Consider the following 111,872-nt stretch of genomic DNA (forward strand, 5'->3'; position numbering starts at 1 on the left):
GTCCTTCATCTATAAAATGAGCTGGAGAAGGAAACAGCAAAACACTCCAGTTTCCTGCCCAGGAAACCCCAAATGGGGTCACGAAGAGATAGACACAACTGAAACAACTGAACGAAACCTAGTCACGTCCTACCTTTCCAGTTTTCTCACAACTCACTCCCCTTTGCACAGTCTTCGATTCACTGACCGCTGTTCCACACAAAAAGACTCTTCATCCCCCAACTCTAGACATTTTCACTTTCTTAAAACACGTGTAATGCATTTTTTTTACTTCAAGGCTCAGGGTGGGTGCCACCTCCTACGAGAAGCCTTTCCTGATCCCCAATCTTATAAGTGCTCTCTGTGTCCTCAAATGATCATGTCTGTACTTACCTATTTACTCATTTTATTTCCCCTTCCCCTCTCCCCCAGAAGAATGTAAGCCCCTTGAGGGCAGGCACAGTAATTCTTGTTATCATTTGCAATCTATCACAGTGGTTATTACAAGGAATCAAATTCAGCCCATCTGTTCCCAGTGATGTAGCTGAGATATGCAGGCTTTTTGTTTTGTTCAAGCTTTCTGTTTGTTGGCGAGATGGGTTGGGGTGGGGGGCGGGAGGGGAGCTGAGAGACAGGGAAATGACTGTGAAGATACCACTGAATAGCCTTGTTTTATAATTTAACTGTGTGCTATTTAAATATTCTTTAAAAAGAACTTTGTGGGGAAAAGGGAATACTTTCTCTTTTTGAAAGCAAATAATCTGTGGCAAAAGTCGGGTGGAGCAGGGAGGAAGTGGTAGTGGGGAGACATTCAGGGAGCCTGCTGGAATGGTAAAAAAAATAACTAGTTATATAAAGCTCTGATGACCAAGACCATTTTGTGGGCCTGAAAGCAGGACTCTACCTTCAGCTCTGTTCAGTTTCATAGTGTGGATTTCAGTTTGTCATTCCCATCAGTTGAGATGATTCTGGATCAGTATTCTGTCATCTCTTAGATGAGCTATCCTGCCCAGTTAGGTGGCATCTGCAAATTCTCTAGGCATGTCTTCTAGGTCTTTATCCAAGTCAATAATAAAAATATCGATCTAGATGTCATCCTCAGACATGCCCAGTGGGGAACTCCCAAGTTTAGACACAGCTGGGCAGTAGCCCTACTTGGGTACTACTGCTTGGAAAGCTGGGAATTCACTGAAGGAGATACCCATTCAGCCCACACTTCACCATCTTATCTATACAGCTGGCAGGGCCTCAGAGGGCATTTAGTCTAAACCTTTTGTTTTACAGGTACATACAGATATACACAACAAACAAAATGTTTTGATCAAATTAAAATCCATCATATCTATGGTGTCCATCTAACCCTCTCTCCCAGCAGATATTTCAATAGTTCTGTGATCCTGTGATTTGGGTGCTCCCTTCAATGGTGCAGATTGAAACCTGTCCACCCCTTCTTATCCTGAGTGACTTTTGCCCATATCCTTCTATAAAGTCTCTGGAAGAGCCTTACTCAGTATGATGGAACCCTCTGGGTTTCTTAACATTATTTGGCTGAAGATACAGCTCTGTCATTCATTAGCTGCGTGACTGTAGACAAGACAGTCCACCTCATTGTGCCTCAAGTTTCCATCTGTGAAAAGCAGATAATAATACTTGCATTCACTACATCACAAGCTTGTTGATAGGAAAGTGGTTCACAAACCTTAAAATAGCATAGGAATATAAATACCATCACTTTGGGGGTTTATTGCACATCACTCCCCTTAATGTACTCTATGGTCCAACCAAACCAGACAACTTGCTGGTGCCCATCCTTAAAATCCTGTCTCCCACCTATGCACTTTTGCACAGGCTGTGCCCCATGACTTGGAATTCTGTTCCTCCTTACCTCTGCCTCTTAGAATCCCTAGTTTCCTTCAACCCTCAGCTCATGCACTGCCTTCTCCTAAGGTCTTTCCTGCTAGTGCTTCTTCCAACACCCAAATTATCTCTTATTTATGGTTTCTATTTTGCATTTACTTTTATGTGTACATACTGTTATACATACACACATACACACACACACACACACACACACACACACACAATAAGCACCTTAAGGCCAGGAACCACAGCTTACCTAAACTTTACGTTTCTCTTGCTGGTCATGGAGCTCTACAAAGAGTAGGTGCTTAATAAATGCTTTTTCTTGGTTTGTTGAGGAAAGAGCTTTGTAATGTGAAAGTAGTTTGGAAATGTGAGAGGCTTTTTGATCCTGGTCCTTATTACTCATTTACTGACCTCTGTGGGCTTCTGCATTATCCAGCCTGGCTTGTGTCCCAGACCACAAACACAAACTGCTTCTTCTTGGAAGGGGGTGGGGAGAGGGAAAGAGAAGGTTTGTGCCCTGTTCTCCCCTCGAGGTTTCTAAAACACATTCAACCAATGTATTTCATTTTGCTTGTTAAAGAGCCAGAGACAGTAGTTTCCTCACATTTCCGGACCCAGAATCAGCCAGCTGCCTCCTGAGACAGCCCTGGCAACTGTGTCAGCTGGCAGGCTACCAGCTCCCAACATGGGGGTGAGTGGGTGGGAAGGAGCCAATGACATGCCCCTTCAGCATTCTCAAGGAGAACCCTTTCTAGTTGTCCCCTGCTCCATCCCTAGCCAGTACAGGCAGGCCCAGGAAAGGGGGCCAGGAAGACTGTATTTCCTAGTCTCCTGTCTAATAACCATATATAATACCAGCAAATGTTTACCTGGAGATGTATTCCTGCAGAGCGTGCTCTAAAGGGGACTGCTCTTGAACAAACTATTTCCCCTTTGATTAGCACTGTGACACTGGAGATGTGGTCCCATTGGCTTTTGTTCCTTAGCTAGAAGAGAATAACACAAATGAAGCAAACTTTAAAGTTCTCCCAATGCCAAGGCGAATGGGGCAATTGTAGTTGGTGTCTGGGATCTCTCCTTTCCTGGCCTCTCCCAGTCTCTTCTTCTACTTTTTTTCCTGGGCGATGTGAGACCGAAATACCACCAAAGAATAGTGCCATCAGTTGGCAGGACCCATGGCCTACCTAAATTTTCACATACTAGATACTTAACAGATGTTTACAGAATTTAATGTAATTCAACAAGAATTTACATGTGCAAAGCACTGTATTAGGTGCTAGGGATACAAAGACAAAGAAGCAGAAGCAATGGGTACATAAGTAAATAAACTAGATGTGTGTGTATACATACACACACATATACATAAATATATAGTTATATATAAACTATATATACAATATACATGTACACACTATATATATAATATATAATATATATATATATATACATATATACATGTATATAACCTGGGCTTCTCTGGGCATGCCTAATTCTTCTAAGATGGAGACACCATTGAGAGGCTTTTAGAGAACATCCAGTTTGTCTGACATAGAACCAGTTACTTCCCCTACTGTGTAGGTGGAGATAGCCTCTTTTAATTGACCGCCCACATCTTTAAAACTGGTAAGACTGAAGGGCAGAACCAAGATGGCAGAGAAAAAGCAGTAACTCACCTGAGCTCTCTCAAATTCCCCTGCAAACAACTTTAAATAATGCCTCCAAATGAATTCTGGAGTGGCAGAACCCACAAAAGAACAGAAAGAAACAGTTTTCCAGCCCAAGATAACTTGGAAGGTCATCAGAATTGGCTCAAAGAAGAAATAACATACACACTCATTTAGGTATGGAAATCTATGTTACCCTATATGAAAGTAGGAGGGGAAGGGGAAAAGATAAGTGGGGGGAGCTGATAGAAGGGAAGGCGGATTGGGAGAGTGGTTAGAAGCAAAACACTTTTGAGGATGGACAGGGTGGAAGGAAAAGAGAGAGTAGGATAAACAGGGAAAATAGGATGGAGGGAAATATACAGTTAGTAATCATAACTGTGAAAATATTTTAAAGCAATTTTCTCTGATAAAACCTCATTTCTCAAATATGTAGAGAACTGAGTCAAATTTATAAAAATAAGAGCCATTCCTCAATTAATAAATGGTCAAAGGATGTGAACAGGCAGTTTTCAGACTATCTATAGTCATATGGAAAATGCTCTAAATCACTATTGATTAGAGAAATGCAAATTGAAACAACTCTGAGGTACCACCTCACACCTATCAGATTGGCCAACATGACAGTAAAGGAAAATGGCAAATGTTGGAGGGGATATGGGAAAAATGAGACACCAACGCATTGTTTTTGTGAACTGATTCAACCACTCGGGAGAGCAATTTGGAACTATGCCCAAAAGGCTATAAAACTGCACATACTCTTTGATCCAGCAATACCACTATTATATCTGTATCCCACAGAGATAAACAAAGGAAAAGGACCTATATGTACACGAATATTTATAGCAGCTCTTTTAGTGGTGGCAAAGAATTGGAAATTGAGGGGATGCCCATCAATTGGGGAATGGCTGAACAAATGTATGATTATGATGGAATACTATTGTGCTATAAGAAATGAGGAGCAGGATGCTCTCAGAAAAACCTAGAAAGACTTACAGAAACTGATGCAAAGTGAAATGAGCAGAACCAGGAGAACATTGTACATAGTAACAGCAATATTGTACAATGATCAACTGTGAATGACTTAGCTGTTCTCGGCAACTGAGGAACTGAGTTAAACTGTGAACTGAATCATCTTTCCCTTCCCAGGGACTGAGGTAGTATAGGAGACAAAGAGGATTACAACTCCCATTGGTGGAGGAGTAAGTTTGCATATTTGTGATTATACTTTTGGAAGGAAATATTAAAATATAAAAGCAGTTTGGGGAAGGAGAGATGGAACACAAATTACAAATAGTGGAGAAGGTCAGGAAAGGCTTCATGTAAGAGATGGCATCTGATTTGGGCCTTGAAGGGAGCTGGGGATTCCAAGAGGCAAAGACAAGAAAGGAGAGCATTCTTGCCATGGGAGGTATTGAATGACATATTTTTGAGGAAGAAAAAGGTTTGATAGAATTAACAGTGATAGTAAAAACAATCGTTTTGTACTTTCAAATCACACAATAAAAATACCAAAATCACATAGGACATATTCAGAAACTGATTGTACAATTGTCAATTCCCATTGCAGTGGTAGAAATCCAGCTATGTTTTTGGTTTCTGTTTTTATCAGTTTCCAATTACCTTAGTATTCTAAATAGTGCCATCATTTAAACTTATTTTTCTCTTTACAAATGTCTTTCTCCAGCAAGCTTGAGATAACGTATGAATATGCAAAAGATGTGTTCATGGATTCCATTTCCCGTGATGCTTAGAGCCAAAAGAACCTTATTTATCAGTGGAAATTCTCTGAACTGTATTTCCCAGAAGGCTATGCATGAGCTCACACTGTGGCAATATCTCCTGTGGTGTGCTGCAGTTGGATAAGGATGCTTTGCATATGAAAGGTTTAAAAAGTACCACAAGAATCACACACTGAGTCTGGTGCAGTCAGTGAGAGATGGGAGCAGCAGAAAGTTAAGAGAAAGCAAGTAGTGTGGCCTTGGGCATGACGGCTTGACCTTGAGCACCACATATGGACTAGACCAGGGGTGGAGAACCTGTAGCCTTGAGGTCACATGTGGCCTTCTAGGTCCTTGGGGGCAGCCTTTTGAATGAGTCCAAGTTATACAGAACAAATGCTTTTATTAAGGGGATTTGTTCTGTGAAGTTTGGATTCAGTCAGAGTGCTGTACTTGAGGACCTAGAGGGCCATATGTGACCCTGAGGCTGCAGGTTCCCCACCCCTGGACTGGACCATAATGGTAGCTGTGGCAAGAAGAAGCTTCAAGGAGTCAGCGCTCTCTACTCTGCTGCTTGGCTTGGTGGCCCAGATTTGAAGCCTCAGCACCAGTGCCATGAGTTTGATCTGACTTTGTCCCTCTTCTACTTTGTTGGGGACACAGAAGGATTAAGTGGCGAGGTGACTAGCACTCTCCTGGAGGCAGGAAGTTAGGCAAACAATTATGTACACGTTCAGGGAATGTTTATTATCTGGTCTAAGTCATCATTTTCTCTGCTATGCAATTTTCATATAATTCCTTTTGCTCTCAAATTCATGTGACATTTGGTATTGTCTGGCATCAAGATGCATTAGTAGGGGTTCAAGCTATGCTTTTGGATAGGTGACAACCAGGGGTATGCTAGGAAGCAAATGTTTAACAACCAGCACTCTGGAGAAAAGAATATATCCAGAATATACTTTTAAGTTAAATCAAGATTAATAACACTTTCTTTATCACTTTCTTAAGTCTTAGCAATCAGTAAAACAATAAATCAAGCCATGATTTGTAGCATTTGCAAAATCTCCAAGGTGTAAATGCTCTGAAATTTAAAATGTTCTGGAATGTTGACAATAGGCTCTCAGGAGCTGGTTTAAGCTGGCCCCAGCACACCCCCGAACAACCCAAACAACACTCAAAACCTGAGGGCAGCCAAAGGAAGTGCTATGCATGTATTATTTTATGAAAGAGATATCAACACACAAAACTAAGGAACAAAAGTTAGCAAATGGACATTAGCTAATTACTGGGCCTAATTAATCCCCAATGTAGTGGTTTATTTATAACTGGTAGCTGGGGTCCTGTTTGGTGCATGCTGAGCCAACGAAGTGCTGATAATTGTCAGACGTTAGCTGGTTTCTATAGTCTTTCAATGCAAATCAAGGAAGGGGAAAAATAGAATCTCCTAGACAGCCACAAATCTAATCCATCTGGAGTTGCTTTTCTTTGGATTATTCTGGAATTTATTTCAATAATTCCTTGAACTCCAAGTTGGATATCTAGGCATTTCCCCTCCCAGCCCCTAACTTTGGAGTGAGGTGGATGAGATTCAGTCTCATTGTTCTTGTGAGAGGAAATCCTTTGCCCTATTACAGATGCATCCTTGTAGACTGAATGTCAGAGTTGGTGAATTCAGTGGAAATGACTGGGCTGCCCTGTTTCTGTTCATTTCCAATGGATGAATCGGGAGGCATTGGAAGGTACCACTGAAGGTGAGATGAAAGGCAAGATGGGACCCACGTGTCCAGGGAAAGAAGAGGAAAATGATACCAAACCCCCTCCCAAAAAAACAGGAAGGAGTCCATGAGTTGTAAAACCTCAAGAAAATTGGTTGGGAGGGGCCAATATTAGAGAGTTTCTGTTCATAGGGCTAAGGGGCGAGGAGCCAGTTTGGCCCAAACTGGGGGACCGATGAGAACCACCTACTTCTTCTGGGGAGCTGCATTTTCAGCTTCATTCTGCGGTTCGGTCTCATGGCCCAATTCAATAATATCTGAGACAACAAAATTAATTGCTATGTACAAGGCTATGCACAGCAGGTGTCTACCAGGGGGCTTAGTAGACTACATGAAAGTAGGGTATCATGGGGACAAAGGAGAGACGCAAACAAAACACAGCAGGCAAATTCAAGAGAGAGAGGACTCTCAACTGGCACATCTGAGAAGGTTTCTGAAGTGGGCCTCAAAGGAAGAAAAGGATTTCAACAAAAGGAGGTGAAGAAGAACGGCATCCCAGCCATGAGGGATGGTATGCAAATACACAGAGGCAGGAGATAGCAGGACAAGTTCAGAAAACAGCAAGTAGTCTAGTTTTATTAGAACTTGCACTAGAAGTGTACATGAAGGGAAGTAGCATAAAAAGCTGGAAAGGTAGATTGGAGTCAGATTTGGGGGACACCTTAAATGCCAGCCTGAGGAGTCCATATAGGCCAATGCTGTCAAATAGAAAGGGGTCTCTACAGGTAATCTATTGACTTAGAAAATCACAAATTAACAGTATCTATGTTGTATTGCATTTTTATTTCTTTTGGGGAAACATTTCCCAATCACGTTTTAGTGTGGATCTAGGCCACGCTGGCCCCAAGTGTGACACCTCTGGTATAGGCAATGAGGAGCCAAGGGAAGTTTTTGATTAAGGGAGCGGCATGGTTAAGATTACTTTGGCAGCCTTATGAACAAGGAATTGCACATAAGAAAGACTGGAAGTTGAGAGATCAGGTAGAAGGCTGTTTCAGTTATCCAAGAGAGAAGTGATAAAGGAAGGCCTGAACTAGGATGGTGGCTATGTGAGTGAAGAGAAGGAGGTGGATGCTGGAGATCTGTTGGAGTTAGAATCGATAGCCCTTGGGAAGTGAGGGACAGGGCCGACTCAAAGATGTGCTGGAGGTTTCAAGTCCAGCCAGAGTAGGTTCGTTTAAAAGGGAGGAGATGATGAGTTCAGGTTGGAGCACATTGACTTTGAGGAGCAATTAGAACATTCCGGTAGATCTATCTGGCAGGCAATGAGAGGCATAAGACTGGAGCTGGATATTTCGATGTTGGAGTCTCCTGCATTTTTGTTGTTGCCCTGTCATGTCTGACTCTGTATGATCCCATGGGCCATAGCTGTGCATGGGGCTTTCTTGGCAAAGATGCTGGAGTGGTTTGCCATTTCCTTCTCCCAGGCATCCTTTTGTCAGGCAATGAGAAGCTAAGGGACTCACCCAGAATCATGCATCTGGGAAATGTCTGTGACTGGATTTGAACTCAGGTCTTCCTGACTCCAGGCCCAGTGCTCTATCCCCTGAACCACCAGTTGTCTCAACCATCTGCATAGAGAAGATCACTGAAACCATGTGAGTGGATAAGGTCAATAAGAATGAAACTGGACAAAGATGAAAGAGAGCCTAGGACAGAGGCAGGAGGAGGACAAAGAACCAGAAAAGGAGATACCCAACAGGTTAGGATGAGAACCAAGTGAGCACAGTGTTACGGATGCCAAGGAAAGAGTGTCCAGAAGGAGGGCATGGTTAGCTGTGTTTAATGCTTCAAAGAGGTCAAGAAGGCCGGGGACTCCTATAAGAGAAGCTTAAGTCTTATGTTTAAATTCCTTTTCATTAAAACCATGGCTTTCTTACAGTAATTAGCTTTTGTATTATTTCTCCTTCTAGTAATTTAACTTAATCACTAATTTTAAGTCCCTCGATGGCAGAGACAACACCTTCATAGCCATAGTACATTGCATGTAGCAGGTGCTTACTAAATGTTTGCTGAATTAATAACCATGATAATGACAGCACCCCACTTGCATAGCTAGGGTTTCAAAGCACTTCCCTAATTAATTATTTAACAAGCATTATGAAAACTTTAACAATGTTCTTAGCTTCAGGGATGCCTTGGGATATGAGTTATAAGATTTTTCAAAAGACTGGTGTCATTAGAGCCAGCCTTGGTCAGGAGTGGGCTGAACTCAGCACCAAGTACAGTACCTGACACATAGTAGGTGCTTAATTGATTGACTCAGGAGGTTGGACAAAAGCATCCAGAACTGATGATTTCCGAAGAGCTGATGACTAGGGCATGTACAAGAATGAGGTGCCGGGCTCTATGAGTTCCTCTTCCTATGAGGACTTCCACCTGCTGAAAGAATACAGTTGGGGGACAGGTATTGCTTCCCACCTGGCCTACATGCCTCTGTGAGCACATGACCTCCTCTGACTCCTTTGGGTTTGGTCTTTCCTGACCCTAGGTAGATGAGCCTCCCAAGGGGTGTGTGTCCAGGACTGGTGATGACCTTGCGAATTCTGAACGTCCTGGGAAGCAGCAGAGGTGCTGTCCTTGGAGTGGCACTAGCTGTCTGCAGAGGCATTTTCTGCTTTGAAGAGTTTGGCCACTGAATTGATGTGATCATACAGTGCCCCGTGCTCGAGTGAAACATCAAATGACTCTGATGAGGAATATTAGGCTCCCAGCTGATGGTAAATAGTTAGCAGTTAAGTTACAGAATCCTGTTTCAATCATTATGTTAATGAACACTATGATTCTCTCTCTGTTTAGCATTCTTTCTTGTGAGGAGAAACAGACTCTGTCTCATACCCAGTTTATATTGTACATTAAGTGACTACTTTTTGGAGGGGAGGGGTTAGACTTGGACCAAAAAATAACATCGTCCCCAGGACATTGGGGTGATATTTAATGAGCCAATGAGTGTGAGAGAAGGGAGCCAAATCCCTGTAATTAGAGGACAGTCTTCCCCAGAACTGAACCCAATTCAGGACTATATATCTGTCTGCAGGCCAGGGAGGGGCAGATATCCCAGCTCTGCATGCACTTCTAGCAGTAGTTCATCTATGTTAGACAAGTACAAGATAGGAAAAGGAAGGAAAGAGAGCAGTTCATCTGAAAAAAGACCTGGGCTTTTTAGTGGACCACAAGTTCAATATGAGTGAAAAATGGGATGTGGAAATGAAAAAAGTGGATGTAATCTTATCCTGTATTATTTTTGTTCAGTTGTTTCAGTCATGTCCAATCCTTTACAAATTGCATACACTATTCTTGTTGTCGTTGGTGTTTATCCTTCATTCTCAAAGAGGACCATGACATCAGGAAGGTGATGCCATGACATGCAAGTGAATTGGATTTAAGTGAGGGAGGGCTGTGCAAAGTCACTTTCTCCTCCAGAGCCATCGGGATCCAGTGACAAGATTTAGATCAGGTTGACTGGCCCCAGATGCAGAGGGAGAAATTTGGTCTTTTTAAGCTAAGGTCTCTAAAAGGTCTCAGTTTGACTGAGGCAACGCCCATTCAGTCATTAAGGCTAGGTAAGAAATGGCCTCTTTACCTAGTCAAAAAAAAGGGAAAAAAATCAAACAGACTATACACCATAAAAGTGGACTTTTAACAATATGATCATTTCAATAGCACTGAAAGCATATTAACTTTATTCAAGTAACTTCATTACCACTGAATAAAATTAAAATGAATATGTTAAAGAGTGTCTGACCATTAGGTAGATTACTTGGCTACATTCCATCATTGTAATATTCGTCTATTGTGATATCTTCTTCCTCCATGAATCCTTGAGCTGTAGCAGGCTGTGGCAAATGTGTTCCACTAGTCTGATTGAAGGAAGAAATAATGGTATTGAAATACAGATAATGACAACAATAAAACAACCCAACAAAATTTATGGCATGCAGCCAAAACAGTACTTAGGGAAAAATTCATATCTCTAAACACTTACATCAATAAAAGAGAGAAAGGGCAGATCAATTAACTGGGCATACAACTAAAAAAAACCTAGCAAGCCAATAAATTCAAAACCTCAAAATTAAATACCAAAATAGAAATCCTGAAACTCAAAAGAGAGATTAATCAAAATTGAAAGTAAAAAAATTAGCTAATAAATAAAACTAGGAGCTGGTATTTTGAAAAAATAAAATAGATAAACCATTGGCTAATTTGATTTTTTAAAAGAAAGGAGGCCAAATTATCAATATCAAAAATGAAAAAAGTGAATTCACAACCCATTGCTTTCCTCTTCATTAAGAGGAAATCGAAACAATTATCAGGAGCTATTTTGCCCAACTATATGCCAATAAAATTGATGATCTAAACATTTACAAAAATATAAAATACCTAGACTGACAGGGCAGCAAATAGAATACTTAAATAATCCTGTCTTAGAAAAAAGAAATTGAACAAGCCGTAAATGAGCTTGCTAAGAAAAAAAATCATGACCAGATGAACTTACTGCCCTAAAAATTGTAAGTAGTATCTATCTAAAAGCAAGAGCAAGCATTATCTGTAATGGGGATAAGCTAGAAGCCTTCTCAATATGATCTTAGGTGAAGTAAGGATGCTCATTATCACCATTACTATGCAATATTGCACTAGAAATGCTGACTCTAGCAAAAAGACAAGAAAAAGAAATAAAAGGAATAAGCATAGGCAATGAGGAAACAAAACTATCACTTTTTTGCTGCTTTTTGATGGTTTGCTTAGAGAATCCTAGAGAGTCAACTAAAAAACACTAGTTGAAACAATTACTAACCTCAGCAAAGTTGAAGGACATAAAATCAACCCAAACAAATTATCAGCATTTCTGTATGTTACCAACAAAATTCAGCAGAAAGAAATAGAAACAAATTCCATTTTAGATAACTACGTACAGTATAAAATACTTAGGAATCTACCTGCCAAGAAAAACCCACGAACTGTATGAACACAATTATAAAACATAGAGGTGGGGGGAGGAGGAGGGAGAGAATTTGGAATTTAAAAAAAAAGAATAAAAAAGTTTCTGTGCTTAAAAAAATAGTCTCATGAGTCCCATTTAATTTTGGAAATGGGGATTTTTATGGAGTATAACAAAGACTGATATAAAAAGATATATTTAAATTTTAAAAAGAAAAAAATTTAAAAATAACATTTCCTCCAGCCTAAAACCTTTTCCCTTTAGGAAGATATGTGAAAGATCAAGAATAAAGACAAAGATCCTAGAAATAGGGGTTATGGGCAATAACCAAATTTAACTCTTGTTCATCAGCTTTTGACTTACCAAAAGAAAGGACCATCTTCTGTTATTTACAAAGGATAGAGAAATTGACCCGAAAGAAAGAGGTTCCTTTGATTGCTCCAGAACATTTGAGGGGAGTGGTCAAGGAAAAGATTGAGTAATGACTAATATTCTGACATGTTAACCCAGAACCGTATTTAAACATACTATAACCTTTTCCACGTCTAGTATTCCTATAAATGTTACCTAAAATTGTGTTGGGAGTAGAGAGGCATATCCAAGGACATGGGGGAACTATACCAGTTTTCACATCTCTCTCTCTCTTCTTTCTCTGTCTCCCTCTCTCTCTCTCTCTCTCTCTCTCTCTCACTCTCTCTCTTTCTCAGAGATAAGCCTACTCCTAGCCCACCAATAAATCAGTCAACCGGCAAGTATTTATTAAACATTTACTGTGTGCCAGGCTGGTGACTTTATGCCACTCTGCCTCACTTAAACCTAATTCACATGCAAGTCAAGACATCATCTGTGATGTCATGAGTCCTCTTCAAAAAATGAAGAACGAACAATAGCAGCCTGCCAGGCACTGTGCTAAGTGCTAGGGATACAAAGAAAGGCCAAAACAGTGCCTACCCTCAAAGAGTTTCCATTCTAATGGTAGGGGGGATATAATGTACATTTTATGTACATAAATAGGCCCATATAAGATATATACAGAGGAGATACAAGGGGAGAAGACACTAACACAATTATACAATCTAAACTTGATTAATCTATTTGATCACTGTTACATGTAAAGAATAATATTCAAGATTTGAAGAGATGGGGATAATCATCCCGATTCCCTCATTCTTCTCCAGCTAGTTACATTTTTCTCATCATCTTCTGCATTATGAAATAATCTTTCTTTTCACTGGTTTTCTCCCAGTCTTCAAAACAATCTCTCTCTCTTCTTTATGTGATGCCTTTTAAGTAGCAGAGCACTGAGCATCACAAACACACCCCTGCATCTTGTTCCTTAAGTCACATGCAAATTACCATTTTCTCCTCTTCTCTCTCCCTTTAGAAGGACTAAATCTCATTTCCACTCAAGTCAGTTACTGATTTAGGGATGGCAACCATTATTACTATTAGTCATGGTCTTAGCGTGCATAGCAAGGCTGTAATTCAGGCTTTACTGCTCTTGATAAATCAGGCAAGCTGCAAACAACAGAGACCCATAATTTACTTCCTCTTTGGCTGCTTAATCTAAGACTCTGACATTTGAATTAGGATCAGTAATACACAGTTAAAATTAAACCATGAAAAACCCCTAGATAAATGACTATAAAGATCTGTTTCCATCACCCTAAAACCTATAAATTAAAGTTGAAACTTTCTATTCTTAATCCTTCCTATTATACTTGAATACCACAACACATAACATACCTAATAGCATCATATTTTTGTTTGTATTTCTATAGACAGGGATATTGGCTTTTGATCTAAAAATAAAATTACGTATTTTTTAGATGACAAGATATTCCACTAGTTCCTTAGTTGTATGAAATTCCAGAAACCATTTGCAGTATCAACAAATTGACATTCAATTTGTTCTAAGAGTTTAAACCTTATGAACTAATTTCTTTTCGCTGTTGTGATTTGCTTCTAGGCTCTTCTTTTTTTGCCACTCCCTGCCTCCTTTTATATTTCTTTTCCAGGGGAATATGAGCCCTAACTCCCACTAAGAACAGACATAATATGCAGTTGCCAGCAGAACCCATCCAGCCTAGTAGAGTCAGCATAAGTATGAATTTCGGATACTTGACTAATCCCTTTCAACAATTCAACAAGCAGTTGTCAGGCACTGACTGCGAGCCAGACACTAGGGAATACAAAGACCAAAAGGAATTTCATGACCTGACGTTCTACTGGGGGAAACAACATGTATCTAATGATAAGTAAACTACATACAAAGTAGGCACAAAATATTTGGGAGGGAGACCACTAACTATTGGGGGCAACCAAGAAAGACATCCTATAGGAGTTGACTGAGATCTATTCTTCACTCATGAAAGGCTGCCCCAGCTGGACAGTAATGGGAACTTCCCCTACCTGCCACTGTGATGTTGATGATGACCCTAATGGTGACAAAAACCTTCCTCCAGAGATCCAGAAAGACAGCAGAATGAGTGGTTATGAGCATCAACAAACATGACAAACAAGACAAAAGAACATCAACCACAGCAAAGAAGAGAATGGAAAGAAACTCCTACAGGAAAACTAACAGAAAGGTCAAAGAAATGAGTAAGCAAAAAGGCACTGAAGAAATACTATGAGGTAAGAGAAAGCAAGGAGAAATCTCCAGAAAGAAAAAGAAAAACAAGAATGCAACAACAACTATACTTGTAGAGGAGACAATAGACGTCCTGCAAGAATTATCAGAGTGGTCTGGCACTTGAGTATCTGTAAGGTTGGACATAGAATTTAAGAAAATGGATATGTATGGGAATCAATAACACAGAAGATATGATGGAAAAATGTCAGTGAAGTAGGAAATTTCATAGAAGCTCAGGTAGAATCAAGAAATGCATTGGTGGAAGAACAAGTAACAGAAAAAAGCCCCCAAATGGCAAAAACCGGAGGAAAACTTCAAATCTCTATAAAGTAAAACAACAGAGCTGGAGGAAAAAATGCAACAAGATTAAGAATTACTGATCTCCCATAAAAATAAAAAGGAAGATAGTGTTTGTTTGTTTGTTTTTTGGTGAGGCAATGGGGGTTAAGTGACTTGCCCAAGGTCACACAGCTAATAAGTGTCAAGTGTCTGAGGTCACATTTGAACTCAGGTCCTCCTGACTCCAGGGCTGGTTCTCTATTCACTGCGCCACCTAGCTGCCCTTGAGGAAAGAGTCATAATGCCATTTCACAGGAATTCACATCAGAAAATTGTCCACAAATATCTGAAACAGGGGACAGAAAGCAAATATATAGAATCCACAGGATACTGAGAAGAATCTTCAGATAAACTCCACCAGAAATGTAGTCACCAAATTCCCAGCTACTGCATCAGTTTTCTCTTGCAGGCATAAAGGCTGGTACCAATTTGAATTGCGGAAGACCTCTTAATGAAAATAAATGAAAGGAGAAGCAGAATCTCATATACTGAAAAGGATGGGAAGTTGGTGTGTGCACCCAGATTACCTATGTAGTGAAAATGGGCATACTTGATCACGAGAAAACAATTGCTTTTTTAAGAGGTCAGAAAATCTAATTCTTACAAAAATATTTCTAGCAGCTCTTTTTGTGGTGGCAAAGAATTAGAAATCGAAGGGATGCCCATCAATTGGGGAATGGCTGAACAAGTTGTGGTATATGAAGGTGATGGAATACTGTTGTGCTATAAGAAATGATGAGCAGGCAGACTTCAGAAAAACCTGGAAAGACTTATATGAACTGACATTGAGTGAAGTGAGCAGAACCGGGGGAAGATTTTTTTTGTAACAGCAACATTGTGTGATGACCAGCTTTGATAGACTTAGCTCTTCACAGCACTGCAATAATCCAAGACAATTCCAAGGGACTCATGATGGAAAATGTCCACATCCGGAGAAAGAACTATGGAGTCTGAATGCAGATCGAAGCATATGATTTTCTCTCCTTTTTTCCTTCTCATGGTTTTTCCTTTTTGTTCTGATTCTTCTTTCACAACATGACTAATGTGGAAATAAGTTTAATATGATTGTACATGTAGGACCTATATCAGATTGCTTGCCATGTTGGGGAGGGGGAAGGGGAGGGGGAGAGAGAGAGAAAAATTTGGAACGCAAAGTCTTATAAAAGTGAATATTGAAAACTATCTGTGTATGTAATTGGAAAAAATAAAATACTATTAAGTGTAAGAAAAAAGAAAATCTAGTTCTTTCCTTGTGAGAAATCCAGAACTGGACAGAATCTTTGTCATGCAAACTGACCAAACACCTTCAACCTAACAAGGCAATCTCTACTTGCTTGTAAGTAATGAATGAAGGATGACTCAGTGTTTACATGTGGCAAGGAAGTGATAAGTCTACACTAGCTTTTTAATTTCTCTCAGTATAAAGGTCACTGAGAACAAAAGGGTCAAGAGTTTGAGGGAGGAATTTGAGGGGAAAGGGGACTGCCAGGACTAGATTACCTGGAAGGTGAAAGAAAAGGGGAGGAGGAGAAGAAGGACGAGGGGGAGGGAGGGGAGGGGGAAGAGGAGGAGGAGGGGGAGGGGAAGGGGGAGGAGGGAGGGGGAGGGGAGAGGGAGGAAGAAAAAACTTCTATTTATTGAAATCAAATGCCCCTACCAAAGTGGGCTGGAGGACAGAGTGGGATTCTGAAACTATACTTGTATCTAGGCTATGGGGGAAGTTTAAAAATGATCAATAAAAAGAAAATAGCAGTAAAAGTAGAATCTTTCCGTTACAAGGGAGGGTTCTATGACTAAGGGCACCAAGGAATGAGTAACAAAAAAAATAAAAATAAATCACTAAAATCTTTAAAAAAAACAACCCAAAAACAATGACTCCAGAAGACCAACAAGAAAGCGTGCTGCCCACCCCCTGACAGAATGGCAGGGTCAAGGCGCAGAATGAGATACCCATTTTTGGATATGACAAATGGGTGGATCTATTTTGCTTGCCTACATTTATTTGTTATAAGGACTGTGACAAATTGGTTGGGTAGAGTAGAGGAAGAGGGGAGCTAGTGCTGTTTGTTGCCATTAATATTGTGAGAATGATCATTGAAACCTTTTTTTTTGAAAATCACAAATGAGAAAAAGAAATTCAGAAGAAAGCACAGACAGGATAGATTTGAAAGTAAATGTGTGTATGTAAATAAAAGCAAGCGGAACCTAATAGAGACTTGCAGCTTCACACAGTCTCCCTTCTTTGTTCTAATTGCTATAAAGAAGTGTTGTTGCTGTTTTTTGGTGTTGGTTAAGGTCAGAAACTTAAATTTTTTTTGCTTTTTTTCAATTGCATTTTTTTCACATTAATTTATACACTAGTCAAGTTGTGGAGAAGAATTATGACCAATGGAATGAATCATGAGAAAGAAGAAATAGAACCAAAAAAAACCCCCTAAAACAAAAACAAAAGAGAAGAGAAAAAGGCGAGCATGTAGTGTGCCTCAATCTGCATTCAAACTTCATAGTTCTTTCTCTGGATGTAGATAGCATTCTCCATCGTGAGTCCCTTGGAGTTGTCCTTGCACCTTGCGTTGCTGAGAAGAGCAAAGTCTGTCAGGGTTGGTCCTCACAGGATCCATATATCTGTGGTTGTGTACAATGTTCTCCTGGCTCTGCTCCGCTCACTCAGCATTATGTCGTGTAGGTTTTTCCAGGTTGTTATGAAGTCCGTATCATCCCCATTTCTTATGGCACAATAGTGTTCCATTACCTTCATATACCACAGCTTGTTTGGCCATTCCCCAATTGATGGGCATCCCTTTGATTTCCAATTCTTGGCTACCACAAAAAGAGCCGCTATAAATATTTTTGTACACATGGGTCCTTTTCCCGCTTGTGTGATTTCTTTGGGATACAACCCCAGAAGTGGTATTGCTGGGTCAAAGGGTCTGAACATTCCTGTGGCCCTTTGGGCGTAGTTCCAAATTACTCTCCAAAATGGCTGGATCATCTCACAACTCCACCAGCAATGTAACAATGTTCCAATTTTCCCACATCCTCTCCAGCATTTATCGTTTTCCTGTTTTGTTATTTTAGCCAATCTGACAGGAGAGATGTGGTATCTAAGAGTTGTTTTGATTTGCATTTCTCTAATCAGTAGTGATTCAGAGCATTTTTTCATATGCCTATAGATAGCTTTAATTTCTTCCTCTGAAAACTGCCTGTTCATATCCTTTGACCATTTCTCAATTGGGGAATGGCTTGTATTCCTATATATTTGGCTCAGTTCCCTGTATATTTTAGAAATGAGGCCTTTATCAGAGATACTAGTTGTAAAGATTTTCTCCCAATTTTCTGCTTCCCTCCTAATTTTTGTTGCATTGGCTTTTTTTGTACAAAAACATTTCAATTTGACATAATCGAAATAATCCATTTTGCATTTTGTAATGCTCTCTATCTCTTGTTGGGTCATGAATTCTTTACCTTTCCATAAATCTGATAAGTAAACTATTCCTTGCTTTCCCAAATTACTTATAGTATCAGCCTTTACTCCTAAATCATGAACCCATTTTGACTTTATTTTGGTATATGGTGTAAGATATTGGTCTATGCCCACTTTCTGCCCTACCATTTTCCAATTTTCCCAGCAGTTTTTGTGAAATAGTGAAGTGTTAGCCCAGAAGCTGGCCACTTTGGGTTTATCAAAGAGTAGATTACTATATTTGTTGACTTCTCCATCTTGTATTCCTATCCTATTTCACTGATCCACACCTCTGTTTCTTAGCCAGTACCAGGTAGTTTTGATGACTGCTGCTCTGTAGTACAGTTTAATATCTGGTATGGCTAGGCCACCTTCTCTAGCATTTCTTTTCATTAATACCCTAGATATTCTAGACCTCTTGTTTTTCCAGATGAATTTTGTTATTATTTTATCCAGCTCAGAAAAATAATTTTTTGGTAGTTCAATTGGTATGGCACTGAATAGATAATGGAGGTAAAATTGTCATTTTTATTATATTAGCTCGGCCTAACCATGAGCAACTGGTATTTTTCCATTCATTTAGATCTGACTTTATTCACGTGAAAAGTGTTTCATAGTTATGTTCATATAGGCCCTGGGTTTGTCTTGGCAAATAGACTCCCAAATATTTTATAGTGTCTGCAGTAACTTTGAATGGAACTTCTCTTAAATCTCTCTTAAATTTTTTTTTAATTGGAGAGTAGTAGTTCCATGTGGCTAAAAGGTAGCAGTGGATAATGGGACTGGAAGAGTAGATTGAGGCCAGGTCATGGAGGAACAGTCCAAGAGGTAGAAGGAGAACCAGCTGAATGAAGTTTGATAGAGGTTAAGGGAAAAGAGGATGTCGAGAAAGTCACATAGCTCAGTATCAGAGATCAAGGAAAATGAAGATCGCTTCCCTTTAAGTTGCACCTCAAGTACCACTCCCTGTAGGAGCCCTTTCTCATCATTCCCTCCAACTGCTAGGGCCTTCCCTTTTCAGGTTACCTTCCATTTACTTTTGTCTATATCTTGTGCCCCCTCCCCCTTAAGACCTTGAGTGTAGGAACTTTTTTTTTTGCTTTCTTTGCATCCCCAGAACCTAGCACAGTGCATGGCACATAGTAGGTAGGTGTTTAATAAGTGTTTGTCGATTGATTGACTGAGAAAAGGGCACTGGATTTCATAATTAGAAAGGAATTGTAAAAAGACAATTTTGAGTCTTTTCTTCTCCAAGATAAACTCTTCTAGTTTCTTCAATCTATTCTCGTGAGACACGGTTTCCTCATCATGGTTGCTATTTTCTGGAGGTCCTCTAACTTGGCTCTCCTAAAATAGGGCAGCCAGATGTGAACACAACGATCCCAATGTGGTCTGACCGGAATCTACATAGGGCGGCTATCACCGCCCTCATTGTGGACACTAGCCTTTCCTCAGTGCACACTAAGATCACCTGAACCATCATAAAGAACTGTGCAGTGCCCATGACAGAGTAGGAGTGCAAAGCCCTGGCCAAGTCCTGCCGATGACACATTCTAGCTGTGTGACCCTGCTACCTTAGCGCACTGCTCACTTGTTCTAGGCATCTCTAAGACAAAGAAAGAAGGAACCAAACGTTTTTAGGCACCAACTATGTGCTAGGGGCTTTACAACGTCTCATTTAATATTCACAACAACCCTGGGAGGTAAGTGCTGTTATTATCCTCATTTTACAGTTGAGAAAACTGAGGCAGTGACTTGTTGCTGGTCACACAGCTAGTGAGTGTCTGAGGCTGGATTTGGCCTCAGGTCTTCCTGACTCCACCCCAGGGTGCTGCTTATCTGCTTCAAGGTGCTGCCCAGCATTGGTAAGAGGAGTTTCTTAGGTCAATGAAATCAAGGTCAAATCCCAATCCTCCATACAAAACTTTTGACATGCTGTGCTTGAAATCTACTAAAATCCTGAAGTCCTGTTTAAATGGACTGCCCTCTAGCCTAGGTCCCTCCATCTTGTACATGGACACTTGGTTTTCCCCACTCAATTGTGAGGTTTCCCATTTATTCCTATTCATTCTTATCTTCTTAGAATTACCCCTGTCCAAACTTTTGAGACTTTTTTGCCCTAATTTTGACATACATCACATAAGCTATTGCTCTTAGCCTCATGATTTTGATAACACAAAGGGCATTTGCTCTTGAAATGAAATGTTTTAAATGTTACTTTTCATTAACAACCTAATATAATTACATCATTTTAGCCAAACCAAAGATCAGAAGTATTCAGTTCATGTTCAAGTTAAACTCAATACCCTCACCCCCTCTCCTAATTTGTTAAAAAGATTAATTCACCATATTTTGTATCTACTTCTCTGAATAGATATTATTTCTCCCCCATCTCTCGATGGAATGTAGGCATCTTGAGGGTAGAGACTTTTGTTCCTGTCTTTGTGTCTCCAGAACCTAGTACTGTGCCGGCCCAATGTAATGAAGTCATCATGAGAGGATTGCTTCAACTCTTCTCATCCCTTCTTCTAAATTTCTTAATATCTTTCCTTCCCTCCCTCCCTCCTGCTCAGTCCCTGGGGCAGAGGTGGAGCTCCTGTTGTTTAAAGCTACCCCTTCCACATGCACCCCCAGTGACTTTCCTCCAAGAACCATTCTTTCTCCCTAATGTGTTTTCAGTATCTGCTATCTTTGAACATGTTTGTTGAGTTGCACATACTTGTACTTCCCCTATCTTAAAACAAAACAAAACAAAAACAAACTTTCCCTTGACTTTGCTGTTCTTCTCAAGTTGTCATCCTTTATCTCTTTTCCTCTTTACTGACAGAGAGAAAATGAGAGAAAGAGAGAGAGAGAGAGAAAGAGAATGAGAGAGAGAGAGAGAGAGAGAGAGAGAGAGACAGAGCTTCTTACATTTGCTTCCTGTGAGCCCTCACCACCTACTCACTCTATTCCCAGGCTCAAAAACTGGGAGTTTTCTTACCTCTTCTATCTCCCTCTCCTTTACAGCACACATCCAAAAAGTTGCCCAAGTCCTGCCAATCCTATTTTGCCATATCTCTCCCATTTATCCCTTCCTCTCTACTTCTGCTCCACACATCATCCTTCTCAGACAGTCTCCTAATGGGTCTTCTTAAGTCCAGTTTCTCCCCTCTGCTGCCCAGATGTAACAACAATGCTGCTAGCAGCTGCTGTGGAGGTGAAAGATCAACAACAAGAACATACAGGAGGGCTGCTAGATCACTTTGATCTGCTTTTCTAAGGAAAGCAACTTTAAGGCGTTAACGATCTTACTTTAATTAAACATACACATACCATTCACTTAGTTGAGGGGGAAAAGCCAACACCCTCAGCTTCAGAGAGAATACAAACAGAAATTACAAGCAGAAATTATATAAACAGAGCAAATAACACAAACCAGAGGACAGGCTTCTAGCTGTCTGTCCAACATCTCAATACATAGTTACCAGAGAAGCACCAACATCTGGGTTTTTCAAAGTTGTGGGGGGAGCTGCTTCAACAGCTACCCAGAGTCTCATCACCAACACTCTTTCAATGAGTGTGCCCCCAAAACAAAATGCCAACCTCAGATCTTATATAGACATCTGAGAGCCCTGGGGCACTTGGTTACCTCAGTGCTGAGAAGCACTCAAACAAAAGACGAAAGGGTCCCACTTTACCTGCCCCATTCAAAGGAAAGACTCATTAAAGGCACTTGATGGCCTTAGCACCCTAATTACCATAACACCAAGTAATCTTTTGAATGCCCAGCTCTGATAATGCCACTTCCCTACTCAAAACATGTCAATTGTTTATCAAATCAAGCATAAACTCCCCATCAAGGCCCTCACAGACTGGCTCCAATCTCCTTCCAGCTTTAGCTCATGCACCTTTCTCCTCTTTGTGAGTTCAGTGTTCTGGCCAAACCAAAGAACTCTCTGCCCAGGGTTCTTGTCCTCCCCCAGGATCTGTGTTGTATTTTGGTATCCCTGACCCTTAGCACAGAACCCTTAATAAATGTTCATTAAGTTGAACTATTAGGAACCTATGGACACTAAGTGCAGGGGTTCTTCTCCTTTTGCATGCATGTCTGCACGTCCTGGACCCCTTTGGCCACCAGGAGAAGCCTATGGACCCTTTGTCGGAGAATGGTTTTTAAATCATTTAAGAAAATGCTAAATTTCAGTTAGAAGTTAGTGAGCATGCAGATGTACATTTTTTCCCCATCCAAGTTCATGGGTCCCATGAAATTGTGAGCCCCAGGTTCAGAGCCCTTGAACTAGCTCTGTGTCAGGTAAGCCAAAGAAGAAACTTATCCCTTGACACTCTGCCTCTGAAAGGTCATTCATTCGCACAGCTTCCACTCTGTCCTCCACGGATACTGAGCCAGAGTCCACATTCCAGATCTCTAGCCCCAACCTCTTGAATGACTTCCAGTGCAATGGCTCCCACTGTCTTTTAGTCATTTTCACATGTGTATTTGGCTGTAATTCAGCAAGGCTAAGACCAAAGTCTTCATCTTCCTTCCAAAACAGTTCCTCTTTCTAACTTCCTTATTCAATTAATACTCTTTTTCTCTCTATAAGCCAAGGTCAAGATATCAGTCACTTTTGACTCTTCCCTTTCTCTCGGTCCCTATATCTGCTCAGTTGCTGGGATCAGTCAGCTCTGCTTTTGTGATATCTTTTATGTGTTCCCCTCCCCAAACCACCCTCTTTCAGGCTCTTCTTATCTCATAGTTGGTCTACCACAGCAGACTCCTAAGAACCTCCCTGCCTCCAGCCTCTCGCCCTCTAGGTCTCTTTTGGCCACTGCTACCAGATCAATCGTCATATCACTCTCTGCAATCAACCCTTCAAGGAGACGATGAAGCACACCCTCCTCTGCCTTGCTTTAAACTCCAACCCACCATCCAGTCCCATTCTAGCTGAGCAAGCTTCTCTCTCACCTGGCAACCACAGTGCTCGCCTGCTTGCTCTTTTGATTTCTATTCAAATTTGCTTTGCTAGTTTCTGCCCCTGAACCTTTGCTCAGGCTCTGCCTTCCACCTGGAGTGCCATATCTCCCTACTCCTCTCCTTAGCCTTCGAGCCCAACTCAAATACTGCCTCCTCTGGGAAGCTCCCCCTCAGCTCTCCATCCTCAGCCTCCAGTGACCTATGCTTTCTCTCATCTCAGGAAGCCCTCCCTTTCTGTACCCTTCAGTTAGCACTTAATGGGGGGTTGTGGCTTATAGGATGTATTTATTAAATAATAGCTAGCATTCATATAGTGCTTTAAGGATTATAAAACATATTCCAAATGTTATCTCATTGTATCCTCACAACAACCCTGACAGGTAGGTGTTATTATGACACCCATTTTATAGATAAGGAAACTGAGGAAGACAGAGGCAGGGTCATATAACTAGTTGGTATCTGAGGCTGCATTTAAACTCAGGTCTTCCTGATTCTAAGTCTAACTATCCACTATGCCATCTAGCTGCTATTATTAAACAATTTATTTTTGTTGTGTGCTTGGTCAGTTATTCAGTTGTGTCCAATTCTTCATAACCCCATGGACCATAGCATTTCAGGCCCTTCCATCCTCCACTATCTCCCAAAGTCTGTCCAAGTTCACGTTCATTGTTTCCATAACACTCTCTAGCCATCTCATCCTCTGCTGTTCCCTTCTCCTTTTGCCTTTCTTTCCCAACATCAGGGTCTTTTCCACTGATTCCTGTCTTCTCATGCGGCCAAAACATTTAAGCTTCAGCTTCAGTATTTGACCTTCCAGGGAATAGCCTGACTTAATTTCTTTAAGTGACTGATTTGATCTCCTTGCCGTCCAAGGGAATATCAAAAATCTTTTTTGGGCACCACGATTCAAAAGTGCCGATTCGGCAGTGCTCGACTTTCCTTATAGTCCGACTCACACAGCCATACATCGCTACTAGAAAAACCATAGCTTTGACTACACAGACCTCTGTCAGCGAGGTGATGCTTCTGCTTTTTCGTATGCTGCCCAGATTTGCTATAGCTTTCCTTCCAGGGAACAAGCAGCTTTTAATTTCATGGTTATAGTCACTGTCTGCAGTGATCTTTGAGCCCAAGAATATAAAATCTGACACTGCTTCCATTTCTTCTCCCTCTATTTGCCAGAAACTGATGACACCAGTTGCTAAGATCTTAGTTTTTTGATGTTAAGCTTTAAGCTAGCTTTTTATACCCTCCTCTTTTGAAGAGCTGGGACATGGAAGAAAGAGTCTTGGGCAGCTAGGTGGTACAGTGGATGGAGTGCCCAGCCTGGAGTTAGAAAGACTCATCTTCCCGAGTTTAAATTTGACCTCAGATGCTTACTAGCTGTGTGACCCTGGGCAAGTCACTTAACCTTGTTTGTCTCAGTTTCCTCATCTGTAAAATGAGCTGAAGAAGAAAATGGCAAACTACTCCAGGATCTTTGCCAAGGAAACCCCAAATAGGGTCACAAAGAGTCAGACACGACTCAGCAACAACAACAAAAGATAGTCAGGATACAAGAAAAAATGAAATCAGCCCCTGCCCTCAAGGAGTTTGCATTTTATGGAATGTAATTAAATGACCCACATGATCTCAAGAATTATATTTAAGGAAAAAGCATATAGACTATGATGTGACCTGGTTACAATCCCCTAAATTTGACTTTTCATTGAAAATATAAACAAAGTTTTCAAAAGTGTTTCAACGATGGCCACTTGTATTGAGCATGTGAGTGAAAACTGAAATGAAAAAGTATTGATTTCTTGAGCTTTGTTCAATATGGGCTGGCCTGAGTTTTTTGATGGGAGTGGGGCGGGGGAATCCCTACTTAGTATTCCCATTATTGCGTACATTTCATTTCTCTTAGTATAATAAGGAGTCATTGTTGGGATTCAATCCCAGCTCTGCTATAGGCTACACCTGAGCCCTTGGCTCTTGGGCCTTAGTTTCTTTCTCTGGAAAATGAGGGAGTTGACATGGGCGACTTGTGAGCTCCGTTCTGCTTCTAAATCTATCAGCCTGTGACCTGGCTATTTACAATAGCCAGCGCCTCTTGAAGCTTGGCCATTGCATGTTCTATGCTTTTAGGAGGCCTTGTTCCAGTGCTGAACTGAACAGGGTGTTATTTCATGACCCAGTGATAATGAATCAATGGCTGCAATATAAACTTTACTGACGTAACCCTTTTCTATGAACATAATAGTCACTGTATTCCTTCCTGTGTTTAAATTGGGGGAAAAAAAGCTCCATTTCCAAGACCAGTTGCTGCTGGGTTGTTTTTTTTAAGTTGGAAAGGAACTTAGAGATCATCCAGTCTGGCATTCTTATTTTATAGCCAAGAAAAGTGAGGTCCAGAAGATGTTCTCTGACTTACCCAAAGTCACAGAAAGAGAGTGGCAGAGGCTAAGAAGGGCTTCGTCCAGTTTGCTGATCCCCTTAGTCTCCACACCACCAGTCTAAAAAGCCCTTTCCCCTCTCCACCAAACTGGCCCCCACCTTTGACCAGAAGGCATCCTGTGGACCCCAGGCCATAATTCACCATCACAGGTTCTCTCATCCTCTCATTCTCTAGTCATTCCTGGGTGACTCAAGGCAGACTAATCTTTCAGGAGGAAGTATATACCTTGCCTAGGATTCAGCTATCATTCCTAAATGCAGCACAATATCGAGTACGCTACTGTATTTATTTATATTAATTTATATAATCCCATTTATATAATCCTCTTTGCATCTGGAGCTGACACACCTGCTGGTGACCCCTCTCTGTTTGCAAGTGTACCCAGAAGTACTGCTGGTCAACTGTACTTTCCCTTCAATATGGTTTGCCTCTTTGCCTCCAATCTTGGTTTCCTCACCTGTAAAGTGAGGGGGTTTGGTGAAGTGTCCTAGAGGGTCCTTCCAGCCCTGGTGAAGATTGTTCTTCTCTCTACTCCTAGTGCCTAGCACAATGGACACTTTGGGCACTTCAGAAGTGATAGCTTCTGGATGGGCCATCCCATTCACTCTGACAGCTTCCACTAGCACCTTTGCTCAGTTGGCTCTCATGTCCTTAACAATCTTCTGGTGCCAGACCCATAACTCCACTTGCTCATGGGACTGTTCCACTTGGCTGGTTTCAACAAGGCCTCCAGTTTGATGAGACCTCGGGCACCTTTCACCCTCGCCCTGTTTCTCCTCCTGGTGTCACTGTTCCTCTTTGGGAGCCCATTCCCCACCCTGCCTGCAGTATGCAGGCCCATGGCACTCCCTCAACTCTAGTGCCTTCCAAAGCCCTCTCATATTTGCCCTGTTCTTTCCCTCCCTTCTGCTACCACCCAAACACAGGCCACTGTTACCAGCTGGCTGGACTACCATAATAGCCTCCTAATGGGTCTTTCTGCCTCCACTCAATTAATTCCCCATCCTCCAACCTATCCTCAGAAGAGGGAAAAGCCCGATGACTTCCTTTCCCCAGCCTTTATAACACAGTCAGGGCCCTTCTTGGCCATAGAACCTCTCTGCTTAGAAATCTCCAGGGGTTCCTGTTGGCTTGGTTCCCCAACAAAGGCTCTGGGTGCTAGTCCTACCCGCTCCTTCTGGCCTTACCTGATATCCCACTGTTCCATGCACTTGACATTTCAGTAAAACTGGATTACTTTCTCCTGCCCCACCCCCAGCATGCCCTATGGTCTTGGGCCTCAGACCCTTAGCTCTCCAGGGTTACAGAGGCCTCCTTTCTGCACCTATTGAACTCCTACCTATTTTTGAAAACCCAATTCAAAGTGTACTTCCTAAGGGAGGCCTTCCTATGATCTCTTTGAACAACAATGATTTTTATTTGTCCAGGACCTCTCATAGTACTTTGGCTTGTAATGTTTTCATGTACTTATGTCACAGTAGTTTTCCATGTTTCTGTCTGTCTCAGCTCCCTACTAGACTGTAAACACTGGGGGGGGGGGGGCAGGCACCCTAGCTTATCTAAACTGTGTATCTCCCAGGGTCAACAAAGGTGTAGTGATAGGGACAGGGATTGGATCTGTGATTTATTCATTCTATGCAACTCGAGAGTCAAGAAACCCCTTCTGTGTACCTTCTCTGCAATGTAGAGGCCTAGGAGTTGTCTGGGGGGTGGGGGTCACACAGCCAGTATGCTAAAGCAGGACTTGAGCCCAGATCTCGCTGGCTTGGAGGCCAGCTCTCTATTCACCATGATGTGCTACACCTTAGAACCAACACAGGAGATGTTGAGTATCTGTTGAATGTTTACTGAACACATCCATGTGGAGCCTGGTAGAGCCTGGGCTGCAGCTGGCAGCATTTCTGTGCATCTGAATGCCACCAAATCTGAGTTAGGAAGGTACACCTCAGTTAACCCCTATTCAAAGTATGAATCCCCTCCAGTGAAGGGGAAGTTTTATGGTCTTTGTTGCTAATATTGAGTGTCCTGTAGGAGCAAGATACTGATGCTAAGTCCTTCAACAGGGCACTCCATCTTTTGGCTCTGGGCATTTTCACTGGCTGTCCCCAGTCTTTCTTTGTATTCCCAGTTTAGCCCAGTTCCTGGTACACAGTAGACACTTAAGAAATTTAGTTCCTGGGACCTAGTAGACAATAAATGTTTATTGACCGACTGATGATCGGAAGACAAAAACCAAATTGTCCTTGCCCATAAGAAGCTCCCACGATCATTAAATACAAAGTAATTTTGAGAGAGAGAGAAAATATTAACTGGCAGGCTCAGGAAATACTTTGTTTTAAGTCAGCATTTGAACTGTGCTTTTCAGGAAGGTATGACTTTTTAAGGCAGAGGAGGGGAGAGGGTGTAATTGGGCAGTCTTGCAAAAGCCTAGAGGCAGGACATTTCTTGTATGTACATAGTTATTCCTAGGTTGTGTCCTCCATTGGAATGGGAGCTCTTGGAGGTAAAGGGCCATGTTCTGACCTTTGTATACCAAGCATTTAGCAGTGCCCTAGAAGTCTGAAGCGAAGGTGTAATTTCACAGCCACATAGTATTAAGTATACAAGGCTTGCTGCCACACTGCCCCCCTCCTGATGGCTTTCTTGACCCAGTTTTTCTCTTTTCAGCATTGGCCAATATGGTGGTTAGGTAGGTAGCAGGTGAAGTGACAGCCTTACGGGTACTCAGGAAAACCTGCCCATTGACTACTGATGGTAATCTTGGGCAGTGCGGCAGCATTGCCCTATTTCAAGGCGGTGGCACCCTTGAATTGAACTGATGGACCCACCCTCGAGCAGTACCAGGCTAGACACCCCACTCTTAAGGGGGGTATGGCTGGCTCAGACCTCCCCTCCACCGCACCCCCCCTTCCCCATATCCAGCGAGGGATCTCAAGGCGTCACTTGGGGCGGCTGGCTGGCAGGCGGGGCAGGTCTCTTGGCCCCGCCCAGGGGGTGGCCTCTACTCTAAGCCCCCAGGCCAGGATTTTCCAACTGGTTAAAAGTTAGAAGAGGGTAAGATACAACCAAACAACGGCCCCCACCTCCACCCGTTTTCTCCCCTCCCTGCCCGCCACAGCTCTTTCCCCGCAGCGGGCTTTCTATAAAGTTATTTCTAGTTTGTCTTTTGAAGGTAGGCAGGGCTCCGCCCCCTGTGACATCTCCCTCTCGAGGGGGTGCGCGCTCCCTCCCGCCGCGCACTCCCCCAGCACCTGGAGTGAGCCTTTCCTCCCACCCCACCCCCCCGCTCCAGTCCTGCTTGGACAGGTCCGGCCCCGCCCCGCCCCGCCCCGCCCCGCCCTTCTCTTCTCTCCCTCTCTCCATTCTACCCCTCCCCTCCCGCGTTTCTTCCGGCCCCACCTTGTGCCGTCATCACGCAAGCGCACGGCGTTCTGGCTTCCCCGCCTCCTCGGAAAGGAGTGGTGGGAGCCCGGCCGCTGGCCGCCTCCGCCTCCGCCTCCCTCCTTCCCCGCCCGGGTCGTCCCTGGGCTGGCTCTCGAACTCTCGCGAGGCTCGGGGCCGGTCGGGGTTTGGAGGGGCCCCCTCTCTCAGCTGCTGCCGCCGCCGCCGCTGTCGCCGCAGTAGAAGCTGGAGCCGCCGCCTGCGCCCCCGCCCTCCCCCGCGGCGCTGAGTCCGAGCCGGAGCCGCCCCCTCCCTTTCCCCGCCCCTCTCTGGGCCGGAGCCGCAGGGAGCCCCCGCGCCTCCTCTGCCGCCACCGCCGCCGCCGCCCCGCCAGCGCGGGGACCAGCTGAGTGCGGCTCGCTCGCTCCGGGCTGAGTCCGCCCGCAGCCGCCGGCGGCGGAGCATCCTCCTTCCGTCCTTCTGGCCGGCCGGCCCCCCTTTCCCTCCGGTGGTCCGTTCGTCCTCCCCTCCCCAGCCCCGGCGGCCCGGGCCGCTGTCTCTCCACCGCCGGGGGCAGAAGGAGGAGGAGGAAGGGGACAAGAAGGAGTGGAGGAGGGACCCGTCGCCCCCCCCCCCCGGGGTGTGTCCCACTAATGGCGTCGGACAGCGACACCGAAGAGTTCTACGATGCCCCCGAGGACGTGCACCTGGGGGGTGCCTACCCCTCCGGGTAAGGAGAGCCCGACACCAACAGTTGCCCTCGCCGTTTCCCCTCTTCCCCCTGAAAGCCCCAGTTGTGGACCCCTGCGGGGAGGGGCAGCTGCTCTCCCCCGCCGCGCCCACGGGCTCGGGAGCTAGGTTCACTCAGGTCTGCCCACCTCTACCTTTGACTGCCGCGTTTCCGGGCCCGAACGGGTTAGGGGTGTGCCTTAACTTGGGGTGCCCTGGGCTTGTCTTTAATCGCTTTAGGTGAAGGGCTAAGGAGCCCAGAGTTTGAACTTGGCTCTTCTCATCTTCGATCTCTGTTAGCCTGTCTTGTAAGTCCAGAGGGAAGGAACTTTTTCCCCATCCACCGCAGTGCACTTAAGGACAGGAGTGAGAAGAGGCATTAGGGCTTTGCCTCTCCCAGAAGCTGGTCCCGTGTGTCAGGACCATTTCTTTAAGCACCTCTGGGAGGCAAAGGAAATTGTCCACTAGGTTCCAACTATGGGGGAAAATAAAGGGGGAGACGAGATAACTATAAATGTACTCAACACACAGCCAACTAAGAGATAGAAACAAGTGCTGAGTAATCTGCTGGTTGGAAGCACAGCCACAGCTTTGTACTCTTTTCTCCTTAATTTTGCAAGATGCTTTGGTGACTGAGAATCTGGAAGAAAGATGTTGAGTCGTTCTACTGTAGTTAAATATTCACTTTCTTGAATAGGTCCTTAGCGCGCTTGCCTCTCTTTTCTGCACCTTGAGGCTGTTTCATTGATTTCAAAAACCACTTGAAGCCCCCCCAGGCTCTAGCCTAGAGAGAAAGGAAGTTCACTCCCACCTAGTTTGTTTTGGGAGCCGAAGCAGTTAGCACTGGAATTGTTCAACTTTGCATATGTTAGTCACTTGTGGGGTTCTGCCTTTTAGACTGCCACGGTCTCTTTTGTTAAGTAAATAGGAGCTGTTGATTGTATGGGTACCTATTGTGTTAGACCGATGTATAAATGCCAGTTCAAATGCATTCTCCTTAGCTTCTGTTCAGAAAGGTACTACGGTTCCTCAGACCCAGAAGAGGTGCAGTTTTAAAATATGCAGATGGTGCGGCTGCAGCCAGAGCCCGAGCTACTGAAGCCTGTTCTTGGGCAGCTCCAAGGTGCACACACCTCGCTGGGCTCCGAGCAATAACTTCCCCGTTCTCTGTGTACTTACATCATTCCGAAATCGATTGCTGATAACTGCTCCTGTGAAATGGTTGGGGTGTCTTATTTTCTTTAAATTTAGGGGCTGGGACAGGTGCATCAGTTCGAAGAGTATGGCAAACACCCACTGTTTCCATAGTCAAGATTTTAAAAGTTTGCCTTCTTGAAAAAATGGTTTCAGCCTGAGACCTGGCCCTTTGGGATCCAGATTTAGAGTTAGAAGGGAGCCTGGAGACATTCCAGGCCAAGCCTCTCCTGTGACAGATGAGGGACTGAGACCCAGCGAGGTTATTTGGCCAAGGTCACCCAGATAATGAGTGAGGAGCCGGGTTGGATTTGGCCCCCAGGCCTCCGATTCCAAACCCAGCACCCCTTATAGTGTACCATTCTCTCCCATTTTCGACACTCAGCCTGAAGCTGCTGCAGCATCATTCTCCTTGTCCACCGTACAAAGCCATTTACTCTTGAGGTGACAGTTGCATTTCTTGAAAATATTAAGTCATGATAATGCTGTGATCTTAGGCTCCATTAAGAGAGGGTGATCTTCAGGAATAGCGAGGTGATGATCCCACTGTCCTCTGCCTTCCTCAGACCTCATCTTGGAGCATGGTATTCAATTCTGGGGACCACATTTTAGGATTGACATGGATAAGCTGGAAAGTGTCTTAGAGCTGGGGAACCAGGATGGTGAAGGCCCTCTGGTCCATGGATGAATCATTTGAAAAATCTGGAAATGTTTATCTTACAGAAGACAAGGGGTGGGGGGGGGCCACGGTGAGTGAGGTGGGAGGGGCAGACATGCCAGCTCTCTTCAGGTATTGAAGGGCTGTCATGTGAAGGGGAGATTAGACTTGTTCTGCTTGGCCCCAAAAGGCAGAACCAGGAGTAATTGTGGGGGGAGGCGGGGCAGGATTTTTAACTGAGGCCAGTTTAGGTTGGATTAAATTAGGAAAACCATAAGAGCTGGTAGTTGTTCCCTTTCTTTCTTCCCCTCCCTCTTCCAGGTCTTCAAGCAGAGGCTGAACAACCACTTGGTAGATCTGTTAAAGTGTGTGTGTGTGGGGGGGGTCCTTTGGTGTATGGTTGGATTGGATGGCCATTGAGGTCTCTTCCAATTCTGTGATTCTTTGACCATAACTTGTGGCTAACCAGTCAGCTCATTAACTTGTCAACAAAATAAGACTTCTTAGTTTTGTTTGAGTTGTTGAAGTATTTTTTTTCCCCTTGGGACATTGTAGCTTTTCTAGCCCTTTGATCCCCTGGTACTTGAGAAGTGAATGTCTCTTTTACATAGCTTCCTATTTTTAACCCAAACCTGCCCTAAGTCCTCACCATGTACAGTTCTATAGTCAGAGCTGCATAGTGTTGTCGGTGTGGGGATTTCACTTCTCCTTGTTGTAGCAGTAGCAGAGAAGGGAAGGAGGCCTTGGAACTCCAGGGACTTCTCCCAAGGAGTCCCCAGTGCTAGGCAGGAACATTTTGTTCTCTCCTCTTATCACTAGGTAAATGTCCTAAGACAAAGACTATTTGGTACTTGGTGTGAGCCAGGATGATGGATCAATCTGTAGAGAACAGGTGAAATGTGGATACTTCACAAACCGTTCTGTGCCGTCCATTTTGTTTGGGGATATAATCTTTTTAAAATTGAATCATTTCGAACCAAAAATGGTCATTACATTCTGGACCGTCTAATTGGCGTGGAGGTCCAATTGGATTTGGAGTAGGCCACTGTTTGAACTTTGACTCTTCTGCTTACTTACCATGGGCAAGTTCCTTCACTTTCCTTCACTTCACTTCTCTAGGTCTTAGTTCGTTATATGGTTTTTAAAAAGTGAGAGTTGAGCCAGAGAGTTTCTAAGATCCCTGAATTTCTGATATTATGATCTTGTTACATTTTTGTCTTCATATTCCTAGTGCCTAGCACATAGAAGATACTTACTGAATGACTGTGAGAAATCAGCCCAATCCTGTTACTTAAAACTTTTCTGTCTAAAGTTTATTGCTTTGAGGTTTTTCTTTTTCCTCATGTAGTTCTAATGTGCTGTAATTTTCTGATAAGTTTGGAGGGGCTCTCTGCCTTCTGAAAATGCTCAAAAGCCCAGAATCATATATGTGAGGCCTGCTGTTATATCATGTACTTACATGAAAGCAATCCATTCTGGAAGGGAGCTTTCATTTGTATGTTTGACATTGGAGAGATGGAGCAGACCATTAGACTGGAGGCCTGATCATAAAAAAAGGCTCAGGAGTCTTTGGGCAGGGAGAACCTGAGACCTTGTTCTCCATCTTGTTCTCAGCTTGTCACTTGTATTGGCAGCAAACAGCTTTTTCAGGTCCTGTGGGTATTGGGTATATTGGCATTGGCTATTGTTGTCCTTTGAGGAATGTTAGTAGGTGTACACCGAAGGGAACCTCCGGAAGCCTGTTCTGAAGCACTGGTAACTTGGTAAATTTGGATCATAAAGTCAAAGAATCTTTGGGTTGTAAGGGATCTTAGGGGAGATCATAGCCAGCCTTCTCATATCCTATATGGGGAAACGGGGCTCACAGAACTGTTAACTTGCCCAATGGCTCGCAGTCAAGCCATTCATTTTGTTTTATTTTATTGAACATTCACATGACTTAATCCTTCAGAACTCATCTGAAGGTGAGGTTCTAGTGTCCCTCTTTAGACGACAGCTGTGAGATTGTCCTGGTGCTCACTGGGCCTTGCCTGACCCCGCCCTGATCTGTAATGGGGAAAATCGCATTCCTGATAATATGGCCTTTTGCTTCACTTCTCACTTCCTGAAGAGGAAATACAGGGAGAGGGGGTATGGCCTGTACAGTTAGTTGATCATCAGCTCCAATATGAGGTAACAGTGAAACATGGCTGTCCGAAAAGCTAATGCAATTGGGACTTCATTAATGGAAGCAATGTACTCAGGGATATGAAGGCCTGCCGTGTTCTCACTGGTTAGTCTGTATCTGGAGTATTGCACAGCCATATTTTCAGAGGGACATAAAGAGACCGGAAAAACTCCAGAGGAACACAAGATTCTCTAATCCAACATAGCCAGCAAATGATCAGTTTGGTCTGGTCCTAACTGTCTCTGGGGATGTGTGATTTCACTACTTTCTGAGAGTCGAGTTGGGGGGGGCGGTGTGTATAAGAGAGATGTTTCCAAGGTAGAATCAGTAGGACTTGGCACTGGGGGGTGAGGATGACAACTTAGGATCTTGGGCCTGGTGATTGGGAGGATGGTGAGGATGATCATGATGCTGATGCTCTTGACAGGGTCAAAAGGGGAGAATATTTTCAGGGAAAGAGAAATTTGGTTTCCACATGTCTACAGGACATCCAGTCTGGGATGTCCAATAAGCAGTTGGTGATTCAAGACTGGAGGTTAGGTCTGGATGAGTAAGCTGAGAATCATCGGTGTAGAGATAATAGTTGAATCTGTGGCAGCTCTTTCCACTTTGGGATGGCTTTCCCTGTTGAGGAGTTTGTCCTTCCCTCAGCATTAAAATTTGCCCTCTTACCACTTGCACCCATTAGTTGCCCCTAATTCTGCCTTCTCAGTCAAGCAGAACCAGTCCCATCCTTTCTCAGTGACAGCCATCGTAGGGGACTCTCAAGTGGAGGGCAGCCGGTGTAGCTAGGGAGGGCACAACTAGGACCCAGGGGTGACCAGGAAAGGGAGGCAGGTTTTGACTCCAATATAGGGAAGAGCAGAGATATCCCCAAAATGGAGTCGGCTGTCTTGAGTATAGGGGGTTCTTGTCACCAGAAGTGTTCACACAGCCTGGACAGCCACTCTGGGGAGTTGTCAAATGATTTCTGCCTGGGTTAGGGCAGCTGTTCAGGTCCCTGCCAACTCCAACAGTCCATTGTTCGAAACTGGTTTTGCATCAGCTCACTTTAAACATTGACTAAGTGCCTAGGTAGGGTTAACTTAAGCAAATGGATGCCCAGAAGCTAGATTGGGGATGGGGAGTGGGAAGGGGTAGCTGTCACAATTCAGGACACAAAGCGCTGTTGTGGAAGGAGCCCAGGATTTGGAGTCAGGAGCTGTTCTTGTCACACAGTAAACTCACTGTCTCATCATTTCAGGCAAGTTCTTCCCTGGGCCTCAGTTTCTCTTTCTGTAAAATGAGGGAGTTGGCCTAAGTCATTTTCCAGGATTTGTAATCCGTTTTCCCTTACTGCTTTGGCCTTGCAGTTTCCCCAGCTTGTTGTCTTTCAGGTCATGGTTTGAGTCCTGTTTTGAACTGGGTAAGTTGTATATCCTTGGAGAGCCCCTGCTGCTAATTAGTATTGATCATGCGGATGCGAGCCCAGAGGCCTTTGAGGGGTAGCATTTTGTCTGTATACAGGAGGACTCTCAGTCACTCCCAGTTTTATTTAGGGGTGGTTCCAGTTCTTTTTGATGGCCTGGAAAAAAGGTGTGGGGGGTGGGAAATGGTGCCTGTGCCCCAAGGGCAAGTGTTGCCGGGCAACTCTCATTTCCATTTTTGGCTTAGCTGTCCTGAGCTCCTGTCTTCTTGTTAAGCCACTCTGAGGGTCTAACCATAGCTAGCACAAGGCCTTTTATTCAGTCTGTGCTTACAGGAGCTGCTACCTAGGACTTTCTGCCATGTCCTTGGGGCCCACCTGGCTACCTCTAAATTCTGCCAATTGATTTTCCTCATCATAGGTTAAAAAAGGTCTAATGGTATTTGGCCCATGGGAGCAAAGGCTTTCTGTGTTTGCCTGGAGTTTTATTTTTAATTCTTTTTGGTTTATGTTCTTTTGGGTTTGCAAATAGTCTAGCATGCTTACCTTTGAATAGTAGATGAACATTATATCCTATTTTTTTCAACATTGGGAACTGAGGCTAAGCTATCTTGCAGAATTGCCTAGCCTGAAAGAATTAAAAACTTACTTTAGCTGCCTCCATGGGAAATGTTGATTCTCCTGTTAGAATAGACATCTGAAGTATATCCTTGTTCATGGAAAGTGGCATTACTTTTAGTGGCATTCTTTCGTTGTTTGTGACTGGAGAACTTTGAGAGAGATTCCTTAAAGTGATGGATGAATGATCACTTATCACTTACCATCGATTTAATTTTGATTTTCGTTGTGCTTCAATTTGGTAGAAAAACATTTCTAAACCTTATTTTGCCTTCTCTCAACCATGTAATGCATCCTTCTGAACTGGGGGAAAAATCAGCATAATAGAGTAAGTACAGGTTGTAAATGTAGCCTTCTTTAACTATAAATGAACCATGGAGGTTAGGCAAGTGACTTCACTGTGGTAACAGAGTTAAATGTCAATGTCCATTCTCCTATCTTCACATTAAAAATGTATTTAGGCATTCCCCAGTTCTTGGTCACATACGTCATTTCTAGCTTTTTGTTATTAAAAATCACACTCCTATGAATCGTTTTTATATTCTTGCTATCATTAAGACTCCCTGGGGCAATGACCCAGTTGTACGATTGCTGGGTCAAAGGGTATAAACAATTTGGTAACTTCAATTGCATAGTTGCACATTATTTTCCTAAATGGTTGGATTATTTCATAGGTCGACACTGGTGATGAATTAGCAGCGATTTATCATGCCTTTCTTCACAAAGCCCCTCTAACATGGAATTTCCCTCCCCCCTTTTTGATGGGCATCATTGTACCTCGAGTTTTTGTGTAGTTCTCATCAATGAGGTTTGTTTTTTGCTGGTTTTTTTAGCGCTTTTCAGATGATGGTTGCCAATTATATTTCCTATTTTGAAAAAGTGGTTATGCTTATCCTTCAATCATTTCTCTCTTGGGGAATTTTGGTTCTTTGTTTTATTTCGTGTGTTTCGGTGATCAAGAGGACTTGGACTTAGGTACAACAGCTTACTCAACAATCTTGGTAGGAGTCCTTTCCTCTCATCAGGCTCCTAGAGCTACTTTCAATCTTTGTTCAAAACTGAGAAGGGTGAGAAGCATTATGGTGGCCTCTGACCAAATATCCCCTTCCATGTTGGTCCCCAATCAGGATATGTTTATCTTAGTTACTGTGTCTTCAGTCTGGTTCTGCTGAAGCTCTCTAGGCTCTCCTGGCATTTCCCTGGGAGCGGGAGCTCTCTGTTTGACAACAAACAGCTCTAAGAAGGATTCACTTGCTTTCCTTCTCCTTATTGAAAAAAAAAAAACATAGCCCTTTGCTCAGTCCAGGGTCATGGCCCTCTCTACTACCTTTTGTTACAACAATTCGGCTAGCAGCTGTTGTGGGGGTGAAAGACCAACACAAGCCCAGCAACAAAGACCTTGCCAGCCCAGGTTCTTTGATCTGCTTTACTGAGGAAAGTAGCCTTAGGGGGTTAACAACCTTATTTCAAACCAACATACAAATAGTTCAGGGGAAAAATCCAGCACCCTGAACTTCAGAGCAAATATGAACAAATTACAAACATACATTATAAAGACCAAATACAATTCATAGTTACCAAGGAACCATCAACATTTGAGTTCAGGAGCTGGGAGCTCATAACGAGGGCTGGTCCAGAGTCACCAGCTACTCCTCCTGTGGCTCAGAGCCCCAAGCAAATAGCTCTGTTCTCTCTTTTTATACAGTCTTTGGACGTCATTAAAATGTCATCTGAGCTACCAGAACTTAGGCTCCTGCTATTGGCTGTGGTCTTAGCAACTCCCCTTAGGACCCTGAGGGCTTCACACCCACATAGGCTTAGCACCTAGTAATTAGGGGTTTGGGCCTGGGGCTTTGCACCTAGTAAGGCTCAATCAAAGGGACTTAATTAATTTATCATTCTAAAACAGTAAGAAAGTCCCACTTTAGTTACCAATGGACCTTTTAAGTTCGTTTAAAGAATAGGTTGAAGGTTTTAGATGGCGGGTGACCCCCTTGAACTAGGGGATTCATCAGACCTAATAATCAATGACTTGATGATGCAGCTTGTCATAGTAGTAATTTGCATACTTACAGAAAATGTATTTGTCTTTGCATCAATTCATTCTAAATTGATGAAGTGTTTAGGAGTTGACAAAAAGAAAAAGCAAATTATTTTGAGTCTGAATAAACAGAAAAAGGAAGAGGAAGATTGAATTTGATCCATAACTCTGACAAACTGTGTACAATGGAGTTTGAAATCAATATTAGAGCATTAAAAATAGTTTAACAATTTAAGTGCATTTGTTTTGTTACAGTTTTCAGAACATTCATTTATTTCATTAACATTTATTTTAGTGGAATACATGCTGGTTAAATACTTATCATTTGGTGGCTGTTTGTTGGAATTCAGCACAGCAAAAACTAATCTCCTGATTCTCCACGATTCACCTTCTCTGTTAATTACATTGGAGGCAGTGCATCCATCAATGACTTGACCATTTTTAATTAGTTTGGGTAAATAATATAGCACTACATCAGACAACTGAATGAGATTTCTTTTTCATCTGACAAAAGTCAAAACCACTACTACTTTAGAACTTGGGGCATATGCTTTTTTAAACTGAAGTTTACTTAAACTTCAAGCTAAAAAGATAGGAAGCAGCTTGTTCTTTGGGAGACAGATTTTGGTGGCCTTTGATTGGTTACATGGTGCTTTTTTACTGCAACCTTTCTTTTTCCAGATAAAGAAACTGAGGCTCAGAGACACTGTGATCAGCTGAGGGTTACATGGGAGGAAGGGAGGGGAACAAGTATTTATGAAGCACCTTCTCTGTGCCAGATACTGTGCTAAGTGCTTATAAATATCTCATTTGATCCTCACAGCAACTGAGGAAGCTCTAGTTGAGGAAGCTGATGTTATCTTTATTTGACAGTTGGGGAAACTGAAGCAGATAGCCTGGGGTCACACCACTAGTAAGTGTCTGAAGCTGCAGCGCTGTATCCATTGCACCACCTGGCTCCCTAGGTTACATACACAGCAGTCAGATTAAATCAAGTCTTCCTGCCTAGTGTTTTGAGTCCTAATGTGAATTATAATTTAAATCGATACTCTTTAAATCTAGGGTAAGTTGTGGTCAAATTCTGCTTATACTTCCAACCCAAACTTATTTTAATTATACATATAAGCTTATGAACTATACTTTTGCTCCCTCTCATAGTCTTACTCTTAATCATGAAGAGCTCACACCCAGTCATCTTGTAGAGTGAGGTGAAGTATAGCATCCTTGGAAGCTTTGGATAAATCCTTTTTTGGATACCTTTTCTGGGAGACAGCCTGCTCAGAGCAAGCAGCGGCCTTACCCTAATGTTAATAGAATGTGCCACTTTAACACTAATTGAATTGTCTGCGTTTTGTATAAACTCCAGATCAGCTTTCTAGGGAACCAATTATAGAGCTTCTTGCTATATCCAAACTTACTTTCTCAGAAGCAGTCATCTTAGTTATCAAGTATCTGGGAAAGGGATAGGTGATATTTTTGGCAGGAATCTTAAAATGCCTTTTGTAAACATAACATTGTTGTGTTCTCTTCCATTTCCTTGGACCCTTAAAAGTCTCTACTGAAACAAGGGGATTTTTTTATAGTGGCAAAGAACTGGATACAAAGAGTAGAGGCCCATTTATTGGGGAATGGGTAAACAGATGAACATGACTGCTATACAAGAAACATGATCAATCCAGAGAAGCATGGGAAGATGTCTGTGAACTGATACAAAGTGAATTAGGTAGATCCACAAAGATAATCTACACAGTGACTACACCACTGTAATTGGAAAAAATAACATCAGAACAATTGAACCTGAATAGTGAGATTACAATGATGAAGCTTGGCCCCAAAGAAAAGATGCATCTTCCCCACCCCCTTCCCTTCTTGGCAGAGATGAGGGGACCATGAGTGTGCAGCATTGCCTATAACACAGCCTTCCTCTCCCCTTCCCCTTTAGTATAAGGAATGGTTGTTTTGGAGGAGGGAGGGGAAGGATACAGTGAGAAATGAGAGTGAAAAAAATAAAAAGATTAGACTAAAAATTTAAAAAAAAAACCCTATAACAACAACAGGGAGACCTAAGGAATTGTCCTTATGCTTAGAGGCTTTGCCTGTAACAGTTGTAAAAATTGTCTGTGAAAGCAATAAAGGCCATATTTTTATGCGAATCTATCTCTTTGTTATATTAAAGTGGTATGTTGTGCATTTTATCCATCCCCAAGTCATCTCCCTATACCACGGTTTAACTGCCATTGCCCCCTAGATGATGCTGGCTCTTGCTCAGAATCATTAATTCATAAGCTAGAATATTGGTATCAAAAAGCAGGATCTCTTTCTGGGAAAAGCTGAGCGTCATTAAAGAAGTTTTGAAGTTCTCTAAAGGCTAACCCACCGGCAAATCCGATCATTCATTCTGTCTGTCTGAAACATTACATTGTCTATATACTGGTGGAGGAGCTGGATAAGTTGTGCATCTAACTGTGAATTATAATCCAGAAAATAGACAGCTTGATTTCATCCATGTGGATAGTTAGGCCGAACTCTTAAGTGCTTCTAGGTCTCTTTGAGGAGTCAATGCAAGGTTCTGGGGCTCGGTGCAAAACCAGCATGATGTCCTTCACAAACAGAAGTCCTCTTCAGTTTAGACGGTGAGTAGACGTGTCCAGTGAAAGTAGCAGCCGCCTTTGGCAAGCCTTCAGCTCCGTTTTGTGACTCACCTACTAGGCTGGCTCTGTTAGAGCTTTCAAGAAGTTTGCAATAATTTTAATGTCAGGATAGGAGATGCTGTTTTATAACAGAAAAGAAGCACAGGGTGATTCTGCATCGTCTGTTTTTCAGTCACTTGTGTAGAAGTAAAATTGTGGTCTGCTGTGGAATATCACTTGTGAAAGTCTGCCTATTCCCTACTAATGTTCTCATTGAAGAGAACTGCGTATGGAGGCTCATAGCCATTTTACTTAGATGGAAAAATAGATTGTTGGGTCAGTAGCCGTCATTCTCTCATTTGTGTCTTTTTGGTATTAATAGTGCATGTGGTTTTTTAAAAAAAATTGATTATAATGTATGAAGTTATGTAGTATCTGTAGATAGATAGTATATATGTATATCTGTAATTATATGTGTCTATATGTAGGCACATACATAATTATCATAAGTGCATGCCTTACCAAAACGTTCAGCTCTTTGTTAAATGATACATTTCTAGTTTTCTAACGTCTTCCCCCTGCCTAGTGCGCCCCCCCCCCCCCTTGATGGTCCAGAGATTGAGTGCCCTGTTTGGGGACAGTATATGCAAATTCAGAAAGTTCCCATACCTACTTGAAGCTTTAGGAAAAAGGCAGAGATCCAGCCAGGTGATAAGCATCCTTCTCTAGGAATTTCAAATATGGGAATTTTTCTTCTCTTTGTAACCAGTGGAGGAAGCATCTGTTTGGATGAGATCAAAACTCCATTGCTCTGTCTGTGTAAACTCTTAACAGAGAAGTTGATGAAACCCTTTTAAGCAGAACATGGGGAAGATATTTTGGGTAAATGAGGGTCCCTGTATAGGAAGCCCAGCCCAGCTGAGCCTTGGAACCCAGGTGTCCGTGCTTGAGGTCAGCTCCCCTAAGCTATTCCTGTTTTGTTCATGCCTTCTCCTTTCCTTCTTCTGTACACCCAGGTTCTCAGACAGCACCAGATTTGGGGTTTTGTCTTGTGGTCTTAAAAAGACAAACAAACCCTGGCTCCCATGGTAACCACTCTCTTGAACCAGGGCTGCTAGTAATGTATATGGTTTGTATGTAAGAAGGGGACTATGCTTAGTAAATAAATGCATGTTAAGTGGCACCATTGAAGCCTTGGGAGAGACTGCCTTGCAGTCTTACTACAGCTTTATGTTGCGCATTTCTTCTAAGACCATTGTGGTTGTTGTAAAAGGTGTTGCGTGGTTGTTCTCCACAAAGTTCGTACCAAAGTAAGCATTGGTGCCCTTCTGTGAATTGTCCTCAAGTGAAGATGCAAGCCTTTGCAAGGCAAGATTTTCTAGAAGCTTCGAAGCTACACTGATTTTATTATTTAAATGTCAACTGCTAGAATTCTATTGTAAGGCTAATTCTTCCTACAGCTTCAATATCTCATTTACTGTTAATGGAAGGCAGCAAAGGGTTTTGATTTTTAGAGGGCCCTGGATTTGGAATCAGTCCCTGGGTTGGAACCTCTGCTGTCTTCTCTTGGTGCCAGTGCACATGAATGGCACTTCTCTCTCTCTCAGCCCTAGTTTCTTCATCTGTATAATAAACTACAAAGTAATGTAAAGATCTTTTGCCTCACAAATTAATGGGAAAACCACACCAGAAATTTCTGTGTTGCTAGAAAATACCCTTTTTATATATTATCAATTTAAGGTATTGACCTTACGGCAATAAATATGGCAATAAAGAGCAACAACACAGATGCATAGATACACTCTACATCGTTGTGGCATGATGTCTGACCAAACTATTGCCAGTTTTCTATTACCTACCATATCGAGGGACCGGGAGGCCATGGATTATTAAGATAACCAATCTAATAGGTTTCATTGCATTCCCTCACCCATCCTTTGATGAAAGAGTGGAGAAATGACTAGAGGGAGAATGGAGAAAAGCCTGGAGCCTTGCTGCCTTCCAAATGGAGTGGGTGGCACCCGAATAATGTAACTGACTGCTTTGGTGGTGCTAGGCAGTGGGGCCATTTGGTTCCAGAGGTACTGATGGCAGCCAGACACCTGCCATATTTTCCTTCTTTATTTATTATGAGTGAAATTGCCAGTATTTTTATTGACCAAATTCCTATGAAATGTGACTTATTAGATAAATATAGAAAATCATAGTACGTTAACTGGATAAATTTTCTGTAATCTGCCCTATAGCAAGTCCACCTGACTAGCCCAGCACTGGGACTGATGTCAAAAAAACCTGGGACCCGTATGTACCAAAGTGACAGCTCATCCTGAGGTCTGTGGGCTGGATGTGAACAAAGCTCTTGATAAACCTTTGGAAGCCATGATGGGTTACCCATGCTATACATCATCTCTTCTTTTATCCTCAGAAGGATGAGAATGTTGGCTTTGCTTTTCTTTTCTTTTTTAATGAAATACCTGGTTTCACAATGTCAGAATAGTGTCATGTTAGCCTTTCAAAGAGAATATAAAATCAGTGACCGTTTACTTTTTGTCAAAGTTGTATCAGAAATGAATTCAAACTATTACTGGGAGTGACTTATCACAATCTAGTTTAATAAACTATGATGTGATGATGATTGCCCTGCCCTAGGTTTTCTTTTTCTATTTTTGTTTAACCAAACAAATTACTAAATTGGCCATGTCTTAACTGAATACCTTGTTTCAGAACTGTAGTGTTGTTGAGTCACTTTCTTTGTGACCTCATTTGGGCTTTTCTTGGCAATAATACTGGAGTGGTTTGTCATTTCCTTTACAGATGAGGAAACTGAGGCAAATAAGGTTGAGTGATTTGCCCAGGGTCACACAGCTAGGAAGTATCTGAGGCCAGATTTGAACTCAGGAGGGTGAGACTCCCTGATTCCAGGCTCGGCACTTTGATACCTAGCTGCCCTGAGACCTGTAGTTTTACCACCTCTCGTCAGCTAATTTTGTAGAGGGCATCATCAGGTTGGCTGCTAGGGCACTCCTCAACTCCTGGTCCTGAAGAAATTACCATCTTTGGGGCAGGGTTTTTTCCCCAATAAGCTTGCAAGGTGAGTAGGGTGAGTGTTAACTTCAATGTCCAGATAACGGAACTGAGGCTCAGGAAGGAAGGGATTTGCCTGTGGTATTGGAGCCATTGAAGAACCCTGGTCTCTCCTTATTGGAAGCTCTTTCTACTATGTCAGATTGCCTTGAGCATTTAGAGTATGAGCCAGTCAAATGCTGTAAAAGTAACTTTAATATAATCAATCTAAACACTCCAATATTACTGAGCAGTATTTGTGTAGTAACTTAACAGGATGCCTTAGGACAAGATTGAAGGAACTTTGAACACTCAGGGAAGATCTGGTATTTTGCTGTGACCAAGACACGTGTTCTTGATCACTGCTTACTTTTTCCCCCAACTAGAATTAAGCAGAAAACAACCTTGTGGGATCTGGAACCTTGTGGCTCCCAGCTCAGGATCTGCTTGTTGGTGCTGGGGTTTTGGCTCAGTATCAAAAGCTCATCCCTTCAGCTTGTTCTTTCTGGCTCCAGGCATCAAAAACCTTGAATTGCCCGCTGGCTCTAATTACTTTAGCTCGGCTCTTACTTCTTTCTGTCCTGCTCTAAAACACCTTCCTTGGACCAGCGGATTCTCTGCCCCATGCAGCTGAGTTTTTTAGATGCCTGTTTAGAGTTTTTCTTGTTGTTTGCTTTGTGGCAAAAACAGATAGGAAAAAAGCCCCCACCTCTGGTGAATGTCTCAAATACTGTGCCCGGTGGTCTCTTTCCAGCCAGGAAATGGTTTCCCAGGCAGCCGGCTGGCTTCCTGCCCCCCTGCTGCACTCTGTCTTCTCCCTTATCAATGCCCAGTTTGTGTGGAATAACTTGAGATGGATGCCACCTTTCTCCACTGAGCAGACCATAAACTGACCAAAGACTTTGTAATTGGAACACAGCCTAACGGAAGGAAGGTACTTGGTGCTACCAGTGCAGCCTTCTCCCCTGGAATATCAAAGGGGCCAAGGAAAGGGCTTTTTCAGTTCGATTTCTCTTCTGTACTTTCACCAGAACTTTAGAGAACAGCGACCCTACCTGGTATAACTCCCCTCTGACCCGTGGGCTCCATCCTCTGTCCCTCTCCTGGACTTGGGGCAGCCAGGCCCCAAACCAGGATCAGGTTGCAGCTGGTATAAAAAGTCAGAGCTGGGGGTAGTTCCCTCTAAGCTTCCTTTAAAAACGTAGCCTTTTCTCCACCATTCAAGGTTTATTGTGATGTAAATAGGTAGTCAGTCCTAAGAACCAGGAAATCCAGGGACTTCAGCTATGAGGTTTGAGTTTCAAAAGCTGCCGAAGAGAGAATCTCCCAGATTTTGCCCACTCATTAATTAGTCCTTTCATTTTTGCCAGTGAAAACCTCCCATTTCCCTGCATGTAACTAACTAGTCTCTCCTTTGGTTCGGACCTTGCTACCTTAGATGAGTTCTTGGTCTAGGCCCCTTCGCTGCTGTACTTCTGACTGAGATGCAGTGACAGACTTCACATGTTACTTTTCTATCATTGCAGGGGCCTCAGCCTAGAAGCATTTCATAGGATCTTAGCTATCGAACACCTTAGAAGTTATCTTGTTCAACCCTCTCATTTTACAGAGGGAGAAAGACAAGCCTTGAGAGGCTAAGAAATTGGCCCGAGGGCCTTATGGTCCCCCTAAGTGGCCGATCAGAGATTTTAACCCAGGCCCCAGACTGTCTGATTTCCAACCATAGAATGCTATTTCAGAAATGAGTGATTCTGAGAATGACGGTACATGTTATGATAAACTTTGCTAATGAATAACATAACTTCGTTTAGCTAAAAACAGGTTTTTAAAACTCCTTATTTGGCTTGTCTGTCATTCAGTTTCATTTTGTACACATTCATTGAATATCTTTTAACCTCTTGAGCCTTTTATAAATAATACATAGGATTCCATTTGTCTATCAAGAGATGATGGGACTGCTTGATGCAATAGCCATCAAGAGCTGAGCCCAATAAAGCAAGCTTTAAAACCTTTCTATGCTGTCCTGAGCCTTTGACAAATGAGGACGATATATATATATATATATATATATATATATATATATATATATATATATATTATATATATATATATATATATATATATATAGTATTCGTGAAATGGGTCCGTCCGAAAAAACATTGTGGTGGGGCTTTTGGAGCTCTTTCGACTACCTGGAGTAGTGGCATTGCCAATGTGGTTGCTTCCACACTGATGGTGTAGTGCATTTTAATAGATGCTGGCTTTTAGCACAGGGCCTTGCCCTTCATAAAAGTCCTGCTCAGTTGCTGCATCATGTTGTGGAGGTGACTCCATGGTCTCATGCACTATGCCAGTGGAGCATAAACTCTGGCAAATATTACCATAGTGGAAATATTTTAAGTATGGCCCCATTGACCAATTATTTGCTGTTTGAAGATTGACACAGCTAAGTACAGAGAGGTTCATCACTTGCCTGGCCACTAGAAAACAACTCTTTCGTCATAGCTACTCTTGAATCAAAGAAATACAAAATGGCCACCCTTAGTCAAATCAACAAACATTTATTAAGCGCTTACTTACCATGTGCCAGGCACAGTGCTTAAATTCTAGCCCTCAAAGAGATTATGTTGAGGGAAGTCTACACAAACAGGAAACTGAAAAGGGTAGAAGGACCTACTGGCCTGAGGGTATGGGGAGTGAGAGAAAGAGAGAGAGAGAGAGAGAGTGAGTGAGTGTATATGTGTGTCTGGAGGGTTGTTTCTAATATGAATATGAGAAGTCCCAGGACAGCTGGGTGGTACAGAGGATAGAGCTCCAGGCCTGGAGTCAGGAAGACCTGAGTTCAAATCTAGTCTCAGACTCTTATTAGCTGTGTGACTCTGGGCAAGTCACTTCACTCTGTTTGCTTTAGTTTCCTCGCCTGTAAAATGAGCTGGAGAAGGAAACAACAAACCACTCCAGTATCTCTTCCTAGAAAATCCCAAATGAGGTCACAAAAAGCTGGACATGACTGAACAACATGAAGTCCTGGTGTAGAATAGAGTGAACTTTCCAGGGTGAGGAGGCTTCTGTTATGGAAGAGAAAGTCCAGAGAGTCAGGAGTGGAGTCCACAGAGGAATGAAGATGTGGCTGTCCTGGGCATTTTCCTTACAATGGAAAACACTCAATGTGGCCTTCTATTTCTGCAGTGATGGTAGCAATATGGCAGGAAGAGGGGCAGATGGTCCTAAGAATCCCAGTTTTTAGGCCATCTTTAAATATTAACTTTATTTTTGTTATTCTCAGTGTGACATCCTTGTCCAGAGACCAATGAGTCAGTATAGTACTGGGGAAAATGGATCTTATCAATATTGCCATTCTCATTATAAATGAAACTAGAAGAGCTAAGGAACCTGCCACTATGTGCAAGGATGGTGCTCAGGTTCTCCTAAGGATGCTAAAGAAACATTAGACCATAGGACATTTTGTCATCTCATTTCATAATTAGACAAATGTAAGAAGAAAGACCACCCCAAAGATAATTGTAGTTTATGCTCCAACATCTGATGTAGGGGATAAGGAGAGAGGAATTCTTCAAAGAACTTACTCAAATCCTCCAAACCAAGTCAATGTATATGTTAATATTTGGTGACTTCAGTGCAAAGGTGGATGTTTTTGGGTGGGGTTGGCTGGGAGTGTGCCAGGAGGGAATCCCAACTCTACTACTTAACTACCTCTGCCCTGGACCCTGGTCTTTTTTTTTTTTTTTGATCTCTGCTGTCTGATTTGGTGTCCCCATTAGCTTCCATGGATTTGATGATTGTCTCTGTGAAGTTGACTCCCAGATTTATTTAACAGCCCTAACCTCTCTCCTGACCTCCAGCCTCACCTCTCCAATGCCTATTAGACATTCTGAACTTGATATCCCATAGATTTCTTAAATTCTGCATATTCGCACCTGAACTCCTCTTTCCCTCACTGTCTAGGGCAGCAGCATCCTCCCAGGCTCCTTGGCTCACAATCTCAGGGGTGGGCCTCACTCCTCACTCACTCCATTGCCAGATAGCGATGCTTCTGCCTTCGTAATGTCCCTCATGTGTCTTGTCCTCCCTATTCGCACAGCCACCTCTCTACTTCACATCCTCATCATCTCTCCCCTGGACTATTTCAACAGCCTCCTACAGGATCTCCACGTGGATGCCAACATGATTCGCCCTGGCTTTCTCACCTTACTCTACTTCAGACTCTTCAGTTTTCGGCTGCTGTTAAGACTCAGCTGAAACATGGCCTGTTTCCCTCTGAGATTACCCCCCACCCCAAATCTTGCATCCACCTATTTATTTACTTTTTGTTTCCCCTATTAAAATGTAAACTTGAGGGCACAGGTTATTTTGGCCTTTCTTTGTATCCCCAGTGCCTGGCCCATGGTAAGCCTTAAATAGATGCTCCTTTGGTACGGCTAGGTGGCCTAGCACATATTGCTCAGGAAGACCTGAGTTCAAATCTGGCCTTAGACACACTCGCTGTGTGACCCTGGACAAGTCCCTTACTCTCTCCTCTGCCTGCCTCAATTTTCTCAATTGTAAAAGGAGACAATATAGCGCCTACCTCCCAGAGTTGTTGTTAGGATCAAATATGAGAATATTTACAAAGTGCTTAGCACAGTGCCTGGCACATAGTAGGCACTTAATAAATGCCTGTTCCCTTCCTATCTTTGATACCTGTGTAACCCTGGGCAAGTTATTTAACCTCTCTGTGCCTCAGTTTCTCCCTCTGTAAACTGAAAATATTGGACTGGATGACTTCGAAGGTCCCTGTCACCTCTAAATCTAGCATCCTTATAAAGACTTAGAGGAAATAGGGCTCAGGAGAGAGGTCAAAGGCTCATAGATGCACCCTTGCTTCATGCCTCTGTGTCAAGGATACTTTAGTTGAACTGCAAGTTGTACAAGACTTCTCCTTCAGATGATGCAGTTCAAACGTTTCTTAACTATGGGAGTTTACATTTTACTGGGTGAGATACAAGGATCTAGGAAAATCATTATAAATTTTTTACAAAGTAATGGCCAGGAGAGGCTGCATGAAGAACCTTAGGTAAGGATCAGGAAAGATATTGGCAGACCTAAAGGGCAACTGAGCTGAGCCCCAGAGGGGACTAGGGGAAAGGATTCCAGGTGTGGGTGACAGCCCATACAGAGCCCATAGTCAGGAGACCAAATGGCCTGTTTAGGAGCATGGCATTAGCAAACTTAGTGCTTGGTCACTGCTCTAGGGAAGTAACTTCCTGTTTGGAGCTGGTGGTGACCATCTTATTTGTGTAAATAGGCAGATTATAAGCTCCTTGAAGGCAGGGACTGTCTTTTCGTTGTTGTCTTTGTATGCCTAGGACCTTGCATGTAGTAGGTGCTTAATAAATGCTAACTGAAGTGTGGTGCTACCTGTAGGTGCCACAGAGATGGGGAATTAAGTCCCTTAGTTGACCAAGATTTATTTTTAATGTAGATTTTCCCTGGAAGCAGCATCAAAAACTGACTTGACTTGTAGAGACTTGATTGGTTGTAGTGAGGATCCCATTACCCTTGAGCTGTAGCAGTCTGTTGCAAGACAAATGGAGGATTCTGTGGGTTTAGTGAATCAGGAACCAAGGATACTCACAAGACTGCCTAAAGTAGTAATGCTTGTTATGTTTTTTAAAGTGAGATAAAGCAACTTTCGTCAATTGATGTTTGAAATGTGCCAAGCGTGACTCCTATTTTAGGGGCTCCATCTTTAATCTTTTTGGAATATAAATCATAATATTCTTTATACATTTTCTGTAGTTTTCAACTTTTCTAGGTGCCATTTTCTCCATGGGACATACTATATTTTTAAGCATAACTGGAATTAATTGCAGCGCTTATTTAGTAGAACCATTGGTTCGGCTGGGATGATTGAGGTTACAGCAAAGATTTGGGCATTTTTCCAGGAAAATGTACTGATCTTTAGCCTATAAGAAGATGGAATCTGATTTGCTATACGTGGGAACTTTTTCATTGGAGATTTTCCCAGATAATTTTTTATACATAAAAGTTAGAATGCCTTTCCAATTTTGGCTTTTCCAGTTTGTACATGACAGTATTTCATGTAGGATAACCCAAATCGAAAGGAATCAAGTGATCTGGGTGCGACCCCTAGCTACATCATGGCACCAGGGTTCCAAGTATAACCGGTACTGGGCTTATCTAAATCAGAGGGAGGAAACCTGCAGCCTCAAGGCCACATGTGGCCTTTTAGGTCTTTGGGTGCAGCCTTTTGACTGAGTCCAAATTTTACAGAACAGATCCTTTTATGAAAGGGGTTTGTTCTGTGAAGTTTGGATTCAGTCAAAGGGCTGCACTTGAGGACCTAGAGGGCCACATGTGACCTTGAAGCTGCAGGTTTCCCACCCCTGATCTAAATACTTATAGCTCTGCTTAGCAGCTGACAATGCAACAGGGCACTGAAATTACCTCTCTCTGAAATTGAAGGTTTTATATCTACCAGAGCATATTCTTCTCCCTTCCCATCTCCACAGAGTTCCTCTCTTACCCAGATGCCAAGCAAAACTCAAGATATCCTGCTTTTTTTCATCTTTTGTATACTGTCTTTGGGTACCATTGGAGTCATGCCCTCTGACCCTAGGCCCTTTTCTCTCTACACTTTCACTTCGTGGTCTCATTAGCTGCCTTGAGTTCAATTACCAATCTCCATGGTGATGATTGTCCTATACATCCAGTTCTAATCTCTCTCCTGAATGCTATTCCAGAATCACCAGCTGCCTTCCAGACTTGTAGGCACTTCAAATTCAGCATGTCCAAACAGAATTGGTGATCTTTCTCCCACCCTCTTCCTACTTCCCTATCACTATAATAGGGCACCACAGTCCTGATCACCTAGGTTTGCAGCCTCACTATTGTCCATGACTCCTCACTCTCATTTACCCCACAGTCACTTTCATACATCTCCTCTTCTGTATGGGCCTAGCTCCCACCCTAGCTCAAGCCTTTTTGCCTCAAGACTTTCCCCTCTCCAGGCCTGCTTTACATACTGCCAAAACAATTTTCATAAAGCACAAATCTGATCATCTCAGCTCAAGAAACTCCAGTGGCTCCCTCCTGCCTCTCAGCTGAGCTATAAACACCCATCGAGCATTCAGAGCTCTTTGGAACTTTGCCCCTTCTTCCTACCTTTCCAGTCTTCTTCCACTTTGTTCCCCTTCCTAAGCTTTATGGTCCAGCTGCAACAGGCCATTTCCTGTCTGGCTACCTTTGTGCAAGCAGCAACTACATGTCTAGAATGCTCTCCCTGCTCCCCTCCTGCTCTCCTCTTGAATTCGTGGTTTCCCTCAAGACTCAGCTCAAATGACTCTTCTTTACATAAAGCCTTTCCTGGTCCTTGAGACTTCTGCTAGTATCTTCCCTCTCCCATAACCGTGGTATTCATTTTGAATATATTGTATATGTACCTTTATCTGAGGGCAGAGGTTGGTTCACTTTTGTCTGTGTCCTGCATCAAGCAGAGTGCCTGGCACATAGTAGGCACTTAATAAATGGTTGTTGTCTGATTGCCCTTGACTGGTACCTGGTAGTTTGCCATTCCTTTGGGCTTCAAAGAAATGTTCTCCCCACCCCTTGTAGTAAGGGAATTCTTTCTCATAAGCTTTCCTGTTTCTTGAGATAAAATGAGAAAAAATTCTATTAAGGCTAAACTGTTCTAGAGATTAGCCACAGCTACCAAAGTGAAGTTCAAAAACTACTGAGGGGTCTGGGCCATCTCTATCATTTTCTGTCTCCCTTCCCCCTCCCCCCCTGCCCCTCCCCGCCTTTTCCCTGTTCCTAGCTCCTGACACTTTGCAGTTTGGGGAGAGGGGGAGGAATTGGGAGTACCTAATACCAATTTTGATCTTGGTTCTAGGAATCAATATAACTGGTTTTCTTTTTTTTAATGAATACCATGAAAATAATAGATTTAGATTTCAGAGATGCCTTGATCATCTGGTCATTGGATCATAGATTTAGAGCTGGAAAGGACTTCATGTAGTTCTTCCTTCTCATTTTATAGAAGAGGAGACTGAGTCCCAGGAGAAGTCTAGTGACTCGCCCGAGGTCATACATGACCAGCTGCCTCTCCACGTGCTCCAAATAAGGAAGTTCCAAAGACTTGTCACCAACAATGGGAGAACCAAGACTAGAAGCCAGGTCACTTGACATTACCAGGGCCCTTCCTTTTCTGTTTGGGGTGAGAGTTGTGCTTATGCACCCTAACAATCTGAAGGAGTTCTGCCAATATAGTGCTCATCTCTAGAGGGCTTGAAGGGTTAGGAAATGATTTCTAGATATTAGCTCATTTGTTCCCCAAAGCAGTCCGTGAGGTGTTGTTATAGCTGCAGAAACAGAGGCTCTGAGGGGCTCAATGACTAGACCAAGGGTAGGGAACCCTTGGCCCTCTAGGGCCTCCAGTGCAGCCCTTTGAATCCAAACTTCCCAGAACAAAGCCCCTTAATAAAAGGATTTGTTCTGTAAAACTTGGATTCAGTCAAAAGGCCATACCCGAGAACCTAGAAGGCTACATGTGGCCTTAAGGCCACAGGTTCCGCACCCCTGCCCTAGACCTCCTTGACTCCAAGCTTAGTCATTGCTCTCTCTGTTCTGTTATCTCTAGTATTATATCTAGTATCTCAAGAAGAAAGAACACTGGATTTGGAGTTTGAAGAGTTGGGTTCAAATCCTAGCTCTACTTTTTCTGCCTCTGACTGTGGGCAGGTCTCTGTACCTTTCTAGGTCTTTTTTTTTAATGCATAATGGGGTGGGAGAAACAGATCAGATGATCTTTAAGATTCTCTCCCACTCTAAAGCCCATAATTACATTCTCTCCATCTTGAAGTTGAAAAAGCACAGCAAGAAATCACTTGTCCACCTATTCAGTACAAATTCAAGAGTCAGGCAATAAAGACAAAGGCCTCTAAGGAACCAAAGTGGAAGTGACATAGTTATTTAAGAAGAAAGGGAAGGAAGGGATAAGCATTTCTATAGTGCCTGCTATGTGCCAGGCACTGTGTTTGAAGCTGATGTATTTGGAGGCCCTCAGGCCTTCACTCAGATCTGATCAAATCTTAATTGAGACACAGTCCTAACCTGTTTTAGTTATTTGGTTTTCTATCCCAGAAAAGATTGGAAGCAATAAATTAGAATCTGTCATCTTTCAGAGGCACCATTTGTGACAGCAGGAAGGGACAACTGATAATCTAAAAACAAAAGAGGAGACAAACTCAAAGCTTAGTGGCCTGGGACTGTTTATTATAAAATCTAAGAACGCCTCAGAGCTCAGTAACAGCCGAAGGCGCCGTTTGAGAATAATTGATGTTTTAATTTAATGTAATAGTTTAATTTAATGACCATGTGTCACTGAGAAAAGGTTAAATTGTGTTGTTATACCCTGCCTTAATAAGGCAGGGATCTATGTAATACATTTTAGATGGATTCGATTAAAATTAGTTAAAATAGAAAAGGTTTAGGTACTTTAAAGATCTAAATTGTCATCATCTAGGAAGTGTGTGTTTGTGTAGAACACTCTCTTCCCTGGTAGTGCTTGCTGTTCAGGCCTATATCACTTGAGTTTTGCCAACAGATGAGTTCAAAGGTACTGAATCTTAATCTGTTTGATCTTCTTGGAACCTGTCGAATGCTTTGACTTCCTCCTGGTGCAGTCCATCAGGAGCAGAGTTATGTAAAGCCATCATTTCAAGATGGTAATCAAAAAAGACTGCTAACTTATGAAAAGAGTATCTCCCTAGGACCAGTGTCAGGTTTGAGTTGGAGGCTACGTGTTGGCAGTGAATAGAGCAGAGCCATACCAGTTTGAAGCTGCCTCCCCAGGCTCCAAGCTGAGTACCAGCTGCCAGAGAACTCCTGAGGCCCTGGGATTAATTCCTTAGGGAGTGAAGCCATCTGTTTACCTTAGATTTGTATAAAGGCCTGGATTCCAATTAAACTTCTGACACCCCGTGGCTGGCCACACTGGGCAAATCCTCTCCAAGACTGGAGAAGAGCTTCCCTACCCACATTGGTAGAGGGAGTATCCTCAGTAGGAGCTCCCTTTACTGACAAGATCATAGCACAAGTGTGGCACAAGGAGTTGAGAAGCAGTGACCATGCTAAGGTGTCACAGCCAGATCCATGTAGATATAGCCTTTTCAGTGCCAGCTGGGAACTGGCGGCCTCTGAGGCGGTGACTGGCCTACATCAACCCAGAAAGGTCAGTAATGAGAAATGTGAGTGATGGTCTTCTACCCTCACAAAGTCATCACAATACATAAACTTCTTCTTTGTGCTGGACTTAAGAAATCTCATGCCCTCTTTTTGGTGAGCTGGGGTGTGGATCCTTTCTCCTGTTGCACATTACCTTCTGAACCTTAACTCATCTGTCAGCATCTCATACCTTTCTGCCTTCTCTTCTTACTGTCTCCTCCTGTGGGAGTGAGGTGCATTTGAATGTTGGTTTTTTCCTGTTGTTGTTACCCAAATGTTATTGCTGGTATTCTTATGTAGGAGAAAGCCATGGTGTTGTGGGCATGTAGCTCAGACTCCCAACTCTTAGACTCCCTGCTTCCTCATTGTGTGGCTTTGGACAAGTCACTTCCCTTGTCAGGGCCTTCCTCATCTGTAAAAGGAGAGGATTGGATTAGCTGATCTCAGAGGCTCCTTGTAACGGAATCCTGTGCCTTAGAAGCTTTGGGTTCCATTGGCGGAGATCCTTTTGTTTTGAAGAACTGACTTGAGGTTGTGCTCACTTTTTAAAATGCCAACTCTTGTTTTGGACTCATGTATGTAGGAAACAGTTTGAGATTTATGATAAAAAATAGAACTGAAAAGCTAGAACTGAAGCTGATAATCTCCTTAGGGAAACCACTTATTTATTGCATAGAAAAGTTGCTTCATTTTTGGAAGTTGTCCTAAATTATTATGATTTCTTCAGTGTTTTGTATTCCTTAACAGATAATTTCTACACCTTAGTAAAGGGTACGCAACTTAGAGTTCATGAAATTCGTGGGTTTTTTAAAATGTTTTGAAAACTATTTCATTGTAACTGATTTCCTTTGTTATCCTATGCTTGTAAAAGCATTACTCAGAGTGGAGGGCCATAGATTTCTCCAGATTGTCGAAGTGGGCCATAACATGACAAAGATTATGAACTCAGGCCTTAGTAAATGCTTTTATGAATTGCTGAAACTAAAAAAAGAGTGTCAGCTGTAGGCCAGCCTTGTGGTGATGAAGTTCTCATTGGAAATAAGTCATACGTTACATCAGCAGGTACTAAAAATGGAAGAACAGAAAGGCAGTTATATCAGTCCAGTGAATGGGAGTCCGGAGAAGAAGGTTCAAGTCCTGGTTCTGACCCTCCTATCTGTGTGTTCACAGATAAGTTATTTATAATCTTCAAACCTCAGATAAGGATGATAATTGCTAATTACCTGACTGCATTAAGAGACTGTAAAGCAGTTTCTAAACTCTAGAGCTCTATATAAATATCTTACTGTTGCGTAGGCTTGGTGATGACCCATAGGTCCAGCCAAGGTAATTTGGGAGAGGCTCGTTACTGGCTTGGTCATGGGTTGATGAGGTTTTCAGCTATTGCAAGGCACAGAATGGCTGGTGATTTGCTTTAGTAACAGGATTCCACAACTAAGGGGTCAGGAGGTCTCTAGTGGACGACCCCTAGCTATTTCTGCTTGGCCCTCTCTAGTTTAATGTTTTCATCAGTGATCTTAGACAAAGGCTTAGCTCACACCCTTGGGTTCTCAGATGACAAAAAGCTGGGAGGGAGGGAGAGCTAACACAGGGTATGACCACCAGGATCGAAAAAGAATCTCAGCTGCTAGAATGTTGGGTCACATATAATAACATGGTGTTAGAAATTCCATTTTCTATTTTGGAGTAGAGTCTATGTAGGAGTCTTATTAGATATAGAAGAGTTTTTCCTGTCCACTTATATCTTTTTGCTTTTGTTTTATCAACAGGTCCCCAACAAAGATTGGGTTTCCAACCTCGAAGGTAAGTTGCACTTTCTGAAATATACCCGTGCTCCTCCGGATTTTGGGCAGTGTCGTCCAGGCTTCCTTCTTGCCTTTCTGCTTTCTCTAGATCATTCTTTATTCCCTGACAGCGTTAATATGCCCTCCAGTCCTTAGTATGGCATGACTTGCCTCACAGCATTGTGAGGCAAGCACATTAAAGTGTTACCCAACTGTCAGCTAGTATAATATTGTGTTACTTGTTCATTAATTTATTGGGCCAGGCTTGTGGTTTCATTAGTGTAAGGAACTCTTAGTGTGGAAACTTCTTTCCCTAATGCACATTGGCAACTCGAGAGTTAAGCCTTGGGACACTGCAAAGTTAGGCCACTTACCTATGGTCACATGTTTGGTACAACTCAGGTCTTCATTCCAAAGCTAGTCCTCTATCCAATAAACAAAGCTGCCTCTCCTAAAAAATATTATTTATTACTGGATGTATAAATAGGTACTCTAGAAATGTCTGCGCCTAAATACTCCATGCTAATATAGGATAGGGATAAAGACTGGACTTGTGCCTTCCTTGGTGTAGGGAACGTCCTGTTGAGGGCTGGCTCCCCACCCCCCATCAAGGGAAACACCTTCTCTCCCGTTTAGAGTCTTAACAAGTTGTTGAGAGTATGTGTCAGAGGCAGGGCCTAAAGCAACACTTCTGGCTTCGAAGCTGGCCATTAGAATGGAAGCCTTTGTACGCTGAGCTGCATCTTGTAGTAAGCGCTTCCATTTTTGTAGATCTCAAACTGTTACAGAGAAGTGTTCTCATTACAGCGCTAGGAGGTGAGTTGTACTAGTAATGAATGTTTGTTGAATTGAGTTATTGTTATTATCATCCTCATTTACAGATGAAGAAACTGAGGCTCAGAGCAATAAAGCGAGTCGCTAAGGTTCTTAGAGCTAGTAAATGTCAGCCAGCCTTTGACTGCCTCTTCCCCTGTCTCTTCAGACATAAAGCCCAGTCCTCTCCTACTATATTACATTGGGGGGGGGGGGTGAATATGGTGGGGCTCTTCACCCATCTCGACGAGGATACTCTTTTTCTTTTAAAATTAGTATTCTATTAACCAATATATAAAACAAAGATCATTATGCACTGGAGAGAACCTGGAGCATATATGGAATAAATCTGCCTATTGAAATTCTATGAAATGACCTTCCACATGTCCATATCATTCTGCCTGTCTTAAAACCAGGGACTTGGAGGTGAACCTGGGCCCACAGTTTTGCCCAGTCACTTAGCTGCTTTGTGACTTCAGTAGCTGTTGACTCAGATGCTGCCTTTCTCACCTTTTTAAAGTCTTAAAGAATGGTCCAAGGGGATCTTTGACAAAAATAATAGGCAGGATCTGTTTTCTATGATATCTTTCCCATCTTCATTTCACTTAGTTGACAGAAAGTGCAAGAAATACAAGATCCTTCAGTTGTACGTTTTACACACACACACACACACACACACACACACACACACACACACACACACACACACACCCTTTTGACTGAGAAAAATGTAGCCTTAAAGGTTCTCCTCCACTGTTGGGCACAGAAATTCCTATTGCCCAATAGGGAAGTAGGAGGGAAAGAGACTAAATTAAAGGCATGGGTGAGGAGTGGTATGAGAGGGAAGGGAGATTAAGAGAGGCAGTGGTGAGAAGCAAAACAGACCCTTGAGGGAGGGGACAAGGTGAAAAAGAGAAGGATAAATAAAAGAAAATAGGATAGAGGGAAATGCACAGTTAATAACCTTAACTGTCAACTGAATGGGATGAATTCACTCCAAATGGAAGTGGATAGGAAAATGGGTTAGAAACCAGAATCCAACAATATGTTCTTTACAAAAAACACACCCCAAACTGAAAGACCCAGAGGTAAAATAAGGGGCTAGAGCAGGATCTGTTTGCTTTAGCCGAAGTGAAAAAGACAGGGGTAGTGATTAAGATCTCAGACAAAGCAAAAGCAAAAATAGACCTAATTAAAAGAGAGAACCAGGAAACTACATTTTTGCTAAAAGGTACCATCCACAATGAATTAATATCAGTACTGAACATATATGTACCAAATGGTATAGGGTCCAAATTCTTGAAGGAAAAGCTAAGCATTATAGGAAGAAATAGTAAAATTATGCTAACGTAGGACCTCAGTTTATGCCTCTTAGACCTAGATATATCTAACCATAAAATCCGAAAGAGATGAATAGAATTTTAGAGAAGTTAGATACTTTAGGCCTCTGGCAAGTACTGAATGGGAAAAGAAAGGAATAAATCTTTCTGTTTTCAGCTGTGCTTGACAACCTCACAAAAATTGACCATGTATTAAGGCATAAAAACTTCCCAAATAAATGCAGAAATATTTAATACATCTTTTCTGACCATAGTGTAATAAAAAAATTACATTCAATAAAAGCCTTTTGAAACATAGATTAAAGATTAATTGGAAATTATGTAACCTAATCTGACAGATTGAGTGAACCAAAGAACAAATCATAGAAATAATCAATTTCATTAACGACGATGACAATGATGAGACAACATACCAAAATTTGGGGGGGTGCATCCAAAGCATTTATATGGAAAACTTATATCTATAAATTCTTATGTCTTATACATGAAGGAAAGAGCAGATCAGTGAAGTGGGCGGGTGACTACAAAACCTAGAAAAAGAACAAATTTAAAATCCCTAACTAAACAATAAAACAGAAATCCTGAAAATCAAAAAGAGAGATTAATAAAATTGAAAATTTAAAAAAATTGAAATAATAAGTAAAACTAGGAGCTAGTTTTATAAAAAAAAACAACAAATAGACAAACCATTAGTTTATTTTATGTATTGATTTTTTTTACTAATTAATAAGTTGATTTAAAAAAAAAGAACCCCAGTTTATCAGTATCTAGAATGAAATGGGTGAATGTGAAACCAATGAAGATAAAATTATTTATTAGGACCAGTTTCGCCCAACTGGTAGATGTTACTGGGGCAAGAACTCCTGCGAAAACTGGAAAGCAGTCTATCAGAAAGAAACTAGGTGTAGAACAACATCTCACATTATATACCAAGGTAATCTCCATATGGGTACATGATTTAGACATAAAGAGTAATCTCATAAGCAAATTAATGGGCCATGGAAGAAATAAACTGTCAGATCTATAGGTAGAGGTTCATGACCGAACAAGAGGTAGAGAGGTTCATGGGAGGTAGGGCAGGTAATTTTGATTACATAAAATTTAAAAGTTTTTGCACATACAAAACTAATGTAGCTAAAATTAGAAGCAGGAAACTGGGAAAAAACTTTGCATCAAATTTGTCTGATAAAGTTTTCACTTCTCAGATATGTAGGAAACTGAGCCAAATTTTTAAGAATAAGAGCCATTTCCCAATTGATTAAGTGCTCAAGGATATGAACAGGCAGTTTTCAGAAGAATAAATCAAAGCTATCAGTAGCCATGTGAAAAAAATGCTCTGTAGAAATACAAATGAAAATAAGTCTCAGGTACCATCTCCCACCTATCAGATTGCCTAACATGACAGAAAAGGGAAATGGGAAAATGTGGTACACTGTTGCACTGTTGGTAGATCTGTGAAGTGGACCAACCATTGTGGAGAGCAATTTGAACTATGCCCAGTTAGAGAGCTGATGGACTCATGTCATAGATTGAAGCGTTTTTCCCCTCTATAATATGGCTAATATGGAAATTTGTTTTGCATGACTTCATATTTGTAATGAATTTTGTATTTCTTGCTTTTTCAGTGGGTTGGGGAGGGGAAGTGAGGAGAGAATTTGAAACTGAAAATAAAACTGAACTAACAAAAAAAAGTTTTCCACTTAGGATACTTCCCTGCTTTAATAAGCAAAAATCTGGCTCAGATGGGTTGGTTCCTTAACTTTCATATTGGAATGAAATGAGACAGTCATAGCCTGTGAAGCAGTTGACAAATAGGAAGTTTTACTTAGCCATAGCAAGGGAAGGATGTTCAGAGGAGGGAAGGGATTTCTGTGCTGCTGTTGGTCATGCTGCTGGCTTGAGTAGACTGGGCCAGCAGGTTATGTAGCAAAACCCAAAATAAGTGAAGAAGGAATGTTGCACAGATAGTGACATTCGTTTTATTGGGCAGCTTGTCCGTTCGTTGTATCAATACATATATCTTTGGAGAAGGAAATGGCAAACCACTCCAATGTCTTTGCCAAGAAAACCCCAAAAGAGCTCATGAAGAGTTGAACATGACGGAAACAAATGAAAAACAGCCACAACAACAACAGCAACACATATAAATCTTGGGCATACGCAAATACAAAATGAGCTGGCCCTGGAATTAGCTAGGTCTACAGCGCTTCTTAAACCCTCTATAACCTTAGACTGCTCCCTAAAGATGCATTGAACAGTAGGATCGCAAAAGAATCAAAGGTACGAGGTACCTAAAGAGTTATGGAAAACTGCATTGTGAATATCAGTATATTACCAATGATAACTTGAGGAAAGTGTTATAAGAAATTCTCAAAGACGTGTATGATTAGAAAAAGGCATCGTCAACAGCAAGAGCTAACAGATGGTTGGCAAGACTGTTGTATTTGCAAGCCATTTATAAGCCATGCCGCTTCCACTCAGGCCATCTTCTCTACCTCCTTCTTGTGGCAAACTTGGATCCTACCCCAGGAAACACCATGGGCTCTTATCTGTACACCTTCCCCTTTATATGTTGTCTTCCGTCATTAGAGTATAAGCTCCATGAGAGCAGAGACTGTCTTATATTTGTTGTCCTGGCACTTATCACAATACCTGGCACCTGGTGCTTAACAAATGTTTGTTTCAATTGTCTATTATGTGATGTCTGACAAATGTTAAAAGACTTTTAAAAAGTCTTTAAGACTGCATTCTGAATAGAATGTGTTATTTCATGCTTTTACTTAAAATAACTTTGGATCATGTTGGGATTGCATTGGGCAGATAGATTCTCTGGAGAATTTATAAAAAGTCAAGGCTCAGAATTCCATGGAATGCAATGGGATGGATGGGACGTGATGTGCCCTGACTACAGGATCACCCACACTGACAAGCTTAGCTCATAGGTCAGTCAGAGTATTGAGTGGAGACTGCTCCCAAGTGCCGAATATAGTTTGCATATGGTGACTCATAATTTGAAATCTATTTTAGGGTTAGGAGTCTCATTAATATTGCTGTACTTTTATGAATGTAAAGTAGTATAAAGTAGCTATAATGTTAAGGTTTTTGTTTTGGGTCTTTTATCATCCCAAACACATATCTATTCACACAGACACTCATATCCCCACTTCCTGAATTGCATATTTGTGTTAAAGATTACTAAAAAGGAAACAGAAAAATGTTGATATGTAGACTTCTAAAGTTATTAAAACTTCCATAATTTAACATAGAAATCATGGCTCTTAGGAATATGGATCCCAGGTTTTCTGATCTGTACCTACTTTATCCAGATTTTCTTTTTTAAAGATGGGGAGTCTCATTCAGGTTTATTATTTTTCCAGGAAACAGAGAGCATTAAGCATAAGGTTGGAAATGAGTCCCTTGCTCAAGAATTGAAACAGGATGATTCCAAGAAGGTCAGTTAAATTTCACTAAGGATGGCCAACTTTAATAAGAAAATGTTTCTAGTATCATGTTGAGTACAATCTGACCATTTCATGAATTTTTTTCTATAATTTGTTAGTAATGTGAAAGAATGTATTTTTCTTAAGTGTCAGTCTTCAATTGTATCTCATTTTTATTGTTAAAGTACATAAGTAGGAATGTAGTATTTTATGTTTTTACTAGGATAACTTTGGGCCATGTTGGGATTCGAACCAGGCATTAAGTGCAACATGTGAGAAGTACCCTCCTGATTCCAGGGTTGTCTATGTCAAGTCCTTGGCCTTACTCCTGCTCAGCTCTTTAAATACTTCATATCAGAGAGAGCCAGAGACCTGGCAGTGGAGAACAAGTCCCAAAAACTGCAGTGGACTAGATCTTGTGGGAGACAAACATTAAGTGGCAGACGTGGTCCCTGTCCACCTTATGTTTGTACTCCTAGCGAGATCAGGTGTATCTCCATGTGTGTACGTATATATGTATATAACATGTGCCTATAGGGATATATGCATGCTATATATACCTACATCTTTGTAATAGAGTATTTGTATGTGACATCCATATGTACACAGCATGTATTCACACGCACACACGTGTGTGCATGATACATGTACTAAAGCAATTCAGAAAAAAAGATTCAGCCTTGCTGCTTGAAAGCAGAGCAGGTTTATCTCTAAAGAACAATCACTGAGGAGAGGATTGACTTGTGTGACCATTAAGAGATTCCTGCTATTAGTCCCTAACTGTATGTGAGAGCCAGATGTTTATTTGTTCGTCCATTTGACAGCTATTTGGTGCTTACTGTGTAGCAGGCGCTGGGGGTGTAAAGACAGAAATGAAAAGAAGTCTGTACATTCTCCGGAGGAGGGGGGCTTTACAACGTTCATACTAGCAATAGTAGTAGCTAACATTTATATAGAGCACTTCACAACAGGAAACTGAGGCAGAGGTGAAATGACTTGCCTAGGGTCACACAGCAGGTTTTGAGTTCAGAAGACAGAACTTGAATTTGGGTTTTCCTGACTCCAAGTCCGGCATTCTGTCCACTCTGCTGTCCAGCTTCCTCATTTAAATGACAAAATAAATAGACTCTGATTTGAGGATGGAGGGAGCAGGAATGCTCTCCCCGTAAGAAGTGACGCTTGGCTTGAATCTTGATGGACATGGTGTATTTGAAGAGGGGGAAGTGAAAAAGGATTGTATTCCAGGAATAGAAGAGTCTCTGCTCAGGGAGGCACAATGGAAAGCTGACTTTGAGAAACCCAGGGTCCACTGGTTGGCCTACAACGCTGCGTGTGTAAGGAGGTAGCAGTGGGAGAGGAGCATGGCCCAACGCGCTGGCCTTTGAATGCCACAGGAGGAATGAGTTCATAGTTTCCTGGGGGTGGATCTGCTACCCAGTGGACTGGAGGCCATCATGGGAGAATTCTTGAGCTAACCTGATGTCTTAGTCCTTAGGAAAGAAGCCCTCTAGCTTCAGTTTTTCCCCCTTAAATCAACTTTTTAATTAAAGAAAAAAAGGTTGGAGAGAGAGAGAGAGAGAAGATAATTGGTAGAGAGATTAGCAGTGCTATGGAAACTAGAATCAACAGTGCAGTTGAGGTCCTGGGTCTTCGGAGGTAGATGATGAAATGCTAGGAGCTGGAGTCTAAAGGGGAACATGAGAAAAGTGGGGAGTTGTTCTCCTTGGCCCGTGCATGAACTTTGCTTTAGTTCATTCCATGAAGGGGGCTGGAGAGGGTGTGGATGTATGTAGCAAGCAACATAGCTGGCTTCAGCCACCCCAAGAAGAGGACTCCTAAGTTAGGGGTCAAAGTTAAAGAGCAGCCCAGTGACCAGACCATCATTCAAGACCCTTGGTTCTTCTCGGGGGTGAGAGAAGCTGTAAGGGATCCTGTCTCAAGTCAGGTGGGTATCCAAGGCTAGAGCTCAGCCCCTTCTGGCTTTTTGTTGTTGTTCAGTTGTTTCAGTAGTGTCTCACTCTTCGTGACCCCATTGGGGGATCTCTTGGCAAAGATACTGGAGTGCTTTGCCATTTCCTTCTTCAGGTCATTTTACAGATGAGGATACTGAGGCAAACAGGGTAGAGTGATTTGCCCAGGGTCCCACAGCTAGTAAGTTTCTGAGGCTAGATTTGAACTCCAGTCTTCCTGACTCCAGGCCTGATGCTCTATCCACTGCACCAGTGGTTATTTGTTCAGTCCTGCTGCTTTGACCCCATCTCCAGGAAGGGTTTGACTAGTGTGATATAGTGGGGAATCCAGTCTCCCAAGCCCTTCTAGATAGAAGGTGGTACAGATAGGAGGTCATTGAAGAGAGAGCTGTGGGAGGAGAAGAGTATCCAAGAGGAATTTGTTAGTATCAGCCACAGCAAGTGGTGGGATCAGAGGCCCAAATTGAGAAGGGTTGAGAAGTGAGTGGGGGTTGAAGTGAAAGAAGCCAGTTCCTTCCTGGAGTTTGGAGGTGAAACATAAGGATACTGGGCTAAGTTTCAGACCTCGAGGAAGATGGCGAAGGCTTGGAAACGCTTCCACTCAGGGGATTGGAGAACAGTACAGAGTACCCAGAGTGCCTTGTGGAAGTTAGCAGAAATTTGTGCCAGGCCCGATGAGCACGGTTCAGTGGCTTGCTCCAGCACACCTCTGTGGGCAAGGAGTAGGGCAAGAGGTTGGTAGGGATTGCCATTTGGCAGAGCTGAGTGGTCAAGGAACGGGAGTGCCGTAGTGAAGAAATTGTTGAAATGGCCCATGATGTTGTTTTGGCTAGACCAGGGCCACATCTTCATCTAAGTTGTGTCTAGAGCACATGTGGAGCCTCTTAGGCAGAAGTTTGGGTTCGGTGGATTCATGGAGTTTGGTAGACAAGCTTCCACTTGGATTTAGATGATTGTAGATCTTCTCTCAGTTGTGATCGACTGCTCCTGTTCTTCCAGCCTTGGCGTAGGCTCCAAGCTGCCTTGGCCCTCAACTTTTACTGTTGTCTGAGAAGTTTTGCTGAGCTGGCCTTGGCTTTGGCCTTCCCACAGAGGAGGAGATCTACTCGGAGCTTGGCATCTTTTGGCCTCATTTCTCTTCTGATACCTTCCCAGGTTTCCTACTCTCTCCTTAGTGGCATTAGCATGTGTATAAAGCCAGAAACCTTGAATTCTTTTTGTAGCAACAGTTAGGTGACACCACAGTGGGCAGAATGCCAGATGGACTTGGAATCAAGTCCAGCCTCAAACACGTCCTAGCTGTGTGACCCTGGGCAAGTCATTTCACCCTGTTGGCCTCAGTTTCCTCATCTGTAAAATGGAAGTAACAGTAGCACCTCCCTCTCAGGATTGTTGTGAGGATCAAATGAGTTTATTTTTCTATATCTCTGTATCACTTTGCAAATCTTAGGACTATAGGGGGTATCCAGCCCAGCCCCCTTGTTAATACATGAGGCAGATGAAGTCCCAGGACGTGCAGTGACTGGGCCAGGGTCACGTAACGGAGGCAGGGTTTGAAACTCAGTTTCCTTGGCCGTGGGTCCAGCTCTTTTTCCACTGTGCACCTGGGTTCAAATCCTGCTGTGACACTTACTAGCTGTATGACCATGGACAACTCAGTTCCCTCACTTGTAAAATCTAGCTTTGTGAGCAAAGTGCTTTGTAAACATTAAAACACTATATAAATGTCAATTTTTATTGTTCTTAAGGTTTCTGTAGGTGTTTGGACACCTGGTTAACTGGGCTAGTAAATCTCTAAACAATTATTTCAACTAATATGGCACAAATATGCAAATGAACTGAAAGGTTGGGTGTAGCTAGAATGCTCAGCCTTGAATGTTAATTTCTAGGGTTGCTTGGACTCTTGTTACTATGTGGACAATCTGAAATGGCTTTAGAAGGTCAGTGAATGCCTTCATAAAAATCTCAACTTTTCTCTTTCTTCAGATTATTGACAGTATTATTGAGGAGAGCCAGAAGGTCCAGCAACTTGAAGAGGAACCTTTGGATTCCAAGGGAACAGAACATTCTGATGCAGAACCAATTACGAGTACTCTAGTTGTTGGAACAGGCCTTATGAGCAATACTCCTGGACTTTTAGCCACAGATCAGGTGGCACAGGATGTTAAAAAAAAAGAAAAGCAAACTGCATTTAAGGAAACCAAACCCGAGTCTAGCAAATATTCTTGTGCTCATGAAGGTCCCTCTGAGAAGCAAGTCAGTGAAACCGCTCAGGTAACAGAAATGAGTTCAACCGATGACCGTACTGTAATGGAAACAGAAGAAGCAGCGACCAAAAATGAAGAAGTAAAACAGACTGACATTTTAGAACAGGCATCCACGGACTTCTTCCCTCCCAAAGATGTAGCTGCAGCAGAAGAGACAGCTCCTGTCAAACCCCCAAGGCATATTCCTGTAGAGCCCGATATCGTGGCTAGCACTAAGAAGCCCGTCCCAGCTCGGCCTCCCCCCCCAACCCATCTCCCTCCACCCAGACCGCCCCCTCCTGCCCGGCCTGCTCCTCCACCCCGGAAGAAGAAGAATGAGTTGGAGTTGGAGACCCTGAAATCATCAGAGCTAGAAGGCAAGTAGATTTTAGGCTCACTATGAAGCCTAGAGACCAGGAGCTTTGAGCACTATAGATAGGCAGAAGTAATAGTTGTTCTATTATTGAAGGTCATGTCATATTAAGTACAGGAAACTGGAAGTTTCTGTTCTACTGTTGCTGCTGGGCTAGTTAATGGGAATGATGTGGGTGTTTTCTGCCTAATGCTGAGTCTCTTGTAGTTCCTAGAGACGATTTTGCGTCTGGTAGTGCCTTGACTCCAAGAACATCTTCCGAATGCCAGCCCAAGGACACACAACCTTCCCTTGATTTGGCAAGTGCAACCAGTGGAGACAAAGTTGTCACTGACCAGGTGAGTGCAGTCAGATCTACTGAGGCAAGAAGAATCGATCACCTCTCCAAAACTAGGCCAGAGAGAGATCTTGTTGCTTTCTATCTTGACCTCACACAGAATTCACATGTCCTGTTAAACAGAGAGTTCTAGGTTACCAAAAGGAAAGGAAGCTATGGAAACAATTCAAATTGAGCTTACTATTGTGTTTTTGTCAGGACACGTTGACCTTTTAGAACAGTGCTGTGGAAACATGACGGCTAACATGTAAGAGTCACCTTGAAGCACATGTAATAGCATGGATCATGCCAGGAATACCTGGGATCATATCCTGCCTCGAACACTTGTTTAGTATATGTTGAGAAATCACTAAATGAAAGTCGTGCTCCTCATTGACTCCCCCAAATAGACTTCTCTGTTGTAACAGAGATTTAGTGTGCAGAAAAACTGGCCACATCTGGTCGTGTGTCGTTTTATCCTTTGGCTTTGCCAGGCCTCTCAGGTCAGGATTGTCACTACATTGACCAGAGTTCTGATGTCTCTCAGGGCTCTTTTTCTTCGTTATTGTGAGCATTGTATAAATTGTGTTCCTGGTTATGCTTACTTAGTGCCACACCTATTGATAAGTCTTTCCAAGTTTCCCTGAACCTGTTATATTTGTTGGGTTTTGTCTCAACCAGTGAGCATGGTGAACTGGAAAGGACGTTCCCTGTCGTAAAGATTTGGGTGGAGATAGGGTTTTTCCTCCTGTCTTTGATCTACTTTGGGTATATGCCTAGTACTGGAATTGCTAGAATAGGATTTAGCAACTTCCTTGTGGCTTTCCAAATTTATAATGCCATCGCTGGTACATGTGTGCATCTGTCTTCCCACAGCCAACATTTACCATTTGCATCTGGTATTATTGTTTGCCACTCATCTGATGGATATGAGATAAAACCAAAAGTTATTTTAATTAGCATTTTTCTGATTCTTAATGACTGGGGGCATTTTTTTGCTTCTGTTTGTTGGTAGCTTGGCTTTCTCTTCTCTTGAGAACTGTCTATCCTCATCCTTAGACCCCTCATCTCTTGGAGGATGATTCCTCTTATTATATTTCACCTCGTGCTTTATTCATACCACCCCCACCCAGCTGGTTGCCTTAGTGTCACTGTAGGCATGATAAAAAGAGGACTGAAAATACCTCACATTCCTGACCCAGTTCTGCCCAAATGGGGGTTATTTTTACAATATATTTTGAAACATGAAAACCTGCCTATTAGCTAGTGGGGCCATGCTCGAGATGTGCCAAATGTGAATGTGTATAAAGCCCGACTGGTGGCAGAATGCAGGCATGTTTGCCCGCTCCGGCTCCCCTTTTAGACCTGCTCAGCAGCTGTCCTCTTTCTGTTACCCTACCCCATGTAGAGTGCTAAAGCTCTACTTGGGCGGGTCCAAATAGAGCACATTTCTTTATTGTCAAGGTTAAAGAAGCAGCTACTTTGTGGGTAATGGAGGGATCAGAATGGACAGTCTTCAGCATGCTAGGAATATTAAATCACTAAAATGGATGTTTTCCATTTTCCATTTTAATAGACTCAATCGTCAGAAATATTGAAGTTCTTCACAGCTGTGTGTGGTAATGGCTAATTGAAAGGTCTCTGAAATTGTCTGTTGGGTTTGCTTTTTATAAACTTATAATTTCAGGAAAATGGAAAAGCGTCTGATGGGCAGACGGCAACGGGGGAGATGATGGGTCCTCAAAGACCAAGGTCCAATTCTGGAAGAGAGCTTACTGATGAGGTAACAGTCGAAATGGCTTTTTTTAAAAGATGGTTAAAAACATCATAATGCAGAACAAACGAAGAACATTGGAGTGGCCTAAAAGATTATTTTAAAAGGGCATCTCTTGTAAGTTTCCTTTGATTATTTAACATAAGGGGAAATGTGACCTTGATCCAATAGCTATATGTCCCTAGGCAAGTCACTTCACTTCTGTTTCCCTCAGTTTCCTCATCTGTAAATTGGGGGTAATAAATCAACCCCCCCCAGGGTGGTTGTGAGAATCTTAATTTGTGAAGCACTTAGCCCAGCGTCTGGCACATAGTAAGTTAGAAAAATATGGTGCTGATACATTCTTTTCAAAAGTCAGTATCATATAATGATGTTGATAATATAGATAAAATGTTGATAAAGCAAGAACCATGTTTTGTAAAAAGATCAGCATAGTTCTAAAGTTAAGTATCCAGTACTATGGATGTATATTTTGGGCCATACCAGACAGCATGCAGTGTGTACACACTTGGTTTTTGAGTGCTTTCATCCAAAATAGAAAGGAATGAACTGATCTGAGAAATTGGAGATGAGTATTCAGGACCAGAATAGGGGCCCTGTGGTTGGAGTGGAGCCATGGTGGGAATAGTCTAGAACAGACTCAGGTAAATGGAGAAGAGGAGACAGGATAGGGTGACAGTGGAGGAGCAGAGGAGCTGTAATCCCAAAACTACATCATTGCACAGAGGTGAAATGTCATAGGCTAAAGAAAGGCTATCCATCTTTGATTCTCTCCATAGGCTGGCCAACTCATTCATTTTAGTACTGTTATTATGAGGCAGTATTTCTGTGGTGTTGTCTATTAAAGCATTATGATCGATTCCATCCTTGGTAGCTTTATTATTATACTATGAACATCGGTCAGTGTTCATTGCTTCTATTCCCTAAGTCCCTACCTTGAATGTTTTTCAAGCAGTATATCCAGTGTTTCTTCTATTTTAAGTATACAACATTGCATGTCTCTGGATGTCCTTTTTACAAGAATCCTTCTGAAAGATTCAAGCAGAAATATGGAAATTATCGATGGTCTGCTACTAAATGTTCTTCTTGACTTTAGGAAATTTTGGCCAGTGTAATGATTAAGAACCTTGATACAGGAGAAGAAATACCTTTGAGCCTTGCAGAAGAGAAATTGCCCACAGGTATTAATCCACTCACTCTACACATTATGAGAAGGACTAAGGAATATGTAAGGTATGGCTTATTGCAATTCTTTGTCATTTGTATGAGAGAGATTTTTTTAATACTTTTTAATATTTTTTATTCTGAACTGAACCAACAAACAAACATTCCAGTTTGTAAAGAAGAACCAAAAAAAGGATCATATATAAAACCATGACTTTCCATTACAGAATTTATTTTTTTAGAAAGCGTTTATTAAATTTAACAGGGTAATAACAAAATGGCAGTATTCATTCCAAAGAAATTCTCCAGATGAGTTTCCGAAAAGAATATTTTTAAAAATATGTGTTATGAAGTAGGAAGCTATCCACAGAGTTAGCCTCAGACAGAAGAATTCATTTAAACAAGGAGAATTCAGGACAATCGAATTGACCCCACACGCCTTTATTAAGCGTCAAGCACTAATGGGTAAGGTACAGGTCAAGATAAGAGATGGCTGCCTGTGCGTGGATGGTTGAGATACACTGCTGGATTTTCGTGTACTTTATTTTGTTGGTTTTTAAAAATATATTTTTATTGCTATCTTTTCTTTTTGTACCACTTAAAATTCCCCCTGTATCTTTCCTCTTGACCCCTCCCCCGAGAGCCATCCCTTTTTTTAAAAATCTATTTTTTGTTTATTTCATTAAATATTTCTCAATGACATGTAAAAAATTTTTAACATTGATTCTTTTTAAATGCTGAGTTCCAAATTCTTTCCCCACTCATTGAGAAGGAGAGCAATAAAGATCTTTCTTATAAATGTAAAGTCATGTAAAACACATTTCCATATCAGCAGTATTGCAGAAGAAAACATACACACATGTACACCCATGTACAGAAACAAGAAAAATAAGGAAATTTCAGCTTGTATTCAGACTCCATAGTTTTTTGTCTGGAGTTAGATAGCATTTTTCATCATGAGTCCTTTGAAATTGTCTTAGATCGTTGTATTGCTGAGAGGAGCTAAGTTATTCACAGTTGATCACTATACAATATTACTGTTACTGTGTACAGTGTCCTGGTTCTGTTCACTTCACTCTGCATCACTTCATGTAAGTCTGTCCAGGTTTTTCTGAATGCAACCTGCTCATCGTATTCCATCACAATCATATACCACAACTTGTTCAGCCATTCCTCAACTGATGGGCATCCCCTAAGCCATTCCTTATAATAAATAACTTTTTTTAAGAAAAATTTTTAGCGAAACTAATCAATACATAGAAAAAATTTGACAATGTATTTGTGTATGCTTTCAGTTTCCTTAGTTTTAGATTTTATTCTGCACAGTTTGTATGTCTGGAATTAAAATGTAGTCCATTTTTTGTTTTGTCAAAATCTTTTTTTTAATCAAAATGTATAAAGTATCTTGATTTGAATTGAAAGCAATTTATAGTAAACATTCATTTTAATATAACTGCAATTATTTTAAGATGTATTGCTTATTTGTGTATATGTATATATGTATTGCTTTGTACAGAGATGACCTTTTAGGAGAGTATCCTATACTTGAATCTGTGCATGAAATTCATAGTTCTTAGGTTTTCAAATGGAAAGGGACCTGAGAGTCATCTTTGGTTTAGGTCTAATTTCTAAAACTGAAAAAGAATTTAGAGGTGCTGAGATACCTAATGAAATGTCATTGATCTGTTAGTCTAGAGGGAGGATCATAGTTCCAGCGGAGTCAATGCATTCCTCTTGGAAATTTTACTTTAGGATCCATTGGTCTTTGTTAATTTGTTGTCTCTTTAGGTCAAAGAAATAACATTAGGGGAACTAATTGACTTGGAGAAAAATTTGGCTATCTAAAGAACAATTTACATATAACGTATAAACTTTTACATTAGTAATAGTTCGTGACCACACAGTTGGGGGCAGGGAGAGTCTATATATCATCAGAGAAATGTCTGCTCAAAGCAGATGGCTTGGTCACGTGGTGAGGAGGGATATCCACTAGACAGCCCGTGTGCTGGGAGGAATCTCATCCTCCTCTGCCACTCACTAGCTTTGGGACCAGGGCAAGTCATGGCTTGTAAAACGAGGATAGCTCCCATGTGACCGGGCTATTGTGAAGCTCAGATGAGATTGTGTAGATAAAGCGCTTTACAAAGCTTAGGGTGCTCCAGGAAGGTCACTTCCAATTATTACTACAGTGTACCCTGGGTTAGACAACCGGCCTCCAGATTCTCTAACCCTTTGAAGCCTCCTGGTCCTTACTAACAGGAAAACACAGGTGATGGTTGGCTGCTGAGGACTTGTTCCAGAGGAGGGTAAAGGTCAAATGAAAAAGATTGTGGTTACACATTTTTTAAAATGGCCCCATTTGTTTCTCTTTTCTTTTTCTACAGTAATGATGCAGCACAGTCAGATGATGAAGAGAAGATCCAGTCCCAGCAAACAGATACCGATGGCGGAAGGCTAAAGCAGAAGACGTAAGTTTGGTTAGCTCTCATTTCTTCCTGTTTAGGAAGTGATTTAAAAATAGGAATTGCTATACTCTGTAACATCTACATTTTCCCCAGTTTTCTTTCCTTGACAGTGATGATAATAGTAGTGATATAATGATAAGAGTTATATTAATAACATTTCTGTAACAGTAGGTGCCAGGCACTGTGCTAAGCACTTTACAGATATCACCTCATTTGGTTTTCATGACATCTCTGGGAGGTGGGTGCTATTATTATCCCCAATTTACATATGAGGAGACTGAGGCTGACCTAGGTTAAGTGACTTGCCCAGGGTCTCATAGCTGTTAGTAAGTATCCGAGGTCATATTTGAACTCAGTTCTTCTTGACTCCAGACAGCGCCACCTTGCTGCCAGTAGCACCAAGCATGCTTTGTGGAACAGCATGACTATATAGGTAATCAGCCTTAAAAGTCAATCATATGTTCCTTCATCCCTTGATAAGACATTTCTCACTTTACTTAAATTTGCATTACACGAATTTGACTTTACATAAAGAATTCTGAAAGAAATCCGCATTCCAAAAAAAAAAAAAATGATGCAAATTCCTTACTCATAGTGGAAGCCGGCCAGCATAAACCGTGGTAGGAAGCTGAGAGGCATCTCAACTTCACTTCCCACATGTCTACAGATAAAGAGTGATGCTATCCTTCTCCCTGTGTTCAATAGTGAGCCTTCTATTTTCGCCATGGCTGGTGGCAAATGTGATCCTGAGGAGGAAAGTGAACCATCTTGTCAATGTAAGCCAATAGACTTGGAAATAAAAATGAAAAAAATGAGAAATCTGAAGGAGGACAAAAACTATCATTAGTAGCATGGGAACTTAGCCTTCTGGTGTTGCCTGTGAACACCATAGTGAAGGATGTTGCTTGGATAAAGGAGCACCCAGAAGGCAGTGCTAGCATGAAGGCCACTTATCTGTCAGAACAAAGAGAAGGTATTATTCTAGTGAGGCAGAAATGATTGATTATGTGGATAGAAGCCCAGGCTCAGAAGAAGATTCCGTTAAGTTTGATGACTATTCGAGTCAAGGCTTGAAGACCTATTGAAGATTTAAAGGTAAAATACTCTGAAGGAACATAGGGATTTATATAAAGCAAGCAGTGGTTGTTTTGCACAATTGTGCAGGATTTTATAACATGCAAGTGTCAGAGAGGCTGCTAGTGGAGCTATTGACACAGCAAAGAAGTTCCCTGAGTTCCTGCAAAAAATAATAGATGGCTTTTTCTTAGACTTCCGGGGGTGGAGCCAAGATGGCAGCTGGAAAGCAGGGACTTGCGTGAGCTCCCCACCACGTCCCTCCAAAAACCTATAAAAAATGGCTCTGAACAAATTCTAGAACTGCAGAACCCACAAAATAGCAGAAGGAAGCAGGGATCCAGCCCAGGACAGCCTAGATGGTCATTGGATGAGGTCTATCATGCACGGAGTGGAGGAGAGTGGAGCGGAGCTCAGCGTGGGAGGCAGCAGGAGCCGGGCAGAACAGGCCCTAGCACCCTGAATCGGTGAGCTGTGGCAGTTACCAGACTTCTCAACCCACAAATACCAAAGACAACAGAGAAGGTTAGTGGGAAAAGCTGCGGGGGACAGAGTTCCTCGGTTTGGCCACCGCCCCAGGGGCAGCGGGGGAGGTGCAGCTACAGAACTACAGCTGCAGTTACTTCCAGCCCCAGGCCCACGTGGTGGGAGGAATTAAGTGGCAGATCAGAGCAGGAGTGCAGAGCCTGCTGAAGATTTGCGTCAGGTCCAGGTTGGTGGTTCTTGAGGAAGGAGGAGTGCTGGGGTGGCAGAGCTGGCTATGTGGAAATGGCTCTGAAATCAATGGCACATCCCCTCAAGCTTGGAACAAAGTGCTCTTTGCTCTACAAGCAGTCATACCCCGACAAAAAACCAAAGGGTCAAGTAAGTTGGCTGGGAACATGGCCAGGCAGCGAAAACACACCCAGATTCAGTCTCAGACTTTGGAATTCTTCTTTAGTGACAAAGAAAACCAAAACATATGGCCTGAAGAAGTCAACAAAGTCCAAGAGCCTACATCAAAAGCCTCCAAGAAAAACATGAACTGGTCTCAGGCCATGGAAGAGCTCAAAAAGGAGTTGGAAAAGCAAGTTAGAGAAGTAGAGGAAAAATTGGGATGAGAAATGAGAATGATGCAAGAAAACCATGAAAAACAAGTCAATGACTTGCTAAAGGAGACCCAAAAAAATACTGAAAAAAATATTGAAGAAAACAACACTTTAAAAACTAGACTAACTCAAATGGCAAAAGAGCTCCAAAAAGTCAATGAGGAGAAGAATGCCTTGAAAGGCAGAATTAGCCAAATGGAAAAGGAGGTCCAAAAGACCACTGAAGAAAATACTACCTTAAAAATGAGATTGGAGCAAATGGAAGCTAGTGACTTGATGAGAAATCAAGATATTATAAAACAGAACCAAAGGAATGAAAAAATGGAAGACTATGTCAAATATCTCATTGGAAAAACCACTGACCTGGAAAATAGATCCAGGAGAGATAATTTAAAAATTACTGGACTACCTGAAAGCCATGATCAAAAAAGAGCCTAGATATCATCTTTCAAGAAATTATCAAGGAGACCTGCCCTGATATTCTAGAGCCAGAGGGTAAAATAGAAATTGAAAGAATCCACAGATCATCTCCTCAAATAGATCCCAAAAAGAAAACTCCTAGGAACATTGTGGCCAAATTCCAGAGCTCCCAGGTCAAGGAGAAAATACTTCAAGCAGCCAGAAAGAAACAATTTGAATATTGTGGAAAAATAATCAGGATAACACAGGATCTGGCAGCTTCCACATTAAGGGACCGAAGGGCTTGGAATATGATATTCCGGAGGTCAATGGAGCTAGGATTAAAACCAAGAATCACCTACCTAGCAAAACTGAATATCATGCTCCAAGGCAAAATATGGATTTTCAATAAAGTAGAGGACTTTCAAGCTTTCTCAGTGAAAAGACCAGAGCTGAATAGAAAATTTGACTTTCAAATATAACAATCAAGAGAAGCATGAAAAGGTAAACAAGAAAGAGAAATCATAAGGGACTTACTAAAGTTGAACTGTTTCGTTTGCATTCCTACATAGAAAGATGAGGTGTATAATTCATGAGACCTCAATATCATAGTAACTGAAAGGAATATGCGCATATATATATATATACATGTGTATACATATATATACATATGTGTGTGTCTATGTATGTATATATGTAGGTATACACACACACACAAAGCACACAGGGTGAGCTGAATATGAAGGGATGATATCTAAAAAAATCAATTTAAGGGATAAGAGAGGAATATATTGAGAGAGAGAGAAAGGGAGAGATAGAATGGGGTAAATTATCTTGCATAAAAGTGGCAAGAAAAAGTGGTTCTGTAGGAAAGGAAGAGGGGGCAGGTGAGGGGGAATGAGTAAATCTTGCTCTCATTGGATTTGACCTGAGGAGGGAATACCATACACACTCAATTGGGTATCTTACCCCACAGGAAAGAAGGAGGAAGAAGATAAGGGGGGGATGATAGAAGGGAGGGCAGACGGGGGGAGGAGGTAATCAAAAACAAACACTTTCGAAAAGGGACAGGGTCAAGGGAGAAAATTCAGTAAAGGGGGATAGGTTAGGAAGGAGCAAAACATAGTTAATCTTTCACAACATGAGTATTGTGGAAGGGTTTTACATAATGATATGTGCGTTGGCCTTCTTAGGGAGGGTGGGTGGGGAGGGAAGAGGGGAGAGAATTTGGAACTCAATGTTTTAAAAACAGACATTCAAAAACAACAACAAAAAAAAGTTTTTGCCTGCAACTAGGAAATAAGATACACAGGCAATGGGTCATAGAAATTTATCTTGCCCTACAAGAGAAGAAGGGAAAGGGGGATGGGAGGGGAGTGGGGTGACAGATGGGAGGGCTGACTGGGGAATGCGGCAACCAGAATATACACCATCTTGGAGTGGGGGGAGGGTAGAAATAGGGAAAAAATTTGTAATTCAAACTTTTGTGAAAATCAATGCTGAAAACTAAATACATTAAATAAATTTTTAAAAAAAGAAAAAAAAATAGATGAAGGTCTCTACTTGCCAGAGCAAATCTTTAATGTAGAAGAAAGTGGCCTATCTTATCAAGAATGCCGTCTCAAACTTATATCTAGTAGGGGAGAAAAGCTGCCAGTGCATAGCACTTCTAAAGAGAAAATTTCTCTTGTGCTTGGAGGGAATGTATCTGGACTTGCACATTCCAACCTGTTCTTGTGCACCAAGCAGAAAATCCCAGAGCATTGACAGGGATCTGTCAGGCGACGCTGCCTGGCCATTAGTACTTCGCCACCCCTAGGGCATGGGCGACCCTTTTCATCTTTGAGCAATGCTTTGTGCACTGTTTCATGCCTGAAGTGGACAAGCTTTGTAATGGAAATAGCATTTCTTTAAAGATTCTACTTATTTTCGATAATGCCCCAATGCTGGAAGATTTTAATGAAAATGTAAAAATAAAAATGTAATAAAAATGCTACTTCACTATTAAATAATAGAATAGTTAAACAGTACAATAGGAAGCTCACCTACTTGGGCAGTCCACACACACACACACACACACACACACACACACAGAGCTAGCTCGGTGTTTGGGAGGCTCCACAGGAACATGTGGGAGAGAAGAAGTATCAGACTGCCTACCAAACTGAAGGCCTACAGAGCTGCTGTGCTGACACCATTGTTGTATATGCCTGTGAAACTTGGACAGTCTGCCAGCGCCCGTGCCAGGAAGTTGAATCCCTTTCATATGAATTGTCCTATGGAGAGCTAACAAGGCAAGTGCTCACATGGAGATCAGACACAAGGACACTCTCGAAGTCTCTCTACAGAACCTTGGAATTGTTTGAGACATGAGAGACACTGGCATGCCCACATCAGAGAAGGCACTGTGCTCTGTGAGGCAAGCAGAATCACAGTAGCACAGAGGAAACATGAGATGCACACATCTAAAGATATTGCCATCCCAAATGCTCAAATGGACTATTTGTGGCCGACTTGTGTGATAGAATCTTTTGAACTACTGGCCAGCCACAGTCAAACACATTGTACCTTGACACCAACGTTGTGATGTCATTGGTCCTCTTCGTGTAGGAAGGAGGAACAACAACCTCAGTATTACAACCTAGGGATCAGGGAGTGATTGCGAATTCCAAGGCATGTTCTTTACAAATTTCAAGGCAGTTGTGGCTTTGGATACAGATAAGGACTTAACATTAAGAGATTTCTGGAAATCCTATAGCATTTACCATGCAATCTGGAATATTGCTAAGGCATGGGAAGGCATAACAGAAACATGGATGAAGAAAGCATTCGGAAAATAGTGTGCCCATGGTACATTCCCGATTTTGGTAGATTTGACAAAGATGAAACAGTCATGTTTCGAGTGAGTAACATGATTGTAAAATTAGTGTAAGAATTGGGGCTTGGAAATGGATGAGAATGATAGGGAGGATTTGATTGAGTGTTGTGGAGAAGAACTGTTGAATGAGAATCTGGTTGAGCTGCTAGCTGCAAAGATGGATCCAAATGCTTCAATATTTTTTTTAAAGTTCAAAGACTAGTTGAGGATAATCCTGCTTGCTTTTGTCAGATAGAGAAGGAGAAAAAAGAGAGCCACTGCCCAAACCTCTCTGGATTTCCAGCTTCATAAACAAAACTGTGTAGCAGCCAGCCCCCAGTGATAAAGGCAAGGTGCAGTGGGTGGGGAAGGGGCAACAGACTAACTAACCTGTGTTAACTTTACTGTACAGTATTGTGCATACTTTTTCATTAACTTTACCTTTCATCGCATGATTCTGTGTATTATCATGGTGCAGTACTTAATGTTTACATTTTAGTACATTTTCTGACTTGCAGAAAGGTATTTTAATAGTGTATGCCTTTGTGGTATAAGCGAAGTGAAGTGAGTGGGCGGGGCTAGATTCATCTCACATTCAAATCGCTTTACGTAGAGTTCTAGTGAAACGGTCTATTGGAACGATCCACCTACGTAAAGCGAGGCTTGTCTTTAAATAGTTCATCAAGAACTAGCCTCCTTTTTAAGTGTGCAGCATTGAATGTCTCTGGCTGTCTCTTTTCAAAGAACACTCCTGAAAGATTCAAAAAGAAATGATAGACATTATTGGTAGCCTGGTGCTGAGTAGTTTCCTTGACTTCAGGAAATTTTGGCCAGAGTAACAATTAAGAACCTTGCTATGACAGAAGAGGGCTCTAGGAGTGCCTTTTTTAAGCTCGTCATTTTGACCTGCCTCTGGGGGTGATTTGTGCCACAAGTTTATCACCAGCTGTGCAGAGTCAAGTACTTGAGTGGGTCTGTGCTCCTGCCATGGGCACTCCCTCCAGTGGTACAACTCATAAGCCATCCACGTGCCTCCTCTTCTCTTCTGACTCACACCCTGGGGAGACAAAGGCAGAAACTAAGCAGTCCTTCCCTTGCCCTGTGTTGAAGCCAGCTTCCCTTCATGTGTAGAATATTCCTGAGCTTTTTCCAAACGTGAAAGAACTAGTGGACTTTAGTCATTAAGCTTTCAATATACTGAAAGGTTCCTTAGCAGCTTAAAAAGAGTGTCTGATTTGTAACCAAGAGAGAGCTTGTGCTGAACCCATCTGGTCCATTGTATAACTGCTGTGAAGGCGAGAAGCCATCTTCCATCTCAGCAGAACCAAAAGGTAAATGCTTCTAGATTTCAGAAACAAGGGAGCTTGTTCAATTCAGTTTAAGCACCCGTTAGGAAATGCCTGTCCTCTGCAAGATTCTGGGCCTACAGAAACACAAAAAAGAGTTCCTGCTTTCAAGTAGCTTTATATTCCATGGGGCTTGAGGGGCCAGTATTAGTATTATTTACACTGGCAAGCCTCATACAAGAAAATGGGGGGGAGGGGAGGAGGAGGGAATGTGCTGCTAAGCAGAAGGCTGGATTGGGGAGATTTCATGGAAGAAGGCACTTACCCCAAGCCTTGAAAGAAGAGGACTTCCGAGAGGCAGAGATGAGAAGGGCCAAATGCATTCCTAAAGTGGGGGACAGCTTATGGAAATTTATGGAGACAGGAGATGGACTAGTTCATTTGAGGGACAGGTAGGAGGACACTTTGTGAACATTGAGTTCACAAAGGGGAGTAGTGCCAAATGGGGCCAGAAAGCTAAGATAGACATGATTGGGCAGGAATTGGGGCATGTGAGATAAAGAGCCGTATAAGCACACAGTGTGCCCTTTGGCAATTTGGTACCATGAATGTGTATTGCACCCTGTTAACCCAGAGGTGTGACTTCATCTATTAGTTTGGGAGTTTCAGTGGAAAAGGAAGGTGGAAGGAATGGATTGGAGTTAATAAATAATGAAGGGGATAGTTTCAGAGAAACCTGGGAAGATTTAAATAATCTGATGCAAATTGAAATGAGCTAGAAGAAGAATTTATACAAAGACAACAATATAGTAATGACAGACAACTTTGAAAGAATTAGGAACTCTGATCAGTGTAGTGACCAACCTTGATTCCAGAGGACTAATAATGAAATACACTATCCACCTCCTGCCAAATCTCTGCAGGCCTTTTTGGGTTTGGTTTGGTTTGGTTTTTTACGTGACTAATGCAGAAATATGTTTTCCTTTACTATCCATGTTTGTAACACAGGTTTTGTTTTTCCTTTGTTCTTAGTGCGGGGGTGGCGAGGAGAGAGAAAAGATGGAATTTTGCCAATAGAAAAAATAAAATATAATTTTAAAAAATTGACAGTTCAGGCCATGGCATTATATTAGAGGGGAGTCTAAGGCCAGAGTAGTGGTGATAGATAGGCAGAATAGGACATGATGGAGGAATTGGAAGTTGGAGGGCTGGTAAAAAAGAGTTTCAGGAGGAATGAGGAAGCAGTGGAAGGACAGGAGACAGTGATCAGAGAAGAGACTTTCCGAGCTGAAGCTCATTGGGGTGTCCTAGTTGGAGGGGACAAGGAGATTCCGTATGGCCATCTCTGTATGTGGTGAATCAGTCACAGTGAAACTCTAGGCCATGGGGTTTGAGGAGGCCAGAGTGCATGAGGGGAAGTCGATGTGCTGCCTTGCCAAGGACAAAGGCTAAGGCTGGGCTGAAGTGAGACACTGTGAGCCCGCCTCCTGGCCCATTGTGTAGGGCTACCTGCAAAGTGGGAGAAACCAGAGGTCTGGTGTCTCTGAGCGAGACAGGCTTCCTTGACTGCAAGAGAATTAAGAGTGTGAAGAGAAGAGGCAAAAGATGAAAGGAAGTTTGTTAATGATTGAGCCATTGTTTGAAAGGGCAGAGAAGGAAAGGTAGATGGGTACGGTGTGGAAATGGGGATGAGAGGGTGAGGAGAGGTAGCAGAGGGCGGGGTCTTTGGTCCCTTAAGGTGATGACTCAGAGTCACTGTGATTGGGGGAACAGAAGGTCCAGGTTGGATAGCAAAGCTCTGTGCTCCCATGCCACCTCCTATAGGGAGCCTTTCCTTGTTAACCACCCACCATCATACTCTCTTTTTCACATAATTATATATGTGCTTCTCGGTTTGCATGTTATGTTGCCAGTGCCCCTCACCTCCCACAGTAGAATTGTCTTTGTATCCCCAGTGCCCATCACAGTGCCTTGTGCCCCATAATAAGTATTTAATAAATACTTGTTAGATTAAATTGGACCTCTACCTTAGGATCCTGTGGGGATGGAGATGATGTAAGTGCAGTGTTCATTGTCTCTAAACGCTTGGCAGGCAGTGGGGTCAGAAGATGTGGTAGCCCAGAAATACGGGGCCCCCAAGGCGGGAATGAGCTCCAAGTGATAATCAGCTCAGTAATTACATCCCAGCCTACAGTGGAAGGGGATGATGCATACTCTGAAGATATTCTTCACTCGGCACATGCACTTGACTCCACGTCAAGCCTGACATTTGGTGCTCTGGCCCTCTTGGTGTTCAGTCTAGGGCCTAAAGCTCCAGTAATGGGAAACAGGGTCTTTGTCTGTGGTCCCAGGATTTCTAGCTGCAAATGTGGTATTTGAGCCCTTGTTGGGCAGCCAGAATTCCTAGTCTTAGCTCATCTTCACTATTCTGGGATTTATACCTCCTTCCTTGCAGAGGCCATTGGCTTCCATGTCAGCTGCTTATCTCGTAACTACTGTTTGCAGTGTTTGTTTCAACTTGTTTGTCCCTTAGGGACAGGCTGCCTTGGTTGGCCAATGAGGCTTCATATTCCCTAAAATCTGGTTGACACTGTGATTGGTTTTCTGTTGCCCTGTCTTAGTCTATTTATCTCTGACACAGGAGGTCAGACCTCACATAGGTACTAAAGGGAGCTCCAGTGATCCAGTTTCTCTGGCTCATGATATACCAAAGGGTTAAACCCTAATTCCAAATCACCCTCGTGGCCAAGACAGGCATACCTACATACTGGCACTTAGACCCTTTATTTTGGCAAACTGATTCTATCTAATGGCTTGTCATTATCTCTCCACATGCTGAGAAATCCCCAGTCTCAGTATCCAACTTTGACCCCAGGTACAGTTTCACATCTTCAGCTACTTGCTAGATATATGCATTTGCATGTCATGGCATAACATCAACCTTATCGTACACTAAAAAACTGTCACCACCCTGCCTCCGTCACCCCGATCATCTCTCAGCTTTTCTGGTGAACAGCCATTTTCAAGTTTAAAATCTTGGCGTTTACCTAGAGTTTTTTCCAGTTTCTCTTCACCTGTAATCAACCAATCACCAAGTCCTATCAATCCTTCCTTTGAAATTTCTCTTGTATCCATCCATTCCTTCTTCACACTTTGAGCCATCATTTTCTGAGCCCTCATTACTTTCCAGGAGGTGGGAGTGGAGGATGGGAGAGGGCCCAGAGACATGATGCCCTCTGCAGCCCTTTTCCCCATTGAATTTTCATGAGGGAATGACCTTTGTAACCTATGTAGTGATTGCTCTGGCCTCTTCTGAAGTGGAACTGGCCACATTTCCCCCTCAAGAGTTTTAGAGGTGCCCTTAAGAGGATAGATTTTCTCTTCTCTAAAGACATTGGCTTGAGCCTCCATTCCAGTATATTCCCCCCTGCTATTAGTTACCAGTGATTACTATCCCAGTTTTTTTTTTTTGGCAGGGTTGGACAATTGGGGTTAAGTGACTTGCCCAAGGTCACATAGCTAGTACGTGTGTCAAGTGTCTGAGGCTGGATTTGAACTCAGGTCCTCCTGACTCCAGGGCCAGTGCTCTACTCACTGCGCCACCTAGCTGCCACAATATCCCAATTTTATTTGACCAGTTAATGTTACTTCACTTCTACAAAGGAATATTTACTTAGGAGATATAGCATTTCCACCCCCAACACCAGGGCAACACCCCCTGTACTACCTCCATCCTTAAGGGTAGAGGAGTCAGACTTAGCTCAGTTTTTCTATGACATTAGTCTCACCAAGTTCATAATCCAGTGCAGAGGGTCAGTATCGGACTCTGCCTACACAGCTCTGTTCTTCCTTAAGAGGAATGAGCTCTAGGAACATAGAAATGGCCATTGGTTCCATTGATCTTCAAGATGGCTGTGTTCTTCACATGGGAGCAGCAGAGTTACCTGTACCCTTCTCAGAAGGTGGTGTGGTATGAAGTGATTTGGAGAACTACTGGAACCTCCCTACTCTTTCTGGGGCAGGCAAGCAAACCTAGGGGAAGCAGCCAAGCTCTCTGAGGGAGAGATAGGAGGCAATGTGTCCCAGACAAATCCAACTACCACCACCACCACCTGGCCGAATATCTCCCCTCAGACTCCGAAGGGGACAGCCCAAGAGCCATGGGAGTAGCACCTCTTCTAGCCCAGTGCCCTTGGCCTTCATCCTGAGGAGTGACCTTTGGGGTCACACAGCCTGGCAACTGTTCTGCAGGTCCCATGGACAGATACACCTATTGAAGATCCAGGAAAGTTCTTAGTCGTTGGCACTGTCACACGGTTACCAATGGAAATGCCATTAAAGAAGTGGCATTACTATCTGAGGACCGGGGGATCTTCGCATCTGACTTGCAGCTGCCTTGTCTCCCCATTCGATTAGGAGCTCCATGAGAGCAGGGACTGTCTGACTTTTCTGTTTTTCTCCCCAGAGTTTACCATAGTGCTTTGCATATAGGAAGAGCTTTATAAATGCTTCGATTCATGTATTCTTTCATCCAAATGCTGTCTAGCTGCTGGATGAGACTATGTCTCAATACTGCTGGGCCTGGACAGAGAAGGCATTCCTTGAGAGGCATCAATGCTGGACTGGCTGCCTACAAAACCCAACATGGCCCCCATTCTTAGACCTCCTAGTGGTTTGCTCACATGACCTCTCAAAGTTCACAAGGTTGTGACCTATCTCCTTCACCTAGAAAGAAGCATGAAAAAACTCACAGTGGCAATGAGCAGAGAGGCCCATGTTCCCAGGTTGCACGGCAGTATTGTTTCAGGAGAGCCCAAGGCCTTTACCCATGTAGCATTGTTTATTCTCTTGCTGGCATTCAGTCAAACAGGAAGAAATTGAGCCAAAAAGGCAGATTTTGGTGGACTCATGCCTTCTGAATGCAACCCCCTTCTTGGTACTCACCAATCAGCAGTCTGCCTGTTCGCATGGTTAAGACTGGGCTCAGATGCAGAATAGCTAAGCGTGCTCCTTGGCCCACATGGGATTATTATGTAAGCTGAGTGCTCGGCGTGTGATCATAAGGGCTAGGCTTATTGGCTAGTCTTCTATCGCATCTGAATGGATTTTCCGGAACAAAAAAGTGATCTGAGATTGTTTTGAAAATAATCCTGCCAAGAGCTGACTTGAAAACATTTTCTAATTTTATATAATTATCAATTTAGTTTATACAATTATAACTTTCTAAATTGGTACCAATGGCATATAACTAAGTGTGCAAGAAGGCAGTTAAAAGACTATGTAGTTATCATTTCAAATCTGGCCAATTTCTCAGCTAACGTGTCTTGTTCAGGTAATTGTACCTGAGTAAATGGTGGTACCTTGAAATCAAGTTATATATCCCAGCCATTTGGGCTTTTCCTGGGTTTGGATAACTGTGTGAGCTAAAGCATAATAGACTCATGATTTTTGTACGACAAATCAAACCGCTTTATCTTCTTATTAGCCCGATAGACCATCGGATATGAGATTTAGAACCATGAGAAAGTCAACAAGTAATTCAGCCAATGTTTCCTGAGCACCTACTGTGTATCTTCAGGGAGCTTTGACAGTCTAAGAGAGCTTTGAACACAGTTGCAGCAGTATGAAATAGAGTGTGAGGACAGTGAAAGAGGGAGAAGGTGGAGGGTGGGGGGAGAGATAGAATCGCGGCAAGCAAAGTGAGCTAACTCTTGGCCCAGCTTAGCATTGAACTCTAGGTACCCAGATAGGAAAAGAGATTTTCCCCTGTTAGTGTAGAGGAAAAGCCGTCGCCTCCTTTTCCATGTCACAGTGTAGCATTGTCAGGCTTCCATAGAGTAGATTTTCCACAAATGGATAGAGATGTTCTAGGCTGACCTTATAATCCAGGATGAATGCATCTAGTCCCTACAGCATGGGCCGCTCGTACTTGGGCATTACTCATTTATGTTCAGTTATACATCAGCATTGTAACTGGTTAGAGGGCATGGATGGAGATGTGAGCATGAGCTGCTGTCTCCTGGACACCTAATGCATTAGTAAGGCATTATTCTTGCTTTTTTAGGACTCAGCTCAAAAAGTTCTTAGGAAAATCAGTGAAAAGAGCCAAACACCTTGCTGAAGAATATAGCGAGCGTGCTGTAAATAAAGTGAAAAGCGTTCGAGACGAAGGTGAGTGAAAGAATGTTTTAGCCGTTGGACTGAGGATTTTGCTCACTTCCTACAAATTTACCATAGTAGCCTATCATTTTATTTTTTCCCACATGACTTCTGTTTGAGGGTCACTCTTTGAAGAATTCGATTACTTAAAGAAATTGTGTGATATAATCCCATCCCCAAAACACTTAATGAGGGGGAGCTTAGACACCTTTGTGGCCATATACGTTTTATCTCCTTTGTGTATAAGTTACTTTATGGCTGAAGGCATTATGTCTGAGCAACAGATATGGTTCCTATCTTGAGGCAACCTAGAATCATTAGTAAATGTTTTAATGGTCTCCACTTGCCAAAAAAAAAACATTTGACTTTGCTATTTAATGAATATTTTATCTTAGGTATCTGAGATTATCATGACATCGTCAAAAGGGCCTTCATTTGGAGTTGGAAAACATGGGTTCTGTGTGTAAAGGCGAAGTTGGTGATTATGTGCCTTGGGTACTTTGTTGGGGTGCTTGTGTGTTCCCCATGAACAGCAGCCCTGTTCTAACTGAAGTCTTAGCGATTGCCTTGGGGCCAAAACAATGACCCAAATGGGCCAAGAAGTGGCAGAAGCCAACGTGAGCCCTGGTCTTCCTCCACCGTGTGCCATGCCATGCTGCTTATGTAATCCCATCAGGATTTTGGACCAGACTTAGAATTTCATTAGTATAGGGATCTCTGAATAAGGAAGCTCCCTTAACCAATGCATCTTGTCTGCTTAGAGAGTTGCCTAGGGTACTGAGAGGGGAACAAGAGTAAGGGTCCAAGGTCACACAGTATGTATCCAAAGGCAGGACCTGAACCTAGGTCAGGGCCCACATTTTAATATTCCCATTAAGAAGTAGACTTATGAGGTCTGCACAAATTCTAGGCGCTGTGTATTTTTAAAGTGATGGAAATTATTTTTGCTTTAATATCTTTCTGTGAAGTTTAAAGTTCAGATTTATTTTTATTAATAATAGTATTAGCTAGCATTTATGGATTATCCCAAAAGTCTTAGTGCAGTTTTAAGCTTTAACAACTTCAGATGTCTGAATCCTACAAACTTACCCAAAACATCATTGGAATGTTTAATTATTTGAATGTTGTTTATGCTTATTTAGTTTTATGAATTGTGCATAATAAATGTTATTATTTTAATTTTAACAAGCTGAGGCAGCCTGTCATTGTGCCTTGCATGGATGACCCTTTCGGGGTGACTCTTTCTCAGATTAGTGGCTCAGTCGAGGCCACCTCAGTCACTTGGTCGGTCTCCATCTCCATCCCACTTTTTCTTGTGGGAGTCACATCCAAACTGTCCTATAGGCATCAGCACCTCATTCTTTGGATGCCCTTAAGGTGACGTTTGCAAACGCTATCCTTCCAGTCCCTGAGCAGCAGCAGCGGCTGATGGAAGGCTTTACAGAGTTTGAAAATCGACTAGAGCAAAGTATTGTACCAAGAAGTAGGCTAGATTCTAATAAGAAACATTTGAATGAACTTTTCATAACTTTGGAGCACTTGCTCTTCTGAAGCTATTCAAGCTTAATCCTGCACTAAGACTTTTGGGACCTCCCATTAGGACTTTAGGGTTGGCAAAGTGCTTTTTAGAAATATTATCTCATTTGATCCTCACAAGGGTTATTATTATCCCTGTTTTACAAAGGGTAGAAAACTGAGGCACAGAGGTTAAGTGACTTGCCCAAGGTCACACAGTAAGTAGACAAGGCCAGATTTGAACTGAAGTCTTCTTGACTGCAAAGCCAGCACTCTGTGCGCTGTGGAGCCACCTAGCTGCCACAATAAATTTCCAATTCATTGAAGTGTCCTCCTAACCAGTAGATATAGACAGCGGGAGATGATTGCTCTGCGGTCATTTCTGTCTGTCTTTCCTCTTCAGTGTTCCATACTGATCAAGACGATCCTTCTTCAAGTGATGATGAAGGAATGCCATACACAAGACCAGTGAAATTCAAAGCGGCCCATGGATTCAAAGGACCTTATGACTTTGAACAGATCAAAGTGGTTCAAGATCTTAGTGGTGAACACATGGTAAGCTCACGAAATTTTAGACTTGGAAGTGATCTCAAGGTCAGTTTTGTTGTTTTTAGTCATTTTCAGTCATGTCTGACTTTTCATGACCCCATTTGGGGTTTTCTTGGCAAAGATACTGGAGTGGTCTGCCATTTCCTTCTCTAGTTCGTTTTACAGGTGAGGAAACTGAGGCAAACAGGGTGAAGTGACTTGCCCAGATCACGCAGCTAGGAAGTGTCTGAGGCTGGATTTGAACTCAGGTCTTCCTGACTCCGGGCCCAGTGCTCTATCCACTATGGCACCACTTGAGCTGCCTGAGAACCAAAACAGCGGTCCATCTGCCCAGTGGTCATCTAGCCTCTGCTTAAAGCCCTCTAGTGAGGGAGAGCCCATCTCCAAGATAGCCAAGCCTACTTCATGCAGTTCTCATTGGTAAGAAGTGATCTCTGGGCATGTTGGCCTCTTCAGAGCTTCTACCTGTTGCTCCTGGTCCTGCCCTCTGGGGCCAGGTGTAACAAGTCTGATCCCACTGCCACCAGATGCATGAAGATGGCTGTCGTGTTCCCCTGGAGTTTTCTCTCCTGCAGGCTAAGTGTGCTCAGTTCCTTCGCCTGATTCTTAGGTAGCACCAACTCCAGGCCCATCTCCATCCAGGTTGTCCTCTTCCAACTAACCACTGTCCAGCCCGAACTGGTGCCTGTATGACAGCGCTTCAGATGTGGTCTGAACAGGGCTGAGGCCAGAGGGACAATCACCTCCTTAATCCCAGGAGATCTTCCACTCACTACCTTAGCTTTTGCGGGCTGCTCTGTCCCACTGCGGGCTCTTAATGAGCTGTTGTTGGCCACTGAAAGCTCCAGCTCTTTTTCTTTCTTTTTTTTTTGGAGGGAGGAAGACAGGGCAATTGGGGTTAAGTGACTTGCCCAAGGTCATATAGCTGGTAAGTGTGTCAAGCGTCTGAGTACAGATTTGAACTCAGGTCCTCCCGACTCCAGGGCTCTACTCACTGTGCCACCTAGCTGCCCCTCCAGCTCTTTTTCAAACTGCTGTCTAGCCAGGCCTTCCTCCTCCTGGACTTGTAGAGTCAATTTTTGGGACTCAGCTGTTATGGCTTTAGATTCCTCCTAGTGCCCTCACCTGGCAAGATCTTTATCAAGATGTCAAGTGATTTCTTTTTTTTTTCAAGTGATTTTTAAAGATTAATTTCATTTTAGTGAAAAGGAAGTGGGTTAAATAAAACTTGCCTTTTTTCCATAGGAACATAGGTATCTCGAACATGGCTCAAGGAGAGAGGGGTTTATTAGTTGTGACACTGAATTTCTGAGACATTCTTCCTGTACAATTAAATCTCTGAATACATTTCTTTATTAAGTAAGCAAAGTGTTAAGCAAACTACAGGTTTGCCTTATTTTAAGAAAGCATTGTCCAAGGCGTCATTACTTAGTTTCTGGGGTTGCTTTCATCTTAAGAAAGACTCACCACAGATCACCATTTGGAGAACCGACCAGCTTTGAATGTGTAAACAGCAGCATATGTGTTGGATAGCGTGAGAGAGGACCAGCCTCAACATACCTTTTCCCATATTATAGGGGCTACTATGCAGCGCCCTTTTTTAAAGTCTCTATCAGAGTTGAGTTCTCTCTTACTAGTTGAAAGTAGCCGCTTTTGACGGCAGCTGAGCCCTGGACTTTGAAAAGGCATTTCAGGATCCTGAAGTGGCCGTCATTGCTGAAAAGTTATGTGTTGCCCTTGATCAAGGAAACAGAGCAGATCTACCTTGTTTGAAGTAAACGGAAGCTATTCTATAGCTTGGCAACTCTTGCCAAGAGACTTTGCCTGCATAAGAAACTATGAACAGACTGGTTGTAGTACTCTTTACCATAACATTATCTATCCTGGACCTAATAGAGGATTATCCATTTGAACCTATTCCTGGGGATAGTAGGACACATGGTATGAAACCCTGCTTCTGGAAAAGGGACTCGAACTATTCCCACCCTGCCGCCTCGTATCCATACTCAGCCCCAGAGTGTAGGGGTGCTGCTTCTCAAGTGGGAATTCTACTACTCTGCCCCTCCCTCCTTGGGAGTGCTAGGACCACCCCTACCCCCATCCACTTTGGGACTAGGATCATTAATTATTTGTGTTTTCAAAGCACTTAGGAAGTCTGTCTGGGCACGTGGTGCCTTGGACACAAGGCCTGGGTCTTCTAGTCTTAGGCTGCATTAAGTGCTAGCTGGGATAACCTAGACTATCTCTGCCTACGCTTCCTACCACTTGTCTTTGCATTGCTGCACCACTGGGCAGACTTTTCACTTTTGGTGGTAGTGGTGGTATACTTTATTTTAGCACGCATCCCAAAGGACATAATTTCTAACTTAACGTTTGACCAAAATATAATGGCTACGTCAACTTTGTCCCTGTTAAATTTGTGTCTTCCTTTGTTTTGCTAGGGTGCGGTTTGGACCATGAAGTTTTCTCACTGTGGACGATTACTTGCTTCAGCTGGACAAGACAATGTTGTGCGAATATGGGCCTTAAAAAATGCTTTTGATTATTTCAACAATATGCGAATGAAATACAATACAGAAGGTAGCTTTCTATTAACAGGGTCCTTATTTTGTCAAGACTTCTAAGTGCAGTAATGTACTACCTTGTCTCTGCCCCAAAGCCCACTGAGCAGCTGCTCCTTGCCAGAGCAGCCTCCATCCCAGACATAAGCTTGAAGAAAAGAAACGTGAGCCCCTGGGAAGCCAGTGGAACAGTGCTCAGTCGAACATTTGAAAGGACTTGCCTGGATACTGTGTCCAAAGTGATTAGACTTCCCTTGGGAACCTTCTCTCGGCTTAAGATGGGAGAGCCAGGGGCCAAACACCTGAGGGTGCAAAAGAGGAAGAGGCACGAAGGCAAGGCCCAGTGACAGTGGACAAGAGAGCAGGCTGACCTGAAGGAAACTCTCAGAGTCCAACAGTCTAGATACTCAAACCCTAAAGCAAGCACAGTACAGTGTAATAAGCAATGTTTGTAATAATCACCTGAATCACCAAGAAATAGATTAGATTGAGACTGCAAGAAGTCCTTGTTCCTTCCCGTTGTCAGCCATTTCCTGTTTTGTGGTTCCACCTCATGAAGGAGAATTCACCTTTAGTGGCCCCAACGAAGCCGTACCTGGGCCCCAGTTCAGGGAATGGGTCACTGGGCCCTGTTCTTTCTAGACTCATTGAATGGTAGATGTCGAAGGGACTTTAGAGATGGCCTAGTCTAATACCTTCCTTTGGTAGAGGAGTGACATTGGGACCTAGACAGGCTTAGTAATGTACTGCTCGAGGTCACACAGCTAGTTAGCAGTAGACCCAGGAATAGAATCCTGGTCTCTTAGTGCCCAGCCCCAGTCCAATTTTTTTTTTAACATACCAGTATTTATTTATCCCTCAGGATTTTATACACAGTGAATAATGAGGATTTACTATAGCAGGGAATAAGGTTTCATTTTCATTGTAAGTGGTTAAGGCAAATTTTGATGTTTGAAAGATTAAATCGGCTGTAAGGAAAATTCCCTCGTTCATTCAGAGAATCTGTCTCATTCCCTGACAATGCTGGGTAAACGAGGTGTGACTGTACTGGCTTTCCAGGGGTATCTGCTTATGTGTCCTTTTCACCATTTTTCTTTGTTCTTTTTAGGACGCGTGTCCCCTTCACCTTCTCAAGAAAGTCTGAATTCATCCAAATCTGATACCGATGCAGGAGTATGTTGCCTCTCTCACTATCACTCTTGGCTGGTTTTTGGTTCTGGGGCCTTCTCTCGGTGCTGGTGGCTTCTGCCTGCATGCCTTGGTTATGTTGCTTTTTCGTCACTGACCTGAGTCATATTCATTTGTGAGGTCCAGGCTCCAGCCCCATCCTGCTGTGGAAGCTTCCCTGAGAACCTGTCATCCATGCCCCACTGCTCTGGTCTTTAATCATGTGTGGTCAGTTCTGGGGGCTGACTAATCTCTGCATCTGATGCTGTCTAATAACTGCCCACCCATCCCTTTTTTGTTTTTTTAAACAAACTTTATTTGTTCATTCATTGGTTAACAGAGTGATGACATTTTTTCACACAACTATGTGCTTAGCCATTTCTGGTGATGATAATGGGTCACTTTAGGTCTATGATTAACCCAAAAGTGTCAATCGACCTTATAATATGGACTCCAAGAACCCAGCCACAATAAAACAGTGGCTTCCTGTGATAGCTCATATCTACTACTCATTTCATGGGTGCTCAGCTTTTCTCCTTATCTAGACCATGAGCCCCTAAGAGCAAAGATGATGATTCAGACCGACCACACTGTAAATGTTTGGGTTGAGTAGACCAGAAGTCCACAGACTGGGTGGATATGGCCAGGTGGCCACTGTCACAGCAATGGCATGTGACAGTTTGAATCATGATGGCCTTTATTCTTCTGGCCATAATGGTGATACCTCACGTTTTCTTTAGTGCTTTTAAAGGACCCTATAGAACAGATTGTTACTGTCCCCATAGCAGAGGTAAGAAAACTGGGGCTTAAGTCAGGTGACTTTGCCAAGTCCACTCATCTAGTTAAGCCTAGAACTTAGGTGTCCTTATTTTTATCAGACTCTCCCTACATTAACCCTCCTATAAATTGCAGAAAGGATTTCAGTTTACTTCAACTAACATTTATTAAGGTCTTACTATGTGCTAGGCATTGAGCAAAACAGAAGTTTCCATAAACCCTTGCTTTATGGAACTTAGCGATGGGGAATGGGCTGGGATGCAAACACAGGACATTGCATAGAATGCCATACACAGGCTTCAGGGGAGTGAAGCAGGCAAAGGGAGGCCAGTGCAAGCACAAGGAGCATGGGGAACCAAGGTGTGTAGGCTGTGTGGAGAGTGAGGCCAGTTTGTGGAGGGCCTGGCATGCTAGGCAATATGGAGCCAGTGAACATTTTTGAGCACAGGTGTGGCACAGCTAAACCTCCATACATAAAGCCAGTCATTTTGGTCGAGTTTTGAAGGATGGATTGGAGGGAGGAGAGAGTGGCATTGGGAAGATCCTGCTTAGACGGCTTATCTAGACTACCAGGTGGGAAGGATGGAGGGTCTGAACTGGGCTTGGGCCAATAGGAGCAGAGAACAGGGCCTGGATCTGACAGATGAAGTGAAATGGACAGGCTCTGATAAGCAATGATGGGAGGGAAGAGGCCAGCTTAACTTGAAGATTTCTAAGAAAGGAGCGTGAGTGAGTGGTGGTACCCTAGGCAGTCAGCAGTCAGAAGGTATTGCCCATTTAAGGGAATAACATAGGGAACTGGTGTTTGGATAGGTGACGTTAGGTGCCAGCAGAACCTTCTGGTGGAATGCTCTCCTTTGGGCAGTTAGGAGAGAGACATACTGGTAGTTGGATCCCTTGAGCTCAAGTTAAAAGGCAATTTTTTCAAAAATTTTTTATATAGAGAATGTTTAGTTATGATGCAGGAGTTCTTAACCTGGGCTCCGTGAACTTGTTTCTTTCTAATATTTTGTTAAATGTATTTCAGTATAATTGGTTTCCTTTGTAGTCCTGTGTATTTTCTTTTCTGCATTTAACAACATTTAGTGACTCTGAGCAGGAAGGGTCCATAGGCTTCACTAGACTGCCAAGGTGGGGAGTAGTGTGGTCCATGGCTCCAAAAAAGGCTTAAGAATCCTTGAAACAGAATATTATAAATGATTGAATGTTTCTAAGACTATATAAAGGTTTGTATTATAAATGTACTAAGCATATTTTTGAAATTTGGAAGTATCTTCATGATCTTTGGCATTCAGATTAGTATGTTAGTATGTATGTGTGTGTATATATGTATGTATGTATCTATATACATATTCACACCAGCGTGATATGTAGTTAGAGCATATTTGCTGTTTATATAGAACAATTGAATACTTTTCTTGCATAAATCTCTGTTTGATGTGCTTGACCAGCATGGGTGAGATGTTGCTTTTAATTTAGGGGATTCAGATTAGGTAATTGAAAGCCAACCCTTGGCTAAACTTTGGGGTAGGGCAGAATATGAGGCAGAGGGGGAATGTGGTCTCTTAGGGGAATGAGCTGGCTGGCAGTTAGGGCCACAGCATAGAAGGAAGTAGCCAGGAAGGAGGTGAGCTTGCCCCCAGTGTCCCATCAAATGGAGGTAGGGGAAAGCAGTAGGCAGCAGAGGAGGGGACTGACATCTCCTGGGGTTGAGGGCCTGGCATCTGTCCCATTTGATGTAAGAAGTGGTAAAATTTTCCTCTTGGTTTGTGTGCCTAAATAGGTGTGCAGTGGTGCTGACGAGGACCCAGATGATAAGAACGCGCCGTTTCGGCAGCGGCCCTTTTGCAAATACAAAGGACACACAGCAGATCTTCTTGATCTTTCCTGGTCTAAAGTAAGAAAAGCTTATTTCAACTACACAACCTTGCTCTTGTCATTTGGATTTTAAGACAACTAAACAAATGTTCTTCATTACTATGATTACTTTAAAAGATGAAATATATGTTCATGTGCTTATTGGTTTGTGGATGTTTATATGTTTATTGTTTGTGGTTATGCTACAAAGAAAATACAGTCAAAAGCTTTAGACTCCTAAATTACTTTTGTCCTACAAACTGGCTTTTAGTTCTGCCTAAATAATCCTATCCCTTTTGTCTTTTTTTGTTGAAAAAAAAAATGACTGTAGTCTTGAGCAAAATGGATCTGGTTCCCACCATTGCAAAGTCCAAGATAATGGCAAATTACAGCTCTTCTTGGGGCTCATAAGCAAAGTATCTGGCTAGGCTCTAGGCTAATTCTGTCCTTCAGAAGTTGGTGGAAACTGATTCTCCTCCAAATGGAGCAGCTAGTTGCTGTGGGAATGGTGGGAGGCTGGGGAAGAGGATTTGGAGTGGAGAAAGAGCAGAGGGGAGCCTGTCATGCCTCTTGATTTGGGGAGAGAAGTTTTTAGCAGATTTAGAGAAAGGATAGGTAGAATCTCATGGCCTAAAATGATCCTTACATGGGAAGTTAGCCTGGGAAGGATGGGGAGCCCTCAAGAATGAAATTCCGAAGACATGAAGAGAAATTATTCCATTGAGTAGGAAGTGGTGCCTGGAAGCCAGGAGATGAATACAAATGTACAGGGAACTCATTGAGTGTCTTAGATTGTGAGAGTAGAGGAGGAATACAAAAGATTGGCCCAGTCCTGGAAGAATGGTGCCAGAAGTACTAAAGCTCAGGGTGAATTGAGGCTGGTAAGGCAGGCTAAGGACAAGAAAAAAGGCCTTAGTGTGGGAAAGGAAGCAGAGCTGCTCAGCTCCCTTTTGGTTTCTGTTGTCTCTCTCAAGGAGAACAGTCTTTACACTGGAAAAGCTAGAACAAAAGAGCTAATTAGAGAGTCGATGCACCCAAGAAAGGGGGACAGTAGTAAGGAAATGCTTAGCTGCCAAGGAGAGGTTCGAGGCCCCAAGCCCAGAAAAGCAGTATACTTGGGTCCTGAAAGAAATGGCAGATGTGATCGCCAAGCTCCCATCAGTGATATTGGAAAGGTTGTGGCAAACTGGAGAAGGGCAAATATCCGGATTTTCCAAAAAAAGGAAGAGTGCCAACTCTGGGAACTTTAGACCAGTGAGCCTGACTTAGATTCCTAGCAGAATTCTGGACCAGAAATGTTGAACGATAAAAAGAATGGTTAGTGAGCATCTAGAAGATGGATCAGTGATTCCACAGAGAGCCACCGCCATGGTCTTCTCACCAACCTTGATTCCTTTTCCGATGGGCTTACTAGACTGGTTTATCGGGATTCTAGATGGTGGCAGAGCATTTGATGATGTTTCTCATGTTGTTCATGTGAACAAGCCAGAGAGAGGTGGACTAGATGTTAGTGACTTGGTGAATGGCCCTATGTTAATTGACATTTTTTTCACTGACTTGGGTAAAGACATTGTTAGCGTTAGCGTGCTTCCCTATCAGTGGTATAGATGGTACAAAGCCAGACAACATAGCCAGGACACTGGATGACAGGCTCCCCAAAGATTTTATGTAAGTGCAAACGTTGGGCTGAATCTAATTAGATAAAATTCTTCTATTTCGGTTTGCATTCAAAAACTTGGCTTTACAGGTGCAAGCTAGGGTGGCATGGTTAAATGCTGTGGTTCATCTGTAAAAGCCTGAACTGGTTTCCTTGGCCTCACTGATTACCATTTTGATATGGTAGCTCAAGCAGCAACTGATCTTACGCATAGGATGGCAGGGGGTGGGAGGCAGGGCTGGTGCACAGTGCCAATTGGCAAACTGTACATACTCTGCCTTTGGCAGACCCCATATGGAGCATTGTGTTCGGTTCTGGATTCCACATTCTAGAAATGACACGGATAACCAGACACTGTCCAGAGGAGGGTAGACACAATAGTGAAGAGCCTTGAGATGAATGAATGAGAATGGATAAATAAAAAAGCATTTATTAAGCTCTTACAGTGTGCCATGGCACTGTGCTAAGCATGGGAGATCCAAATGCAAAAGTGAGGCATTCCCTACCTTCAAGGAGCTTCCTTTCTATTGGAGCCAGATCAGACCCCTTAAAACATGCTGGGTGATGAAGATGAGGAGGAGAATGGTGGCCAAGGAGGGGAGTTTGAGTCTGGAGAGTCCCAGGGGTGGTGCATTGATCCTGAGGCCTATTGATTGACACACTCTTTCCGGAAGCAGTGGTACTGTTGATGTGGTCACTGTGCCCAGAGCAAAAGGTGGAAAGCAAATGGAGAGGAGAGGTGACTAAAGGGTCTAGGGGTGGGGCTCTGATGGCATATACAATCTGGTTTGGTTTTGAGAGGAGCATTTCCCTTCAGTCACCGATCATGGAAGCTCGGTCCCAGAGCAGTTCCACAAATTCATGGATTCATTCCCCTAAAGACTGGAGGCATAGTTTCTGGAGTCTAGATTCTCATAGTCCAAGTGCTAGCAGGGCACATGACCAGGTGGCCAAGGGGACAGCTGGATGACATGATACCATAATGAAGACTGGTTGAAGTTACTGGGGATGTTGAAGTTGCTTAAGAGCAGGCTTGGAGGACCGTGTGAGCTGTTCTCCAGGTGTTTGAAGGGCTGTCCTGTGGAAGGGTAACCTGGCCCCTGAGTGCAGACCAAAGGGCAGTGGCTGGAGATTACCAAGAGGCTTGTCCACAGGCCTTTTAACAGGACATGGGGAGAGGGCTCTCCATCACTAGAGGTCTTCAAGCAAAGGCTGGCTGGCTGAGCCTTCGCTTCTACTGGCTTGGATTCTTTTTCAGGTCCACATAGGGGTTAGACTTAGGAAGGAAGGCAGCAAGGGCCCTGCTGCCACCTCGGGATCACCCTGGTTCTCAGTGGCTCAAATTCCAGTGCCCACATTAGTGGGTGAAATGAGAGCTGTTACTGTGATTTTGGAATTTGCAGGGTTATTTTGACCACTGAAATTCTGCGGCTTAATGAAGGAATGCTTTGGGTTCGAGGCATGAAGAATATTTTTGGCATTTGTTCATGTTTCTTATGCTTTCCTCCAAGTTGCAAAGGTCTGTTGAGAAATTGAAGAGTCAAAGCAGACAAGCTTTTAATTGAGAAGTTTCAGCTGAGTTAGCAAATCCTGTCATAGATAGTGAAGGTGCCTGGTCACTTTCTAGCTCAATGTCCACGTGCACTAGTTTGTGACTAAGACCTCACGCCCATGGATCTTGTGGCAAGCGGGCAATATGGCCTCAGTTAATAACCCTACCCATAAGTTCTGGGCTTGCTTCTGCTTGGGTGCACCATCCATCTTCCCTCACTCTCTCATCAATAACAACTCCCTCCCCAGCTTCCAGAATCACAAGAGATTTTGGAACTCGCCTTGGGCACAGGTGCGGCCTTGTGCTCTGACCATGGTTTTTTTGTCAGGAAATTTCCCAGAGTGCCACCAAATGGAAAGGGTTGCACACCCAGCAGTGATATTACTTAGGGTATGTTATTTTTCAGTTTGCTTATTCTGCATGCATTTTGAAATGCTACTTCTCTATCAGTCAGCCCGCACATCGACATTATGCTAGCTAGGCATTTCTGGAAAGGTTTGCTAAATTAGAAAAATTAGGTCTGGAATTTGATAATAGATCCAAGCAAGATCCTAAGATGATTTTGGTTCTACTTAATCTATGTGGACCTCTTTTATATTCAACAAACTGCTCCTTATCAGAAAGCATTCATCATGTTTATTAATGATTGATATTCATTACTTTGGAATGGCAGCATGACCAGAGGCTGGCCCTGGAATCAGAAGGCCTGGCCTCAAGTCCAGCCATCCTGGCTGTACGATCCTGGGCAAGTCACTGAACCAACCTCTCACTGGTGCCCCTGGCAACTGCCACTGAGGAGGTCCTGCCCTGCATCGGTGGCGTACGTTTTCTCACTGGCATTTTCCTGCATCGCAGTGGTTGGTTCAGGAGCGAGAGAATCTTTTGGTGACCATTCAGTTGATGGGCCAAATTAGAGGAAAAGTTCATAATCTTGATTTTTTTTTCCTTTTAAAGTCACTCTTTAGTCTAAGGAAATAGAAGGTGTGAGGGAGCTAGAAAAGTTGCTTCTGTGCTTGGGCAAGCATTCACTTTCTCTGTCCCAGTAACCCTGGAATCTGCAGCAGAAGGACCTTGTCTCATTTCCCGTTCTGGTTATGTCCATAATCCTTTTGCTGGTAGTACCTTCGAAAGAAGCATGTGTACACATATGCAGATACCTTGTGTTATGTGCGTGGTTTCTCATCAGAGCACTGAAATGATTACTGGCTTCTCTCCTAGAACTACTTCCTGCTTTCTTCTTCCATGGATAAAACCGTCAGGTTGTGGCACATTTCCCGAAGAGAATGCCTCTGCTGTTTTCAGCATATAGACTTTGTCACTGCAATCGCATTCCATCCAAGAGTAAGTGTGGGAAGCAAAGGCTGGGATTGTTAAAGTCACTGGCACATGGGAAAAAACGGCTTAACTCAGGGCCGGGCCGGGCAGGGCCGGGCGAGTACTTGCCTGCTCTTAGGACAGAAGTATAGAACCTTTGCTGCTTTATCTGCTTTTTGAGCACAGCTAACCCACGAGTAGTCAATAAACGTAACACAACAAAATACTGTATCTCTCTGTTATGACAAAGGTAAAGGAAAAAGGTGGGGCAGAGTACGATGACAGGGGAGGGGGAGGAATAGGAGAGAGAAAGGCAGGGTGGCCTCACAGAAAGCATCAGCATTTCTAGATATTGTTAACTAAAACCCAACAGGAAGAGATGGAAAGATAAATTCCACTTAAAATAATGGTAGACGATATAAAATACTTGGGGGTCTACCTGCCACAGCAAACCCGGGTCTCCACACAAAAAAAGACAGATCTAAATAATTAGAGAAATATTCATCGATTTTAGGTAGACCGAGCCAATGTAATAAAAACGACATTTCTACCAAAGTTAATTTATTTATCCTAGTGCCATACCAATCAAACCACCAAAGAATCATTTTATAGAACTACCAAAAAATCATAGCAGAAATCCTCTGTTAAAAAAAGTCAAAAATAACAAGGGAATCAATAAAACAAAGGGAAGAAAGGTGGCTTAGCAGCCCCCCCATCTTTAAACTCTATTACATAGTGGGGATCACGAAAACAATTGGGCCCTGGCTAAGAAATAGAGCGGTGGACCAGTGGAGTCGATTAGGTTCACACAGTACACAGTAATAGATGCCCGTAGTTATCTAGTGTTTGATAAACCCAAAAGGATACAAGTTTTTGAGGTAAAAACTCACCATTTGATAAAAATTGCTGGGAAAATTGGAAAGTAGTTTGGAAGAAAAGAGGCACAGACCAATATCTCATACCATGTACCAAGATAAGGTCAAGATGGATAAATGATTTACACATAAAAGGTGATATCATAAGCAGATTAGGAGAGCATGGAAAAACGTACCTGTCACATCTATGGATAAGGGAAGAGTTTATGGCTAAAGAGATAAGAGGATCACAGAAAGTAAAACAATTTTGATTGTATGAAATAAGGTTTTGCACAAGCAAAACTAATGTAGCCAAAATTAGAAGGAAAACAGGAAACTGGATAAAAAATTTTACAGCAGGTTTCTCTGATAAAAGCCTCATTTCTCAAGTATATAAGAAACTGAGCCAAATTTATTAAAAATATGAGCCATTCCCCAATTGCTAAATGATCAAAAGATGTGAACAGACAGTTTTTAGAAGAAGAAATCAAAGCTATCATTAGTCACAGGAAACTGAGGTACCACCTCATACGTATAAGATGGGCTAACATGACAGGAAGGAAGATGATAAATATTGGAGAGGATGTGGAAAAATTTGGACACTGATGCATTGTTGGTGGAGCCATAATCTGGCCCCAGTCATTTGAGAACTGTTTAGAACTATGACTAAAGGGCTATAAAAGTCTGCATACCCTTTGATCCAGCAATACCACTACTAGGTCTGTATCCCAAAGAGCCCAAAGAAAAGGGAAAAGGACCTGTTTGTAAAAAAATATTTCTAACAGCTATTTTTTTGTGGTGGCCAAGAATTTGGAAATTGTGCAGATGCCCGTCAGTTGGGGAATGTCTGAACAAGTTGTGGTATATGATTGTGGTGGAATATTATTGTACTATAAGAAATGGTGAGCAGGATGGGTTCAGAAAAACTTGGGAAGACTTATATGAACCGAGGCAGAGTGAAGTGAGCAGAACCAGGAGAACGTTACGCACACTAACAGCAATATTGTAAGGATGATCAACTGCGAAAGACTTAGGTACTCTGATGAAGTCAGTGATCCAAGACAATTCCAAAGACGCATGTTGAGAAAATGCTGTCGGGGGTGGGAGGGGGAGGGTAGAGATGGGGAGAAAATTTGTTGAATGTTGGAAACTAAAAATAAATTTAACTAACTTGGTTATTTAAAAAAAATTTAAGAGAAAATGCTTGTCACTCTCTACAGAGAGAACTGATGAACTCGGAGCACATACTGAGAAGGATACTTTTTTATTTTTCTTGTGTGTATGTTTTTGCAACATATCTAATATGGAAAAAAGTTTTGTGTGACCTCATATGTATAATTGACATCATATTTCTTGGCTTCTCAACGAGTAGGGGAAAGGCAAGCAGGAGGGAGAGAATTTAGAGAACTGCAGATTTTTTAAAAAGAATGTTAGAAAAAATATACATGTAATTGGGAAATATTTAATAAAATAAAAATATGTGGGTTTGGGGGTGGGGGAACAGAGCCATAAGGACACTCGCAGAAAACGAGAGTAGAGAGCTAAGGAAGGCAGAATTGGGGCAGACAGACAGACAGAAATAAGTGAGGGAAGAGGAAGCGAAGTTAAGACCAGAATTTATTGAACATATATTCATTCGTACTTGAAAGTTTAGAAATGCAGGTCTTTTCAACATCCTTTGTCTTTTTCATTTCGATGATAGAAACCTCAGACTATCTGGGAGGGAAAGTAGGGAGAGTTGAAGCCCATTTCTCAAAGGAAAAAGATGTATTTTCGAGCCATTGCAGCGTTGTTGGGGCCTTTTAAGATGGAGCCATGAGCCGCTGAGAGCCATGCTGAGGTTTCCCAAGCTTTGCCTCTTCGCACTCACCCATGATACAGTTGAAAGAAAGCCAGCAACTGGACCTGGTTCCCAGGCCTGCACTGCCCCTCCCCACCCAAAGCTTAATGATCTGAGAACTCTGTTCTTCAACTTTATTGTAATTTTGATGCAGCCTTGAACTTCTCTGTACTTCAGACGTACTTTTGTTTCCATCTCTTCTCTCTTTTTCCTCCCCATTTTAGAGGGGGGAAGAAATAAGATTTGAGGTTTGAATTTTTGTTTTATTTTGTGTTTCATCTTAAATTTCCTCTCTGGCAAGGCTGCACAGGCATCACTTGTTCCAAAGGACAATAGAGTGGTTAAGTGGGAAAAAATGGAAACAAAAGAAATTGGATTTGGAGTCCGAAGACTTGGGTTCAAATTCTGACTGTACCTTGCATTACTTATGTGACTTCAGATAAATCTCTTCCCCTATCTGGGCCTCAGATACCTCATCTGTAGGTGACCTCAGTGGTTCCTTCCAGCTCTAATTCTGTTCTTTGAACCTTGGAAAGGTTGGTAAGAGCTGTTGAATGATGGACTGTGTTTATTAAAGTGATTTTTATGGAAATTAAATCACTTTTATTCATACTTGTTTTGATTTGACTGTCGAGCCTTTAAAGGTTCCCAGATGGAAGGGGGTTATGTGACAGCCGGAGATGACAGCCATCAGTGGGAGTGGGCAGAGTTTGGATCCTCCTAGTGGCTGGCTGATGGGACTCATCACAAACAGCTCATTATTTTGTATTTATCTCATTTTTTTAGAACTTCAAACAGGTTTTTATTCTGAAAATTTGGGTTAAGTGAGGCTGGCTTGGGTTCTAGTTGACATTTTCTTAAGTTGTAGTGTCAGTTAAAGTGAACCAGGTATCTCTAAGAGTTGTCAGAGCTAGCTAAGAGAATTCTGTTTTTCAAGATAGAGAATTTAAAGACCAGTGTAGGCACACTTGGCTATAAACTCTTCCCTGGGTAGAAGACACCTTAGTCTGTAGCCTAAAGAACATTGGAATTGAAATCCAAAGACCTGGGTTCAAAGCATCCTTACTCCTTGGGTGACATCAGTCCAGTCTCTGGGTCTCACTTTCCTTACTTGTCAATTGACGGAGTTGGGCGTGGTCTGTCAGGCCCCTTCCAGCTTGGAATCTATGATCTGACAATTGATAAAAATGAACTTCCCTCTTGGAGATTAGTTCCAGGAACAAGGAAGTCTTCAGCCAAGCATATGTATGGCAAGAACTCTGGCTTCCATTTTGTTAGTCTCGTTCTTTAAGCTTTAATTTTTCTTCCATCAGAGATTATCATGGTTTCAGAGCTAGAAAGGATCTAAAAGGTCATTAAATCCAATCTTTCTCCATTTTATTATTTTTATTTCTTTCTGTCAACTATAATCTGCCTTGTGTTTCTTTCATAAGGAGTCCTCTGGGGTAAACTGAGGCACAGAGAAGCTAGATGACTTGCCCATAGTAGTCAGATAGTTGAAGTATCAGAAAGCAGGATTCCAACTCGTGTTATTTCCCTGAGTCTTTCCATTGTCCTGCACTGCTTCACACCCAGTTAATTTGCATGAGTTGGGCACTTGCTGAAGTAAGAGGTCATTTTTCTTCTTTAGGATGACCGGTATTTTCTGAGTGGGTCCTTGGATGGAAAACTCCGACTGTGGAACATTCCTGACAAAAAAGTGGCATTGTGGAATGAGGTGGATGGCCAAACCAAACTGATCACAGCTGCCAATTTCTGTCAGAATGGTAAATATGCCGTCATTGGCACCTACGATGGACGATGTATCTTCTACGATACTGAGGTCAGTGCTTTGCTGGTATGGGGGAAGTTAGAAAATGCTGCCTTGTATTTTAAAAGGTTGTCACAATTAACAGAGACGCTCAAAACCTCATTTTAGCATTTGAAATACCATACGCAAATACATGTACGATCTACCAGAGGACGCAACAGAGTTGGGAGAAAAATTACTGGCATCGAACCTTTACCTGGAGAAAATAAGGTACCGCATGTGTCTGCCCACAGTCCTGGCCAGGGCTTTATGAGGGTCTTCTGCCAAAGAATGGGATGCATGTGTTTGGTGGGGCTTCTGGTCTTTGGCTGTCATTCTCCCTCGCCCCCCAGAAAAGTTAATTTCTTAATTTAACTTTTCCTTTGATGTGTTTTTAGATCTTGGTGACCTCAAATGACTCCAGAATTAGACTGTATGACCTTAGAGATTTGTCATTGTCTATGAAATACAAAGGTTATGTGAACAGCAGCAGCCAGATCAAAGCGAGTTTCAGGTAAATGCCCAGAGCATCCCCCCTCTCTTAGATAAAAGGTATTTTTGATGTTTCCAAACACTTTCACTTCATCGATCTCATTTTATCCTTCCCAAATCCAATGGTAGGTAGGCAGTGAACTATCCCCATTTTTCAGAGAGAGCAAACTGAGGTCCAGAGAAGGTTGACCTTACCCCAGATTACACTGATTGTTCCTGCCAGCATCGAGGCTATAATCCAAGTTACCTCCTGCAAGCTCCAGCTTGTGTACACAAATGGTGGACCCAAGGCCTATTGGTGAGAAATGAGCTCCAGCCTTGGAAGCAGGTGCCCCCCAGGTACAGCCCTGTTAGCTCGGCTCAACTTCTCTGAGGAGCCTCAGGCAAGTAAATGAAGCTGTGGCATGAGCCAGCCCTTGCTTCTGCTGCGGATTGGACGAGCTCTGAGATTTGACAGAGGGGACTTCCTCTCAATGGCAGCCTTGAATGCTTTTCATCCTAAAATGTTTCTGCCATATGACTTCTTATGTGCAAAGGCGTAACCTCTCAGCCTTGGTTTCCTCATCTATACAACGGAAGTAATATAAACCCATGTGAATGATACCACTTAATCTGAAAAACTGAAGTCCGAAAGTGAGCTCAGGCCTTACTGACAACATAATCCCAGGTACATTGTGTGCATTGGACTTCCCTCTTCAAGTAGGGTAGGTGAAGTGAGGGGCAGTGTGGTGCAGTAACCAATGTCCTGGACTTGAAGTCAGGAGGGCTTGCATTCACATTGGCCTTAGAGGCTTACTAGCCATGTGATCCTGGGCTAGTAACTCATCCTCTGTATGCCTCAGTTTCCTCATCTGCAGAATGAGGGAGATAGGTTGGACTCAGTGGCCTATAAGCTCTCTTCTGGCTCTAGCTCTCTAACCTTAAAATTAAACCGTAAAGCCGAAAGCTAAAGTATCAAGGTAGTAGATGGAGGGCCAGTCTTGGAGTCAGCAAGATTTGAGTTCAGGTCCTCTATACTAACTATGGTCCTGTATACACATACTAGCTGAGTGACTGTGGATAAGTCACTTAATCTCCCAGCTTCCCCAGTGACTTATGAAGACTGTGAATGAGAGAAGTAGCCAATCCCCATCAAGGGTAGGGAGCTTCCATACCAGGAGTTCCCTACTTGGATGAAATCACAGGTCTGGGCCTGGTTATAGTAGAGGTGGTTTCTCTGAGAATAAAGGCCCTTCCTCATATTCAGCCAAAGGAAAACTTCACAATCATACTGGCTGTCCCCAAAGTCAGACTTTGTAAAAGTAAGACACTGCGGACAGCCTGCATTACTTCATCTTACAGTGCTGTCTTTATAAAAAAAATTCTATTGCTAGATACTAACCATGTTGTTTTTTTTTTTAATTTAGCCATGATTTTACGTACATTGTCAGTGGCTCAGAAGATAAATATGTTTATATTTGGAGTACTTACCATGACCTAAGCAAGTTTACATCAGTCAGAAGAGATCGCAATGACTTCTGGGAAGGGATCAAAGGTAAAATAGAAGCCTCCTTCTAGTAGTTCTCAATTTTGAGTTAACGTGCTATTTCAGATGGTAAGTCTGCTTACTGAGACTTTGTTGCATCAACTTTGATTACAAATGTTGAAGTGGAAAGACAGAAGTTTGATTGAGTTCATTCAAATTTCACAGCGCTGGAATATCCGGAAATTTTCAGGAGTTCATTTGGAGAATTTTTTTGGCCTAGCTTTTAGAATTCTGATGCTTATTTTGAAGAACATTTTAGTGGAAATGGGGTATAATTTCTACCATAACGTTGGTTGTTTCAAAGTCTGGCTTTGTTTCTGATGGCATATTAGCCTTCCTGAACTGTCTTTTTTCCTCTAGCACACAACGCAGTTGTCACATCAGCAATCTTTGCTCCAAACCCAAGTTTGATGTTATCATTGGAAATGCCGTCTGAGAAGACTGAAGCTAATGATAAAGATAATGATCCTCAAGTATCAGATCCCATCCCTTCTGGTAGGTGCTTACATTGAATTTGGCCTGACTGCTTTGGTCCCTTCGGTATTTCCTAGGCCCACATAGCTTAGTGGACACTTGATAGGACCCAGGTGTCTATGAAGAATATGTCCTCTGCTTGTTGGATGCAGTGAATTTGCGAAGCCCCGCATGCTTCCTTAACATGTCTCCATCCTCTCCGGTTTCCGTTTCTCAGAAATCCCCTTTTAATTCTATTCTGGAAGCATTTAAGCACTCAGTCAGTGCCGGGGGTCCAGAGACAATAAGAAAACAGGCCCCGCCTTCAAGGACAGTACGTTCTACTTGGGGCAAAGCGCAGGTACACAGATCAGCGGGGACAACAATAATAGCACAGCCCAGAGCGATTGTGAGATCTTGAGAGGCAGTGGGGGAAACACTAAGGGCCAGTGTTTGAGCTCAGCTGTGAAGGGAGCTAATCTTGGCAAAGGCCTGGAAGCTGGAGATGCCAGTTTGGCTCAGGTCTAGAACCTAGAATGTGTAAGGGAGAAGAATGTGAAATCAGTCTAGGATCATAGCTAGATTGGGAATGGCTTTGAGGGTCAAACAGAGGAGTCTGTGTTTTATCTGGCAGGCCATGGGGAACCACTGGAACCTCTTAAGCAGAGCAGTAGCATCCTCAGCCTGTACTTTAGGAAGATCCATTTGGCAGCTCTGAGCAGGATGCTTTGGAAAGGGGATGAGACTCTACATAGGGAGACCATGAATTAGGTCATTGCTGTAGTCCAGGCTGGAGGTGTTGAGAGCCCAAGAGTGGTGACTGAGTGAAAAGAAAGGGACACTTCTGAGAGATGTTACTTGACATTTGATTGGATATGGGGCAGTATTCAGGTGATGAGTCATGGGTGACTTGGAGTTAGCAACATGGCTGATTGAAGGGATTGTGGTACCCTTGACACTAATGGGCAAGTTAGAAAGAAAGATGAGTTTGAGAGGGACATGCTGAGGTGGAGTTGCCCATGGGACATCCTGCTAGAGATTTCTATCCCATAGGCTGTTGATGGGAGAGAGTATAGAGAGGAGACCTGGGACAGAACTCTGGGGTATATTCCTATATCGAGAGTAGGCCTTGGAGCACATAGGATAGCTCAGCAAAGGAGATTGAGAGGGAATGGTCTGAGAGGGAGTAATCAGACAAGTAGGAGGAGAAGCAGGAGAGAGCAGTGTCCAAAAAAAAAAGCCAGGCCCCAGTCTGGGAGGAGAGTGGGAAGGCAAGTAGTCAGCAGCATCAGAGGCCACGGAGAAGTCAAGGGGGAGCACCTAGAAAAGACTCCTCCATTTGGCAGCTGGGACATCCCAGGGCACTTGGGGATGGCAGTTTGAGTTGAGAGGCAGAGTTGGAAGCTAAACAAGGCCTTGAGAGGTGAGTGAGTGGAGGCTGGGAGAACACAGAGCCTTTTCTAGGAGTTGAGCTGTTGGATGGTCTGTGAAGGGGACGGCAGCATCTAGCTAAGGAGGGAGGAGATGGCAGAGGGGAGGGACCAGAGGAAAAGGAGCTAGGGCCTCAGGGAGAGGCAGGAGAGAGCACGAGGAGAAAATCACAGTTCAGCTGGAGGTAGGGCCCCTTCTTTGCTAGCTGCCCTTCTGTCACAAGGAGCATCCACATTCAGATGGACAGAAGCAGCCGCTAGCAGCATGACATCAGGGGCTACTTGATACCAAGGCCGTGGCTGCATCTGAATGACCCGGCCTCCCCAGGAGGAGGGATAATGTGATCATATCCAAAATGCTTTGCTGTGGAATCAGAGGAATTAGTCAGCAGTGTTTATCTGGCACCTCCTGTCTGCCCCTGACTCTGCTGGGTATGCCAGGGTTAGTGATACAAAAGGTAGAAAGTAGAAGAAAGAAATAGAGTCTCTCAAGTGGCACCTAACTGGATGTGAGGCCATTTGGAAGAATAAGCTTTTTGGATTAGAGAAAAGCTTGTAAAGTACAATTTTTTTAAATTAGGTACGTGTAGACCAGCTCAGTGTCGAGGCTGCTCTATAACAAGGAAGCTTTGTATGGGCCGCCCGTTGCATGCATGGCCAGCACTGGTAGCTAAGTGAGTGTTTGAGGGCAGCCATCTTCCAGCTCCCTCAGCCACCTGCGGGGGGGCCGACCTCTTTTTCGGTCATCTCCACCTGCCCTTATGATTGAGGACTTAATGGATGTACTTGGTTGGCCTCTCCAATGACCTGACCTCTTCCTGGCTCATTAACCCCCTTAATTCCCAAGCACCATCCAAGCCACACGGGGTGGTTGTGCCTTAGAGCAGACCATCACTCTGCCGCCTTCCTCATGTCCCACTTTGAAGTGTCCCTCCCTGAATGTGACTGCTTGTGCTTCCATCTTTCTGTCTCGCTCCTCCTAAAACTGTTCTTTATCATCAGTGTGATCTCTGGGCAGATACAGCTCCGGACTTGGAATCTGCCTCAAACACTTACTAGATGTGGGACTCTTGGGCAGCCCATTTAATCTCTCTCGATCTCAGTTTCCTCATCTCTAAAAAGGGGATGCTAATCATGCTTACTGCTCATCGTCTTTGCGAGCATCAAATGATACAGTGTATGTAAAACACTTGGCAAACTGTCCGGCGTTCGGTGAACAGTTCTGCTCCCTGCGCTCACCTCCGTAAATGTGAGCCTATAGACAGGATGTCCCCAAAGTCTTGGTACAGTTTTAAGCTTGACTACCACGTATTGCACTCAGGCCTTAACCAAAGGCCAGCCCTAGCTCGGCTCTGCCATCTCACTGATCTCTTCTTTCTTACGTGCTTTGGGAGGAAGTTGCACCACTGTTGACTAGGCCCCCGCTCCTAATCTGCTGTCTCATCTCAACTGAGACCTCAGTGCTCTAACATAATCATTGTATTTTTCCCTTGATTGAGCATCATTCTTTGTGACTGTGCAAGCTGTCTCTTCCAGGCCCCTTATGATATCTGTCTCACTCCTTGCTTGGTGGGGGAAATGAAGGCCATCCTTGCTTACCAAGACCACCTTCTTTACTTATGCCCGTGAGCCCATCCCCTTCAATCTGTCTGTCATCTCTGTGTCTCCCCTTTGGTGGGTCATCACCCAGCTCCTTGAGCCAAGGGGACAGCTTTGTCCTAGGCTTTCTTCCCTTCTCTCTACACTTGCAACTTTCTCTTTTCCTTTGATCTCATCCACTAACATGGACTCAGTTATCACATTATTCCCAAGTCTACATGCCCATCTCTAATCTCTCATGAGAGGCAGTGTGGCATTGTGGGTAGAGGGCTCACCTTAGAGGCGGGAAGACCTGTGCTCAGATTCTGCCTCTGGCATCTACTAGCTTGGAAAAATCCCCGAATCTCTCAGTGCCCCCAGGAAGCTCTCTAAACCAAGAAATTGCGTAGGAAGTGCTCATCTACATTGGCAAAGGGAGTTTCCTCATCAGCAGTCCTGATACCAAGGAAATCATAGTTCTGTGGAAAAAATATCTCTTCTGAATTCCTGCCTCACATTACCAGCCAGCTAGTGGCTAGCACAGTCAGGCCTTTCCATCAGTACATCCAAAACCACCTCATCTTCTCCCCCGAAAACAGAACAGAACAAATGAGCCTCTTCTCCCAACTTGCTCTTTGCTCATTCCATGTACATCGTCTCCCCAGCCAACCAGCTTCCTAACCTGGGGGGCCTTCTTGACTCTTCCTTCTCCTTCACCTCCTATCCCACCAGTCACCAAGTCATATCAGGTCAACCTCTGACATCTGTCCAAGCAGATCCTTGCTCTTCACCCCTGGGTTAGGTCCCCTAGTCCTTCTCAGCTGGACCATTTGGGAGTTGGACTTTTTACTGTGACCTTGACAAACATCATCAAACAGGAACATTTCAAGATTTGCAAAGGGTGCAAAAAGAGAATTGTATGGGAATAAGGCAGTTGGAAGGTGTTTCTCTGAAGTGCATGTTGCATGTAAATGATAGAAACAACTTTGGTGCTTCTCTCTTTCGTCTGCTCTAAGAATTTTAAACATTCCCTTTGCATTATTAGCTACGTTGTCAAGAATTGCTCTCTAGCAGAAGTCACCATCAGCTTAGCCTCTGTCACAATGACCATTCCCTTCAGATTAATAGAATTAGTTCATGAGTTTTTCCTTGATGCATGTTTACATAAATACCCCCAACTTAGTTCTTTTCCTGATTCCATTTCAGCTGATCTCCTGCACCTCAAGACATTATCTTTGATTTTCATCTCCTGCATTTTTATGGGTCATGGTTTTCTTTGGCATGAATCAGGAAGGAACCCCCTTATATGTCTTAAAAGAGGGTGAGGAAAGCCCCTGGTGCCCACTGTTCATTATCTGAACTGGCCACTTTTCTTGACACTCTGTATTCACCAGATCATTCAGTGGAGAGACGGAAGGGAGCTTGGAAATCACCACATCTCCAGAGGTCCTTCACCTTTCTGGGTAGTCAGGCTAGTGAAAAAGCCTCTGCACTTACTCCTGCTTAGAATCCTGCTTGTTTCCTACATTCTTAGTGGAAGAAAATGCTAGAGTTAGAGGTTCCTGAAAATGAAACTAGAATTGCTTTTCCCATCGACATTCACGGATCACCCTGCATTCTTTTCTTGGACCCTCTGATCGAGTCTAACTGGCTTATTTGCCAAATGACAGAACTGAGGCCCAGAGCCAGGATTCAGACTGAGGCCTGATTCTACCTTCGGGGATGTTCTAGTCTCTTTAAAAGAGGCAGAACTTTTCCTAGATTGTTGGGATTTCTCTTTGTTCCTTGGTGGCCCACTAGGGGCAATTGACTGATCCCATGGTATGGCACAAAAGGTTACATCTGATTTCCTTCTTTCTTTTCCACTCTTGGCAGCCCACGTTTTTGGGGAGGAAAAGTGAAACTTAAGTGTGGCTCCATTTCCTCTGATCCTTCCCTTGCTCTTCCCTTCCCCCTCTTCCCCTTTCACATATCCCGAAGACCTTTGCCCTTCATTCCAGAGATCCAAGGCCAAAAGAAAGGGAAAGAATATTTTCAGATGCTTAGGACATGCCTGGGGTAGAGCTAACTGAAACCGACTCACTTGTGTCCCATTCAGCCCACTAGAGCAACCAGCCAGCTTCTTTGTGAAGGGTAGATTTTTTCCCCTGTGAATTGCAAACATTCTTGAGCCTTTGATCCAGTGTGATTACCCTAAGCAGACTGATGTATGAGCAGGTACAGAGCCAAGATGCACCACAATGACTTCACTGCCGCTCATGGTGGCTGCACTGAGTCTTCCTCCCAGTCTCAGTATAGACAGTGGAACCCAGAAGCTAGAGCTCAGTTTGGTCACAAGATCCAACTGTGCTTCACTCCCCCACCCCCCACTCTTGGGCCAAGAAACCCTCCAGCTTCCTGCCATCTTATGAAACCCCAAACTGTGGTTAGCCTTAGCAAGCCCTAGAGTCAGTCCCGATTCTGAGGGGGCAGTGGGAGTGGGTGGGTGGGGCCGAGAAAGAGAGCTCTAGATGATGTACATCTGGCTGTATAAAGAGCCTCCATTTTCTGGGGGCAGTACCAATTTCAAAAAAAGCTACTGGCTTTTTAAACAAGGCTCTGCAAAAGTATGATTTTTGTCGTGCTCTTCCCAATTTTAGGTTAGAAACTGGTTACTGTAGCGAGATACAGCTTGTCTCAGCAGGTCTTTGAAAACTGGCTAAGATAAAGCCCAGTCAAAGGTAAACCTCTGAGCAGGGTATGGTGAGCAAACTAGGGGAGTCTTACCTTGGAGTCCACGGGCACCCTGAGGGGGGTCCTGGATAGATGTCCAAGGATCTGTGACCTTGGACCTTTATTGTTTAGCTAACTACATTTCGCTGATCTTTGGTGTCCTTTGTAGACCTTTGTATTTTATGCATTTTAAAAACATTCTGAGAAGGGGAGGGGGAGGGCTCTAACAGACTTCCCTAGACCATGGGACAGGGTCCAGGACACCGAAAAAGGTAAAGAAAGGTTTGTGGTAAAGTGAAGGGTTTCCAGAGAAAAGAATCTCGTGTGTCACCCCCAAGAGGTGGAATGAGGTATGGTATGTGCCAGACCATGAGGGGAAGGGAAGAAGGCTCTGAATGAGGTGGCTGTTAAGGCTTTTGCTTTTCCATTTCTTTAGAATTCACTACCACTTTTTCTTTAATGCTTTTCAGGTGCCCTGAAAACAGACCATACCGAAGTTCTTCTGTCCGCTGATTTCACTGGAGCGATCAAAGTGTTTATTAACAAAAAGAAATATGTAGCTTGACTTGTGAGAAAGCAATTTCAAATAAACAGAGATGAGTACATTTCTCTAGGCATCCTGAGTAAAAAACGTTGGCGTAGTGTTGCAGGCTAACATTGTTTTGAGGCTGTTCAGATCTAATATATTTGGGGAGGCCGTGTCAATGAGCCAGTAACTGGGCCGGGTAGACTAGAAAGGGCAGAGACGTGCAAGAAGAGAATTGCCCAGTGGTTGGCCTGACATTTTCAGAATGGTTGTGGTTTTGCTATATAGTTGTCAACATGCAAAGGTTTCTGCATGAAATATATTCATCTATGAATCTCCTGTGTGTGCCTTTTTTTGGTTACATGCCCTGAATTTAACAGCTCAGTTCTTCAGAGGCTCTTTTGGCCATTCAGTGACAGGAAAGTGGTTTTGGTTTAGAGTTTTGAAAAAAAAAAACTTTTCTTTTGCACAGAATTCCTTTTTTTTTAAAGGTGGTACCTTTGGACTCTGTGAGTGACTTGGAGAAGGTGATACAGGTTTCCAGTAGGTCACCAACTATGTAAATGTTTTTAGAAATTTCTCAATTTGAGGACAAATTGTTTTCGTGGCCTGACTTGTAGATTTGAGTGTTTTCTTTGTATGTGTATATAGAAATAGCATTTCTTCCTTTTTGCACACTGGAGCACAATGTTTCTATGTAAAGAACACTTTTCATTCCTTCTTCGTGGGCACTAGGCTCTGTGAGAGCTCCCTTAAAAAGAAATGAAGATACACTCGTTAGAAAGCCTTTTCTACAACAGTGTAAAAATCAACTGTTTACATTTTTTTTAAGGCATTGGAGTTTTCCAAAATTAAGCTGTTTTGGTTTGAGTTGCTGCATTTGAAAGATTTTGTAAATATCGTTCTACTGTCTGTACCAATGAGATAACATTGGGGCAGCTGAACCCCAACTGTGTTGTTGATGGTTAGCCTGTGTCTTAGAAAGTAAAAATGTATAATTAAAAGTTGGTCACCAATGTTTGGGAAATGTCATTTTGTTTTTAGATGACTCAGCTTTCTCATAGTAGGCCTGCAACACCTGGCTTCTAGTGCCGGCCTTGTTCCTAAGCTAGCTTGGTGACCGTAGGCAAGGCCCTTGCCCACCTAGAGCCTGTTTCCTCATCTGAAAATGAAGGGATTGGACTAGGCTATCTTGAAGGCCCCTTTTCTCTCTCTACCATTCTCTAACTACCGTGTTCAACAGTTTAGCTGAATTTGTTGTGGTTAGCGG

At 42.8% G+C, this 111,872-nt stretch overlaps 1 protein-coding gene across 1 annotated transcript; it reads left to right on the top strand.

Moving 5' to 3' along the window:
• Window positions 1-29,511: 29,511 nt before the first annotated feature.
• WDR44 (WD repeat domain 44) lies at window positions 29,512-111,618 on the top strand. Its single transcript, XM_036740274.1, has 20 exons — window positions 29,512-29,886; window positions 55,676-55,709; window positions 61,221-61,295; window positions 65,240-65,876; window positions 66,080-66,210; window positions 67,876-67,971; window positions 69,059-69,195; window positions 71,511-71,594; window positions 84,360-84,466; window positions 86,373-86,524; window positions 88,960-89,098; window positions 90,188-90,252; window positions 92,807-92,920; window positions 97,308-97,430; window positions 101,728-101,919; window positions 102,016-102,117; window positions 102,285-102,400; window positions 103,785-103,912; window positions 104,264-104,398; window positions 110,547-111,618. Exons 1-20 carry the CDS (start codon window positions 29,810-29,812, stop codon window positions 110,639-110,641), a joined length of 2,739 nt encoding a protein of 912 aa, XP_036596169.1. The 5' UTR covers window positions 29,512-29,809; the 3' UTR covers window positions 110,642-111,618.
• Window positions 111,619-111,872: the final 254 nt, after the last annotated feature.

Source organism: Trichosurus vulpecula, chromosome X (assembly GCF_011100635.1).
Source record: "Trichosurus vulpecula isolate mTriVul1 chromosome X, mTriVul1.pri, whole genome shotgun sequence".
Lineage (NCBI taxonomy): Eukaryota > Metazoa > Chordata > Mammalia > Diprotodontia > Phalangeridae > Trichosurus > Trichosurus vulpecula.

Bases quoted from the DNA above. Each gene is read 5' to 3' on its own strand.
- WDR44 (XM_036740274.1), top strand. From the start codon at position 29,810: ATGGCGTCGGACAGCGACACCGAAGAGTTCTACGATGCCCCCGAGGAC. The intron at 55,710-61,220 runs GTAAGTTGCACT...TTATTTTTCCAG, and splicing joins TTGGGTTTCCAACCTCGAAG to GAAACAGAGAGCATTAAGCA. The intron at 103,913-104,263 runs GTAAAATAGAAG...TTTTTCCTCTAG, and splicing joins CTTCTGGGAAGGGATCAAAG to CACACAACGCAGTTGTCACA.